The sequence below is a fragment of the Heteronotia binoei genome, chromosome 17, assembly GCF_032191835.1.
Source record: "Heteronotia binoei isolate CCM8104 ecotype False Entrance Well chromosome 17, APGP_CSIRO_Hbin_v1, whole genome shotgun sequence".
NCBI lineage: Eukaryota > Metazoa > Chordata > Lepidosauria > Squamata > Gekkonidae > Heteronotia > Heteronotia binoei.
In genome coordinates, this window is record NC_083239.1 from 27951581 (window position 1) to 28095759 (window position 144179).

Here is a 144179-nt window from a genome sequence, read left to right on the forward strand (position 1 = left end):
TGGCATTAGGAAGATGACATGCCAATTCAGAATACACTACCCTTATACTGAGTCAGATGATTGGTTCATCTAGCTCAGTATGGTCTACTCTGATTAGCCATTGTTTTCAGGCAGAGAAAGGTCATTTCTTAACCCCTGCTACCCCTGGAGATGTTATGGATTGAACCTGGAAACTTCTGCATGCAAAATGGGTGCTTCACCACGACACTCAGACGCTTGTCCAAATATGCCAGTATTTAGATTTGTCTTGACGGTCACAGAGAAAACTTGGCCTTCTTGTGATACTAAATTTCAAAAAACAAACAAACAAAAAAGATGTTTAGTTAAATAGTCAAACAGATAGAAAACCCTTAGGGCAAAGAGGAAAGCAATAAACCGATTCCTGGCCCTATTCAAATCTTCTTTTTCCAGATTTCCCAAAGTCCACTCTCTATTGTAATGTCCCTTGCAGTTATAACCACATTGCAAAGCCGTTTGCTCAATGGCAAACAAAGACATTAGTAACGGATCCAGGACAAGGCGTGGTTCTTCTGTACTTTTTTTTTTCACTGAAAAAGATCCTCCATAGAAACGGTATTTTTCCTTGCCCTTCCCTGAAAAATAATATTGCCCTAAGCTTGAGATTCTTTGCTAGACGGAGTTATCAGGAGCACACAAACACTGGCCAGCAGGTAGAGAGTTGTGCTGCTTTTGGGTTCCTGAGTGGAACAGCTTGATCTGCGAGCGTGCGAATGAGAAACTCCTCTTGCCTCAGACTTAGCGTAATGCATGGATGCTCTTCTGACTCTGCGGTAGAGTTCAAAACACAAGCAGCCAAGAAAGCAAGATGGAGTCCACATTCTGTCTCCCAGCAGTCTTCTGGTCGCACAAAGTCTCTGGCAGGAATATCCACCATTTGCCTTCAGATGAATACGTCAGATTCTGCATCCTGCTTGCCTTTTGCTGCTTCACAGATCCCAAATGCCGGTTCATGGCAGGTGATGTTGAATGTTATCCAGAGCTGGAAGGACAAATGAAAAGGTGTGTCATTTAGGAAAGTAGCAAAGCACTGCAATGCTTCAGTGCTATTAAAGTGTCCAAAAATGCCCCCTTAAGAGCACGTGCATAAACATTCACGCATGTACATCTCAACAGATAATGTAATCTTTTGCAGAATGATAGCAGGCTAAACCCTTTGATTCAGTGCCAAACCCACTGGCTTCAAGAGACTTAAGATAGAATTTTTATTTCTGTGATATAAATATAAATTCACAGAAATAAATAGAATGATACTGCATAGAACTACAACAAAAAAGTTTGTTTTACAGAAAGGGCAACCAATATACTCATTGGTATGAAGGGGGATCTTGTTAGAGGACCTTTCTTATGTGTGTTAAGTGCTGTCAAGTCACTTTCAATTTATGGAGCCCCATTATAAGTTGAAAGCAAATTAATGGCAACTTAACACACACAAACACATAAATCAATAACCTTTAAACGTTCTACTGTTAACAGCCTTGTTCAAGTCTTGCAACTTGAGAGCCATGGCTGCCTTTCTTGAGTCAATCCATCTTATTTGGGTCTTCCTCTTTTCCTACTCCCTTCAACTTTCTGATGAGGAAAAGACTAAAGTATCCAAGGCTTTTTCAGTTTAGGTAAGTCAACCAAGGTGAAATATGAAAGAGGGCCATAAAATTATGGCCTGCAGCTTGTTCACATGCATCCCTGATCCCCGCATGCACAAGTTGCTTACGTATACAAAGGCTGTAGCTGTAAGTGTGACATCTTCTGTGGAGCCTGATAGCCGTACGAGTCAAATCCTCCGATGAAATCAACTGTGGGGCAGAGAAAGGAGGGGAGAAGTGTTGAGTAAGAAGCAGCTCAAGGTTCATAAGAACATAAGAGAAGCCATGTTGGATCAGGCCAATGGCCCATCCAGTCCAACACTGTATCACACAGTGGCCAAAAATTTATATATATACACACACACAAACACACACTGTGGCTAATAGCCACTGATGGACCTCTGCTCCATATTTTTATCTAACCCCCTCTTGAAGCTGGTTCACACACCAAGAAGCTGTATGTCTGCTATCAGAAATTTCAGGATGCTTCAAACCCTTCCTAATCTCACTCTCTGGTCGACGGGATACTTTCCCAAGATTAGAGTTGGCTCAAAAAGAATTCTGTGTGACACAAAATTTATTAAATCTATCTATTATAATTGTCAATCAAATCTCACTTGCACAAAAGCTTATATTTAATACCCTTGATTCACATCTCTGTTAGCTATACACTATCCTACTATCATTTTATATTTTATAAATATTTTGAGTTTCTCTTCCCTCTTTCTCTTCCCCCCCATCTATTATCAGCTATGTAATTAACAAAATACTTTCCCTTTTATTTTTTAAAAAATTCTGAAATTGGTCTGTTATATATATACAATGTTAATTTTGCTGCTGCATATTCAGTTAATTTTCTCATCCACTCATTCAGTCCTGGGTTTTTCTCTGCCTGCCATTTTGTTGCAAATGTTACAGGTGCTGCTGACACCATACATTTGTATTTCTATGTATCCAATATAGTCTTGCTTATGTTTTGTTTGTAAGATTTATATGTTAATATGTTCATATAAGATATTTTGTACATGATTGTCCTGTTAGGTATATGTGAATACCCAGTGCTTTTTTTGAGCAAAAACGCACAGGAACGAAGTTCTGGCTGCCTTGGCATCAGGGGTGTGGCCTAATAGGCAAATGAGTTCCTGTTGGGCTTTTTTTTTACAAAAAAGTTCTCTGTGAAACAATGATGACATCAGGGGGTGTGGCCCAATATGCAAATGAGTTCCTGCTGGGCTTTTTCTACAAAAGCCCTGTGTATACCTAACATATGCTATTGGGTTTTTGTATTTTTGTGTTTAGACAGATGTTTGTTTATTCATTCATTCAATTTCTATCCCACCGTCCCCACAAGCAGGCTCAGGGCATGTCACAGAGTCATATAGAGATTGTGGCTAAAATAACAACAGAAATGTAACAATAAAATTAATATTTAAATCAACATGCAGCTAACCAGAGCAAGCTTGCCTTGATAACGGAGCTCGAATGGCAGTGTTTCAGAGTGGTGCAGCTGGATAACTTGCTAAATTAGAAGAATCAGTGCTGTCAGCAAAGGGCACCCAGGATGGACTGGGTCATCCAGTGCCTCAACCAAGCCTGGTGGAACAGCTGTTTTTTACAGGCCCAGTGGAACTGTATCAGGTCCTGCAGAGCCTTGATCTCAGGTGGGAAATCAGGGCCTTGCAGGACCTGATACAACTTTACAGGGCCAGGGGATATCTTTAGATATGTGTTTAGATATATCTGCTTATAAACTAATAAAATTTAATTTAAAAGAACAACTTTGTGTGCCAATGTGAAAGCACTTCAGTATGTCTCAGTTACAACTGCGCATGTCCTACCACTCCACTAAGCAAAGCTGTAAGCCTTCCTCTGGTCTTTCAATGTAAGCAGTTCTTTTCCCAGCAGAAGGGTCCTTAAGCAGGAGGAACATCTTCTAGCCAGTGGTAGGATACCACCCCAAATTTATAACTTATTGCCTCCTGCCCTTCTTCCATGGAGCTTCAGGAGATAAAGATGGTTTTCTCCTCTTCCATTATAACCCAATGAGGCAAATTAGGCCAAGGGACTGGCTCAAGATCACCTAGCAAGCTCAATGGCTGCTAGGGACTTGAAGAAGAAGAGACTGGATTTCTACCCTGTCCATCACTTGGAGTCTCAAAGTAGCTTACAATCTCCTTCCCTTCCTCCCCCCACAATGGACACCCTGTGAGGTAGGAGGGGCTGGGAGAGCTCTGACAGAAACTGCTCTTGAGAGAACAGCTCTGAGAGAACTGTGGCTGACCCAAGGTCAGCCAGCTGACTGCATGTGGAGAATTGGGGGAATCAAACCCAGCTTTCCCAGATTAGAGTCTGCACGTTTAACCACTACACCAAACTGGTTTTCAGTTGAGTTGACAATTGTCCTGTAATCAAGGGAGAACAAGTACATGTGAAGTCACAATCAACTTGATGAAGGGAATCCTCTAAGGATTTCAGGAACCCTTCCCTTCTGCTGCTGGAAAAAAGGTTACTTTTCAGTGGTGGAAACCAATGTTCCCTCTAAGCTGCAGAGTCTCGTGAGCAAAAATTCTACTTTGTGAGCTACTGGCATTAAAGTTGTAAGCTACTGCATCAACCAGTGTGCTCTGGGGTCATCTTTCCTGAGCTAAGACAAAAATCTGTGAGCTGAAGGTTAAAAATCTGTGAGCTAGCTCACGCTAACTCAAGCTTAGAGGGAACACTGGTGGAAACTTAAATTCAGGACTCAGCCTATGGAAGTTCATTAGATCCATGCTCCTTTGTCTACTTAGAAAGCAAACTTCACAAATGGCAAGTCCAACGGTACTAAGGCTGTAGACCAATGCACTTGGTGGAAAGTGTCATCAAGTCACAGCAGACTTATGGTGGCCCCACAGGGATTTTCAAGGCAAGAGACATTTAGATATGGTTTGCCATTGCCTGGCTCCACATAGTGACCCTGGGCTTCCTTGGTGAACTCCCATCCACAACCAACCTCTGCTTAGCTTCCAAAATCTGATGCAATCAGACTAGCCCAAACCATCCAGTTCAGGGCACTTACCAAGGAATAATATTTACAGGGCTTACTTCCAAGGAAACACTTAGAGATTGTTTTCTCTCTGGGAGGTAAACAAACAAGCCATATATAATCGGAGCAGAAGGTGTTCCAAACTACCTAGCAGAGAGCACACCATACTAATCTTTCTCTCTAGGAACAGGAATATGAATATAAAATATGAAGCCGTTTGCATGAAAGAGGGGAAGGGCTGTGTTCAGTGGATGAGCTTCTGCATGGTGCACAGGTCGCAGGTTCAATCCCCAGCATCACCAGTTCATAGGAACAGGCAGTAGGTGATGGGAAAGACCAGAGACCCTGGGAGAACCGCTGCCAGTCCGAGTAGATAGTACTGATCTTGATGGACCACGGGTCTATTTCAGTATAAGGCCACTTCATGAGCTTCTTGATTTTCATTTTTACTGGGTATTTTTTTTTGCCAGATAGCAACAGGTACCATTAGATCAATGTTATTAATTATATCAATATGCTGCACTTTTAAAGAAAAAAACCCAAAATCTGGCAGCAGAACATGACCTGAATGATGCATCCAGCAGCCTCCCTGCTTGGCACGAGGTAGAAGCCCACCCTCCCAGCTTATAGGGCCTTTCTGATCCCTTCTTCCCCTGCTATCGAGTCAAAGATGCTTTTAATACACTTTTAATATTAGTTCTGCAGCTGCCGTGCTTCAGTCTCATCCTTTTAATAGAGTATCTTATTAGGTTTTTGAAATGAATGAATGTTGTCAAAAATCGGAGTGCCCTGAATGCTACGCTGGAAAAGACAAAGAGAGCCAGGCACAGAGAATGGGAGGGAACTGGTTTCGGACTATACTCCGGGCTCTAGGACTCCGGATATGATAATTCTTGTAATTTGCTGCTCTGTAAATGGGTTCTTTTCATGTGGAAAGTTTATTAATTTTTTTTGTCAAATACAATATAAACCGCAGGCCGCCAGGAGGAAATGAGCCCCTGCTGGATCCCAATGCACATAAGCAACTTATTACAATAGGCTGTGCCCTATTTCACGCAAAAAGGTTTTTAATTTTCCAATATATCCATTTCGTAACCTTGTCAAAATGCAAGCTCTAGGGCAGCAGCTGGATTTTATTCAGAGAAATGACTGAATAATTTCCTCCCCGCACTGGTGTTCATCTTTCCTCTAAGGAAGTTCAGAAACAGGTGGACAGGATTCCCCATTAGGGCACCATCTAAACTATGGAAAGATCTAGGCCGATGCCAAGGTCTTTGAGCCACAGTGAATTCACAAAGAGCCCCCAAGCAACGTATACTTAACAGATGGAACTCACTGCCACAAGATGTTGTGATGGCCACTATTCTAGGTAGATAGAAGGAAAAGACAGACAGGATGGACATATGGACATATGAAGCTGCCTTATACTGAATCAGACCCTTGGTCCATCAAAGTCAGTATTGTCTACTCAGACTGGCAGTGGCTCTCCAGGGTCTCAAGCTGAGGTTTTTCACACCTATTTGCCTGGACCCTTTTTTGGAGATGCCAGGGATTGAACCTGGGACCTTTTGCTTACCAAGCAGATGCTCTACCACTGAGCCACCGTCCCTCCCCTACTGGTGAGTTAATGAGTTGGCAAGAAATGGAGAGAGAAAACGGCCCTTCACCAAAGCTTCCCTCACAGAGGAATTCATATGGGAGAAACTGGAGGCGTATGCCTCTTCATTCACCTCAGCTTTGCTGTTGCTGCTTGTGTTCGTGCCCATGCCAACCCTCACCCCCCCCCAAGCATCCCTGTTCATTTGGCACTGCCACTGCTACCAGCATGGCTCACAGCTGGAATACTTACAACTGTCTTCCTCTTCCATAAATACTTTGCTGACATAGCAGGCGTAGACAAATCCAAAGAGCTTTAAAACAGAAAGAGAGAGAGATTATTATTTGACTGTTTGGGAACAAGTGTGGTTTGGTGAGCATCCAAAACTGTTGTGATGAAACTGTACATAAGAGATAGCCTAGGAATCAAGAAGTTGAGTTTTGTCTGTATGCTGAATCATTTGTGTGACCTTGGAGCAAGTAACTTTCCATTGGTCCCCTCACTTCCATTGGCAATACTGGAATGATAATGCTGTCCTACCTTTCAAGATAGTTGGTTTTCTGCTATCACAGCTGACATATACATATGTGTGTGTGGCTTTTTCTACAAAAACAATTTGCACATTAGGCCACACCCCCGACATCCCTGGAGTGACATCACCCGTTCAGGTGGCTGCTTTCTGCATAGTGACACAGAACACTGCAGTGCCATCAGCTGCATTTCATGGACGTGTGTTCTCACATAGCCCAATGAGAGACCTTGTTTTGCCCCCACCCCAAACATGGCCACAGACAGCCACGTGTGGCAGAGAAGGAAGCAGGCCCAGCTTCTCCCAGGAGGGGGGACTTGTGGGAGACTCCACATCTCTCGCTCTCTTCACAAGCCTGTTGGAGGCTGGAGGTGTCAGAGAGGATGTACGCAGTCTAGTGCCTTCCCCCTGGCAGAGACTTTTTTTTTTGAGCTAGAGCCCTGGTCAAGCCAGCTGGAACTGCATTCCTATGCATTCCTGATTTTTTAAAAAAAGCCCTGTATATATTTACCCTGCCCTTATAGCTGCTTCAGTTTAAGCCCACTGAGTGCAGGCTGATTGCCTCTGAACATGGTGGTCCCCTTCAGTCAGCATAGCTAGGGTGGGGCTGTAAGGCAGCTGATGTGAGATCATTAAAAACATCTTACAAAAAAACAATCCCAGGGCACAAGCACTTATAAGCACCCTGATGTGTACACAGGGAACTACAGAGAAGAACTATGAAAACGGAAGATCTGCCAGGCACTTAAAACACTCAACAGAGTTACACAAATGGTTATTATTAGCAACTAAATGGAATATACTTAAATCCAGGCCTCTGAACATTCTCATCAGTCAAAAAAACCAACAACTTCAAACTGCCAGTGGTGGACTCTGGTCTTGAATGCTCCTCAGTATTTTTTTTTAAATTAAAAGAAAGTCTGTGAAACTAGAAAACAAGCACAACAGGAAGAAAGGTGGGTGTCAAGCATGGTAGAATTCTATTGGTAATTGATTGTTTTAGGGTCCCCCTAAATTGATCCGTGTGGGATAAAGAGGCTTTTGCTGTGACCTATGCTTTAAAAACAAGGAGGTCCTGGATGGAAGGCGCCAAGCTGAAAGGCGCCAAAAGAGGAGGTAGTGGACTCCCTGATCTCCCCCTCTCAAGTAGCCGCCATGGTAACCACACGGTCCAAATCAAGGAAGAATCTGCAGATGGAGAGGTGGGGGGAAATGGCTAGCCACCGAGACTAAAAAGGAAGGGGAAGACCGGCCAGGTGAAGTACAAAAGGGAGAGGATGGGTTCTGGTATAAAGATGGCACACTCTACGTCCCTAAGAGCCGCCGCTCAGAGGTCCTGCAATTTTGCCATTCCAACACGTTGGCCAGGCACTTTGGGTATGTGAAGACACTGCACCTAATTAACAGGCAGTTCTGGTGGCCCTCTATGAAAAAGAACGTTTCTGAGTTCGTGGCTCCTTGCCCTATTTGCTTAATGGCTAAGAGAAGAGGAGAAAGCCCCCTGGGTTGGTGAAGCCTCTAGAAACAGCCACACGTCCTTGGTCTGTAGTGCCAATGGATTTTATAGTCGAACTACCAGTCTCGTAGGGGAAGTCTGTAATTCTGGTAGTAGTGGACACCTTTTCCAAACATGCACACTTCATTCCTTGTGCGCAATTACCATCCGCTAAGAGGCTAGCTTATTTGTTTTTCCACCATATTGTGAAACTCCACTCATTCCCCAATAAGATCATTAGTGGCAGAGGCCCACAGTTCGTTGCCAACTTCTGGCGGGAGTTTTGCAAACTGCTGGGTATAGAACAGGGGTTGAGCTCAGTGTACCATCCACAGACGGATGGACAAACGGAACGGAGTCCTGATAACGCCATGAGAATGTAGACATTTATGATAGTTTATGTGTGAGAGCGCGTCCCTCGCCCCCACCTTTTGGAATCCTTTTGAAGTATGCCTTAAAAGTATTGTATCAATGTATCTTTATCATCACTCTCAAGAATCTATTTCACTGAAAGTATCGGTCTATCAATAAACGTAGTTTTGTATCATGCTTGACATTGGGGACCTTTACTTGCTGGGGCTGATTTTCTAATTGCAGGGGTTTTTCAATGGTCCAAAACGTGACCCCCCTCACACCCCCACCATCTGAGGTCAGCATTCTACTCATCCTGTTCCCACCTCATTCTCCTGAAGCATAAATCAGACTTGATATAAAAATATATCTAGAAAGCTGTGTGTTATATTGAGTCAGACCCTTGATCTGTCAAGCCCAATATTGCTCTGGCAGTGTTTTGTGATCTCGGGCAGAGCTCTTTCCCAGCCTTTGTTACGCAAAATCCTTTTAACAGGGGTGGGGGGGGGGAATTGGAGACCTCTTGCTTGAAAGTGAACTGCTCCCCTACCAATCAGCAGCCCTTCAGACTCTGAAATGTTGTCATCTCTCCAGTTTTTAAGAGATATTTCCCCCAACATCCCTGATGCTTTCTCTGCCATCCATTTCTTTAACTCAGTTAGGATTTCTGGTTTGTCTTAGGAACTGAGATTTTTTTTTCAAAGTCAACTCTCCTTTTCTAATCAGATGGTGTCCTTTGCTAAAATGTATCATGTTCAGTTATGGAAGTTTCCCAAATCCACTGGGCTGGGGAGAGGGAAGCGGAACTGCCTGGCAAGGAAAGATTATTCAGGCCTACTCCTGGCAAGGCTGTAACTTCTTGTGGTTTCTCATAATGAATAATTAAAAGTGGGTTTTACACTCACCTATTCAACAGAAACAGCTATGCCATTTCAGCCTTAACTAAGAGTACTGTGATACCTTTTTGGATGGTTATACACAGACTTCATTTCCATAGCTGTGTTCAGAAAAATATCTCTGCTTGTGTGGGACAGGTATGGAATTCCTTTGGCCTTGTGACATAGGCCCTTTCTCATGCTAATTCTTATGATCCTTGAGAGCTGAGAACTCCTAGAACAGTAGGGGCTCAACAACAAAACACAATAAGCCTTCTTATCTGGGCTTACCATGTTTGGGCTCTCATCTAGGGAGAATCAGGTTTGAGTCCCCACACCTCTACATCCAACTGCTGGAGTGACCTTGGGTCAGTCATAACTCTCTCAGAGCTGTTCTGCTCAAGAGCAGTTTCTCTCAGAGCTCTCTTAGCCACACCTATCTCACAGGGTGTCTGTTGTGGGGAGGGGAAGGAGATTGTAAGCCACTCTGAGACTCCTTCAGGTAGTGAAGGGTGGGGCATAAATCCATTCTTATTCTTATTCTTCTTCCCACTACATCGGTTGGTGAGACATTTCCCTTGCTTACCACCTTGCCATAGCTGGATACCTCCACTTCTAGGACTCCTGACTGAGAACCCATCTGTTCCATCTTCTGGCCTCACTGGAAAGCGCATCTGCCATACTGTTGAAACTTTGCATCTCAGGGAATGGGAATCATCTTTGGAGATCATCCTTGGAGGCCCCCAACACTAACACTGTGCCCAGAGGTCCCTGCCATTAGCAGTTTAGCAAATAGTGACTAGAAACAAGGCCTTTTCAGTGGTAGCACCTCAGCTGAGACAAAATCCTTCCCAGAAGAGGTCATCTGATGCTATTTCATATTCATTAATTTTGTATTCAGTAATTGTACATTATGCCCTGAGGTCCCTGCCATTAGCAGTTTAGCAGATAATAGCTGGAAACAAGGTCTTTTCAGTGGTAGCACCTCAGCTGAGGAAAATTCCTTCTCAGAAGAGGTCACCTGATGCTGTTTCATATTCAGTAATTGTATTTTTATTGCTGCCAATTGTTTTTGTTGTTTGTTTTTAGTGTGTATTTTAGATTAATGTATTCAATATATGCAATTAATAGTATACTAGATAATTAACTGAATAATTATTCTAACAAGGAAATAACGGTTGTTTTAAATGGTGTTTTTATATGGAAATGCTAAATTGTTTTATTTTGGATTGTAAATTGCCCTGTAGACTTTCAGGAATGAAGAGATGAGATTCAAAACTCAGAAAGAAACTATTAGGGCTTTAAGGGTTTCTTTTTAATGGATAGAGGAGCCCCATGGTGAAGGAGTGGTAAAACTGCAGCACTGAAGTCTGAGCTCTCTACTCACGACTTGAATTCGATTCCGGCGGAAGCTGGGTTCAGGTAGCTGGCTTGAGGTTTACTCAGCTTTCCATCCTTCCGAGGTCGGTAAAATGAGTACCCAGATTGCTGGGGTAAAGTGCTAGGGAAGGCAATGGCAAACCACCCCGTAAAAAGTCTGCAGTGAAAATGTCGTGATGCGACGTCACTCCAGAGTCAGAAACGACTGGTGCTTGCACAGGGGACTACCTTTACCTTTTAATGGATAGACTAAACACGGCTTGAATACTGGATTCCCTAATTACTATTACTACCTACAGATTAATCTTCCCAGTAACAAATGGCTATGATAACTTAGTTAACACTCACTGCACATGAAAGTTTGTGTGATACAGTGGCTAGACTATCAATGTGTGAGAGAACCTAGGTTCAAATCCAACAAACACACAAACTGGACCAGCCATTTCACCTCAGGAATTTCCCAGAGTTTTTAGAGGAGAAAGGCTGGGAAGGAGTAAGCTGGGTATGCTACCCTGAGCACTTTTGGAGGAAAGACAAGAATCAAAACACAGTGAACAAGGAGATACTAATCAGAAAAGCCAGAGAGTTGTCAATAGGTCTCTTCTGTAGATATTCAACATAAAGTATTCAGGGAGAGGCTGTTGCTCAGTGGTACAGCATCTGCTTTGCATGCAGAAAGTCCCAGGTTCAATCCCCAGCTAAAAGAATCAGGGGGTAGGTGATTTGCTGGACCTTGACCTGAGACCCTAGAGAGCTTTCGCCAGTTGGAACTGACCTTCATAAGCAAACATACTTTTATGTATGTTTGGTTAGGTGAGGCTGCAGTTCAGTAGCAGATCACGCAGGAGGTCCCAAGTTCAGTTCCTGACATCTCCAGTTAAAAAGGATCAGGCAACAGATAATGTGAAAAATTTCTCCATGAGTCCCTGGAGAGTTGCTGCCAATCAGAGTGGATGATTGACAGACCAAGGATCTGACTCAGTAGAGCTTCCTGTGTTCTTGTTAAGGGGAAGGGCCATGGCTCAGTGGTAGTTCATCTACCTTGCAAGCAGAATGTCCCAGGTTCAGTCTTCAACATCTCAAGTTAAAAGGATCAGGTAAGAGGTGATGTAAAAGACCTCCATCTGAGCCCCTGCCAGTCAGAATAGACAATATCGACCTTGACAGAACAATGGTCTGACTCAATATAAGACAACTTCATGTGGTTCAAAAAAGGTCTTACATTATTCAGAAGGTCCCTCCAGTTTCTGTTTCAAACAATTTTTATTAGTAACATATGGTAATATATTCAATTTCTTACATCCTTAATAACTACTTTTTCCTCTATCCCATATATTACTTTCTACCTACCCCTACCCCGTTACTTGACCCCCGCTGGTGTACTATAATTAAAACATTATTATTAAAGGTACCCTTAATTAATAAGAACCCAAATCCATATCCTCCTCCCTCTTTTACTTAGTCATTATCAAAAATTATCAAAAATTGTCCAATGCCCTTTTATTTTCCACTCTTTTTCTACGTATCTTCTAAACTTCCTCCACTCCATCTTGAATACTTCTAGATCATAGTCTCTTAAGGTTCTTGTTAACTTGTCCATTTCACTCCATGTCATAACTTTTACAATTCAATCCCATTTCTCTGGTATTTTTTCTTGCTTCCACAACTGCGCATACAGTGTCCGAGCAGCTGAGAGCAAGTACCAGATTAAAGTTCTATCTTCTTTTGGAAATTTTTCCATTTGTAATCCCAACAGAAAAGTCTCTGCAACTTTCTTAAATTCGTATCCCAAGATCATAGAAATCTCTTGTTGAATCATCTGCCAATACATTTTTGCTCTTTCACAAATCCACCACATATGGTAGAAAGAACCTTCATGTTTTTTACATTTCCAACATCTGTCCAGCATCTTGTTATTCATCTTTGCCAACTTTTTAGGAGTCATATACCATCTGTACATCATCTTAAAACAGTTTTCTTTGATACTCTGACATGTTGAGTTTCATAGAGTTCTTCCACAAATATTCCCAAATATCCATCTGTATTTCTTTATTTACATTAATTGCCCACTTAATCATTTGAGATTTCACTACTTCATCTTCCGTAGACCATTTTAAAAGTAACTTATAAATTTTCGAAATTAATTTTTCATTATCTCCAAGCAGAACTTTTTCCATTTCCATTTGTTCTCGTCTTATTCCTTCAGTTTTGATATCACTTTCCACCAAACTCTTTATTTGTTGCATTTGAAACCAATCATACTTATAATTCAGCTCCTCAGCAGTTTTCAACTCTATTTTACCAGTTTGTATTTTTAATAATTGATTGTATGACATTTTATTTTTTATTTTATTCGATTTATATCCCGCCCTACCTCACCGACATCCATTTTCCCTCTCCTAGCTCAGCTGTTATTCTTATTACTTCTGCAGGCACTACCCATAGTGGTTTTCTCTCATTGCCATATTTCTTATACTTCATCCAGATATTTAGCAAATTACTTCTTATGTAATAATGAGAGAAAAAACCATCCATCTTTTTCTTCCCACAGTACATATAAGCGTGCCAGCTGAATTTATTTCCATGACCTTCCAACGTTAAAAGTTTTATTCAATAACGTCACCCAATCTTTTATCCACACCAAACAAACTGCTTCATGATATAGTCTTAAATCTGGTAATTGGAATCCTCCTCTTTCTTTAGCGTCTGTTAAAACTTTCATTTTAATCCTTGGTTTCTTTCCAGCCCATACAAATTCTGAAATCTTTCTTTGCCATTTATTAAATTGTTTACTGTCTTTCACAATCGGGATAGTTTGGAATAAATACAGTATTCTCTGCAAAATGTTCATCTTAATTGCAGCTATTCTCCCAAGCAATGACAAATTAAGCTTGTTCCATTTTATCATATCTTCATCCATTTTGTGCCATAACTTTTCGTAATTATTTTTAAACAAATCAATGTTCCTCATTGTTATTTCCACACCCAAATATTTGACTTTAGAGGTAACCTCACATCCCGTTAGCTTCTGCAGTTCCTTTTGTTTATTTACCTGCATATTTTTACATAAAAGTTTTGATTTTTCCTTATTAACATAAAGTCCTGCCAGTTCTCCAAAATTGTGTATTTTAACTAACAACAAAGGTGTTACTTGTGTAGGATTTTCATTTATAAACATTATGTCATCTGCAAGTGCTCTATATTTATAAGTAAAACCTTTAATTCTCATTCCTTCTATTTCTTCATCATCTTGTATTTGCATCAATAAGATTTCAAGAGTCATTATAAATAACAGTGGCAAAAGCAGACAACCTTGTCTTGTGCCTTTGCTAATTTTCATTTCTTCTGTGAGATCTGCATTTATACATAACCTTGCACGTTGTTCAGTATATATTGCCTTTATCATACTTATAAAGTTTTCTCCCAACTTTATTTTTTTTCATTACTGCAAACATAAAGTCCCAGTTCAGATTATCAAACGCTTTCTCTGCATCCACAAAAAATAATGCAACTTCCTTCTCTGGATATCTTTCATAATATTCTACAATATTTACAACAGTTCTAATATTGTCTCTTATTTGCCTTTTGGGAAGAAAACCCACCTGATCTTCCTTTATAAAATTTATTAAATATTGTTTAAGTCGTTCTGCCAGGATTCTTGTGTATATCTTATAATCATTATTTAATAATGAAATTGGTCTATAATTCTTTACATTCGTGACATCTCTATTTTCTTTTGGAATCAACGAAATTACAGCTTCTTTCCATGTATTAGGTATTTTCCCATTTGATCTTATCACATTCATCAATTTTTGAAGTTTCAGTACTAATTCTTCTTTAAACATTTTTAAAAATTTTGCCATGTAACCATCTGGTCCAGGTGCCTTTCCAGATTTCATTACATTAATTGCTGCTTCAATTTCTATTTTTTCAATTGGATCATTCAAAATTTTTTCCATATATTCAGTTAAGGGTGCTATTTTGATCTTTTGCAAGTATGTTTCAATCCTTTCTTTCTTTACTTTAACACCCTTAAATAAATTAGCATAATACTTAAAAAATTCTCTCTTTATTCCTTCTTGGTCCACCATCTCTTTCCCATCAGCCACAATTTTGTTAATAATTTTACTTTCTCTCTTTTTCTTCAGTTGCCAAGCCAAGTACTTCCCAGGCTTCTTTGCTCCCTCAAAAGATTTCTGTTGTAATTTTTTTCAAATTCCATTCCATTTCCTTATTAACAAATGTCTCATTTGTGTTTGCAATATTGTAATCTCCCTTATAATTTTTTTTCCCTGGCCTTTTTCTTAATTCACCTTCCTTTTTCTTAATTTCATTTTGAATGCCCAAGATCTGCTTATCTTTTGCTCTCTTATCTTTATTATTCAATGTTATTAATATTCCTCTCATTACAGCCTTATAGGCATCCCACACCATCTGGAATTCACAGGCTCAGATATTAATGTTTAAAGTTTTTATTTTCCCCAAAAAGGCAGACGCAACTTTTGCTTCACTTTAAAAAATTTTCCTTCTTTTCTCTTTATCCATTTCAGATCTTCTTCACCACTGTCCAATAGTCCTTATTTTTAAAATTACCAACTCAGTTAACTCCAATTTTTAATGTCCCAGTCACTTTAAAAACGTTAAAACGTTGTCCTCCCAACAATGGCCGCCGATGTTTCTCTCTGATATTATAATCCTAGAGTAGGCTGTTTACTTCTTTTACTTCCTTCTTCTTCCTCTGGTACTTCTTGCTTTTCCTGCCACCAAGTCTTGTTTCCCTGGCAGAGAAATCTCGTGATGTCTGACGTACTTCCTGTTGACTGTGAGTGCTGCAGATCTATGACGATGGGACTACTTCCTCAACCGCAGATAGACAAAACAATAAATTCCTTTCTCCTTTAAGCACTGTCTTTAAAATTTACAAAGTTCAAATTTAGTCCCTTTTCTTCTCCTCTTTTCAGGCTTCCATTATATCCAACTCCCACCTTTTAATTTTGCTTTGTTTAGCTTTAGTTAGTCCCAGAGTGAAAAGATAGTGATCAATACCGTTTTTTGTAGTTTATCCAAATCGACACCAGTCTTTTGTAGATTAGATGTTTAAAGTTGTAAAAGAAGACTCAGATCCTGTCGAGCTTAAGTCAAACAAATGACTCTGGAAACTTCTGTAGATGATGAATAAGCAACTTCTCTCCAGAGATCCCTCAAAGCCTCAAAGGCGCCCCCTCCGGGACTACCTTTCAGCCAAGGTAAGTCTCCTCAAAGTATCTGTGCATATCTTGGACAATTCTCTAGCTGAGAAAAGTAGGCAGAAGGCATTAGTTTGCCTTTTACTACCCCGAACAGAAGTACCCGCCTGCCCCCGTTAAGGAAACCAGCTCAGCTCGCCATTTTCCGATCCCGGAAGTCGTCAGAAGGTCCCTCCAGTTTCTGAACCAGAAACAAAACCCATTCTGTAAACCTAGCATACATTGGTAAAGGCTTGTTAAAGGGACAGAAGGAGCATATCAGGTATCTCCATTGTTGTTATACAGCAGAAGGAGAACCATTGGGAGAGAGAGGCAGGTACCACCTACCGCAAGAAATATCTGCATCGCACTGCTCACCACCTCGATATACTGGTAATCCAGAAAGCACCCAGTGACTGTGATGACGTGGTGGTCCTCGATGACCAGATCAGAATTCATGATGGGCGTAACCAGGCAACCCGGCCCATTCTCCATCCACCATGAACGATGCAGTGATGTATTAAAGGTCATAATGAAGTCTCGGTCCTAAGGGAGAAGGAAAAAAACAAGAGGCAGTGAGGCAAGCTTAAGGACTGGGAATTAACAGCTTTCATGCACACTACTAATGACATCATGAAGATATGCTGAAAGGTTGGCTAGAACCAATGAAAATCACACCACAGCCTCTCTCCAGCTACCCAGTACATTCCAGGAGCAAACTGCCAAAATGAGGGAAAGAGCAAATGACTATCACAGTCAGGAATAGAATATCTGCTCTACACGCAGAAGGACTGAGGCCAGTCAGAGTAGACAATACTGACCTTGGTGTACCAATACTTTGACTCAGTCTAAAATAGCTTCATGTGCTTGAGAATATCATACCAAGAAAGGGCTCATAGAGTATGGGGTTTGAGGAGAATGTGGTGTTACTTCTGGGTGACCCTCTAGACCAGGGGTGTTGAACTCATTTGTTGAGGGCCAGATCTGACATAAGAGAGACCTTGCTGGGCTGGGCCATGTCTGGTTGGGCCAAGCCATGTCAGGCCAGGCCATGTGTGTACCTATTTAAGATTAGGTAGCAGAGATTTAAATTTTATAAAGAGCACAGACAAATATATATATATATTTAAAACTTAAAACATGCTTAAAACGTTAGCACTCATTGGTCTTAAAGGTGCTTTCTTTGTATTTCTCCCATGAGATCCAGGGAACTGGGCAAAGGAAGCTCTGGCTCTTACATTCCTTCCCCAAGGGAGGAGCCTCAGCCAATGGAGAAAATAGAGGTTTTGTTCTGTAGCTCCTGTGCAATTGAGCAAGCCTTGCAAAGCATGCTGTGATGCAGAAGGAAGCAAGAGAGAGGGAGAAGGAAACAGATGACAGCCAGTTGCTCGGGGTCCTGATAGGAGCCCTCTGGGGGCCTGATTTGGCCCCCAAACTGCATGTTTGACACCCCTGCTCTAGACTGTCCCCTAATCTCTACAGCCATGGAAACTCACTGAGTCACCCTGGGTGTCACACACTCGGCCTAGCCTACCATGCAGGATGGTATTTGTGGGGATAAAACAGAGGAAGGGGAGGAAGGAAAGATGTTGTAAGATGCTTTGGGTCCCTATTGAGAAGAATAGTGGGGAGTAAATTCCTAAATATATTTGTGAGTGTAAAGTCCCAGCTGACTTATGGGAATCCCAGCAAAAGGCTTCAAGGAAAGTGAGAAGCAGAGGTGAGTTGCCATTGCCTTCCTCTGTGGTCACTCATCCACGTGCCAGCTCTGTGTAGCTTCTGAGATCTATTGAGATTAGGCTAAACCAGGATGGCCAAACTGTGGCTTGGGAGCCACATATGGCTCTTTCACACATATTATGTGGCTCTTGAAGCTCCTACCACTCTGTTGCTGTCTTGGAGAAGGCATTTCTCTCTTTAAATCTCCAAGCCATCCAGTGGCGTGGAAAATGCCTTTAAAGTTAAAGTTGCTTTCTTTCCACCTCTCCCTACCCATCTATTTGCTTTCCTTCCTTCCAGTTCGGAAACTTCTGACGTTCGTGTCTTGCAGCTCTCAAACATCTGTCCTTTATTCTATGTGCCTCTTACATTAAGCAAGTTTAGCCCTGAGCTAAACTGTTCTGCTTTCCTTCCCATCTAACTAAATAAGTAGCCCTAAAAAACAGCGATGGCAGCTATATTGTCAATGGAACACACAACCTCCTCCTCAATACCATTTACTCTATCAAAATGTCCTTGGTGATTCCTTTAAACCCAGCTTACAAACAAATATCCTTACTGTGCTTGCCTTTGTCCCCTCTGGAATTTAAACCAGCCCACAGGGATCAATTCCAATTGGGAAAACAGTGTGATGAGATTAAGCACAAAGATGGTGTAAACCTAAACTACTAGCTGTGTAATCCCAACCAGATGTTCTGCACCTGACTCCTGAACTACAATCCCTCCCAGCCTGCATATATACCCTGCCTAGGCAATGTGTCTTTTTCTTCCCTCTGGCATGTCTTGTGGGGTCTCCGGCTCTCCTAATCTTCTTAGCCTACAGCCCACATCATCCTGCCACCAGATGCACACTGCACTAATCTGCAGAAACAGCCAGCTGGTTTTGGGACTTCCAGTTTGGTGCAGTGGCTAAGTTAGCGGACTCTCATCTGGGAAAACTGGGTTTGATTCTCCACTCCTCTACATGCACCTGATGATGTGACCTTGAGCCAGTCACAAGTTCTCCCAGAGCTCTTCTGCTGAAGAGCAGTTTTGAGAGAGCTCTCTCAGCTCCACCTACCTCACAGGGTGTCTGTTGCGGGGAGGAGAAGTGAAAGGAGATGGTAAACTGCTCTCAGACTTCTTCAGATAGTAAAGAGCGAGGTATAAATCCAATCTCCTCTTCTTCCTTCCAGGACTGACCAGGTCTAATCAATATGTCTGGCCAAAGTGAAAAGCAATTTGATGAAGGGATTTAAGCCCCACTTGAAACGGCTGCTCTCGCTTCTGATGCAGTGACTGAAGTCTCTACATCCAGGGGAATTCTGCAACAGCTGATGTTGGAACAGACGCATTGGACGCGTGCATTATAGGGAGCTATCAGACAGACCATGCCATAGCAGTGACCCGCCTTTTCTGGCTCTTAATTCTGAATCTTTGGCTTTTAAAACTGAATGGACTTATCAAGATCTACTGGAAATGGAGTGTGGCTGACAATTTGTCATACATGTTAACTTCTTTTTCATGTGTCTTATATTTCTGTTAATTACACCATTTATTTTTCCATGTATTTACACACTTGTTAACAGCATACTGAATATTCTTTACAAGTATATGCTTGTCACGTTGTTTCATATTGCAGGTTCAGGTGGTGTTACAATATATCCCAGTTTTTTATATTCCTTCCTGTACTTGCATATTTGTGCTGATCTGGGCATCCCAGGAAAGCCTGATCTCATCAGATGTCAGAAGCTAAGCAGGGTCGGCCCTAATTAGTACTTGGATGGGAGACTACAAAGGAAGTCCTGGGGTGGTTACACAGAGGCAAGCAATAGCAAACCACTCCTTTTTGTCCTTTGCCTTAAAAACCTTACAGGGTTGCCAGAATTGCTTCATGTTGCATCATGGCTGTGATTAGACAGCACTTTCCTCCACACTTGTACACCTTAGATTAAGACAGGTAGCTGTGTTAGTCTGTCTGTAGCAGCAGAAAAGAGTAAGTGTCCAGGAAAACCTTAAGACTAACAACATTTGTAGCAGGGTATGAGTTTTCATGAGTCACTGCTCACTTCTTCAGATACCTTGTGTGCCTTGTTTTTGTATTTCTTCTGGGTGTTTCTTCTTGTTTTGTCTGTTGAAGAGTGTGGATTTGAACCAGGGCCACTCCTGGATCTAGATTTAACACTCCACCCACAGAACTACAATGAATACATAACGATACATAATCAGTCTAAAGGAGTGTCAAACTCATGAGGGCCAGATCTGATATAAATGGGTGTCAGAAAAGGTGTGTCACAAAATATAATGCCAGGTAGCAGAGATATGAACTTTATAAAGGACACAGACAAACACAAATATATATTTTTTAAAAAACAAAATAAATCATGCTTAAAAGTTTAGCACTCTTGCAATATTTTGTTTATTTTACAGTCTGATAATTGATATCTCTTGCTCTGAATTATTGCATCAAAATCTGGAGACAATGTCTGTGCTACAGCCATCTTGAGTGTGGTGTTCAGGTGTGTGTGTGTAAGTTGCAAACCTACTTTTGATTTATTTACATTCATTACAGAAATCTCATCGTAAGTGCTTTGAGCCTAAGACCCAGGGGAAAACATGAAATGGCTGAGCATTGTGGTCTTTTGTACATAAGCTGCTTCATGTGCTGGTCAGCCAATGGAGAAAATAGAGGTTTTGCTCTGTAACTCCTGTGCACTTGAGCAAGCCTAGCAAAGCAAGCTGTGATGCAGAAGGAAGCAAGAGAGAAAGCGAAGGAAGCAGATGACAGTGAGTTAAATGTGGGCCTGATAGGAGCCCTCCAGAGACCTGATCTGGCCCTCAGGCTGCACGTTTGACACCAGTGGTCTAGATGTAGGTGCATATGGAGAAAGCTTTAAGCCTGATACACTGGTCCTCAAGACTGGGAGTGTTTGTAGCCCAGCAGTAGAGCACCTGCTTGGTCAGGCCTGGTGTTAGGGGTTCTGCTGCCCCAGACAGAACTTCATCCCGCCCCCCCCCCCCGACTCTAATAGCACGTTGCACGGTGATGTTACCTAAAAGTGACATCATCGCAATGGCATGCTCTGCTGGCCCAGCCAGCTCTTTCTGAAGGGGGAGGAGGGCTGGCCTAGGGGCAGGCTGAGCGAGAACACTTGGCCTATCCCTCGCACAGCTCTCTGCCTCTTCAGAGGGAGCTGGCTGGGCAGCAGCCACGACATCTTTCTTCCTTCATTCCAAATCGGAACGAAGGAAGAAGCACATGGCCGCTGTCCAGCCAGCTCTCTCTGAAGTGAGCTTCCTCGGTGCAAGTGGGGACAGGGAGGGGGCACCTGCCCCCAAGGCGAGGTGGTACCCCAGGTAACCGCCTTCCCTCGCCAACTACCATGCGCCGGCCCTGTGCTTGGTATACAGAAGGTCCCCTGTTCACATGAATCTGCCTTATACTAAGACAGGCCCCTGACTTATCAAGATCAACATTCACAGCTCTTTGAAGACTCAGCTCCTCCACAGCTATCTGATCCTCCTGACTGTGTTATGACCAATAGTAGCAGTTTCAGATGTTCAGAAGTGCTAGCTGGAGAAGAGACTTCCAAGGAATCTCTGGGCAGGAACCTCCTGAGCTAGATGACCATCAGAAACCAACCACATTCTACTTGTTTCCCCAAGCAAGCTTGCGAATCTGTCATTTGATGTTGCATATGCTATTCTTGCTGCAAAATACGCAGCCTGATCCGGCACCCTCTTACACATCAGCGACGGCAGAAATGCCCCTAAACACATTGCCTGAAGGTAGGTGCAACTGAAAGCAGCAGACTCTGTGTGCCTAAAGGCAGCAGTTCTCTGCATCTTTATCTGTGAGCAAACACCACTGCAACTAATCCCAAGAAAACACGCAAAGGATCCAGCTGAGCAATGGAGGGATTAAGTAGATGCCATTATTCAGTTTTCAATATTAATGCAAATTAATTCCAGTTCTTCTGCATCCAGTTGTGATCTGAAGCAACATTACAAATTCCATTTGACTTTTGCTCCCCCCTCCCACTTGTTCGTTCCAGGATGATTACAAAAATGATGGCAATTTCCAATTCAGTGCATCTTGCCATGATTTCATCCGCCTCTGTTTGGCCTCTGATTTGTTACTCTGATACATTATTTACAATTTATATCCATATATATAATTTTTGGTATCCTGGTGTGACTTTCTAGAATATGGCACTGAATATATGACAACAACCCTATAAGGTAGGGCAGTCCTTTTATCTCTATACTGCACCTACAGGCTGAGACAGTGCAATTTGCCTACTTGCCCCCCCCCCAACCAATTCATATCTTAGTTTGAGCCAGAGGAAAAACTGAGGCATCCCTGATTGCTGATGTATAAGTATCTTCAGAAGAACTGCTTGATTTAGGGCCAAACTAGACTTTACGTGGCACTCTCCTGAATTTTTTTAATGAAAACAAACTGGAGCATCTACAAATTTGAATGGGGAGATGGTGGGGGAGGGGCTGACTCCTTTCTCCTCTAACCCAACCTTTTTGAGCCTGTGGACCCCTTTGGAATTCTGACACAGTGTGCTGGGCATAGCCACAAAATGGCTGCTGCAGGTTGAGGAGTTAGCTTAGGGCTGCCAACCCCCCAGTCTGGGCGGGGAATCTCCTGCCCGGGAGGTTATCAACCTGCCAACCCACATCAGGCTGGCGGGGGGAACCTTCCCCTGCAATGACTTCACCCGGAAGTGATGTCATCAAAATGGTGGCACCCGTAAGGGACCGTTCTAGGCGTTTCCAGGAAAACTCTATGGTTTTCCCCAGACACTTTAGCCATTTGGGAGGTTAAAACTCTATGGTACTTTTGCACTATAAAGTTTTAACCTCCCAAATGGCTAGAGCGTCAGGGGAAACCATAGAGTTTTCCCGGAAACGCCTAGAGTGGCCCTGCATGGGCGACGCCATTTTGATGCTGTCACTTCTGGGGGATGAAGAGGACTTGGCAACCCTAAGTTAGCCACAAAATGGCTGCTGCCCCTTCAGTCATCAGAAGTTCCTGTGCTGTGGTGGCAACTGCTGCCCAACCAATATCCCTTAAAAAAAAAAAGGCACAACCAATCAAAACTCCAATGGCAAATCAAACCTTTGCTAGGCAAAAGCCCAGCCTCAAATAGGGTTGCCAAGTCCAATTCAAGAAATATCTGGGGACTTTGGGGGTGGAGCCAGGAGACATTGGGGGCGGAACCAGGAACAAGGGTGTGACAAGCATAATTGAACTCCAACGGAGTTCTGGCCATCACATTTAAAGGGACAGCACACCTTTTTAAATGTCTTCCTTCCATAGGAAATAATAAAAGAGAGGGACACTTTCTTTTGGGGTTCATAGAATTGGACCCCCTGGTCCAATCGTTTTGAAACTTGGGGGGTACTTTGGGGAGAGGCACTAGATACTATACTGAAAATTTGGTGCCCTCTATCTCAAAAAACAGCTCCCCCAGAGCCCCCGAAACCTCCAGATCAATTCCCCATTATACCCTATGAGAATCGATCTCCACATAGGGAATAATGAAGTGCTCAGCAGATGTCCGTCCCCCGCCCCGCCGTTTCTGGTGACTCTGAAGCGAGGGATTGGCCTCTCTACTCACGAGTTGCAGCCAACTTCTTCCAAGTAACACAGACAACCCATCCCAAGAGGAAGCCTTTCCAATTGGAGACTGGAGCCTCCGGAGGGGGAAAGTCACTTGATGGCTTTGGGGGCGGGGCTTCCCCTGCTGGCCAGCTGACTGGGGGCAGGAAGGAGCCTGGGAAAGTGGAAGAACGCCTGCTGGGACCTGGAGATTGGCAAGCCTAGCCTCACATCACTCACTTTTCTAAAACGCTTGGCACCAAGTTGGTGGGCACCATAGCACCTATAAGTACCACATGGGGACCAATACTTCTAAACTAGGGGTGGGGAACCTCCGTATACAGGCCTCAAGGTCACTTGGTGTGGCCCTCGGGGATTGTTGGCTTAACCGAGCCATGTGGCAGCCTCTCTGGGGCCTGGCTGGCCAGCAAGGATCGTGGGGCCCAGCCATGCTGTGCAGCAGCCTCCCCAGGGCCAGGCAGGGATCTCAGGGCCCAGATGTACTGCGGCAGCCTCCCTGAGGCCTGGCTGGCCAGCCAGAATTACTGCAAGCCTGGAAAAGTTACTGTAACAGTTCAGTTTGCACTTGATTATCCCAGATGGTCTGGCCTAATACGCTAATATTAGGGGATGTGGTCTAATATGCTACTGAGTTCCTGCTGGGCTTTTTCTACAAAAAAGCCCTGGACCTATGCATTTGCCTAGGGTGGCGGACTGGTGTGTGTGTGTGTGTGTGTACCAGATTAGGCTCTCCCCACATGACTTCACATAAAAAACAATTATTTGCATTAATTTTGCTCGCCTGAATCATTCTCCCTTGGCGAAGCACTGGTTTTTAAGTTGATAATTTTGTATGGCCCACAAATGATGTTATAAATATCCATATGGCCCTTGAAAGAAAAAAGGTTCCCCACCCCTGGCTTAGAGGGAACACTGCTGGGGACCCCTGCTCTAGTCTCTAACAGTGCCATCCTAAGCATCCTACTGAGCCACAACCAAGATACAGCCTTGTTTTCTTCCTGCCCACTCACCAATATCTCCGTAGTTTACAGAACCAAATGGGAAGTCAGCAATATAATCCATGTGTTTTCTTAGTTACACAGACATAGCAATTTCAGATGGAAACTCCCCCCTTCCTCTCAAAAAGACCATTTCCCATTAAAGAGGGGTGTCACTTTCGATTGGAAGGCACACGTTTTTCAAAAAGATAACAAAACCATCACCCCTTCAATTTGCAGAGCAGCACGCCATTTCAGATCTCTCCCGGCATCCTTTTCCATCAGCCCCGATACGCCGATTCTGCATGGCATCATCGGTGCACAGGAAGGAAGAAAGACATCTTCAAACAGCCGTGGCATCTTTATGACACAGAGTCCCCTCCTGAACTCTAATCTCTATTTGATGGGCGCCGTCACAGCGCAAAGATGATGGATGGAAAGCCTTGGGATTGTCAGGTGGATCAGTGGTTCGAGAAGGGCATGCACTCGGCGTGATTACTGAGGTAATTACCTGTGAAAGGTGTCCTACTTCCAGGTAAAAACAGATGATGAATGCATTCCATCCAACCCACAGCACGAGCCATACTGCATACTGGAGGGGGGGTGGGGAGAGAGAAAGAAGGCAGGGTGACAGTTAAGAATGGTGTACAGAGGAGACTGCTAGCAGTAGATGAGACAGAATGCCTCAAGGCATTGCCTTGGCCTCAATCATTCTGTGTCTAAAAGGCAACAGAAGGAGATGGTAGATTCCCCAGGGTTACAGTTCTGCCTCACAGTATATCTGACTCTACGCTGACTGCTTCAGAGGTCCCCAACCTTGTTGAGCCTTGTGGTCACTCTGGGAATGTTGAGAAAGGGTAGTGAGCACCACCACAAAATGGCCACTATGGGAGATGGGACCAATCGCAAAATGTCTCCCCTGAGAGCAAGTACTAAACACTAGGAAGTTCCAAGCCAAGTATCCTCCAGTGAAGGGGGCAAATGGGTGTTCCCTTCAGCCACGGCTTTTTCTGTAGCACGAACTCCTTTGAATATTTGGCCACACCGCTCTTATGTGGCCAATCCTTCAAGAGCTTACAGGGTTCTTTTTACAGGGCCTACTGTAAGCTCTTGGAGGATTGGCTACATCAGGGGTTGTGTGGCTTAATACAAAAAGGAGTTCCTGCTACAAAAAAAACCCCTGCCTGCAGCCCCAAAGATGTTACCATCTTCTGAAGGACCTCCTACTCTGATGAAGTGGATGAAAGCCTGGAGTGGCACTTTGCTTTGTGGGAAGCAGCCAGTGGGCTCCAGAAAACAGACTGGCCATAGGCATTTCCATGGAGATCAGCGGTCTGCTCTGACACACAGTAAGCAACTGAGCCATACCCAAACACACTTCCCTCACCCCAACTATATGGCTGGAGACAACGGTGGCAACAGGATCAGGCCATGCTGGAGCTATCTGCAGTGTCTGGACAGGTGTCCAGTTCAGTGGCCTCATCTAATTTCCAACACAGTTGACATACTGAAGAATGTTGAGCAAGTATTTGTGATGTGTCAACTAGAAGTCCCTTAAGGAAGAACTTAACAGCTGATTATAAAAAAAGGTAGAGGTTATGATCTGCCTCACCCCATCGCACACTAATGTTTGTGGAGCAGCAATCAAACATTTAGAAAAAATAACCACTTTACCCCAAACATCAAAAATACAAGATCAATGAAATCAGAAGATATAGGAAAAGGATTTCCTTTCAGCTAAAGTGCCTGGAATGGGATACAGCAAGCCCAACTCATATAAAAAGCTTCCACTGACATCAAAGTCTTAAGAAAGCATACAGGAAGCATACAAAAGCTCTCTACGTGACCTGTTTGCTCAATTAATTGATGTACACACCGTGGGCAAAAGTGCATTGGGCCCACACACTGCCCATGCACTATCACTGCTCTGTGAAAACATGTAGGACATATATACATGTGATCAGGAATGCTACCTTTCTAGTCCTCTAATGCAGGTAGGAGCCTATGCACACATGTTTTCTGTGGGTGCAGATGGTGTGCCTTTAAGCCAGCAATCTCATGGAAGTGGAGAACAGGGCCAGCACATGTGCCAATTCCCACTCTATGTGTGACCACTAAATGCAAGAATAGATAGGGTTGGATCCATACTTAATTAACAGTTTCCATCAATTCCCTCTTCTCACTGCAAGCTCCCTTCTAGTTATTCTTCTGGGTCCTCTATCCCCAGGAGCAGCATTTTGTGGGAATCTGGGGGCTGGAGCGGGAGGAGGAAAGTGTCATTCTGCCCCTCTGAAAAATTTAATCTGGATCCAGCCCATCGCACAGAGAGGACAAGTGCAGTTGCACAATGGAATGGTTTGCTGTATCCTCATGTCACCAAAAAACCAACAAACCTTTGTGTTTGTGATTGGAATAAGCTGGGAAGTCCTCTGGGCTTGTGTTGCTCCCTCTTCGGGTGTGTTCACACTACACTAATAATGTGTTTTGCAACTGAATTTTTGCTATTCTTACACAGTAAAAATCCGGTTTCAAAACACATGATTTAGTGCAGTGTGAATGCACTCCTCTACTCCACTCACATGTGGGTTCTGTGACTCACTATGAATTTAGGCAGATCATGAGAGGAAGGGCAGGAAGGGATGAGCCAGTGCTTGGCTCCTGTGGCCTTTACTTATATGCCCAGGATAATGCAGATTGCCAGTTTGGGGTCAGGAAGGAAATTTTCTTCCAGGTCAGATTGTCTCAGGGATCTTGGAGGTTTTTTGGCTTCCTCCAGGCATAGAGCAGGGGTCACAGGGGGAGTGTAAGAGAAGGCAGATGTGAATTTCCTGCACTGTGCAAAATCACCCTTGGGATCCCTTCCAGCTTTATGTTTCTAAGTTTCAACGTGAATAAAATAAATACAAATAAAATGAGTACATTTAAAAATGGTTAGATGCAAAATTAATGCCTTCTTGGTTTACAAGAAACTTGTACTTCGTTGTGAAGTCCCATTAGGCAAAACAACTAACTTGCTATACATCCATGATTCTAAATCACAGTGCATTCCTGATTTAGAGCCCTGGCTAACAACCAAGAGAGCAAACCTATTTCAAGTGGAGCTTTCATACAACAAATGGTACTTTCTTACAAAAAGTCTCAGTTTTTTTAATTACATTTTTTTTTTACAATTTTTACAAAACTCCTCAATTCTGACTCCAGACACCGAGGAGGAGGAGCATGGAGCATGCAAGCTTGAGAACTTCCAGGGTTGTTCCCAACATGAACAAGCCCGTTTGCTATATCAGAGTGCATCTCTGATATGCTGCCAAATTTAACATTCAGAAATTGACTAAAAATATCAGTGATTCATTAACAGCATTACTGTCTGGATCAGCTAGCACAGGGGTCTCCAATGCAGTGCCCCTGAGCACCATGGCACCTGCCACCACCTTTCCTGGTGCCTGCCATATTGTTTTAGAAAGTGGGCAGGACTAGACAGGATTTTTGCTCAGCAGGGCTTCTGATTGGTCACTAGGAATCTCACTGGCTGCAGAGATTTTTTTAAAAAATGTTCCTTTGGCAGCAGGTGTCTCCACAGCATCAGGATCTTCACTGCATGACTGAAGGCAAGCTGAGTGTATGAAGGAAATGTATTAAAGCAGTACGTTCATTTTAAAAGGCATCTCATTAAGCACAGCATGTTGAAGAGTTAATCGTAGAGTTATGCCTCACCTTGCGCTCCGACATTTTGCAGTGACCACCTCCTCCTGCGCTAGCCGTTTTGTGTCATGCCCACCACCCTGTGTCAGCATTCTGAAGATGCCAACAGGTTCAAAAAGGCTGGCGACCCTTGAGATAGCATGCATTGGCCAGCACAAATGCGCAGGCAATAAACGCTCTGTTCTCCCTTATTCTTTTTATGCAAGTGTGCATTCATGCTGGGACAATCTGAGCCGTGCTCTCTTCTCACCACTGCTTGTGAGCTGGAGGCGTCTATTAGCCCAGTTTTTTAAAACTGCCCATTTACCCACTCCACAAAGAAACGGAGCAGCTATAAGAGCAAGCTACCCAGCTTAGTTGGTACCTACCAGTATGAGGTATTTGGATCGGTACTGGACAGTGCCAAAGATTCCTAAGATGACCGCCATTATGTGTAAAAAATTAGCCAGGATGGGCACCCACTGATAACCCAGAAAGTCAAATATCTGCCTCTCCAGGGCCGCTATCTGCAAGAGAACAAAAGTGGGACAGAGAAGAGAATTACTCATTCCGCAGTACCCCAAGGAACACTTTTTTTAACAGAAAGAAAAGAAGACGACCAAAGTATATCACATAATTAATGAGAAACCCCATGGACTATTAGTTACAATAGACAGAGACGTTGGCATGATTCATTAGCTGGTGTCGAACAAATAGATCATGGTGAAAGAGGATTCATTAACTACTATCAGAATCTGGGGAAGGGGGAATTGGGAAGGCAGAGGAGGTCCAAGACCCCTGCAGAATTAGGGTGGGCAATTCTACACACCTGTTCTACAAAGAGCTCCACCTGCCAAATTTCTGCTGTCGTGTCATTGTCAAAGGCACAGAGACTTTTTTGGGGGGGGGATTTGAGCCTGTCAAACCTCCTCAAATTTTGTTAAAACAGAACTCTAGCAACCAACTCCATTAATCTGGGTCCTATCAGCTCCAAAAGACCACATTGAACCAAAAACGAACAAAGCAAAACTCAACAGCTAGACTGTAGTTAATTGTATGGCTGATGACAGCACTGTGTGATCATTATACCATAAAATAAACCAAAATGCAAGGATAAAAACGGAAAACAAAGAATTTTTTTTAAGAAAAAAGGATCTGTATCAAAACTGAAAGTTGGTCGTGCATGGCCCTGGTTGGCAGGTGCCTGTATCATCATAAACCCCCTTTCTGGGACCAGTTTTCAAATCTTTAAAAATCATCTCTCTGTGTGTTTTTAAAGGCACTGAACCAATATTAAGTCAATTAGAAAAGACACTTAAACAAACCAACAACGCAGGCAACTTGTTCGAAAGCAGAAGACATGTAAGTCAAATGTGATTTGCTGACAAAAACATATTTGCCCATAAGTATCACAAAGGGTAGAGAAAGAAGGTATGGGGGGGGGGAACCTTGTGTTGTTCTCTTTTTAAGATACATCCGTTATGTGCCTACGTGTTAGAAAGTGTTATCAAGTCATAGCCATCCTACGGTGACCCTGTAGGGTTTTCAAGACAAGAGACATTCAGAGGTGGTTGGCCAGTGCCTACTTCTGTCACAATCCTGGTCTTCCTTGGTGGTCTCCCATCCAAACACTCATCAGAATCAACCCTGCTTAGCTTCTCAGATCTGATGCAATCAGGCTATTCTGAACTATCCAGGTCTGGGCAAGCACCTACTTTTTTGTTTTGTTTTTGCAGCTAATTTCTCAGCTAATTTATGGTGTTCACTCATGGGGGTTTCAAGGCAAGAGATATTCAGAAGTGGTCTGCCATTGCCTACCTCCATATAATAACCCTCCTATTTCTTGGTGATCTCCCCACCAGATACTGACCAGGGCCGACTCTGCTTACCTTCCGATATCAGACAATATCCGCCTGGGCTACCTAAAGGTAATCCCCTGTACAAGCACCAGTTATTTCTAACTCTGGGGTGACACTGCTTTCAGGTTTTCATGGCAGAATTTTTATGGGGTGGTTTGCCATTGCTTTCGACAGTCATTTACACTTTACCCCCAGCAAGCTGGGTACCCATTTTACTGACCTCAGAAGGATGGAAGGCTGAGTCAACCTTGAGCCGCCTACCTGAACCCAGCTTCTGCTGGGATCTAACTCAGGTCATGAGCAGAGCTTGGACTGCAGTACTGCAGCTTTGCACCACAGGGCTAGGCACCTAGGCATTGACAAATGCCATGAGCAGATTTTTTCAAATGCCAAGGAGACTTCCCTTTATCCAGTAGAGGGCAGCAATGTGTGTCAATACACAAGTGCACTCACAAGGGCATCCCACTAAAAGAGGAACACAGAAAAGCACCTATCTCAGATCTAGCTGTCCTGTTGTCCAGCGAGACAAGCCTTGAAACGAACAAATTATGGCTTTGGCCCTGTTGTCTTTTTTTTCTTATTATGTAATAAGTTCTGCCTGATAACATGCGCAATTTTTAAAATTGCCATACAGTCAATGGGCAAGAGATTGCAATGCTTCTTTACCCCGAAAGGGACTTTTCTTGCTTTAAAAGCTTTCCAGCACTGGAGGAGTCCGTGGTCCTACACTGTCCTCTTCCTAGAAGTCCCTTCCCCAGATATCAGGACAAGAGAAAAGAGCGGGTGAAAATATATGTGAAGCAGATGCTGCAAGGCCATTCAAGAGACATCTAAAGAGAAAACCATTTTGGTGTAGTGGTTAAGTGTGTGGATTCTTGTCAGAGAGAACAGGGTTTGATTCCCCACTCCTCCACTTGCAGCTGCTGCCAGCCTGCTGGAATGGCCTTGGGTCAGCCATAGGCCGGCCCATAACCAGAAACTTTTGGGTGGAGGGCCCATGAGGTAAGAATTTGGGGGGGGGGGGAGCTGCGGGGCCAGATCACCCCGTTTGCACAGAAAGCTTCTCTTGAGGAGCCCTTCGCGCAAACGCCACGATTTTCCCTTCCCTCCCCCCCCATCACGCTGCCCTCTTGCCCACCACAGCAGCCTATTCCTCTTTCGCTGGCTCACTGCAGCCACTACTGCTGCCCGCCCCTCCTTCCCCATATCCCTTCCTGTCGTCTCCCCCCCCCCCACACACAATCACGGCAGGGCCCTGTGATTACGTGCAGGGATGGAGGAGGCAAAGGGATGGGGGAGAAGGGGCAGGCAGCAGTAGCGGCCGCAGTGAGCCAGTGAAAGAGGCACAGGCCACTGCGGCGTGCTGGGGGGTGTGTGTGCAAAGGGAAGGGGTGGGCAGCAGCAGGCCAGCGAAGGAGGCACAGGCCACTGTGGTGGGCAAAGGGGCAGTGTAATGGGAAGGGAAGGGGTGAGCAGCGGCAGAAGCACTGGATGGAGGGGCCCTACAGGGGAAGGGGGGTTTAATGGAGGGGCCATGCCGCCCCGCCCCCCTGTGGCTACAGGCCTGGCCATAGCTCTTGTAGGAGTTGTCCTTGAAAGGGTAGCTGCTGCAAGAGGTCTCTCAGCCCCACCCACCTCACAGGGTGTCTGCTTTTGCGGGGGGGGGAGGGTAAAGAAGACTGTAAGAAGACTGAGATTCATAGTATAAGACAGGATATAAATCCAATATCATCATCATCTTCAGTGTAGTGTGGTTTTTACATTGTCGGAGTATGCTCTGGGAGACCAAGGTTTGAATCCCCACTCTGCCGTGGCAATTTGCAGGCTGACCTTGGGTCAGCTTATAACCCACTTCACTAGGATGCTGTTGTAAGAATAAAATGGAGTGGTTGGGGGATTTTGTTATAACTCAGTTTGGGTCCCTGCCACCCCTAAGTAGGTGTTTCCACATGGGGAATTTATGAATGGATGCATCCATGCAGTTTGTGTCATGTAGTAGTAGTGGCTGAATCAGGAAGTCTCCAGTTTGAATTTCACTTCTAAGAAAGAAAAAATATATATTCATGGATTCCAGTGTGAACTAACAGAAGTTGTGGAAGAACCTATCTGGCCAACATCACATGTAAAAAAGAGGTGTCTTGACAAAACTCCTGATTGCAAAACTCCCTTAAAACCATTGGGGGGGGGGGCGGGGGTCTCTTCACAAAATGGTTTCAATCCGTCACACAGAAGTTAATCGTTTTGTTTAGAAAACTAGTAAGAACTAGTGGGCTTTGGGGATCAGTTCAATCTCATTTTTTTGCTGGCTAGCTCACTCTGTTTTCTTTGACTGGTTTCTGTTGAATTGTTTTTCTGGTTTCAGGCTACTGTGATTCTATCACTACAAGTTGCCTCAAAAACCCTGGTAAATCCCTTAAATAAGGAAGCAAGTATTGGAGAAGGGCTGATCCCTTCAAGTACTCAACTGTAAAGCATTTTGGCAAGTTTAACATTCCTACTGGAGCATCCTTTTCAAAATAAGAATCCCTCACAAACTCAGTTGGCATCAGAGGTTACCTTTGTCAGGCAGCTCCTGGGAGAAACTCTGGTTTGGGAAATTTCTGGAGATTTAGGGGTAGAGCCTGGGGAGGGAAAGGACTACGGAGGGGCATGAACCAGGAAAATTTGGTTTGGTTCATGAGGTTTGTGTCCCAGTATAATGGCCCCTTGGTGTGCTAGAGACATCAAATTTGCAGGGTAACTTTCACTGATACCCCTCTATCTGTCCGCCAAGTTTGGTAAGGATTGGATATATGGGATCAAAGTTTTGGGCCCCCAAAGAAGGTGCCCCCGGGAAAGTGCTTTCTGGGGAAATGATGGTTTGTCATTGACAGCCAGTCATTTTAACATGTTCAGGTTCAGGAGTGCATTGAATGGATTCTGCACAAGCTAGAGACATCAAAGTCACAGGGGACCATCCCCGGATGCTTTTCTACATGCCCACCAAGTTCTGCTCCTCCCCACTTCTTTGAAGTTTTGTAAATATTTAGATTGAGCAGACACAGCCTGGAAATGTATCTGTTTACAAACCACCATGAACATCTGGAAAGTTTGTGAAAACTTCATGCCGGTTGACCTACCATGAACTTCACTTCATGAACCAGCCAAAATTTGTCACAAACTTCAGTTTGTGAGCTGGTTTATTCCCACCCCCAGAAGGGACCTCAACAGGCTATAATGCCACACTGCCCATGCTCCAAACCAACTATTTTCTCCAGGAAAACACAGATCTCTGTGGTCTGGAGATCTGTTGTAATTTCAGGAGGTCTCCAGACCCAACCTATAGGTTGACAGCCCTAGCTGGGGCACTGGGACTCCAGAAGGGCCTGCCATTGGTCCTTGGGGGGCTAAAGAAATACACATAAGGTTGGGGGAGCTTGAAGGGGCACATATCCTGCTGTTTCCCTCAGAGTGTCCCTCCCAGGCAGAAAAGGAAGAGATCACCTATGGGCAGGGCACCACTTGGCCTAGGGGCGCCACAAGGTGCCCCCTCTCCCCATGCCCCGCTGCCTTCTGGACTTTGCTGAGGCCTCCCAAGGCTCATGAGGCCTTGGCAAAGTCAGGGAAGGGCATGACAGTGACATCATTGTGATGCCATCAGGGGCGCGCGCAAATATACCACTGGGAGGGAGGAGCAGGGTTCGGCCCGAGGCACAGGAACCCCTAGCCCCAAGCCTGCCTGTGGGGTGCCCTCTTCTATTTCCCCCTTGGGACCCCATCAAAAAACCCAGCTATTTTCCCTTTCTTCACACCCCCATCCTGTACACCCAAACAAATGCTGCAGGAAAGCTAATTAAAGAACGAATTAAATCTTTTAAGGTTGCAGAGAACAAGGTATAACCTCTCCAGAACGGCAAAAAAAATAAGTTGTGCAATCCAGAATCTTGTCTAAGCACACCACAGGAGACTTCGCTGCCTCCAAGATCCTGCATGTGTGCGCAACCAGAACCCCACAGGAGGTTATTTTGCCCACCCACTCTAAACCCAGAGTTGGCTCTGATCTTCCTCAGTTACTGATTAAGAATACAAGATCTATTGCAGTTTTTCCCCCCTTAGCCTGCAGGCAACGCTAACAGGAACAGCAGTAGCTTAATCCCTAGTGAAGTTGCAAGCAACTACAGAAATGATTTAGCATCTGAAGCTATTTATGGAAGGAAACCACTCCTGCAATAAAGAACTGTTACTGTGAATGCAACAGACTCAATCACTGACAGATTCTGAGCATGTAAATTCTTAATGTTATTAATGTTATTAAGACAGGGTTGTGGCTCAGTGGTAGAGCATCTGCTTTGCACGCAGAAGGTCCCAGGTTCAACCCTCAACATCTCCAGTTAAAAGGATCAGGTAGGAGGTGATGGGAAAGAACTCAGTCTGAGATCCTCAATCTGGAAAGCTGCTGCCAGTCTGCATAGACAGTATTATCTGCTCGATAGGTTTGGCTCAAGAACCTTGTTCACATATTACAGAGAATCACAGCAAATCATATGTTACAGCTTGTGTTCATGTAAATCTATTTGCAATAAAAGTCAAGACACATCTGCTTTACAAATGAAACCAGAGACTAGTACCTGGATGTGTGGGGTTTAAATCACAGATTCCACTGTACAGGGATTGGATGTAACACACTCAACACACATTGAAAGAAAAATCAAGAGTACACTGTACACAGATTGTATGCATATTCACTATACCAGGGGTGGCCAAACTGTGGCTCAGGAGCCACATGTGACTCTTTCATGCATACTGTGTGGCTCTCGAAGCCCCCACCACACCATCACCTGGCTTGGAGAAGGCATTTAAACTTAAAGTTGTTTTCTTTCCATCTCCCCCTCACCCATCTCCACTTGGGTCTCCACTTGTCCCCAGATGGAACCAGGCTGCTGGCGCTTAAAATCAAAAAGGTGGCAGAGCAGTTTTTAAACTAAATCTTGGGGGCAAGCCGACAGGAGATGAAATGTCTCTGGTTCGGGAGGACTCATCTCAAAGAGATGAAGGGTTAGCTGTTACTTTTCTACTGGGTAATGGATCAGAGTTGTCCACTGAGATGGTGACAAACAGTATGGACTGTCTGCCAAAGTCTCAAGGTGGCAGGAGGAAGGTTGCGGGCCTAGCTTGCCTGGGAAATTATAGATGTTTGTATGCAAATGCAAGAAGTGTTTGAAGTAAAATTGGTGAGTTGGAATGTTTAGTGTTGGGAGAAAACATAGACATTGTGGGAATTTCAGAAACTTGTTGGAATGAGGAGAATCAGTGGGACACTGTATTCCTGGATATAAGTTATATCGGAAGTTTAGGGAGGGAAGGGTTGGAGGTGGGGTGGCTCTGTATGTCAGAGAGAGTATACAGTCCAGCAAGACTGAGGTAAGAGAATTAGATTCCCTTCTAGAAATGCTTTGGGTTGAAATAGAGGGCCCAAAAGGAAATTTAACTATGGGAGTTTGTTATCGCCAACCAAATCAAAAGACAGAGGACGATTATAATATGATGGAAGGATTAAAGATAGCGGCTAAACATAAAAATTGTGTCGTATTAGGTGATTTTAACTGCCTGCAGATTGATTGGGTCAATATGTGTTCTGGTCAAGAGAAAGAGATTGAGTTTCTTGATGCTCTCAATGACTGTGCTACGGAGCAGATGGTCTACCAGGGGTGGGGCGATCCTGGATTTGGTCCTAAGTAATGCCCAAGACTTGGTGAAAGATGTAAAAGTGATCGCACCACTTGGGAGCAGTGACCATAACGTTATTGATTTCACCATTTGTATAAATAGAGAGTTGCCCCCAAAAGACCGGCACAACCACGCTTAACTTTAAAAGGGGTAAATTCTCTGAGATGAGGAGGCATGTAAAGAGGAAACTGAAAGGAAAGGTAAATACAGTCCAAATCCTTGGGGAAGCTTGGAGGCTATTTAAAACTACAATCCTAGAAGCTCAGATAAAATATATACCACAAGTTAGGAAAGGCACAAGCAGGTATAAGAAAAGGCCTGCATGGTTAACAAACAAAGTAATGGAAGCTGTAAAAGGTAAGAAAGACTCCTTTAAACGGTGGAAAGCTAGTCCAAGTGAGATTAATAAAAGGGAACAAAGGCTGTGGCAAATCAAATGCAAGACTGTGATCAGGCAGGCAAAAAGGGACTGTGAGGAGCATATTGCAAAAAACATAAAGACCAACAATAAAAATTTATTCAAATATATTAGAAACAGGGAACCAGCCAGGGAGGCAGTGGGGCCCTTGAATGACCATGGGGTAAAAGGATTACTGAAGGACGATAGGGAAATGGCTAAGCTGAATGCATTTTTTGCCTCCGTCTTCACTGTGGAAGATGAGAAGTGTTTGCCTGCTCCAGAACCACTAATTTTGGAAGGGGTGTTGAAAGACCTGAGTCAGATTGAGGTGGCAAGAGAGGAGGTCCTACAACTGATAGACGAATTAAAAACTAATAAGTCACCAGGTCCGGATGGCATACATCCAAGAGTTCTGAAAGAACTCAAAGTTGAACTTGTGGATCTCCTGACAAAAATATGTAATCTTTCATTGAAATCTGCCTCCATTCCTGAGGACTGGAAGGTAGCAAATCTCACCCGCATCTTTAAAAAGGGTTCCAGAGGAGATCCAGGAAATTACAGGCCAGTCAGTCTGACTTCAATACTGGGAAAGTTGATAGAAACCATTATTAAGGACAGAATGAGTAGGCACATTGATGAACACGGGTTATTGAGGAAGACTCAGCATGGGTTCTGTAAGGGAAGATCTTGCCTCACTAACCTGTTGCATTTCTTTGAGGGGGTGAACAAACATGTGGACAAAGGATACCCAAAAGATGTTATTTACCTTGACTTCCAGAAAGCTTTTGATAAAGTTCCTCATCAAAGGCTCCTTAGAAAGCTCGAGAGTCATGGAGTAAAAGGAGAGGTCCTCTTGTGGATCAAAAACTGGCTAATTAATAGGAAGCAGAGAGTGAGTATAAATGGGCAGTCTTCACAATGGAGGACAGTAAGCAGTGGGATGCCGCAGGGCTCGGTACTGGGTCCCATGCTCTTTAACTTGTTCATAAATGATTTGGAGTTGGGAGTGAGCAGTGAAGTGGCCAAGTTTGCAGATGACACTAAATTGTTCAGGGTGATAAGAACCAAAGAGGATTGTGAGGAACTCCAAAGGGATCTGTTGAGGCTGGGTGAGTGGGCGTCAACGTGGCAGATGATGTTCAGTGTGGCCAAGTGCAAAGTAATGCACATTGGGGCCAAGAATCCCAGCTACAAATACAAGTTGATGGGGTGTGAACTGGCAGAGACTGACCAAGAGAGAGATCTTGGGGTTGTGGTAGATAACTCACTGAAAATGTCAAGACAGTGTGCGATTGCAATAAAAAAGGCCAACGCCATGTTGGGAATTATTAGGAAGGGAATTGAAAACAAATCAGCCAGTATCATAATGCCCCTGTATAAATCGATGGTGCGGTCTCATTTGGAATATTGTGTGCAATTCTGGTCACCGCACCTCAAAAAGGATATTATAGCATTGGAAAAAGTCCAGAAAAGGGCAACTAGAATGATTAAAGGGTTGGAACACTTTTCCTATGAAGAAAGGTTAAAACGCTTGGGGCTTTTTAGCTTGGAGAAACGTCGACTGCGGGGTGAAATGATAGAGGTTTACAAGATAATGCATGGGATGGAGAAGGTAGAGAAAGAAGTACTTTTCTCCCTTTCTCGCAATACAAGATCTCGTGGGCATTCAATGAAATTGCTGAGCAGACAGGTTAAAACAGATAAAAGGAAGTACTTCTTCACGCAAAGGGTGATTAACATGTGGAATTCACTGTCACAGGAGGTGGCGGCGGCTACAGGCATAGACAGCTTCAAGAGGGGTTAGATAAAAATATGGAGCAGAGGTCCATCAGTGGCTATTAGCCACAGTGTGTATATATGTGTGTGTGTGTGTGTGTGTATATAAAAAAAAAATTTTGGTCACTTTGTGACACAGAGTGTTGGATTGGATGGGCCATTGGCCTGATCCAACATGGCTTCTCTTATGTTCATCTATTTGCCTTTCTCTCTCCCTCCCTTGAAGCTCTCAAACATCTGATATTCTTGTCTTGTAGCTCTCAAACATCTGGTGTTTATTCTATATGGTTCTTACATTAAGCAAGTTTGGCCACCCCTGCACTATACCTTATGAACAAGAGTCAGCTCAAGCAGCTTCATATGTTCAGTTTTTGAAGTGTTTTTAATATGGAGAGGCGATGGAGCATCTGTTTTGCATGCTTCATTATGATAGGACAGAAAACACAAAGGGGGAAATCAAGCCATTACCAACAGATTATTAATTTACTGCATTCTACTATGGCAACTGAGACCCAATCAATAAAATAAACTTGTGTTTGTTTGTAGTGCTTTTCATGGCCTTCACAATCTGCCAAAACAAGGATAGCAGATGTGAAGTAGAAAAAAAAAAGAGACAGAAGCAAAATGGAAACATGGGTAGGAAGGAAGATAGCATAAACAGAGTCAAAATGTGAATATGAAAGAGTCAAAATGTGAATATGAATTTTGGCAATGTTAATAGACAAAACATAATTTCAAAATATTATGAAGATTATAGTAGACTATAAATACTATATTAAAATGTAAAGGGGAAAAGAGTATATGCAAAAAAAAAAAACCCAGAGAAAAAACATCACCAATACTCAAGAATGAAACAGTTTGCATTTGGGTGGAATAACCATAAATTCTATTATAGACATAACGATTGGGCGACCATGTGGAAACAAAAGAAAGAGCATCAGAGGTGTATGAAAGTACAGCAGAGATACTTTCTGGAAGGAAGTGAAAGATGTTAACCACTGGCATAAAAATAACACTGAAAAAAGCACTTCAAAGGGATTGATGAATCCCAAAAAAAGAAACAGCATAGAAAAGTGGACCAAGATCTGTACCCTGGGGGCACCAATAGAGAGAGCAGAGGATGAAGAAACTAAAACTAGCAATATTGAAAAGTACAGCCATTGAGACAGGAACAAGACCAAGAAATAACAGACCCCTAAAACCTGAAAACGGCAACAAACTGCATAAGAAGATGGAACACTGGATAACATCAAAAGCCCTCTTGAACAAAAGAAGGTCTTATTTTTTCCTGGGATAGCTTTCATAACTGCAACTAAAACGTACTGGGGGGGGGGGGGGGGGAGTTTGCTTCAAAATCATAAGAGTTTCCCGAAAAAACAGAGTATCACCACACAATGTCCCCAGCGCAATGATGTCACCTGGAAGCAACGTCATCACATCAGGGACATCACACAATGACATCACTGTTTAGGGATGGGGTTTCCCCACCAACCAAGTGGCCAGCAGCAAGCCAAAGCCCCCAAAAGCAGGGGAACCCGCACTGGGTCCTGGGGGTTGGCAACCCTACAAAGCAGCACTGTGGAATAAGGCAAGATTAAGCCAAAATGACTGCATTTATCCATTAATTAAAACCATAGTTAGGACTAAGTATATTTAACTAACCAGCTTCAGAACATGGTTTCAGATCCTGGATGGATGACACTAACAATATAATTATTGTTAGAACACAAGAATCAGATCCATGGTCCATTTAGTCCAACAGCCTGTTTTACACAGCAGCCTGTTGGCTGCACTGAAAGACAAAAAACAGGCCACAGAGACAAAGATGCTGGCCTCCCTCCCCACTGGTGTTACCTCACAGCAATGTTATTCAGAGGTATACTACCCCTGAATATGGAGGTTCCAATGACTACCATGGCTAGCAGTCACTGATGGATCTATTCTCTATGAATCTGTCTCATACCCTTCTAAAGCCATCACTACATCCACTGGCAGCGAATTTCATGATTTCATTACTGGTTGAGTAAAGAAAGATTTCCTTTTGGCTTTCCTGCACATATTGCCCATCAACTTCACTGGGTGCACCCCAAGTCCTAGTATTACAGGGGAGAGGGAAAATTCTCTCTCTATCCACTGTCTCTAACCCATGGATAGTATTATGAATCACAATGCTGTCCCTCTTGCCCCAGGTAGGAGAGAGACTATGTCTGCCATCCTGAGCTACCTGGAGGAAGGGGGAATACATAGGAAATACTAACAATATGGTGTCATTACCTGAATGGCCCAGGCTAGCCCACTCTCATCAGTTCCTGAAAGCTAAGTGGGGTCAGTTTTATATAATACTTGGATGCAGGGGTCATTTCATAGAAAAAGAAGAGCTGGAGCTCATTAGCACATCTCATTTGCATAACATTTGCATATGCCACATACCCCTGGCATCACTGGAAGGTGTACTAAATTATATCAACTCAGCATCTACCTTAAAATGCTTCTTGAATTATAATTGTCATCCTAAAACTTTACTCCCATCATACCTTTAAAGTGACTTTCTCCTATGTGGCCACAGTGGCAGAATGAAGATTGCCATCTGTCTGCTTTATATGTTTCATTTTTTGTGAGGAAAAATATTAGAAAGTTTGTCAAATCTTTCAGAGTTCAGCAAAATTCCCACAGGGGGTTGAACAATAGAGCCCAGAATCAATAGCTTTTTTTGGGGGGGGGGGGGGGAGGCAGTTTAAGAAAGAAAGAGCACAATAAAATTTAGAGGTTCCGGAGCTCCACTCCTGTGAGCTCCTGCCCAAAATGAGGCCTGCATGGATGAGGGACCAGGGCTGCTATGCAGAGGAGGGCAATGGCAAACCACCTCAGAACATCTCTTGCCTTTGAAACCCTATGGGGTCTCCTGCAACTTGACTGCGCTTTCCACCAATAACAATGATATGGTGGATATATATTCCCAAATTTCAAGGCAGAAACCCTACAAGAGCTTTGGGGTGAGATATCTACTCCTGGCTTCCAAAGATGAGGGGAACCTGAGAGAAAAATAATACACAGGAGCTTATTCTGAAGCTCAGAATGATTTGGGGGGCATATGGAACGGAGGTCTGTGTTCCACAGGGCCATTAAGAACCTAATTAGCCTAATCTAGAAGGTGAAGCAGCCTGTGCCGGTGATTTATAGCCTCCTGTCAGGCCGCTCTCGTGAGGAAGATTGGCTTAGATCAGAGGAAGGACGGAAGAGAAATGTGTGCATGGGATTTCTTGTCATCAAGGTGGTTTATTTCAGGGGGCTGTGATGAATAGATGACACAGACCAACAGATCCTGCCCCTTTCCATTTACAAGCCATAATAAAGGTTTCAGGAGCACTAGTAAAAGCCACACTATCAAGAGGCAAGCCACGTCCCGGCCCTTTCAAAAATCCAGGCTGTCACTTAGGGGGTGGCATCTTTTCAGGGTTTTTTTATTATGCACCAGCTGTCGCTTACCTTGAGGTTGTTTTATTTCTCCCATCCTTTCCCCTGAGAGCCTACCGCTTTCTTGACATGAGGACCCCTGCCAATTTATTTATTTAAAAGATTTACAACCCCACCAAGCTTGCAGGCTTCCACAACAGCCTGCCGATAAAACACATCAAAAATCACAATTTGGTGAAAATATAAAATATTAAAAAGTGTGAGTGAAAATAATGTGTAATGAGTGGGGTCCAATTGTTCTTGACCACGCCTGGGCAGAGCATTAGAGTGGGCTGCAATCTCCTCAGGGAAGGAGAATTCCCTCACAGTTTGTGCCTGGGCATGTTGATCATCAGGTCAAAGGCACAAGCTGCAAGATCAGTCTTTATCTAGCAGGGGTGTCAAACTCATTTGTTATGAGGGCCTGATCTGACATTAACTGAGACCTTGTTGGGCCAGGCCATGTCGGGCTGGGCCATGTGTGTACCTGTTTAAAATTAGGTAGCAGAGATATAAACTTTATAAAGGACACAGACAAACACAATTAAAGATTTTTTTAAAAAAAACACCCTTAAAACATGCTTAAAACATTAGCACTTGGTCTTAAAGGTGCTTTCTTTGTATCTCTGCTGTGCAATTCAGGTAACTGGGTAAAGGAAGCTCTGGCTCTTTCCTTCCTTCCCCAGGGGACTGGGGGGGGGGAGTCTCAGCCAACAGAAAGAAGAGGCTTGGCTCAGTAGCTCTGCTGTGTGATGGAGAAAGCCTGGAAAAGCAAGTTCTCCCTCCCCCCCTCCTCCCCAAAGGAGAAGCCTCAGCCAATTGAAAAAATAGAGGTTTTGCTCTGTAGCTCCTATGTGCTTGAGCAAGCCTGGCAAAGCAAGCTGTGATGCAGAAGGAAGCAAGAGAGAGGGAGAAGGAAGCAGACTACAGTGAATTGCACAGGGTCCTGATAGGAGCCCCCCAGGGGGCTGAAAGGAGCCCTTTAGGAGCCTGATTCGTCCCCCAGGGCCACATGATTGATACCCCTGCTCTAGAGAGTCCCTTGACTGAACAAATTCCACCCACAAAACCCTCACAATTCCCCACCCTTTAAGGAAAAAGAAGAAGCACAAGAAGAGACTGTATTTATACCCCACTCTTCACTACCTGAAGGAGTCTCAGAGCAGTTTACAATCTACTTCCCTTCCCCTCTTCACAACAGACACCTCTGAGGTAGGCAGGGCTGAGAGAGCTCTCCCAGAATTGCTCTCGAGCAGAACAGCTCTGAGAAAACTTGTGGCTGACTCAAGGTCACACCAGCAGTTGCATGTGAGGAGTGGGGAATCAAACTCAGTTCTCCCAGATAAGCGTCCACGAACTTACCAATACACCAAACTGGCTCTCAGAAGGATAACACTCCTATGATCCAAGTCATCTTATGATTGTGTACCATTCTGCCTCACCTGCAGCCCTCCCTAAGTCACCCCACAAAAGCATACCTCAGGCATTTTAATCTATTGCTATTAAAACACTGCTAACTATTCCATCCTGGAAGGAAAACTTTCTTCATTATGACAACCCCATAGGGTAGTGGTGGCAAACCTCTGGCACGGGTGCCAGAGGCAGCACTCGGAGCCCTCTCTGTGGGCACGCGCTCCCCCTCGCCACCCTCCCCCTCCCCCGCACAAGGCTCTGGAGCCGTATCTCATTGAAGCTCCTCCTCTCCCCAAACTCAGGCTCCTTTCCCCAAATCTCCAGGTATTTCCCAACCCAAACCTGGCAACCCTAACTGGACCTCCTTCAGAGAGACAACAGGGCACTCCAACCTTTTTGAGGTTGTGGACACCTTTGGAATTCTGATGTAGGGAAGGGGTGCAACCACAATGCAGCCCCCAAGCACAACACACCAAGGAAAATTCCTTGCAGGTGTTCCTGCAGTTTTAGGGAGGGGGTTAGATGGGACCCACTAGGGCAGGGGCGGCCAAACTTGCTTAACATAAGAGCCACATAGAATAAATGCCAGATGTGTGAGAGCCACCAGACACGAACTTCAGATGTCTGAGGGAAGGAAGGAAAACAGGTGGGGAGGGAGAGAGAGATGGAAAGAAAGCAACTTGAACTTTAAATGCATTCTCCAAGCCACTGGCTGGCTTGGCTTGAAGAAGTGGTTTAAATAGACAAATGCCTTCTCTGATGGGGGATTTAAAGAGCCACACAATGTGTGTGAAAGAGCCACATGTGACTCTCAAGCCACAGTTTGGCCACTCCTGCACTAGAGAGATGGGTATAAGGCAGCTTCATGTTTTCATGTGGCCAAGATCTGGTTGCGTTTCATATTTCAAAACTGTTGTGGAATGGTCCAAGCCAAAGGGAAGAAGAGAGCATGGGTGTGTGGGGATTGCGGGGGGGGGGGGGAGATCAGGACCTTGAATCAAGCACGGGTTTTTTTTTGAAGGGATGTGGGTTTATTACAGGAAAAGTTGGATCTCACTAATCTGGCAGAAACAGCAGCTGGGAACACCTCTGGTTTAGGAGTAGAAAGGGAGGAACTGCAGGCTTCCTTGCTTTCAAATACGATGCTTCTGATAGCAGTACCTGAGCACTCTTTCAAGCTACAGGGACCATAAGGCAAATTGTTGATAAGCTATTTTTGAACTGTTGCACTGCTGTTCTGATTTTCCAGAGCATCCCTGACAAGTGTTTGTCCAGCTGCTGCTTAAAGACTGCCAGTGAGGGGGTCAATTGCACTGTTGAACAACTCTTACTGTTAAAAAGTTTTTCCTATTCCAGTCCTCTCCTCTGCTGCCAGCCTCTAAGTGGCAGCCCTTCTAATACTTCAAAAGAGCAATCATGTCTCACCCCTCAACCTCCTCTTCTCCAGACTAAATATCCCCAAGTCTCTTAGCCTTTCCTCATTGGGCTTGCTCTCCATGGTTACTCGGAAGTAACCTACAGTGAGCACTGTGGCACCTACTCTCTACATATGCACAGGACTGCAGTTTTAGTTTAAAGAAAGAAGAAGATATTGGATTTATATCCCGCCCTTCACTCTGAATCTCAGGGTCTCAGAGCAGCTCACAATCTCCTTTACCTTCCTCCTCCACAACAGGCACCCTGTGAGGTAGGTGTGGCTGAGAGACGCTCTCCCAGAAGCTACCCTTTCAAGGACAGCTCTGTGATAGCTATAGCTGACCCAAGGCCATTCCAGCAGCTGAAAGTGAAGGAGTGGGGAATCAAACCCAGTCCTCCCAGATAAGAGTCCACACACCTAACCTCTACACCAACTGGCCTTCCTTTCTCACATCAGACTTTCTAGTTAATACAATTCAGACTATCCCTGAAGTTTCCAAGGGTAGCCATGCTGGTACATAGTAGAACAACTAGATTCGAGCCCAGGAGCACCTTGGAGACCAACAAGATTTGGGGAAGGGGCACAAGCTTTCCGGCATTAGAGCTCCCTTGATTAGATAAAAGGAGCTTTGACTCTCAAAAATCTTGTTCTCTAAGGTGCTGTTGGACTCAGATTTAGCCATATAAATCAGTGGACTCCTTTCATCAACTTAATTAACTAACATCATGTATCCTCTGCCTTCCTCCCCCAAAAGGATACTGAAGTGGTTTGACACACTCTCCCCTTTTCTTTTATCCTCACAACGAACCTATGAGGCTGGTTAACTCAGAGTCTATTACTAATCCAAGGTTTCCCAGCAAGCTGCCAGGGTAGAGTGGGCATATGAATCAGGACCTCCCAGATCTGATTTGGACACCCTAACCACCAGCTCCTACTGAACACTACATTTGAATGTATTCTTTTTTCCTAATGGCAAACTAGAATGATGTTTATAATATATGTTACATGTCCAAAAGTAAATTAGGTGGACAGGAACACCACTGGGAAAGGCATGTTCTCAGTTTAACTCAGACCTGCAAGCAACAGAGCAATGAACAGCCTCCATTTATTGCCTTATGACGCTCTCACCATCATTCTCCCATTCTGACATGCTACTATTTTGTTGGTTTCCTAAGCAAATGCTACCCAGACCAACTGTTCTTTCAGTTTGTTAATTTCACTATGAGTTGTTTTTTCTAAACTAAAACCTCAGTATTCAGGTTAAATTGCCTTGGCACTTTGCGATAAATAAGTGGGTTTTGGTTTGCAGTTTGGCCACTCAGTCTCTAAAAGGTTCGCCATCACTGCCATAGGGTATTCTAGGCAAAAGAGGTTCAAAGGTGGTTTGCCATTGCCTGCCTCTGTGTAGTGACCCTGGTCTTCCTTGGTGGTCTCCCATCCAAATCCTAGCCAGGGCCAACCCTGCTTAGCTCCTGAGATCTTACAAGATCAGGCTAACTTGGGCTTTCCAGATCAGGGGAGGGTCCTATTGCCCCATGCCAAGTCCACCACTGCCACCAATAAAAGTTCACCCTACATTTGCCTGGATATTTAGCATTTCCACTTTAACACAGGGGGAAAATGTGCAAGTTGGCTGTATGGTGCTGGGTTTTTTTCTTTCCTCCCCAAAAGGAAAGTACACTGGCTAGAAATACTGGCCAGTGACCATTCTCTTGTGAGGAGTCTAACCTGCCTTCCAGTCCAAGAACCAGCAGGCTGCCTGCAATACCTGTCCTGATAGAAAATAAACAGGGAGTTGCTCCTCACACAAACAGCATCCCTTATTGATCCTATTTTTCAGCCAGCAGTGATATTTCACAACAATTCAGCTGAAACAACAACTGCAATTCATCAAAAAGACATAAAAATGAGGCATTACGGATACAAGGACATCTGTATGAGTTCTGGCTCTTGGATGCTGAGAATTCATCCAGATTCCAGTCCCTTCCTTTTAGGCCAGTGTGATGTGGTGACTGAACCATGACTGGGAGCCATGGGCTTGAACCCCCATTCAGCCATGAAGCTCACTGATCTTGGACCTTTCTCAAGCCTAGCCTAGCCTACTCTACAGGGTTGCTGTGAGAATAACATGGGGAAGTGAGAACCACATATTTCGGAGCTTTTTGGAAGAAAAGTGAGGTTTTAAAAATGTGCTATATATAAAGACAAGAGCTGCAGGTGAGTTCAGGTCCTCATTGACCATAAAGGTCCACCACAGCTGTTCCTTCCACTGATTTGAACAAAACCAAGTAGAAGATGACCATACCGCATTTCCTTGCCGCTCTCCTTCCTCCCTCCGTCTCTTGCCATTATCCAAGGCTTTTTTTTTGTATCAGGAACTCCTTTGGATGATAGGCTACAAGCCAGGTGCTTATAGAGCTCTTCTTAACAGGGCCTACTGTAAGCTCTTGGAGGATTGGCTCCATCAGGAGTGTGTGGCCTAATATGCAGAGGAGTTCCTGCTACAAAAAAAGCCAATTATGTCTCATCTTGATCCACATCTGCCACTCTACAAATAATAAAGCACAATGCGTAATTTAGATAGATTGGGTTGGCTACAATTTGTGATGAACACTGACTATGGCCTCCCGTTGTGGAATGGACATGCTGATTTTAAACCATAACAAAACTGTTGATTTTACAGGCACTGCGTCTGTGTGCTGCAACATGCTTTGAGACCCTTGGCAGGAAAACAGAGCCATAAATAAGGATCAGCATAAACCACCTCATGAGCAAAAATCCAGCATGCACTTGGGCTGGTTTGGAAACCCTGAACCGATGTTCGAGGAGGACACCTTCCCTGAACATTTACCGAACTTTGGCTAGTTCAGCTGTTCAGGCCACTTAAACCTAACAGCTGGACAGTGCGGGTCCACAGCTGATCTGTTAGGTGTCACTGGCTGCCAGCCATCAGCTGAGAAGCTGACAGGAGCACCCACCTCACACTGTTAGGTTGAAATGGCTGCATGGTGCTGCTTCCCCTCACTTCAAAACAGGGGGGAGCAAAACATATGGGGGAAGCAGTTGCCAGACATTTAACCCTTCTAGGGCAATTCCGCCCCCCCCTTTCTTCTGGCCACAGTAAGCTAACTGGTACTGGATTTTTTTTAAGTTTGTGGCCATCCCTAGGACATAAATAAAGCAAGCCTACAGTGTTTAATCAGTAAGAGGAGTCAAACATTTTCATTTCTTCCTTCCTTTAAAAAGGCAGCTGCAATTAAGCAGGAAATGGATTTTTTGTTGCTAATTGCTTTTAATAGCCTTGCTTACAAAACCCATGAGATGCAGGTGTCCTCTCAGAAGAGGGAGTCTTCCTTCGCTTGCTCACAAGAAGGAATGCCTCTTCTTGGATGGTTCTTGCTGTGCATCCCTTATCCAAAAGCCAGCTTTTCCTTCCTCCAGATTTTTGTTTCCATTCAGAGGCAAATGTATGCACATTTAATCCACTGAATTAACTGGCTGAAATTTATCAACGAAAATCTCCTCGAATTGGGTGGCAATGCTAATTCGGGAAGCTGCCCTCTCGCTGAGGTATCTCTCTGAACTGAGACAGGATGGGGAATCAAGCCTCTAGTACTCAATCCTGCTACTGAAAGAAATCCCTGAGCTTTGCCGTGGCTTATTAAACCTGGGAAGGGGTGTTAATAACTCTTTGGAAGAGGAGAGAGATCACTATAGGTGTCAGTGGAAAAACTAAGGTTTGGTGATGATTTGTGCTGAGAAATCGTCTGCTATAAAACTCCGAAGATTTCTGGGTCTTTTCAAATCTGACTTTGGATCAAGTTTTAGGGTAAAAAGGTAAAGGTAGTCCCATGACGTTTTCATGGCAGACTTTTTATGGGGAGGTTTGCCATTGCCTTCCCCAGTCATCTACACTTTACCCCCAGCAAGCTGGGTACTCATTTTACCGACCTCAGAAGGATGGAATGCTGAGTCTACTCTGAGCCAGCCACCTGAACCCAGCTTCTGCTGGGATTGAACTCAGGTTGTGAGCAGAGAGTTTGGACTGCAGTACTGCAGCTTACCACTCTGCACCAAGGGCTCTTAAGATTTAGGGTGGAAACTGACTTTGTCATCCGAAAACTTTTTGTGGGGCCTCTGACTGTGGGGTTCCCTGTCAGTTTTCTTGGACAACACAGCCTCTTCCATACTGTCAACTGCATTCTATTTTGCAATGCCTGACCAGCAGAAGATGGCGGGTGATACTGTATTTCAGCAGCTTCAGCAATTGCTGGAAGGCAGGTTTCAGCAAGGGGTCCCAGGAAACTCTACAGCTTCACCCCACTAGTCGCTGACCTGAGGGGTGCCAACAGGTTCCATTTTGTCTGCCACACTGTTGAACACCAACACGAGGCTGTTGGGAGAGGATGTCTGGAGATTCAGAGCACAGACTCGTCAATCTGCCAGGGATGCTTATCATAATCTCTCCTTTCCATCTGACATCAGTGGAGGCAATGGAATCTGATAAATCAGGGGTGGCCAAACTTGCTTAACCTAAGAGCCACATAGAATAAACATCAGATGTTTGAGACCTGCAAGACATGAATGTCAGTTGTTGGAGGGAGGGAGGGAGGGAGGGAGGGAAGAAGGGAAGGAAGGAAAATAGATGGGGGAGGAAAGGAGAGGTGGAAAGAAAGCAACTTTCAGTTCAAATGCATTCTTTAAGCTGTTGGCTGGCTTGGCTTGGAGATGTGATTTAAAGAGAGAAATGCCTTTTCCAAGCTGGCCAACAGGGCAGTGGGGGCTTCAAGAGCCACACAATATGGGTTAAAGTGCCACATGTGGGTCCCCAGCCGCAGTTTAGCCATCCCTGTCCTGTGATAAATGATGTCTTGAGTCTGGAGGTAGGCAACCAAACTGAACTTTATCTGGACAATATGGAAGCACTGTGGGACAGGGTTAAAGCTGAGCTGGGATTAGATACACACCCACTTCCAACCACGGTTACAAATTTGCAGTTCAGGAGGTCAGGAGGCAGCCAGAAATCCCCCTTTGGTAGCTAATGTTGGTTTGCTAGCTGCGTGGAGCTCACTTGGCCATAGTTACACATGTAATAAAAACAGCCATATACCATATGTTACAGGAAGCAAAGTAATGGGAACCCTCCATTTCACAGATTCATTTGGCTCATGCAAAGGTTCTCAGCAGCCGCTCCCCTCCTGCACCATATGAATACTGCCCCATTTTGGAAGTCCTTCAAGTTGAATGGCTGTTTTATTCCTAGAGTTTTGTATGCATGTTTATCTTTTTCCTCACAAAGGTGCCCATAGGTTCTGAAGTCGGGGTGGCCAAACTTGTTTAACATAAGAACCACACAGAATAAATGTCAGATGTTTGAGAGATGCAAGACATAAATGGGAGGGAGGAAGGGAAGGAAAATAGATGGGGGAGATAGAAAGAAAGCAACTTTAACTTTAAAGGCATTCTCCAAGCCTCTGGCTGGCTTGGCTCGCAGAAGTGATTTAAAGAGAGAAATGCCTTCTCCAAGCCAGCTGATGGGGCGGTGAGGACTTAAGAGAGCCACACTATATGTGTGAAAGAGCCACAGTTTGGCCACCCCTGCTCTAAAGCGTTAGGGACACCTGACCTAGTAGGTAGGGCTTCTTGGTGAAATCAGGTAGAATATAGTTTCTTATATGGTGGAGAATGCAATGCTCATGTATGTCTGCTCCTATCGGACTCTGCCCTGACCCTACTTAGACCCAACCATATGCTTGAATTTCAGAAACAAAAATTTGCCAACTACTTGGCCAATCAAGAGAAAAAAATTACAGCCAATACTGCCTTTGAGATAAGCACAGTAGACACCATTTTGACAATTATGCTTCCACAAAGAGTAGGGCTTCCAGTCAGAGAAGGGTCAAGGGGCACACATGAACAAAGTCAGGTGGATAGCCTTGTTGGGCTGAAGCAGCAGAAAAAAGTTCAAATTGACTGGCACCTTTGAGTCCAACAAAGTTTTATTCAAGTCTTATTGAATAAAACTTCATTGCAACCCAAAGGTGCCATTCAATATGAACTTTTTTCTGCTGCTTCAGACCAACATGGCTACTCGACTGACTATCAGTCAAAGAAAGGCTGCATGACAGTCAGGAAAACAACCTCTGGTCATAATACTGGCAGTGTGGTAGAAAGAACTTTACACATTCCAGAACCTAAAACTCCAAAGCCCAATGGGGAAATGAAGAAGAACAAGGAATGAGAACCAAGGAAAGCGGTAATACAGGCAAGAACCACATGAAGGTCACACATCCAATGATGCACTCTCAATTAGCAATACTTAGGGAAGGGTGATAGTAGTCATGGGTGCATCACTCCATTCTGTCTTTCAAAGGAAAACAGAAAACAGTCTCTCACAGACAGGAATTTTCCACAGGCATTGCCCTTGATGCAGCTTCATTAGCTGCATTATGAATGTTCGGACACTTCCATCCAAGACTCTAGGTCCCACAGAGAAGCCCATCTATAATTCTGCATCCATGCCTTTGTTACTGTGCTCAGCTCCAGAGCAACCCTGAGATTAATTGCACCCCGAAGGACTATTATCCTTGAGCTGTGCTATTTCATTTGCCATATGCCTTGAGCTCAGTGGGGATTTCATTTAATTAAGCTCCACCGGAATTGACATTTCTAAAGTAACGAACCTTCTGGAACCACCACGAAGAAAACCAGGAGCTCTGTCAAGCACCTGGTCTCAGATCAGCCACCAGGGACTAGCAGAGACTCTCTCTGGTCCAAAGTTTGTCTCATTGGGGGGGCAATTCGTAATTGACTCCAGCTAACCTGAGTGGAAGACATCTTTGGATGATCTAAACAGCACTCCATGCCGATGCACTGCATTTAAGTAGATAGGAACAGATCGTAGGGATGCATAAAAAAATTTGTATGCTCAATGGTAGAATTTACTGGGTTCGACTGTGAGCTGCTCATTAGTTCTGTTTGGTTAGGCACCAGATAACTCAAAAGCCTGTCAAATTGGTTTACATGGGTTATTTTCAGATCTGTACGTGTAAAAATGCTGCCAAATGTTGGTTCACATGCTATTAATGTTAAGAGCTACTTAGACAAACACAGAAGGGCAAGTTTGTTTGAAAGTGTTTGTTGATGATCACTTTATATGATTTATAAAGTGTCTATTTAAAAAATTGAGAGATAAGCCAGGCAGAAGCACTATAAGCATGGAGTAGAACTCAATCTGGCTGTGAATCTATACATAAAAAAATGATGCAGTGTATTGTGCTAGTTGAGAAGGAACAGGTGTCAAGCAGGGAAGCAAGGAAAGGGTTGTGGCTCAATGGTGGAATATCTAGTTAGCAGTGTTCCCTCTAAGCTGAGGTAGCATGAGCTAGCTCACAGATTTTTAGCCTCCAGCTCACACATTTTTGTCTTAGCTCAGGAAGGATTACCCCAGAGCACACTAATTTATGCACTAGCTCACAATTTTAATGCCAGTAGCTCACAAAGTTGAATTTTTGCTCACCAGACTCTGCAGCTTAGAGCAAACATTGCTGGTTAGCATGCAGAAGGTCCCAGGTTTAACCCCAGGTTCAATCCCTAGCATCTCCAGTTTAAAGGATCAGGTAGCAGGTGATGTGGAAGATCTCCGCCTGAAATTTCAAAGAGCCAATTGCCTGCCTAAGTAGACAATAGTGACTTTGATGGATCAAGGGTCTGGTTCAGTACCAGGTACCTTTGTTAGTCAATGCATTCAAGTAGCCGCAAACAAGTCAATGAACAGGCTTAAGAATTCATTGAAAAATTGACTCCCTGTCTGCAACTGGCATAGAGGAAGTGAACCAAACTGGCACAATTTTTGAGCATTTCCTAGGAGACTGCATTCATGCAAGCCATTATACATGGGCTGCCTCTGAAGGGCATCCAAGCTGGGAACACGATGGCCAGGTTCAATCCCAGGGCACTCCATGATGACCAGGTTTCAGCACCATTGAAAAATCTCCACTAGGTACAATTTGAACTTCTGGTCTTGAGGTTCTGGCAAAGGTACTGTTTTGGGGGGTAATGGGTTCCTAATGCCACATGTTTAATAGATTTCTGTCCTATCTTGCCAATCAGCTTCCAGGTGGGGTTGCCAATCTCCAAGTGGGGCCTGGAGATCTCCTGGAATCACAACTGATCTCCAGCTGACAGAGATCAGCTCTCCTGGAGAAAATAGCTGCTTTGGAGGATGGACCCAAGGGTAGTACACTCTGCTGAGGTCTTCCCCCTCCCCAACCCCACTGCCATGCATCCCCCCCTGTTCACTCAGTAAACAGTCCATTCATTTCAAATGGTTCCATTTATTCAAGGCTTCAGGCGGGTACACAGCTTGGACAAAGTCTGAGTTAAGACTGAAGAAGAAGAAGAAGATATTGGATTTATATCCTGCCCTCCACTCCGAAGAGTCTCAGAGCGGCTCACAATCTCCTTTACCTTCCTCCCCCACAAGAGACACCCTGTGAGGTGGGTGAGGCTGGAGAGGGCTCTCACAGCAGCTGCCCTTTCAAGGACAACCTCTGCCAGAGCTATGGCTTACCCAAGGCCATAACAGCAGGTGCGAGTGGAGGAGTGGGGAATCAAACCCGGTTCTCCCAGATAAGAGTCCGCACACTTAACCACTACACCAAACTGGCTCTCCTGATATGAATTGGCATGAAGACTGATATGAATTGGCATGATAGAGTTATTATACTTTGCAATAAGCCATTGGATACAATCATAAGACCCCTCCCATATATTTCCCATGGTAACGGTTCTTTGAGAACAGTCGTGACACACAACTTCCATCTCTAAGGCTATGGATATGTTGTTAGCCGCCCTGAGCCTGTCTAGGCGGGGAGGGCGGGATATAAATAAAATTTTATTATTATTATTATTAGTCATAAGATACATAGTTGAGCGTAACATAGTCTAAACACCAGGTGCAAGGATGAGAAAACAAAGGTCTGATAAGAAGAATGAAGCAGTCATAGAATAGCAATCATCAAAAACAGCACTACAGTTTCCCATATTGGCAAGGCACCTGACACCCCACACTCCCCAGGCTCCACGCCCCAACCTCAAGCCATTTCCCAACCCAGAGCAGGCAGGCCTCCTTCCAGGACAGCTCAGAAGCAGTTAAAACTAATGCACAGTTTACCAATAAAACATAACACCAAAATTATGGCACACTGCCCATAAAACAACAGTCCAACTAGATTTTAAATATTAATTAAATTAGCTCATTGAAGAAGTCAGGTGCACAAGAAAAAGGATAGGGGAGAAGAACTTTCATGTACACAAGAAAAACAAAAGTGTCAGCAAACAAAAAGTTTGAAGGTTTTTATGATCAAATATACTTTTTGGAATATTTTTGGTGGTTTTAATAAGGATGTATTATGGTTCATGGCCTGTGGCTTGTAAATAATGATCTTTGACTGTAAATAAACATTCAGCTTAGCTAAGAAATGTTTTAAAGCTGGTGTCTGAAGATCCACAAACTGGTAGCCAGACTCATGGCTGTGGGAAAGACATGTAGAAAAGATTTATTGTATGTGACCATTGGCCGTCACAATATAAGATTAAACACGATATCATAAAAAGTAATCAGACAGAAATAAAAACAGTCTAATAAACAGACCAATGGCTGTGGGAAGGAAGTTTCTCCAGCATGAGATCACCCAGCAAGCAGATAACCATGCACATCTATCAGTGGTCTGGCAATCAGCAATTTAGGGCACAGACTTTTTGGTGGCACCAAGTGTCCGGAAACCAACCAATCCCCATGCAAAGCACATTTAAGGCTTGCCCTTTTGATTCTTAGGAAGACTATTAAAATATTTCTATTCTGCAGATCTTTTGGCTAGGTGGTTAAGTGCTGGGAAAGCTTAAGTGCGTTATGCTCCCTTTGCTGAGGCGCCTTCTCATATTTTCTCCTTTTTGTTGAATTATGCATCTTTATTGCAGTTACATTTTAATGCTTTTGAAGGTCCTATATATTTTAAGATCTCTTCAAAGGCACTTCCAACAATTTATATGTTAATAAACAAATATTATGATTTCTAGTATTTCTACCATCCATCAAATATAAACCAGGAGAGCATAGCTCTACACACCAGAAGGTACATACGAAGCTGCCTTATACTGGAATCAGACAATCAGTCCATCAAGCTCAGTATTGTCTACTCAGACTGGCAGCTGCTTTCCAGGGTCTCAGGCAATGGTCTTTCAGATCAGCTACTGCCTGGTTCTTTTTACTGGAGATACTGAAAATTGAACCTGGGACCTTTTCCGTGCAAAGCGGAAAATGTCTTGGAGGTTTCCTTACACAACTGTGGAAGGCTGGGCTCTGTGTCTGCATTACAAACCACTAGCAAAAGGTACAGAAGAATATAACAAAGTATGGTCAGGGCAAGTAATAGCACCCCTCGAGTGAGAAAGGCAGCTCCTACCAAGCTGTGCCCAATCTCTGTTTTATCTAGTCTGTTTCAGGAGGACCCAATGAAGTTGACAGGCAATAGACAGAGGACAGACAAAAAGAAAACACTTCCTTTCTCAGTAACTAATCAAACTGTGGAATTCAGTGGAGGTAGTGACGATTGTGAGCACAGATGGCTTCAAAAGGGAGCTAGACAGATCCTCATAGGAGAGGTCCATCAAGGATCAGTAAAAGATATGTCCATACCCAAACAAAGTCAACTTGTGATTACCAGTGCTAGGAGGCAACTGCTAGGAAAAGAGGAAGACCCAACATGAAACAGATTGACTCAGTAAAAGAAGCCGTAGCCCTTAGCATGTGGGATCTGGGCAGGCCTGTTGACAGTAGGATGTTTTGGAGGGCACAGATTCATAGGGTTGCCTTGAGTTCTCATGAGTCAGGGGCCACGTGATGGTACTTAATACCCACACACAGGAGACAACATCTAGAAAGGCCTCGGCCTCCGTGCTCAATGTGTTGGCTCTCCAGGGTAACCGAATGCCCACTGTGTGGAAGAGGACGCCTGGTCTGATGCAACAGAGGCTGTTCTTAGGTTCTGTGAAACACAGCAGTGCGTTCTCCTGATTGTCCCATAGTCACAAGCTCAACTGGAGCCATGTCAGCAGCTGTTAATCACTGTCATCCTTCAGCTGAACTCTAGTCAACTGAATTGCCCCCCATTCACCGCCTGACCCTCCAGTCTGGCTAGCTCAGTTCTGCCTGCAGTATCTTATATAGATGATAGCAAGAGACACCGGATCATCCAGAGAGAAGAGAAGGGGCAATTTATGAGAACCCGTTTATGAAAGCTGGAACTTTCCTGTTTAGTTGGACTAGATGATCCTTGAGGCCCTTCCAGCTCTATAGTGACGTCTCTACCTCCTAGCACTCTGAAGAACAGGCCTGGAGGATCTAGAACAGCAGTGGCTGAACTGTGGCTCTTTCACACATTGTGTGGCTCTTGAAGCACCCACCACGCCGTTGGTGGACTTGGGAAAGGCATTTCTCTCTTTAAATCACTTCTCCAAGCCAACCAGCAGGCAGCTTGGAGAATGCATTTATAGTTGCTTTCTTTCCCCCTCCCTCCCTTCCAGCTCTCAAACGTCTGATCTTCATGTCATGAGGCTCTCAAACATCTGATGTTTGTTTTATGTGGCTCTTACATTGAGTAAGTCTGGCCACCCCTGATCTGGATGAATGCTTTCAGACTCATCACTTCCATTCTATTGCCCTGGCTAACTAGAAAGTCAGTGTGGTGTAGTGGTTAAGAGTGTCACAATGGTATCTAGGAGACCCATGTTCAAATTGTGCCATGAAAGCTCACCGTGTGATCTTAGGTGAGTCACACTCCTTCAGCCTAGCCTACCTCACAGGATTGTTTTGAGGATAAAATGGAGGGGAGGAGAACGATGAAAACTATTTCCGGACCTCATTGGGGAGACAAGCATAGTACAAAGGAAGTAAATAAATACTTGTCCTACTGTCAGTCCTCTGACTATGGCAATAGTTATGTGGCACTCCTGAAAAACTGGGGGCTGCCTCTGCACATAAACAAAGGGGAGCATAAGCAACATGCATGCGCTTTGCCATTCCCTATGTGCTAGTGCAAACCATAAACAAGTTTATCAAAGCAGGAGGACATTAGGATTGTCTGGCATGATTTATTCTTAATAAATGCGCATTGAGCTGACTACAATAATCATTCTGTTCCTCCAGGGTGACTGCAGGCTAATTGTTTTATTATTTGATCTATTATTTTTTGCAGTCAGAGGTCATACAGTCGAACGTTTTTATTACCATACTTCTAAAACAGTCTCCCGCCTAGCAAATGAAAAAATTAGCACATGTAAATAGTTTCATTGAAGCCAAACGGGCAACATTTGACAAGAAAAACATCAGCATTTTCATTCATTCATTCCATTTTTGCACCATAGACCTGTGCGTGTAATTTTAAATAAAAAGGTAGCGCGCAAACAAGGTTGTTTTTTTAAAAAAAAAAAAAAACACAGGAAATTCTTCTGATGGAGCGCCTCCTACTCACATGCCGGGATTGCCACAGCAAGGCACGCTAGGAAGACAAGCTGATTGCTTAATTTGATTTAAATTAAGATGTCTATATTTCCTGATTATCGCTTTCTTTAGCAACTGCATTTAAACTGCTGACAATTAGGCTTCACTTAAATCGCAGGCAAATCTTTCTGGTCTGAATATTAATAAGCTCAGAGACTCATGCGCCGGATGCCATGCCATCTTATGAAAATCACTGCAGCTAGGCTGAAAGTTGAAGCAAACCCTCTTTGTTTTGCAATCCACGGACCAAACTGAGACTGCAAGGGTGTGCAAAGAGTAGGGAGACCATGAAGAAAGGGCACTCAGAAATGACATCATCCCTCTCTAGGAATCACCTGAAATCTCTGTGGTTAAGACCACAACGTTTGCAGTAATCCCTAGACAGGACTGACGACACTCCTAGTTTTTCCCTCCAAAGGAATGTCACACTGTTGCCCAACAGCTATTGTTTTGGATTATTTTTGTCCCACCAGAGGCACAGCAGCCAGCCCTAGCAGGGAGGCATTTTCAGTGACTCCCCTACAGCTGTAGAATCCCCCTTCCCAGGAGGTATACAATTACTTAGTTACAGGGTCATTTTGTAGGAAAATAAGTGGTAGAGCCTATTAGCATAACTCATTAGCATATGCCACCAACCCCAGCCAAAATCAACCCGATGCAAGAAAGGAGAGCCCGAGAGGAGCAAAGCCTGCTTGGGCTGGCTAGAGATCTAGCCAGATCAAGCAGGTCTCGCTCACCTGCGGCTCTCCTTAGTTGCCCCCCAACAGTCAAAAGGCCAACAAGCCACCCACCACACAAAATCACATAAGAAGTGGAGAAAGGGTGGTGTGGGCTTCTCCAGGGGTTAATGAGGGCTGCTGGGGGCATGGCAAAGCTCTTGGTGGCTGGCTGCCCACTCTCCTAATCCAGGGATTATTATGCAGCTGCACCTACTATTCAATGGACAAGGTAGGTGGGGAGGAGGGGGGGCATCAGAAAGGTTCAGGAGCTGTGCTCCTGTGAGCTCCTGTTGAATCTGAGGCCTGCTTAATTACAAATGGGTTAGATCCAGTGCAGCAGTGCCGCCTGCACAAGAGCTCTTACGCAAGCAAAAAATTAAGAACTTGTGCTAGGGGTGAATCTCACCTGTGCAACTCATTTCTGGACAATATAGTAATATAAGGTATAGACCGCTAGGGTGCTGTACAAAATCTTGTGCAAGAGGAACCGAGGTAGGTCCCTTTATGTTTCTGCGTGTGCTTTGCTGGATCCAAGCCAACAGCCTGTACCTTCCATCTCAGAGCACAGTTTGTGGAATGTAGCTTTCCTGCCTCCCTCTCTGCTGAAGCCCACTGAGCCCCTCCCATCCAAATTCTGATGCCAGAAGTCAGGATTCCCTCCTGGACAGCACACAAGGCAAAGTAAGGGTCTGTAGTAGGACGGGAGTATTAGTGAAATCTCTCCAGTGTAGGCTTGCCAATCCTCAGGTCCCAGCGGGAGTTCTTCCGCTTTCCCAGGCTCCTTCCTGCCCCCAGTCAGCTGGCTGGCGGGGGGGGGGGGGGGAAGCCCCGCCCCCAGAGGACCATGTGCCTTTGCACCTTCAGAGGCTTCAGTCTCCAATTGAAAGGCTTCATCTTGGGATGGTGTGTCTGTGTTGCTGTGAAGAAGTTGGCAGCAACTCGTGAGTAGAGAGGTCAATCCCCTGCTTCAGACTCACCAGAAAGGGGGGGGGGGACGTCTGCTGAGCATAATTCCCTATGTGGAGATCAATTCTCATAGGCTATAATGGGGAATTGATCTGGAGGTTTTGGGGGCTCTGGGGGAGCTGTTCTTTGAGGTAGAGGCACCAAATTTTCAGTATAGTATCTAGTGCCTCTCCCCAAAGTATCCCCCAAGTTTCAAAACGATTGGACCAGGGGGTCCAATTCTATGAACCCCAAAAGAAGGTGCCCCTATCCTTCATTATTTCCTATAGAAGGAAGACATTTAAAAAGGTGTGCTATCCCTTTAAATGTGATGGCCAGAACTCTCTTGGAGTTCAATTATGCTTGACACACCCTTGTTCCTGGCTCCACCCTCAATGTCTCCTGGCTCCACCCCCAAAGTCTCCTGGCTCCACCCCCAAAGTCCTCAGGTATTTCTCGAATTGGACTTGGCAACCCTGCTCCAGTGTGCACACCTATAATGCACTACAGAGCAGCAAGTCTATTTCACATCCTGCCCTTCTATGGAAGTATGCAGGTGGTTTAGAACAAATCTTTTTTAAAAAACTGATTTTGGAGTTTTGAATGCAGCTCTGTCACAAGTTATAGTCAACAAAGGGCCCAAATTTTCACCATCAGAGGGACTCAGTGCTGCACTTCAGCAGGCATAAAGACAAAGCATGAATGTCATAGCTCACCCCCCCACACACACACACATAACAGCAGTCCCAGATCTCCCCATAAATCCTAGTCCTTGAGGTCCCCCCTTCCCCCAGGAGGACTATGGAGAAGGGAGGGATGCGAAGGAAGTCTTTGCTCCTGCAGAAATGCTGCACTAGATCCAACCCACAAAGGGCTAATCAGCATTCTACAAAACTTGTGCAAGACCAGGAGAAGTAAAAGGAACAATAATAATTAAATAAGAATTATTACACTGCTTAGAAAAAGAACAAAATAGAATATCAATCACTAAAAAAGCAATCACTAAAACTAGTATAGCTGCATAAAAATATAATGTTATAAGAACCCCAATTAAAACATAAAGATAAAGGTAGTCCCCTGTGCAAGCACCAATCGTTTCCAATTCGGGGATGACGTCGCATGTGACTTTTTCACAGCAGACTTTTTTACAGGGTGGTTTGCCATTGCCTTCCCCAGTCATCTACACTTTCCCCCCAGCAAGCTGGGTACTCATTTTACTGACCTCCGAAGGATGGAAGGCTGAGTCAACTTTGAGCTGGCTACCTAAACCCAGCTTCCGCTGGGATCAAACTCAGGTCGTGAGCAGAGAATTTGGACTGCAGTACTGCAGCTTACCACTCTGCGCCACAGGGCTGCTTAATTAAAACATAAAGAAGGTAAAGGTAGTCCCCTGTGTAAGCACCAGTCATTTTTTTGACTCTGGGGTGGCGTTGCTTTCACAATGTTTTCACAGCAGACTTTCTATAGCGTGGTTTGCCATTGCCGTCCCCAGTCATCTACACTTTCCCCCCAGCAAGTTGGGTACTCATTTTACCGACAGAAGGATGGAAGGCTGAGTCAACCTGGAGCCGGCTACCTAAACCAGCTTCCGCTGGGATCGAACTCAGGTCGTGAGCAGAGGGCTCCGACTGCAGTACTGAAGCTTTACCACTCTGCACCACGGGGCTCTTAATTAAAACATACTCAAGTGCAAAGACCCAAACCAGAAAAACCACACAGTGATCCACAAAATTAGGAGGAGGCGAGAACACAATATGAAGCAACACTTAAGTCAGTTGGGAAGCTGGATTAAAGCAATAAAGCATTTGATATAGCCCCCTTTAATGGCCCTCTAGATTACTGGCTTTCAACCCTTCTATACCTGGGATCCATTGAACATGTGAATGTAAGTCACTTGCCACCCAAGTCATGTGACAGGAAGAGGGTGTTAACCTGAACCTCTATAATGTAGAGTCAAGAGAAGGTACCGGTGTAATATGAAGTCTCAGGCTGCAAACTCTGGGTTGGGAAATTCCAGGAGATTTTGGGGATGCAGCCTAGGGAGGGTGGAGTCTGGAGAGGGGAGAGACCTTAGCAGGGTATATATAATAATAATAATAATAATAATAATAACAACAACAACAACTTTTATTTCTATCCCGCCCTCCCCGCCTAGGCGGCTCAGGGCGGCTAACAACAACTTACACATTAACATAAATAATAAAACTTTAAATTTAACAATTAAAATTAAACATATAAAAACCAGTCAGTTAAGTTAAAATACATAATAATATATAATGCTGTAAAATCCACCCTCCACACCAAGCATTTTCTCCAGAAGTGAGCTCTGTTGCTTGGAGATCAATTACAATCTCAGGAGATCTCCAAGCCCCACTTGGATGGTGACAACCCTAATTAGTCAAGTCAGGGAACTTGGATCAAACTTTTCAGAAAATTAAATTTTATGATGTAATCTGTCCCTGTGGCACAGAGTGGTAAACTGCAGTATTGCAGTCCAAGCTCTGCTCACGACTTGAGGTCGATCCTGGCGGAAACCAGGTTCAGGTAGCCGGTTTAAGGTTGCCATCCTTCCAAGGTTTTGTAAAATGAGGATCCAGCTTGCTGGAGGTAAAGTGTAGACGACTGGGGAATGCAATGGCAAACCACCCCATAAAAAGTCTGCCAAGAAAACTTCATGATGTAATGTCACCCCATAGGTCAGTAACGACTCGGTGCTTGCACAGGGGACTACCTTAACCTTTTTAATCTGCCTTGACTGGACAGCCATGGCTAGCCTGATCCCATCAGCTCTCAGAAGCTAAGCAGGGTCAGCCCTGGTCAGTAATTGGATGGGAGACCACCAAGGAAGTCCAGGGTTGCTACACAAAGGCAGGAAATGGCAAACCACCCCTGAACATCTGTTGCCTTGAAAACCCAACAGGGTCACCATAAATTAAGGTTGCCAACTCTTGCTTTGGAAATACATGGAGATTTGATGGTGGAGCTTGAGACAGTGGGGTTTAGGGAGAGCAGGGGCCTCGGTAGGATATAATGCCATACGGCCCACCTTCCAAAACAGGAGAAATTGAATACATGTCTTAAATGAATAATAATAAATAAGCAACCCGTATAGTCCAGAAATCAGCTATCATTCTGGGAAATCTCCAGCTCCCACCTGGAGGTTGACAATCCTATCATAAATTTGCTGTAATTTGACAGCACAAAACAAACAATAAAAAAACAAAGTAACCAGGAAGCTGTGAAGCCCCTCTGCCTAAAAGTCTATGCTTGCAACTCCACAAGAAATCAAGAAGGCAGGGGGACTGGTGCTTGGACACCATTAACAGATATTCCCAGGCATTTAACATACCTCTGAGGAATGCAGAACCTTTTGAGAAGATCATTAAACAGCCTTCCTGAACTAATTATCAAAGCCAGGATCACCTCCTATTGGCAAATTAGCCTAGCTTCCTCACCCACCCCCAATCTTGATGAGGTAATTATTTCCTAACACCGTATGACCAGAAAACTTCATACATTTTTGTTAAACAGACCAGCTTTTTCAAACAGGCAAGCTAGGTTCAGTTTTTACCATCACCACCACCCCAAAAATCCCATGTCCTCCATTACCAATTTGACAACTCCAGAACGGGAAATTCCTGGAGATTTGGGGTGCAGGTTTTGGAGAAGGCAGGGACCTCAGCAGGGTATAATACCACAGAATTCATTCTCCAAAGCAGCCATTTCCTCCAAGGGAACTGAATTTCTGTAGTCTGGAAATCAACTGTAATTCCGGGAGCTCTCTAGATACCACCTGGTGATTGGTAACCTGACCCAGGCTCCCTCAGACCCTACAGAACAGAAAATGAATGTTCTACAGCTGAATATCACACTTATCTACTCCGAGTCTTCACAGGATGAGGAAGGGTTACCAGCAAAACACAAAGCCCTGGTTATGGCAGGCAAACAAAAGCCTTTATGTCATGGAAGAAGTGGAGCACGGCCTACCTCATTCCATGTATAATTCATTGAGGACTCTGGGGGTTTTGTTTTTCTCCCCCCCCCCATTTATAATTAGCGTCTCCTTCCATTTTGTCTGCCAAATACTCACTGCTAGAGTACCCCCTGACCTCTTGTGCCTCCACGGTCTTTTGTTCAAGCCTTTGCATTAAAAATAATTAGCAACTGCGGCGGTTATTCAGTTTGTATACGTACAAGAAAACTCTTACCAATCAGCTTCTCCACAATCACCGCCACCACAATAACTAGCTTTTGCTGTTTTTTTAGGGGGGGATATACTATGTCAGTAATATAGCTCAAGGAATCTGAGTAAGCAGAGTAATAGTATTTGTCTCCCACCTTTGTCGTGAAGGGATGGTTGCTATGTGTCTTTCAATTAGAGACCCTTTTTTCCACGGCTCATTGGGCTACCATTGAGCCCCACTTTAATGAAAAAGTTGTGTTTATCTCCATTCCCAACTACCTCCATATCTGTTTTGGAGGCTCAGAAAAAGGAAACAGTTGCCCTCGGTTAAGTATGTACATTATTCAGCCTTATCTGAACGTAGGCATACACTGATGATAGTTTCAGTAGGGGTCACCGCTACCTAGACTAGGTTATTAGGATTAGCGATGTGGAAAAACCCTGCAGGAGGAATTCCAATTTTTGGCTTCAATTTCACAGCCCCAAGCAGAGGGATTTCCACAGAAAAATCCATCTGTCTGTTTGAATTTCCTACGGTTTTGTTTGTGTTGCCAATCCTTCAAAATTGTCAGTTGCTCACTTCAGTTATAGGCTCAGGGTGCCTGAGGGTTTTCCTTGTTTTCTCCACAATCACAAAGCGCCAGCTGTCTTAAGGCTATGAAAGTTACCCTGCCATTACTAAACATGCATGCTGAGGAGTTCCATAGAGTTTGATGGTGTTTACTCCAACGTACGAGAGTCAGCAACTATTTTATAATTAAACAACCAAACCGCATCAAAATTCAGAGTGAGGAATCAACAGGAGTCAGTATCAGAAAGCCCATTCACGCAACTGAAACGATTCAACATTGCTGACAACTGGTACATGGATTCATAAGCCCTAAAGGTTCTGCAGCCCAAACACTGGTTGTTGCGAGTCCTTTATTAAGAAGCAGCGCACATGAGGTTTCTCAATAAAGAATAAATGTGCACAAAAGTACCCTGTGCAATTTTTTTTAGTGCACTAGCATAAACAGGCACCCGGTTCCCACCTGGATTCCTGGCAACTGTTCATCTCTCCCATTTCCATTTCTGCAAAGCACCTCCCAGAAGCAGTGTTGCCAGGACGTATGCAGAGGGTGGGGGGACAATGGAAGGCCTAGGCTGGCATTGCTGGTGATGTAACAATGCCACTTCCAGCACACACCAGAAGCGATGTCATCATGGTCCTGGCAATGCAAGAACACTCTGGTATTGAGGTAAAAACTCTATGATAGAAGTCATTTTTACCATAGAGTTTTTGTTCAAATACTAGAGCGCCCTTGTGTTGCCAGCAATATGATGACATCACTTCTAGTGCATGCTAGAACTTGACATTCCCAGTAATGCTGGCCTAGGCCTCCATATTCTGCCAGTAAGTCTCCCCCAGCACCCTCATTAGCCACCTGATCATGTGGTAGGGGCATGGCTACCCTACTCAGAAACCCTTCAGGCTGGAAAAACCTTGCCTGCTACTCCCTACAAAGTCTGATTATCTTGCCATGCCACCTACCCCTCCAATATACCTTAAAGATTTCCCTTTCTGTTTTTAAGAACCATGTTAGGTTCCATACTGAGCCATACATGTCTTAAGAGCCATGGGTTGTAGACCTTTGTGCTAGTAAATGTGCTTTCAATCACAACTGGTGTTGCAAAGAACATATTTTTTGGAGGGGGAACCAAGCTTCCCTTGTTTGCAAGTGACCATTCTTTCCTGAGCACTTTGCAGTCTCACAATTCCAAAAAAGTAGTGTATCAATTGATTCCACATCTAACATAGTTAGTGGCATTCAGCATGGCACTCGACCACACATCCACTTTCTTTCCCACACACTCCCAGTTAGCTGACATGTTCAGATTATGTATCTTGGGTCATCTTAGCCAAGCGATGTGTCATTTTGAAACAGGCCATGTTTCACTTGCATGAACTGCTTTTACCACATTCACAGTCACTGGCATTCACAAGCCAAGGGCGTTTACCAAGTTGCTAAATGCTTGGAACTCAAATCAAACTACTGTATCGTTCTTGTAAAATATCTATGAACCAGTTTAGAACAATAAGGGACATGTCTGACTTTGTAGTTTGGCAGGCCAAATGAACAAGGGCAGAATACAAGGGATACAAGTAAGGTTGCCAACCTCCAAGTGATTGAATGAACAAACGTTCACCTGGAGAAAAAGGCTACTTTGGAAGGTGGACTATCACATTATGTCCCACTGAAATCTCTCCCCTTTCCAAACCCCACCCTCCACCTCCTAAATCTCCAGCTGTTTCCCAACATGGAGCTGGCAAAACTAGTTACAAGCCACACAGTTCTCCTGCATCATCACCATGAGCAGGATCTAGACAACCAAGAAAAACACCTATTATAAAATTATTTTTTTGTTTCCTGTCAGGTGGGCTGGATAAGGGAGGGATCAGAGCAGCTGCCAAAAAACACTCAAGTTTGTACTGAGCATGTTTTTGCATATGTTCTCACACGGATTCATACTTGCAAAACTACTAAAACTACTGCTGCCAGGGAAATTTCAATAGCAGTCTGCAATGTGGCACAGGATCTGTTGTTGGAAGTACAAAAACTGTGGCTATGTATGTCCATATCCCCTGGTTTTCATCAAATAACTTGCTGGGTCCATAAATCTCATGTGTAAGTATCGCAAATGACTATCCAATATCTTGTGAGACAGGATTTTACAGAACTTGATAGTAAATAGAATGTGATTTCTCTTCAGAGTAAATTCAACCACAGATATTCCTGTTTCGCTTTATAAATCTTCTATTAAGGATCAAGACAGGGGACTTTGATTTCTGAGTAAACAAGGGGAAACTATGAAAGCAAAAATGATAATAATAAATGGAGTTATCCATACTTTGGAAAGAGAACATAAACAGACTCTGTAAAAGGAAATACACAGACGTAGCCAGTGAAAAACTGCAGGCTTAAACTACATAGAGCAGAAAAAGATCATAACATCTTTTAACCTGGAAAGTAAGTTAGATAGATTAAGGCCTAACTAGACATGATGGTGTCCTTATAGCTGCTGCCATTTTAAAGTCACTTTAAAATGCTGCAAAGGCCTGATCCTGACTGGGCTCACAGTAGAGAGGGCTGAGGAACTCCTGTCCTCTCTCCCATGCCTTGCCATGTTCCAAAATGGCCACTCTCCCCCTACACATACCTGGGGGGAACAGACAGAAGTTATTATGAAGTGATGTTTCTTGCTTTGAAAGGTATTTTTGGTAAATCTAAGGCAGAACTATTTTAAAGGAAAATAATCACATAATTTTGAAGTATTTTACTGATTGCAGCTAAAAATAAAAATGGCCCTTTTTTCCCTTTAAAGGCAGACACTGTGTGAGATGCTGGAGGCATGGGAGAAGTGTCGCTTATGGCTTGGTTTGCCAATTTTGCCATTTGTTTCACCGCACATTTCTCTCAGAGAAAACGTACTCGCATCCTTATAAAAATCACCAATTCTAATTAGATTGTATCTTTTCCCGTAACCCAAAGCCTCCTAAAACCACCATCTCAATTAAAATGAACGTTTATGTCTCATTTTAATTGAGATAATGGTTTTGAAGGCTTTGGGTTATGGGAAAGAGACAATCTAATTAGAACGGGTGTTTTTTTTAATATAAAGATGCGATTATGCTTTCTCAAGAGAAATATGTGACAAAATGAATCAGGACACTTAATTCTTCCAAAGTTCTGCAGATCAGACAGTTTTATTGTAGCTGGGTTGAGATTTAGATATTACAAGGACTACATTTTAAATAGGAAAGACTTATGCTCAACCAAAAGGACTTGTAAGAATTCTGTATTTCCTTCAACTGGAAGGGTAACATCAAAATTGACCTTTAATCAATCTCAGAAGAAGGCAGAAGATACTGGTAATAGGATATCAGAGAAATGACAGATGTGCACTTATAACAGAAGCCCCTTGATATATAATCACCTGAAACTTGGATTATTTTTTACAGATGACTCCTGAAAAACTAAGTTCTATGAGTACAACTAACACTGAAAATATCCATTATTAACTACAGGTTATTTCCACCACTGGTGGATATCTTGCGGGAAGAAAGGTAGACAAAACTATAATGTACATCAGGGTCCCAACATGGTACCTGTTGGTGCCATGGAGACTGTGGACATTATTTCTGGCACTGACCCACCAAATGTTTTCAGGAAGTCAGTGGGGCATAGGGTTGCCAGCCCTCAGATAGGAGCAAGGGATCCTCCAATTTCGGGGGCTCCTGCTCAATGCCAGCCAGCTGGCCAGCAGGGGGAAGCCCACCCTCAACAGCCATAACCCAGCTCAATGCCTCCAAAGTGATGACATCACGTGATAACCATAGTCCCACCCCCAAATAAAACCCAGAGTATCACCATGCGACACTCTTGGTGTGATGACATCATTTCTGCATGATGTCATCACGGGGTTGCATGCAGCAATGTTGCTCCCCCACTCCCTGAAAGATCCCTCCCATTCACCCCCACTGGCGAGAGCCAAGAACCTGGCAGCTCTAGTGGGGCAGGGGCAGGATTCTGCCCAGCAAGGCTTCTGACTGGCTGTGCAATTTTTTTTTAAATGCTGCTTTGGCAGCAGCTGCCACCACAGCACACGGATTTTCATTGTGTTACTGAAGTTAAGCTATGGAAAACATTTTGTGATTGGCTGCTCTGCCTGCAGCAGCCATTTTGTTGCAACATATGATGTCAGAATTCCAAATGCGGCCATAGACTCAAAAAGGTTGGGGAACCCTGATGCAGATTTTGGAATGTGTTTTATATGAATTAAGTGACTGTCATTTTACAATATATCTAAAGCAGCTGTGTTCAGCCTTTCCAAACTTGGAAGTAACTGAGCCGCAAGCATTAGAGTCTCAAGACAAAAAGGAGCAGCGCCAGAGTTATGACCTGACTAGTGTCTTTACAAGGCCACTGATAGGACAAGATGGGGACCTGAAACACATAACAAGAAACAAGCCAACAGTCATAGCTGAGGAGGAATCTTCGACCTCATCTCATTGGTCTGCTGTTCTGCACGCAAGTGCAGCCATGTCAAATGCCATCACTTTAGGTTGTACTCAGAAGTGATGTCAAAACGTTCCAGGAACTCCCCCAATCTCTATGGTACAAACCATAGAGATTTATCAAATGCCTACAGCATCATGATTTCATTTATTGGTACAACCAGAAGTGACATTTTGTGATGTTGCTGCCTACCCACAAATTTTTGCTCCCGTGAAAGTAAAGAATTGGGGGGGGGGGAGTGGAGCTGGAGATGGAAGAGGGTAAGCCTAGTCTCAGTGACACACTGATCAGAGATGTCTGTTCTAACACATGCGCAGGGGAGGGGGGTGAGCAGCAAATCTCATATTGTTACTAGGACAGAAACAGCTACTAGAAGGGATAACAGGAGATTATCTCTAAAACAGAATCAGTAAAGCAGAGCATTCTGCAGAAGAAAATGCCAAACAGGTAGCAAAAGCTGAAGCAGAAGATAAGGGTTAGCTCCAAATTGCAAAAGAGATGTCATCCTTGCTAGGCTACCTGTCCAGACTGAGCCATCCCAACTCTTTCCCAAACAACCTGAGGCCCTCACAGAAAGATAAATGTTTCAGGCTGACAGAGGTTTGACAGAGACACAAGCGTTTCCACGGTGCTCATCCTTGCGTGACCCACAGTGAACCGTTTTTCCTCTGCGCTTGAGATTCACAAGTCAACATGGTAAATCTTTGCGATGACAGCTCTCGCCCCTGTTCGGTACAAGAAACAAAGGGACCATGAAGGAAGATTCAATTGTTCCAACAGCCTCTGACTAAGCCACTAGCATTGACAAAGGAACAGGCATCCACGAGCAGTCCTAAAAAGAGCCACTGCATGTGGGTGTCGAAAAACGTAGAGCCATCACACTTCTGACAATCAAGCTGGCATTGCTGTAGGGCCAAACTGGACAGATTTCGCTTTCTCGATATCTCAGCACGAGCCCCTGGCTGACGCAGATTCCCAGTTCTGATTTTATGGCAAACCAAGTAAGTCCTGGCTGACAAGTGGTAGAAATGGCTGCATCATTTCAGAGCATATGTAGATGTAGGGAGGCAGAACTTTTTAACAGCTCCCAATATAAAACCTCCCAACAAGCTAGGGGGGGGAGGGGAGGAGAATCGGTACAGCACAATGAAACATGCTAGCCTAATGCTCTGCACCAGGGGTCATTTAGTAGAAAAATAGGTGGTGGAGCTCATTAGCATAACTCATTAGCCACCCCCACTAACCAAAAGCAACCCAGCACAAAAAAGGAGCCCTGGGCAAACGAGAACTGCTTGGGTTGGCTAGAGATCCAGCTAGCCCAAGCAGGCCTTGCTCACCTGGGGCTCTCCTTGGCCACCCCCCCAAAAAGTCAAAAGGTCAGCAAGCCACCCGCTGCCCAAAATCACATAAGAAGTGAAGAAAGGGTGGTGTGGGCTTCTCCAGGGGTTAATGAGGGCTGCTGGGGGTGTGGCAAAACTCCCGGTGACTGGCTGGCTGCCCACTCTCCTAATCCAGGGATTGTTATGCAGCTGCACCTACTATTCAATGGACAAGGTAGGTGGGGAGGAGGGGAGGCATCAGAAAGGTTCAGGAACTCTGCTCCTGTGAGCTCCTGCTTAATTCAAGGTCTGCTCTGCACACTGTGTTAGTCTTATTAGAGGAAATATCAGATCATGGATCTTTTAAAAATGAAATTGCCCCCCTGACACTCTACCACTTCAGCTCTCTGTCACCTCATTACCCTCTCACTCTCTTTCTTGAGACCTAATCTACATGTGTAGCAGTTTTTAAAAGTTTAAAATTCTATTTTTAACTTTATTTACATTATTCGTAGCCCACCTTTCTCACATGGCGTTAAGGCAGATTACACAGAGTGAGTCAATACAATCGACAGATGGGACATTCAATAAACAATGCAATAGGATTTGTGTTGTAGAACCAGTCAGAAATCTAACAACAGAAATGAAGTGGTAGAAAGGAATGTGCCATTTCAAATGGCAGGTGACAGGATCCCAACTCTGCTCCTTTACATCTGCACAAACAACAACAAAACCCCAAGACACGAAAGAGAAAGCTTCTATTCCCTCTCTTTGCTTACTGTACCAGTTCTGCAGGGAACTTTTCACAAAGGGGGGTGTTTCAAAATGTGAGTCTCTACAGCCTTCCATCTGGAGACTGTACAATCCACCCAACCACTTTACGAATTCTACCACTGTATTGGCCCCTTCTATAAACTTAAGCCTTAATGATACTACGCAAAATACACATGAAGCTACCCTTATACTGCATCAATTCATTGGTCCATCAAGGTCAGTATTGTCTCCAGGGTCTCAAGCAGAGGTCGTTCATATTGTAATACCTGATCTTTTAACTGGAAATGCCAAGGATTGAACATGAGACCCTATACATGCCAAGCAGATAATCTACCACTAAGCCACAGCCCCTCCCCTAGAGGAAGGCAGTATCCTGCTCAAATGTTTAAGAAGGAAAATGCTCACTGTCTTCCATTGTTCTAATCAATAAGAGATCACAGCAGTGCTAGACACGCATGTACTCTATCTTACCAATACGCTTTGTTCAAGCTTTCTTTTCAGATAGAAGCAAAACAGTGTCCCCACCCCCAAGCAGTTTATCTGATCCTTCTCCAGCTCTTTGCAGTAGTTGCCAAGCCCCAAGACTGCCAACTGTGGGTTAGGAAATTTCCAAAGATTTAGGGATAGGTGGAAAGCTGCGTGTAATGCCATGAATTCTACCCTCCAAAGCAGTCATTTTCTTCATGATCTCTGTAATCTGAAGACCAGTTGTAATTCCTGGAGATCTCAGGCTCAATCTGGAGATTGGCAACTATACCCATAGCAGACACAAACCAACTGGTATAAACTCTGTAAACTGGTAATGTGCTGCACTTATCTAATTTACAAACCATTTGCAAATGCAGCTGCCTGTATTTGGATACAGTGGAAGACAGCAACACCCCTGCTTTTAAAAGGCACTCTTCACACACAACGTTGCATTCTGCTTGAAGTTTCTGGTTTTCTCTCTGCTTTGCAGAGGTCAGACATTAGCAAAATGTTCTGAAGTCAAATCAGGCTGAATCCACACCACCTATATAGTTGAGACCAATGATATCCTCCAGTCCTGTTTCTCAAGCTTTGAATGCAGACTGGTATATGCATGCTAGGCTTGCCAATCCCCAGATCCCAGCGGGGGTTCTTCCGCTTTCCCAGGCTCTTTCCCGCCCCCAGTCATCTGGCCAGGGGGGGGGGGAACCCCGCCCCCAGAGGACCATGTGCCTTTGCACCTCCAGAGGCTTCAGTCTCCAATTGAAAGGTTCTTTCTTGGAATGGTGTGTCTGTGTGTAAGTTGGCAGCAACTCGTGAGTAGAGTGGCCAATCTCTCACATCAGAGTCACCAGAAATGGGGGGGGGGGACGGGAGAAGGAATCGTCTGCTGAGCACTTCATTATTCCCTATGTGGAGATCGATTCTCATAGGGTATAATGGGGAATTGATCTGGTTTCGGGGGCTCTGGGGGAGCTGTTTTTTGAGGTAGAGGCACCAAATTTTCAGTATAGTATCTAGTGCCTCTTCCCAAAAGTACCCCCCAAGTTTCAAAATGATTGGACCAGGGGGTCCAATTCTATGAGCCCCAAAAGAAGGTGCCCCTATCCTTCATTATTTCCTATGGAAGGAAGACATTTAAAAAGGTGTGCTGTCCCTTTAAATGTGATGCCCAGAACTCCGTTGGAGTTCAATTATGCTTGTCACACCCTTATTCCTGGCTCCTTCCCCAATGTCTCCTGGCTCCACCCCCAAAGTCCCCAGATATTTCTTGAATTGGACTTGGCAACCCTAATGAATGCGCTGAAGAATGACATGAGAGAACATTGAGAAATGAGATGGCATGATGTTAAGAGAACAGAATTCACCACTTTGGATTGAGTTCCAATTCTGAATATTCCTTTCTGTTAAAAACATCAGGCAAGAACAAAACTAGCAGAGCAGGGAGAAATGTCTTGCCCTCTCATTTTTGTTACTGTGTCAGATCTGAATTTGCAGCAAGCTTTTCACCTACGGAAACATGCCAAAATGTGATATTTCACTTGCACTCTGAAATGGTGCAGTCCATTTTCTACCACCTCAACATTCCACCACTTAATCCCTAATTTATTCTCCTGCCTATGTACACGAGGTTGCAGACAGATGCATTGGATGTGTGGTGGAGCATATTCTGATCGGGCATAAGATCAAATGTTCAATCCCTGACATCTCCAATTAGGTGAGGAAGAATCTCAGGTTGTGGGTCTAGGAAAGCCCTCCTTCGAAGACAAGATTCTGGAAAGAAAACTTGCTGCATCTATTGAGCACTTAATTCTAAATTTCAAGTATGAATGCCAGTTTGACACCATATTAGAGAGGGGGCAGGCAGACACAGAATACAAAGGGACACAAGATAGCAAAGATAGAATTTGGGTCACTTTGAAGCACACCACTTTTTAACTCTGTCCAAAGGAACATGAACAAAAGACCTGTCCCAAGTTCACCTAGGACACAACAAAACACAGTTCCAGAGCAGGAAAACGTCAGTGTGTCCCCTTTTTTCTCTGACTTCAGCCTGCTTTCCTCCTCTCCCTTTTGAGACAAAACTGCCTTTTACAGACCTTCATCTCCACAGTCTTCCCCAGGTACTTTAAATTTTATACCAAGAAGCACACACACAGAGAGACATGAAAAACAGCTGCACTTACCATCCTGACATTTAGAGGACACAGTTCCCTGTGCACTTGTGCTCTGTCACCGGCAAGAAAAACACAAAACACTTGGTCAGGAAAAAAACATCCCCTGGACACGAAGGGTCAATGCAGATGAGACCCCGGGAAAAAAAATCCATGAATCCAGAGTGTTTTTGATATCAACTGTGAAAAGAAGGGCCCCATCTGGATTATAACTGAAGGCTATGACCTTATTTTTTCCCCCTTTTTTCCCATCTTCCCAACCCCAAAGGCTACTCCAGGGCTGATATTTGCCATAACCACCCGTGCATTTCCCCTCCATGGGACAAACAGGAGTTCCAGAAAGGGAGGACAGAAAAATGGTGCAGGGAGTGTGAAGACAGTTAATATCCAACACACTCTAGCTGTTATATGGCCAGGAAGGGGAAGGCAGTGACTGTGGCTGCTCTTTTGGCAATTTAATAAATGAATTGGACCACCATTCATGAATCTTGTAGTTTCATCCAATTCGGTAGGAAATTTGGGCCTTGGGGTTGCCAACCTCCAGGTGGTGTCAGCTGAGATCGGGACCACGGAGGCAAAAAGAGCTGGAGAAAAACTACAAACTCACGCCGTGTAGAAAATAATTCTCAATCTAATCCACAAAATACAATTTCTAAGTAACAATAAACAATACAGTGATACAGATAGAAAAACATCCTATGCGCAACACACACAGCTACTGTCCAAAAAACCAAGTAACATTTAAACTGTAGTCCAATGAAAAATAAAAGAACCAGTCCAATTTCAATTAGGATATGAAGTTATCTTTCAGGGGACCATCTTTTGTATTCATAGGTTTGGTAGAGCTGAAGTGCCATAATTCATTTCCTGGCTTCCCAAATTTCTATTATGTTTACATTCATTTTCCATTGCCAGTTACAATCCTTCAGCATTTGGTTGTGTTCCAAATGTTGAAGGATTGTAACTGGTAATGGCGTTCCAGAAAATGAATGTAAACTTACCTGACAGGGTAGTTGTGATAAAACAGGGAAGGGCCAGATATGCATGTTAACCTAAAGCACCTTGAGGGAAAAATGGGATAAAATTGCACTGTAGAAGTGTTATCAAGCCCTTGCCTTTAACCTGAGACAGTCAAAGTTTATCACTTCCATTTATGTACATACGTGCAGGGCTTTTTTTGTAGCAGGAGCTCCGCTGCATATCTGAACACTCGCCCCTGATATAGCCAATACTCCAAGAGCTTACAGTACTGTACTAAAAGCTCTGTAAGCTCTTGGAGGATTGGCTACATTGGGGTGGGTGGCCTAATATTGCAAAGGGGTGGGTGGCCTAATATTGTTACCAAAAAAGCCCTGTGTGTGTATCTGTGTGTATACACATTTGTGCATGTTTAGAAATGCTTTTAGGATCAAGGCTGCAACCCTATGCCTGCTTAGCTGGCATTTATTTATTTAGATGTTTATATTCTATTGTTCTTCTCAATGTGGACTCAAAACTGGCTCAAGACATTCTCCCCCTCCTCCATTTTGTTCTTGAAACTACCACCTTGTTGGGTCACTTAGTTAGGCTGAGAGAGAGAAACTGGCCAAAGGTCACCTAATGGGCTTCCAGGGTGGAGTAGAGATTTGAACCTGGATTTCTATAATCTAACCATTACGCAACACTGACTTTGAACACAGTGGGGCTTGCTTCCGAGGAAACAAGCACAAGATTATTCTGTAAAACTGAGACAGAAGACAAGCAGCTGTGGAAGTCAACACACTGGAATGGATAATAAGGGGTTGAAATAAAAACAGAATCTATTTGTCCAATAATAGAACAAGGCAACACTAAACGATTAACACAGATGAAAATCCCCAATTTGCTTTAGTGACTGGAGGAATTAATAGTTGATTGATCTATGCACATTTCAACATCGGTTATTTGGTTTTAAAATTTTCTAACGTAGCATCTGATGGCTTGGGGTTTTCTGTATGCAAATATTCAGAGGGGAAAAACAAGTTCTAAAAAAATGCAAGGATACAAATGTGAGAAACCAGTCTGGCCCAAGATGCATAGCCTGGAATGAAGAGGCAATGGAAAAGATTATTTCTAAAGTTGCCAACTTCCAGGCTGGAGATCTCCTAGAATTACAACTAATCTCCATAGATTGGATTTTGATTCCAGTGGCACCTTTAAGACCAACAAAACTATTTATGGTATGAGGTTCCATGTGCACACACCCTGCCCACCTGGATCTATCGCCATAGATTGTTTATTACTTATTTAAAACATCTCTTCTCTTCTACTTCTCCTGGAGAAAATGGATCCTTTGGAAGGTGGACTATAAGGCATTTTATCCTACCACACCAGGCCTCATTTTGGGTAGGAGCTCATAGAAGCAGAGCTCTGGAACCTCTAAATGTTATTGTGCTCTTCCTTTCTTAAAAAGGTAAAGGTAATCCCCTGTGCAAGCACCAATCGTTTCTGACTCTGCTTTCACAACGTTTTCATGGCAGACTTTTTATGTGGTGGTTTGCCATTGCCTTCCCCAGTCATCTACACTTCCCCCCCAGTCACCTCGAGCCAGCTACCTAACCCCACCCCCCACAAATACTTGCTTCTGGGCTTCATTGTTCAAACCCCTTGTGAGAATTTTACTGAACTCTAAGATTTGACAAACTTACTAATATTCCCACCCACCCCGCAAAAAAAAAAATAACCAAAGCATATAAAGCAGACAGATGGAAATCTTCATCATGCTACTGTGGCCACATAGGAGAAAGTAATTTTAAAGGTATTATGGGAGTCAGGTTTTATTACGACAATTAAAAAGCACTTTAAGGTAGATGCTGAGCTGATATAATTTAGTACACCTTCCGGTGATGTCAGGGGCATGTAGCATATGCAAGCGAGTTATGCAAATGAGTTGTGCTAATGAGCTCCGGCGCCTCTTTTTCTACAAAATAACTCCTGCACGGTCCCTTCCCCTGCCAAAACCCCACCCCTAAATCTCTAGGGATTTCCAAACCCAGAGTAAGAAACCCCACCTCTCTCTGAACTGCTACTCTGGGAAGGAGGAAAAAATAGTTGCTGAAGCACCGTACACAATCCATTTTCAGACAAAAATAAAATTATGACGATGCAGCTCTGTGAACGGGAGGGAAACTAAATGCCCTGGTAGTAGCAAAGCAGGTGGGACTTCTCTGGCCTCGCTAACGGCAAAAGTGACCACGGTGCTCAATGTTCTGACACCTGAAAGCACTTCTGATGCATCTGTGGAAACAAAGAGCAATCCACGGCAGCCCGTCACAACTGTGAGGCAGAATCCTTGGTTTTTGGTGCATCTCTCCACTCGCGCTTGCCAGCGTATGATTGGAGCTTCTGTGACCCTGTCATGCCCCCCGTCCGCAACCTGCCCTGGGCCCAAGTTCACTTCCATTATCCCCGCCCCTCCATTTGCTGCCGACCTCGCGCCTTTTCCTTTCACTGTAGCATCTCCCCACCCTGGCAAAGAAAATCTCTGGGCCTGCCATCCTGTTTGTCAGCTCCAAAACATGATTTCCATGGCAACAATGCAAATGTGGAAGCATTCCATAATCATTAGGGAACAGGGCTGGAGCAGCATAAACAGCGACTGCAGTAGATTACATGCCTATTATGAGCAGTCGTGGCTCTTTGAGCGCTGGTAATTATATCTAATTGTGCAGTTAATTGTGTAATTGAAAACTCACGTATAGAATTTGGCAAGCCTTTCCTACACACACACACACACACACACAATGTACACAATCTATAGGGGGCAGGAACCAGCCTCCTAACCTACTGGCCTAGAGCCCCACTGCTAAGTCCTGACAGGCTCCGCAGATTTCAAAACACTGCAGGCAGGAGATTTTGCTTCTGCTTGGCAATTCAGCAAATGTTAAGGATGCCAGCAAAATCTTACTGGCTGACAAAGCTAGTGCATCTTTCTCTGAAGATTTAGGAAAGACTGGGATGTTCAGAGCTTTTTTTGTTGCAGGAGCTCCTTTGCATATTAGGCCACACACCCCTCATGTAGCCAATCCTCCCGGAGCCTACAGGAGGTCCTGTACTAAGAGCCCTGTAAGCCAGGGGTGTCAAACATGCAGTTTGGGGGCCAAATCAGGCCCCCAAGCAACTGGCTGTCATCTGCTTCCTTCTCCTACTCTCTTGTTTCCTTCTGCATAACAGCTTGCTTTGCAAGGCTTGCTGAATTGCACAGGAGCTACAGAGCAAAACCTTTATTTTCTCCATTGGCTGAGGCTCCAAACAAAGCTGCTTCTGTATAAGACCCTGCTAAACCTGAAGCCAGCCCTGGTCCATCTACTTAAGTAGTGGAGCAGCTCTTCAAGGGGCTGAGGGGGAAAAAGTCTTTCCTAACATCGGCTGTGTGGAATTCTTTTAAACCCAAGTGCTGAGGCCTGAACCTGGAACCACCCGCATGCCAACCACACACTTCACCCCAGAGCCAGTCCGTCTCCAGCACCTCTGCCCACAGAAAGCTTCTTTAAGCCAGCAGGTTTATCAAGCTTGGTACTGTCCTCTCTGACTGGTACCAGCTCTCTGTGGTCTCACACAGGACAAGATCTTTCCCAACACCTGCAGCCGAGATCTGTAACCAGTGGGCTGAAACTGAGACCTTCTGCTTCTAAAACAGGTGCTTTACAAACATCTCTTCCGTGACATGCCTAAGGTATTTTAAAAGACAAGGAATACTTTTCTGCAAATATAAATATTTTTTTTTAAAAAAACAAGCAAGGCTATCATGCAAGTCCAAGCAAGCCTTGCCTGAATCCCAGGGGCACATCTACCTCCCTTGAGTTTGACTCAAGATCCCTGGGGATGCCCTCTTTGCTGGATACGCCGCAAGTTGAGAGCACGGCTCCAAGAAAGGTGCAGCTGCTCTGACAATCACAGATGGTTCCTTGGCAATACTCTTGAGGCCCTGGGGTGAAGACATTCCCCCGTGGTAAAAAAAACCTGAGCAAAAGCCTTAAGGAGAAGAATTCACACCAGAGTTCTGTCTTCTACAAAACTAGTAACAACAATCGTATCTTTCACAGGGCTGAGCACACAAGTCAATCACTGTCAACTGAATGCCTGTCCTATGAACATGCAGGGCGACCCTATACTGTTTGGCACCCTAGGCAAGGCTAACTTCTAGTGCCCCCCCCCCCGCACTGATAATGTCACCAAGTCACATGGTGGTGCCCAATCTGGCACCCCCAGAAGGCCAGTGCCCTAGGCAAATCACCTAGTTTGCCTAGTGGCAGGGCCAGCCAGGTAAGCATGGTCAAATATGGTCACAAAAACTCTTGGAGTTTGTTCATAACCTCCGACGATAGACTTCAGCTCCATCCACAGTTCAGGGCCTGAGAAATGGTGACTGACCAATCAACCGGCTTGGTGCTCACATGCCTGCCGAGACGAAGAGCAACTTCACCCAAGCAAGAGAAAACTCTCCATTAGCCACGCCATTAATCCTCTTTCTCTGCCGGGATTCTCTGACTGCAGCCCTTGAGAGAAGAGGATGCTGCCCTTCTTCAAGATCATCCACGCTGGGGCCGTTCACTTCTAGCTAGTCACTGGGATTAAAGCCAAGGACCACTGAAGCATGTCGTCAGGCAGGAGAGATATTTTATCCAAGGAAAAGAAACCTTTTTTTAAAAAAGAAGACCTTGTTAATGTGGCTCTTAGAAAAACTCAAAAGCACAACCCAAACTGGCGAGACAAAAAAGCTCATATCTATATGAACAAAGTCAAACCGTCTTAGAAGTTCTTCAAAAGAATGCAAGCAGGTGGCTCCTTCATATACATTTAATTAGGGTATTTCTTAGCCCGCTTTACTCTCCAGTGGGGACCCAAAGCAAAAAACATCAATATCGTTCGAAGTGACCATGATAAAACATAACCCTCCGCACACTGAGCCTGCTTGTGCAGGAGGATGGGATGGAAATATGATAAAATAATAAACAGGAAAAAACCACATAAGATACACTAAATATCCTAGGCTGAGCTGGGTTGGACTGAGATGATCCATCAAGGTCACATGTTGATGCAAGGGTTGCCGGTTCAGAGTTGGGAAATACCTGGAGATTTTGGGGATGGAGCATGAGGAGGGAGGGTTTTGGGGAGAGGAGGGACTTCAATAGGGTATAATGCTGTAGATCTCCTTTCCAAACCAGTCATTTTCTTCAGGTGAACTGAACTCTGTTGCTTAAAAATTAGCAGACATCCTAGGAGAACTCCAGCCACCATTTGGAGGCTGGTGATCGTCATAGCGGAGACCCAAAAGCCCTTTGGTTCATTCTAAAAGGTCTGTGCTTAGGCCACACACAGGCTTGCAGGGTACATCAGTTCAACCTCAAGGAACCAGAAGCTGTCATCTTCCATTCCTACTGACAACACACACTCTCCACTCCCCCCCCTCCCACTATCCAGCTTCTGTCCCTCCCCAATACGGGGGTTGGAATGAAGACAGTTAAGAAGAGCCATGCTGGATCAGACCAGTGGTCCATCTAGCCCAGCCTCCACACAGTGGGCAACCTGTTGTTGCAGAAGGCCAACGACAGGGCATAGAGGTCAAGGCCTTTCTCTAAGGTTGGCTCCTGGCACTGGGATTCAGACGCTTCCTGCCTCTGAATGTTGAGCTTTCCTTTAGTCCCCAGGGCTAGTAGCCACTGACAGACCTCTCCTCCATGAAATTGTTTAATCCCCTCCTAAAGCCTTCGGTGCCAGAGATATAAAACTCATTTGTTACGAGGGCTAGTTCTGACCATAAATGTTACTTTGTCAGGCCAGGCCATGCATGCCATATAATGTAACACATGATACTGGAGATATAAACTTTATAGAAGACATCAGCTAGTAAGCTCTGAGTTAATGGATCCTCACTGCAGAGCCCCATGGGCTAGGAAGGGGTGCAAAGGGAAACCCATATGGGTGGACTGAAGAACCAGCGAGGCAGCACTGGGCAGACGCTTCCACCCTGCTTCTTTGTTCCTCCATGCTGAAGCCAGAGTGATTCCACCTACTCTCCCTGAACAGTCTCCTGTTTTTCCTCCCTCACATTTGTTGCTCACAGGATGCATAAGAGCCCTTGATGGGATGGTTCCAGCCCCCGGACCTTATGGTTAACAATCCCGCTCTATGCCTTTGGCCAAGACTACATCCTCTGGCAGCATATTCCACCTTTTAATCACCTGTTATGTAAAGAAATATTTTCCTTTTATCTGTCCTGAGTCTACTGCCCATCAGCTTCACTGGAAGCCCTAGTATTTTGGGACAGAGAGAAAAAGTACTCTTTCTATGCAGGGTCCTTGGACAAGGCTATGCTCCATGTTGGCTAGTCAACAGGAGGGGGCACCAAAAGAGACTGTTATTCAGGGTGGGGGTGGGGGTTTGTAGCAGGAACCTCTTTTGCATATTAGGCCACACACCCTTGATGTTGCCAATCCTTCTGGAGCTTACAGTAGGCCCTGTAATAAGAGCCCTGTAAGCTCTTGCGGGATTGGCTCCATCAGGTGGGGGTGTAGCCTTATATGCAAAGCAGCTCCTGCTACAAAAAGAAAAAGCTCTGCCGTTATTCCTTGTTATTCTTTCTGCACTAGGAATTGTGCGCATGCCTATTTAGCTAGTGGAATTTTGCAAGTGGAGGCTGCGCAAGAAAAAAGATATGTTGCTGCAGCTGGGCATGTGTGCATGAGCCAGAATCGACCAGTCAGGGAAGGATGGCATGTTCTAGAACCAGCTGCTTCCAGTTCTTTCCCATCATCTGAAGGCTTGTCCCCCTCCCCCAATATCATGTCATCCTGATTTCTCTGCAGAAAGAAGAGGCCAGGGACTTAGTTTGCAGGTGCACAGAGAATTGGCAACTGCTTGCAGTCCATTTCCCTGGAGGGCTGCTAATTTGGTCTGAAGCACTCCGTAGTGGCATTTGGAACTGTGCAGACTATCCAAAGTATATCAGTAGGACCTGGAGGACACAGAACAGGGACCTGAGGTGGGCTTTATTTCAGGGGAAAAAGTCTTCATCTGAGTGTCAAGAACTTGAAATTGCACTTGTACATGAATGAATCGAGGGGTTCAGTTTCTAAGGGTCCCTGAAATAGGTGCCATTGACATCCAACTTGTCTTCCTTTTTCCTATGAAGAAAAACCCATGCTTTATGAAGCCAATAGCCAAACACACAAAAGCAACCACTGGTCAAGTTTCCAAATGCAATCAGAACCAAGAAGCCCAACATAACCAACGTCAAACCAGAGAATCCAACTGAAGCAAGGAACAGTGTTTCAAACCCAACAGAGGCAATGCCAAACCAGAGAATCCCAGCATAACCAGGGGCCAATTGCAAGCCCCACAGAACCAATGGTGAATCAGAGAATCCAAGCCAAAGCAACTGGAGCATGGAACACTGTTGCAAGACCAACAGAACCAGTTTCATTCCACAGAATCCAGCCTCTCAGAGGAAGAGCACTACAACTTCTGCAAGGACTGGCTATGGGGTTTGCCCAGAGGCATTCAGGAAGAGGAAAACCTTGTTTGGCCTGGGGGAGGCTGGGGCAAGCAACAACTCCCCAACCCAAAGCATTGTGGCTAGGTCAAAGGAATTCAAACACTCCTTCCCCAAGCATCTGTAATGTCTGGCTGGGAGGAACAGGAACAAGTACAGGTAATGGGTTATTTATTTGTTTGCTTCATTTATTCCTCGAAGAAGCAACAGGCACCTTGTGAGGCAGGTGGGGCTGAGAGAGCTGTGACTGATCCAAGATCATCCAGCCGGCTTCATGTAGAGGAGGTGGGAGGAATCAAACCCAGCTCTCCACATTAGAGTCTGCTGCTCTTAACCATTACACCACACTGGCTCTCAAAGGCAATGGATGGATATCATAGTATCAGAATTTATTTATTTTTTTTTAATTTACACTCTGCCCTATCCCGCAAGCGGACTTAGGGAGGTTTACAACAGTAAAAACAAACATCAGAACTAACACATCATAAAACAGTTTAAATAAATCAGAGCAGCATATTCAGAAGAGACAGACATTATTTCAGGCATAAGTGGCAAACATATAACAGCACATATGGCCAATGGCTGCCATGTGTGTAAAATGGTGTGTGTGTGGGGGGGGGGGAGTGATGACGTTCAAAGGGATGCCCGCCAGATCAGTTATGGTAGGAGAAGGGAGACACATTACAATCTTGTACTTATCCACAAATAATGGGCCTCCTTTGACTCCCCATGCCATGAGAAGTGCTAATTCTAGACCTAGATTTTGATTTTTTTATTTTATTGCACTTAATCACACAACAACTGTGGGAATGCAGTCTCAGTGAGAACAGTACAAGAGTTAAAGCACCCTGACAATATTAACCACACAGTCATGCAAAGCTAAGCCCCATTGAAACCAAGCCTACACAGGACTGTGCTTCAAGTGTCGCTGAACGGAAGACTCTAAATCTTGCTGACTTGTGCCATTTATGCTGCAGGAGCAATAGTGTCTGGGTTTAACGCATTCATATTCCCACCTTTTCAAACAGCCTCTAAAACAGCTCACAATGAAATCTTAAAACAACAACTTTATATCAAATTCAGCAATAACTAAGCTGGGAAGTGGATTTTTTTTTTTAAAAAAGACAGACACACAAACAGAACAAACTAGAGGAACTAATAAAACAGCAATAAATAGAAGGCAATTGCAAATAAAAAAAACGCAACATCGAAACCAAACTACCCTATTCAGCACTTATAACTCAGATTTAACATTCCGATAAAAGATATAAAATATCAGAGTGTTTTCTGCTTATCATCAATCTAACCTTAAAAGCCTGCCAAATAAGAAAGAACATGACAGATCAACTTCCAACCCAAGCTAAACAGAACGCACAGACCACAGATGGTAGGGCCCACCAAGGGCTCCATAGACATCCAGGTGTTGTCAGTAGCTTGCAACTATGGAAAGAAATGGGGAGAGGTAGGGCTGCTGGCTCAAGATGACAAATATCCGAGAATATATACGAAGGGTAGAGTTTGAGGAGAGGACGGACTTCAGTGGAGTACAATACCAGAGTCCACCTTCCAAAGAAGCTTTTTTTCTCTAGGTAAACTAATCTGCCACCTGGAGATCAGTTGTAATAGCAGGAAATCTCCAACCACCACCTGGAGGTTGACAACAACAGTAAGAAATAAGTGTTTACCTGTTGCTAACTGCAACTTAAATTAAGGTTACACATTTAGTTGGAGCTTTTTTTGTACCAGGAACTCCTTTGCATATAAGGTCACACTCTCCTGATGTAACCAATCCTCCTGGAGCTTACTGTAGGCCCTGTACTAAGAGCCTTGTAAAGCTCTTGGAGGATTAGCTAATATGGGTGTGGCCTAATATGCAAAAGAGTTCCTGCTACAACCCCCCCCTGCATTTAGATCCTTTATATCATGCTTCCATAGCGGAGTGGGGAATTGGTTCCTACATCTGGCAGTCTAACCACTGGACCACACAGGTTCTCCAAAATGGTAGCTGAAATCTCACAAGGGAAGACAGTGCTGCAAGAATTCGGGAAGCCCTACAGGGCAGATTCAGCTGGCATCCGTTATTTGTTAAAGGAACAGGCTCTGGGGAGAGGGAAAGGACAGCAGAGGGGAAGCTCAGTCAAGGGTTTGGTCAATACTAGTTGACCAGTCAATGCCAACACACTCTGAGCTGTCAACACCTCTCTAAAACAGCCTTCCTGAACATTCTGCGATGCTTTAAACTGGAAATGCCATCAACTGAATGGGCAATCTTCTGAATACAAGGCCTGCATTCCGCTACTGAGTCATGAATCTTCTCTGCAGAGCGGAATGAAGTTTATTTTCCCATAACAGACCAATGTTTTGGCTCACTGGGAAGGAACAAGGACTGGCAAATGGAACAAGCTGGTTCTAGATGATGATGATAGATCAAGATGGGTAGCCAGGTTAGTCAGTTTGCAGCAGTAGAAAAGAGCAAGAGAGTCTAATAGCAACTTACAAACTAACAAAATTTGTGGCCGAGTATGAGCTTTCATGAGACACGCACAAATTTTGTTAGTCTTCAAAATGTAACTGGACTCTTGCTTTACTGCTAGATGATGGATACAGATTGTCATTTTAAAAATCCCTCCCTGGAAAGAGCTCAGGGAAACCCCTACAATCCCCCCATAAGACCACCAGCAACTCCATCAGGTCAGAAATAAATGAGGCATCACCAAGTGTCTCTGCAGGCCACTTTCAACAAGACAAACCCTTTCTAGAGCGACAGATGGCATTGTCGATTGTGATAAAGAGCAGGTTGTAACAAAACTCTATTGGGCTAATTTTTTATTATTCCCTGTCTTGCTTTTACCTCGTTGTTTAACACAGATCAGATAAATCTCCTCCTTTCCGAATATGCAGAAAAGGGAAAAGGAAGTGTGGTTTGGTTTTGTAATATGGAAATGTTAACATGAGCTGCTCTGATTCATGGGAACAGGATATGAGACACCCACATTCTCCTAAGTGAGACAAAGGTGCCTTCCAAGCCATGACTGTAAATCTCCTTAATTTGTGGCTAAAAGGCCTTCTGGGTGAGGCATCGTAAGAAACTTGTGAATACAGACTGACAGCAGACAGCACTAGCACGATATAGTGATGCAGGCAGTGAGGTGTGATCAGGGAGATCAAAGGTTCAGATCTTGCCTGCACACACACAAAAAAGAAGGATTAGGCACCATTCTCTTTCTTCTGAATATAATCTATTAGTTAAAACTGACTTTTTAATTATTGTTGTTATAACAGTGGCAGCTGATGTAATTGCTGCCTTCTCTTGCTCTTTTTTTGCCCTACATAAACTGCAAAGACTTCTTTAGCCTCTTCTTTAGCCTTTTGGGCCTTTTGTGACTAATGTCGTTAAACAAAAATAAACATGCTTTTTAAAGAAGAGCCAGGCACCAAAACACTTAAGAGTTGGAGGGGGGAAGTTTCTGGCAAACAAACCTGAGGATGTCCATGAGCTTTAAGTCCATTTTCAAAAGTAAGAACACTCAGGAGTAGTTAAAGACCCATGAAAATAAGATATCAAATTGTTATAGGCACTGAATATAATCCCAAGTTTTAATGAACTGGAAGCCGGACAGGATTTCTTACCGAAGAATATACGGAGAATGTATAAACTAAAAGAAACCAATTCAGGAGTTCATTCTTTTTTATCTTAAAGTAACCCCTGTTATCAGATAATGATTTTGAACAACTGCATAGCCTGCCTATTACTCAAGACATTTGGGGAGTATTTAGATTCCAAATGATGCCTAGTCAGAACCCATAAGGGTGTTATCATCACATAACCTCTGCGGAGCAGACGCAGTAGAAGAATTACCTCATAATTTATTTCACTGTAACATTTATGCCGAACCACAGATGAGGTTTATTTGGAAGCAGTTTATGATCAATGCAGAACACTTAGCTCAAATCATGCACCTCCTAGCCAGTCATAGAAAGTATGTCACAGACAGGCCAGATTTGCTGGCGAAGCTCAAAAGTTGAGGGGAAAGATACGCTGGGACCAATTTGGGGCACCATAGAGACACTGAGGAAGGCTGGCAGTTTTCCACTACCTTTGCAAGCTTCTGTATTGGTGTTGTGAATATTCTGGTGAGTGCATTGATTGGAGTGGTGATTCTTGTCTAAAGGCTAACCTGATCCTGTCAGATCTTGGGAGCTAAGCAGGGTCAGCCCTGGTTAATACTTGGATGGGAGACCACCAAGGAAGTCCAGGGTTGCTACGCAAAGGCAAGCAACAGCAAACCACCTCTGAAGTCTCTTGCCTTGAAAACCCGATGAGGTCACCATATGTTAGCTGCAATTTTTTTCATTGTTTAAAACGATTTTATTTAGTAACATATGGTAACAATATCTATTTCTTGCATCGTTAATAACTTTTTTATCTATCCCATATATTACTTTCTAACCACCCCTCCCCCCGTTACTTGACCCCCGCCGGTGTTATTTACTTAAAATACTAACATTTAAAGGTACCCTTAACTAATAAAAACAAAGATTAATATTCTTCTTCCTTCTAAGACTTAATCATTATCAAAAATTGTCCAATGTCCTTTTATCTTCCACTCTTTTTCTACATATCTTCTAAACTTTTTCCACCCCATCTTAAAAACTTCTAAGTCATAGTCTCTTAAAATTCTTGTTAATTTGTCCATTTCACTCCATGTCATAACTTTTACAATCCAATCCCATTTTTCTGGTATTTTTTCTTGCTTCCACAACTGCGCATACAGCATCCTAGCAGCTGAAAGCAAGTACCAGATTATAGTTCTATCTTCTTTTGGAAATTTTTCCATTTGTAATCCCAACAGAAAAGTCTCTGCAACTTTCTTAAATTCGTATCCCAAGATCCTAGAAATTTCTTGTTGAATCATCTGCCAATACTTTTTTGCTCTTTCACAAGTCCACCACATATGGTAGAAAGAACCTGGAGAGCCAGTTTGGTGTAGTGGTGAAGTGTGCGGACTCTTATCTGGGAGAACCAGGTTTGATTCCCCACTCTTCCACTTGCACCTGCTGGAATGGCCTTGGGTCAGCCATAGCTCTGGCAGAGGTTGTCCTTGAAAGGGCAGCTGCTGTGAGAGCCCTCTCCAGCCCCACCCACCTCACAGGGTGTCTGTTGTGAGGGGAGAAGACATAGGAGATTGTAAGCCGCTCTGAGTCTCTGATTCAGGGAGAAGGGCGGGATATAAATCTGCACTTCTTCTTCTTCTTCATGTTTTTTACATTTCCAGCATCTATCTGGCATCTTATTGTTCATCTTTGCCAACTTTTTAGGAGTCATATACCATCTGTACATAATTTTTAAAACAGTTCTCTTTAAAACTATGACACGTTGAAAGCTTTATAGAATTATTCCACAAATATTCCCAAGTTTCCATCTGTATTTCTTTATTTACATTAATTGCCCACTTAATCATTTGAGATTTCACTACTTCATCTTCCGTAGACCATTTTAAAAGTAATTTATATAATTTTGAAATTAATTTTTCATTGTCTCGAAGCAGAACTTTTTCCATTTCTGTTTGCTCTCTTCTTATTCCTTCAGTTTTAATATCATTTTCCACCAAACTCTTTATTTGTTGCATTTGGGACCAATCATATTTATTATTCAACTCTTCAGCAGTTTTCAATTCTATTTTGCCACTTTGTATTTTTAATAGTTGATTGTATGACAACCACTTTTCTTCACCCGTCTCAGCTATTATTTTTATTACTTCTGCTGGCACTATCCATAACAGTTTTCTCTCATCCCCATACTTATATTTCATCCAGGTATTTAGCAAATTATGTCTTATATAATGGTGAGAGAAAAAACCATCCATCTTTTTCCCCCCATAGTACATATAAGCGTGCCAGCCAAATTTATTTCCATGACCTTCTAACGCTAAAAGTTTTTTTGTTTAACAGCGTCACCCATTCTTTTATCCACACTAGACAAACTGCTTCATGATATAATTTTAAATCTGGTAATTGGAATCCTCCTCTCTCTTTTGCATCTATTAAGATTTTCATTTTGATCCTTGGTTTCTTCCCAGCCTACACAAACTCTGAAATTTTCCTTTGCCATTTACTAAATTGTTTACTGTCTTTCACAATCGGAATAGCTTGAAACAAATACGTTATTCTTGGCAAAATATTCATCTTAATTGCAGCTATTCTGCCAAACAATGACAAATTAAGTTTATTCCATTTTATCATATCTTCATCGATTTTATGCAATAGCTTCTCATAATTGTTTTTAAACAAGTCAATATTCTTCTGCAGTTCCTTTTGTTTGCTTACTTGCATATTTTTACATAGAAGTTTTGCTTTTTCTTATTAATACACAGTCCCACCAATTCCCCATATTCTTGCATTTTAGCTAATAACAAAGGTGTAACTTGTATGGGATTTTCATTTATAAATATTATATCATCTGCAAATGCTCTATATTTGTAAGTAAATCCTTTTACATAATCCTTCTATTTCTTTATCTTCTTGGATTTGCATCAGTAAGATTTCAAGAGTCATTATAAACAACAGTGGGGAAAGCGGACAGCCTTGTCTTGTACCTTTGCTAATTATCATGTCTTCTGTAAGATCTGCATTTATACATAACCTTGCACGTTGTTCAGTATATATTGCTTTTATCATCCTTATAAAGTTTTCCCCCAACTCCATTTTCTCCATTACTGCAAACATAAAGTCCCAATGTAAATTATCAAATGCTTTCTCTGCATCCGCAAAGAATAATGCTACTTCCTTTTCTGGATGTCTTTCATAATATTCTACAATATTTACAACAGTTCTAATATTGTCTCTTATTTGCCTTTTGGGGAAAAACCCCGCTTGATCTTCCTATATAAAATTTATCAAATATTCTTTAAGCCATTTAAGCCATTCTGCCAAGATTCTTGTATATATTTTATAGTCATTATTTTATAGTCATTATTTAATAGTGAGATTGGTCTATAATTTTTTACATTCGTGACATCTCTATCTTCCTTTGGAATCCACGAAATGACAGCTTCCTTCCATGTATTTGGTATATGTTAGCTGCAATTTGACAGCTTTTTCCACTGCCAATGTTTGAGACTACCTTTTTTGGTAACAGGGTGTAGGCTCAGTAGTAGAGTAAGCAACCTGTATCAGAACAGAGGTTCAATTCCAAGGATACCAAGTTAAAGGTAATAGGTAAAACCTTCCATACCAGAAAGACCGGGCAGCCAACATCAAGCATAATGGATCAGTGGACTGTTTCATATGCTCATCTTTAACCGCACCCTCTCAAAGCAATCCAAAATTTTCTTCAGTGACATCACTCTCAAGGAAAATCCAGACTGTATCTATTTACTAAGGCCAACTCACATGACACAAAACAGCATGCACAAGAGTCGTGCTAGATCAGATAGGGTTGCTAACCTCCAGGTGGTAGCTAGAGACCTCTCAGAATTACAACTGTTGATAGAGATTGGTTTCCCCACAGAAAATGGCTGCTTTGGAAGTTGGATCTCTATGGCATTACACCCAGCTGAAGTCTCTCATCTCCCCAAACCCCACACTTCCCAGGCTCCACCCCCCAAAATACACAGGAATTTCCCAACCGAGAGCTGGAAACCCTAGGATCAGACCATGCGGTATATCTAGTCCAGAAGATGTATATGCCACCTTTATGTCACAAAGGCCCTCCCTCCTCATGACCAGTAGCAGGGGTAGCCAAACTTACTTAAAATAAGAGTTGCATAGAATAAACGTCAGATGTTTAAGAGCCACAAGACATAAATGTTAGATGTTTGAGAGCCACAAGGAAGAGAGGGAGGGAGGAAGACAGATGGGGAAGGGAGAGGTGGAAAGAAAGCAACTTTATATTAATTCTCCAAGCTGTTGGCTGGCTTGGATACCTGATTTAAGAGAGAAACACCTTCTCCAAGCTGGCCAACGGGGTGGTGGGGGCTTCAAGAACCACACAATATGTATGTATGAGCCACATGTGGCTCCCAAGTCATAGTTTGTCCACTGATGGACTATGGCTCTGCTTAATCCTCTTTAAAGTCATTTATGTTCATGGCCATCACATTGTCTGGTAGTGAATTCTACAATTCAATTATTTAGTAAAGAAGGATTTATTTTTGTCCATCCAGAATCTACTACAGAACAACTGCATTGATTCCCCATGGTATTATTTGGGGTGGTGGGGGGAGAGAGAAGCTGCTTCCATCCACTTTCTCCATCTCTTGCATAACCTTACAAACCTCTTTTTTCCTGAACTGAAAAGCTTTCCAGTTCTCCAGAACTCATCTCTTTAAATCCTTCTAAGCACCTCTCTCACTTTCAAGAACTCAAAAGCCTGCACATGGTTTTGCACTGTTACAGCTGGTCTTAATAAAAAGCAGTACACTGAATTTTGGATTTTTTATATTTTGACTTTAGTCCAAGGAAGACTTGGAACTCCAAGTCACTCCAACACTATTTTGGTCACCTGAGAAAGTCTGCAGGAACTGACCAAAAAATCCACTGCCAAGCTGCAAACCTTGCCACCACATAAGAACATAAGAGAAGCCATGTTGGATCAGGCCAATGGCTCATCCAGTTCAACACTCTGTGTCACACAGTGGCCAAAAAAGCTCCCCAGGTGCCATTAGGTCCAGCAGTTGAGCCCGGACAAAAGAAGCCCTTCCACTATTGCCCCCCCACCCACAAAGCACCAAGAATATAGAGCATCACTGCCCCAGTCAGAGAATTCCAACAATACACTGTGGCTAATAGCCACTGATGGACCTCTGCTCCATATACTTATCCAATCCCCTCTTGAAGCTGTCTAAGCTTGTAGCCACCACCACCTCCTGTGGCAGTGAATTCCACGTGTTAATCACCCTTTGGGTGAAGAAGTACTTCTTTTAGCTATTCTAACCTGACTGCTCAGCAATTTAATTGAGTGCCCACATGTTACAGTGGCAGATGCAACAGAGTATGCCAGTGCACTTATGGGCTTGGTCTGCTAGGACGCTTTCCTTTCCTGGGCTGCATCTCCCAATTTCAAAGCAAAGCAGAAAATGCTGCAGCTCTTCTCCACACAGAATCAGATCTCTCCCCAGCAGAAGAATCCTCTTTCAAAAGCTGTCATCGCCTCAGGGATACACCCAGTTGTGTCTTGTTATTTTAATCAAAGATGCACCAAAAAGAACAGCAGCAATTTGGAATCTGCAGTGCTTGAACGTAAGAGCCCTGCTGGATCAAACCAGAGGTCCATCTAGTCCAGCATCCTGTCTCACGAAGTGGTCGATCAGTTCCTCTGGAGGTCCAAACAAGAGGGCACAGAAGGCAAGGCCTTCCTGGACGCTGCCTCCTGGCATTAGGGTTGCCAATCTTCAAGTAAGAGCAGGGGATTCCCTGGTTTGGAGGCCCTTCCCCCCCTGCTTCAGGGTCATCAGAAAGCAGGGGGGAGGGAGGAAAATGTCTGCTGGGCACTCCAAAAGGTATAATGGAGAACTGATCCACGGGTCTCTGGGGGACTGTTTTTTTTAGAGACACCAAATTTGCAGCATTGTATTCGATGCTTCTCCTCAAAACACCTTCCAAGTTTCAAAGGGATTGGACCAGGGAGTCAAATTCTATGAGCCCCAAAAGAAGGTGCCCCTATCCTCCATTATTTCCAGTGGCGGGAAGTTATTTAAAAGGTGTTTCGGTCCCTTTAAATGTGATGGCCAGAACTCCCTTTGGAGTTCAATTATGCTTGTCACAACCTTGGTTCTGGCTCCACCCCCCAATATATCCTGGCTCCACCCCAAAGTCCCCAGATATTTCTGGATTTGGACTACCTGGCGTTGAGATTCAGAGGTTCAGCGCCTCTGAACAAGGAGGTTTCCCGCAGTCACCACCATGGCTCACAACTACTGATCGACCTAACCTCCATCAATCTAATCCCCTTGTAAAGCTGCTTATTCCTGTAGCCACCACTACATCCTCTGGCAGCAAATCCTATATTTTAATTGCTCTTGGGCCACTGGAAGTCCATCATGGGCTTCCAAGTGAAAAGCACCAATAGCCTTTTTGCAGGAGAAACGGTAAGGTACATAGCCCTGTTAAAATCCAATCCTTCCTGCACTCACTCTGAATGCACTTGGTGAAGGGAGAGGGGATCCCTTGACAGATTAGATTGCTAGCAGTTATTAAAACTGTTTTGGCCTAACGGAGAAACATCAAAGCGACATGGTGTGTGCAGGAAACTTTGCAACACTCCCTCTTTTCCCTTGATCTGACAATCTCACCGCAGCTGCACCAGAGAGTACAAAGCTGGTGTTTTAATTCAGAAAACCTTTCAAGTGACTGTGAAGTGCATGCATAAAACAAGGAGGTGGAAGGGGGAGCCTGTTGCTCACCAGGCAGAGTGTGCACTTTGCAGGAAGAAGGTCCCAGGTTCAATCCCCACAATCTCCACGAAATAGGAACCCAGACAGCAAAGCAGAGACTCTGCCTGTGACGGCAAAAGCTGCCAGTTAGATCACACAGCAGCAGGCCAGACAGATCAATAGCGGCAATCATTCCAATATAATACTGGCTACGTGAATAAGCCTGGGGGAGCCGTGCACCTCACATCCTCCCTCCCCACCCCATGCAGTGGCCTAAATGAAAACCATATTTGGCACACTTTCTCAGTCACATCTGAGGGCCTATGGCTCAGTGGAAGAGCCACTGCTTTGGGCACAGAAGATTTCAGGTTCAATCCCTGGCATCTCCCAGGCAGTAAGATGATATAAAAGATCTCTACATGAAACCCTGGAGAGCTGCTGTCAGTCTGAGTACACAACACTGAGGCCAATTCTGCACTAGATCTTTAATCCTGGCTCAGCCCTGTTCCCAAATTGATTTTCCACACTAGAATCATAGAATCATAAACTCATAGGGTTGGTTTGTATTATTATTCCATAAGTCAAATGCAGAAAGTCTGATTGTCTGATTCAGCAAAAGGCAATTTCATGTGTGAGCTTCTGCTGAAGGGACTGGACACACTTTTTCTGTCTGGTTAGCCGTCTTACTCAGCCATAATGCTTGTTAGCCACAACCCCACCTGCTGCAATGGCCTTGGGTCAGCCATAGCTTTCATAGGAGTTGTCCTTGAAAGGGCAGCTGCTGTAAAAAGCTCTCTCAGCCCCACCTACCTCACAGGGGGTCTGTTGTTGCGGGGGAGGTAGAGGAGACTGTGACCGCTCTGAGATTCAGAATATAGGGTGGGATATAAATCCAATATCTTCTTCTTAGGGGTGCCAACTTCAGATTGGGAAATTCCTGGAGATTTTTTTTTGGGGGGGGGGGTGCAGCCTGGCAAGGATGAGGATTAGGAAGGGGACAGACTTCAGTGGGGTGTAATGCCACAGGGTCCACCTTCCAAAGTAGCCACTTTCTCCTGGCAAATGGATCTCTGTCAGCTGGAGATCAGAGTAATTCCACGAGATCTCTAGGCTACTCCTGGAGGTTAGTATGTGGGTAACACGACCCGCCCCATTCAAGTTTGGGTGGCGGAACACCATTCCAGAATCAAAATGAAAAATTTAAGAGGCTCCGCTTACACTTCATTATCTGGAGGCCAATCACCATATTGATGACATGAAATTTGTTGTGCTATATAGGCATGTGGGGCCACAATGATTTTGCAAAAAAATGTTTGTTAAGGGAAGAAACATTTTGGATCTTTCGTTTACAATCGCTAGTGCCAAAGGGTTTGAATAACAATATTGATTGTTCTTGTTTTTTGTGAAATTTGCTTAGTTTATAGTAGCTCATGTTGGCAGGCTTATAACCTTATGTAAAGTATTATAGAACAGGTGTGGTTAATTTGGGTACTGTACCTTTAAATACTGGGCTTGATGTCAATTGCATTGTGATAATACGCCTTGGGAAGGTTTGCGAGTGCTTGTATGTGCTTCTGAATAATTCTTTACTGGTGAGCGTTTGCAACTAGCTTTCAATCAAGGAATTGGTGGGTAGACTATAAGTGGAATGAGTATGAATTTTAAGATGTTATTTTTTGTACAGTGAAAGTTTGGAAGAACTTCTATTTCCCCTCTTTGACAACGGATTTTGAAACGGCGCAGCAAGTGTCAGCTGGCTTCGGACTCCGTCGGAGGTGGATCTGTGGAGTCTTCAAAAAATGAACTTTTGATCACTTTAGTATGCAAGCACTTTTTGCACTCAGCACTTTATTGTGGGAACTATGTTCTCTTTAAGTACTGTATTGCTCAGTTACTGTGAATGGCCTATATGGCTTTGTGTGAATTACTGATCTTGTTGTGAGAATGTTTGAAAAAAATTGTGAAAAAAATCACTATATTTATAAGACTCTTTGATAAATTGTGCTTATTGTAGTTAATGGTTTTCGTTATCATATCACGGTAATTTGTTCCGTTTGTTACTCCTGGAGGTTGGCAACCCTACTGGTGGGTGACTTCAGCATGCACCATTTCTCAGTCACCTCTTAGGACCTGTGGCTCAGGGGAAGAGCCACAGCTTAGTGTGCAGAAGACCCCAGTTTCAATCCCCAGCATCTCCCAGGCGTGAAACCCCAGAGAGCTCCTGCCATTCTCTAAGCAGACAATACTGAACTTGATGGACCAGTGGTCTGAGACAGCAGAAGGCAGCTTCATGTGTGAAAAACAATCTCTGGTTTGCACTTCCTCCTACAAAATCTGCAAGTAGGGGTTGGATCCAAAAAAGTACCATGCTACCAGCACAACAGCAGTAATATGGGATGGGGGGGATGACCGCAGGAAAGATGATATTTGCCAGTTCTACACCTCTGCAGACATTCTTCTTGGAGGGGGACAATGATTCCTCCAGGACCAAAAGGCTAAGTGCAGGTGCAGCAGGAAGGGGGGAACTGGCGATGTTTCACTCCGCACCAGCTTCACTCTGCCGCCACAAACTGGTTTCGACCCCAGAGTTCAACCACATGGCTTGCCAAAGAGCTCTTTAATTGGCAACACCTGAGCCCAAGATCTCCCAGGCTCTTACCCACACCAGCATTCGCTGTTGCATAGGAACGACACCGTAGAGTGGATTCTCAGGAGAACTTTCAATAATAGGGGGCAGTACCAGCAAGTACCTGCTTAGCTTCAAAAAGACGGTTACATCATGCAGTATGCAACCATATTCTAGGCAGGGCCAGGTGACTGCCTCGGGCACAGTCTTCTGGGTGTGCTGAACTGTGGAGGGGGGGGGGGGTTTGCCAGAAGTTAGCCTTGCCTAGAGTGATTCTGGGATCAAACCACAAATCCGCACAAGTAAAAGTTCTGCACGATATAAGCTAAGCAAGAGATGCTGCCGGTGACATTATCACGCTGGAAACAGTGCCTCTCTGACATTTATTTATTTACACCCTGGTTTTAATTTATTTATTTGCTTTATACCTTGCCCTTATCCCCCAGCAGTGTAACAGTTAGCGTTCTGGGAGACCCAAGTTCAAGTCCTCACCCTGCCATGGAAGCTTGCTGGGTGACCTTGGGCCGGTCACACACTCTCAGCATCACCTACCTCACAGGGTTGTTGTGAGGATAAAACAGAGAACACAACATAAGCTGCTTTGGGTTCCGACTGGGAAGAAAGGTGGAGTATAAAATGAAAGAAATTTCAGAAAGGGGGGGAAAAAAACACCTTACAGCATCATCCTCTCTTCCTACATTTTAATCTCACAACCACCACCATGGAAGATAGGCTGAACTGACAGACACGGACCAGCACAAGGTCATCCAATGAGCTGCCATGGCAGATTGGGGATTCAAATCCAGATCTCACAGATCCTAATCCAACGCTCTAACCACTACAACAAGTATTCTTAAGTGGAACGGAGTGTTCTTTGATACCCATGTGATAACTGCTGCATTTGACACCGTCCTCTTTTGGAAGGGAAACAAAAGAGAGAAAAAACCAACTCGGAAGAAATCTACAACTGCCCAACTTTTTGTCAATGATTTTCTAGAGAGGGAACCCTGACCTGGATAGCCCAGGCAAGCCCAATCTCATCAGATCTCAGAAGCTAAGCGCAGAGTCAACTCTGACAAGTCTCTGGATAGGAAACCTCCTTGGAATACTAGAGCCAGGAGGTGGGGCCAGGCTTTATTCAGCCACCTCTATGAATATTCTCCAGCCCCCCAGTAGGGGTCAGTCATCAGAGCTCACCATGCTTCCAGGTGCGTGCACACACACAAATACAAAACAAAAAAAGAATTTGACAAGAGAAGGGACACAGAAACCAGAAAAACAGCAAACACATGCTCTAAATAAAGTTTGCAACCAGGGCTGCTGAAAGCCACCTTGAAGCTGTCTGCAAAGACTCCCTCAACCCCCTCCCCCAATGCCACTTAGGTCAATCCCAAGCGCCACTCAAAAACAAATCACATGCCTTGCAGGTTACATGGGAAAGTATTGGCTTTTCCCAAATTCATCTCACATTTCTTCACTAACTCGTACCTCACATTTATCTCCCCCCACCCATTCTCAAAGGAGCTCAGGGACAGCTTAACAACCCCACCATCACTCTCCCAATAACCCTGAAAGGCAGGGTAAGCAGAGAGAAAGAGACCACTCAAGGCACCCTGAACTCTTTCTATCCCCTCGGCAAAGAAGCCACAGAATGTTTAGCTGTATCCCAAAAGCACTTTGCCCCAGTTCCTCACAGTAACCAAGCCACTTGGAACTTGGTTCTCCTCTCCACCCATTCACACATCTCAGGCCTTAAGATGCCAATATTTCCCAAAAACAATGCAACCTACAGTCAAAGGATGCCACTTCACTGCTAAGAATCAAATGAACGGATAACATCTCCATGCTAAGTCGAGGCTGTAAGCAGCAGATACAACTTTGAGTGCAGGGAAGACGCCTCATAGCTCAATTTATCAACCCACATATTTCAACAGGACTTACTTCCAAACAAGTGTGTTTCAAGTTGCAGCGCTTCAGAGTTAGAATTACTTCCCGGGCACTCCCTATGAAAGGGCTGGTTCCCATGGAGGTAGAATGTAATCCATAGAAGTTTCATCTTTTTTTTTTTTTAAATGACATTTGCAGTCCATCAAAATGACATTTGCAATCCCTATTCCATATTTGTAGTGGTGACTGACTGACAAGAGATTTTCTACCTCTCTCCATCCTCCCACACAATGGCATCAGTCTGCACATACTGAAAGATTTTCCTCCATCCCCTCATTCTGATTCCAGCTCATAAACTTTCCCCGGGCTTGAGAGTGCAGCTTCATCCTTCAAGATTCCGATTTCTCCCCAAATCTGAACAACCCTTTAAGGCTTTTACATTTATAAACGTGTATAATGTCAGGTGTAGAGATGTGGAATGGTACAGCAAAGCCTGATCTCGTGAGATCTCGGAACCAAAGTTGAGAGTACTTGGATGGGAGACCACCAAGAAAGACTCTGCAGAGGAAGGTGATGACAAACCACCTCTACTTAATCACTTGCCTTGAAAACCCTATGGGGCAGGGGTGGCCAAACTTGCTTAACATAAGAGCCACGTAGAATAAATGTCAGGTGTCTGAGAGTTGCAAGACATGAACATCAGATGTTTGAAAGCTGCAAAGAAGGCAGGCAGGCAAATAAGTCAAGGGAGGGAGGAGAGAGATGAAAAGAAAGCAACTTTAACTATAAATTCATTCTCCAAACTGCTGGCTGGCTTGGAGAAGTGATTTAAAGAGAGAAATGCCTTCTCCAAGCTAGACAGCGAGGGCTTCAAGAGTCACACAATATGTGTGAAAGAGCCACATGTGGCTCCTCAGCCACAGTTTGTCCACCCCTGCTATGGGGTCACCACAATGGGTGGCAGCTAGAAGGCATTTTAAACACACACAGTTTATCTCCAGACATGGAACAGTACTTGGATGTGAGAACACCAAGAAAGACTTGCAGAGGAAGATAAGAGCAAACCCCCTCTTCTTAACCGCTTGCCTTCAAAACCATGTGGGGTTATCGCAAGTCAGTTGTAACTTTACAGCACTTTACATACACACAAAACAGCTGCTTAAAACCGAGTTGCAAACTGGTCAAAAGAAATATTAAATCCTGCATCTTGCACAAATGCTGGAGGTCGTCTCCAATCCACCTAACCCAAGAGCAAGGAAGGATGCATCAGGAAGGAATGACTCGAGCACAGAAAACAAATATAGAACTTCTGCATGTGTTTCCATTAAAAAAGTACACCTAAATTACTGTTCTGGAGCTCTAGGGCAACATGTTTGAATGAGACCTGTAATTTACTCGCATATCCTGCAGAGCAGCTTCATAAAACCTCAAGCATCTCTCTTTTCCTGGGTGCCTCAGATCCTGTACAAACCGCTGCAAGAAGGAACAGCAACATTCTAGTTTTTCTTTCGCCCTGCCTTACACTACAATTCTAGGCTTTCTTTCGCCCCGCCTTACACTACAATCAAAACTTGTTAATCTTTAAAGTGCCATAAGGCTTATTTTAGCTTGGTAGAGGCCTTTCTGCCCCGGCAGCCAATGTAACTTTACATTCATTCCCTATATCAAAGCTTTTCAACGGAAGTTATTTCTCGCTTTGAACAGTCAAGGCATTCAAAAAGCAACCCAGGATTATACTTGCAACCATTCAGTTTATAGTCAAATTCGGATTTCCTTGCTTTGGGCAAGACGTGATTGTGTTTGCAATTAAAACCCTGGATTTCTGCTTGATTTCCAACCAACCTTCCTACTAAAACATCCCCTTGGGCTTAGGGAGCGCTCTTAAACGGGCCTAACCCAACATTAAGCCCAGTGTTGGGGCAACGAACACTTACTCCCGGGAAAGCATCTTTTCGGCTCATTACCACAACGATCATGGCACTTCCCGGAGGCATCTTCTCTCCCTTCCTGCACGGAGACATTCCTTCCTTCTATCCCACTCTCGAATCCACCCTCAGTTGTCATTCATTGCGCGCTCTCTGAAACATCCCCCCCCAAAAAAATCTTCCTTCCCGGGGCCACAACCCGGTCTGGGCTGTCCACCTCCCCAAAAGGCGAGAGAGTTCCATCCCAAATCCAGCAGCAGACGATCGGTTCCTCGCTGACCGCCTCCTCCCACTGCAAAGCCCAGCAACGGGGTCCTCTCGCTTTTTGTTTTACCTCCGCTTCCTCTCCCCCGCAGCTATTTAAAGTTTGAACTCTCGACTAGCCCCCCCCCTCCCTCCTCGCCTCCAGAGCGCCCGGGCTCCGGCGACCCCAGCCCAGCCCACTCCCCCCTCCTCCCCTCCCAGGCCACGGCGCGCTCTCCAAGCAGGGCGAAGCGGGGAGGAGGGCTCCCGTCCGCCCCCGGCCCGCCTCGGCGAGCAAGGTCACATCCGAGTGGGGAGGGAGCGCGCCAGCACCAAGGCGAGGGAAAGGGGAGGGAGGCGAGCCGTCGTCTCCTTACCAGTTGCAGGCAGCAGAAGGCGACCAGCGTGCAGCGCCCGCTGCATTTCCCCATGGCTGGCGCGCCCGGCGCTCTGCCCCGGCTCGGCCGCTCTGCTCCAGCTTCCGCGCCTCGGCTCGGCTCTCCCGGTTGCCAGGGACGACCTCACTCCCCGGGCCCTCGCCGCCGGCAGCAGCCAGCCATTCTCGGCCCCCCGGCAAGACGCGGCGCTCCGTCGGTCCGCCTCTTTTGTCTGCGGCCAGTCCTCGCCTTCAGCGGCGCGCCCGCCGCCAGCCGGAGGCAGCGCAGGGCGGCAGCCGTCGCTTCGCCTCCTTCGCCAAAGCCCCGGACGGCGCTCGCCTGCTGCCGGACCCGCCGCGCTCCATGGCTCTCTGGCTCCCCTCCCAGGGTCCCCCCCACGCCCCCGGCCGCCGCCAGCGCTCAGCGGCTCCGCTCCATTGTTCCCCCCACCCCGGACACACCCACGAGCCGTGCCCCCGAGCGGAGGTGGGGAAGGAGCGCTCCGCCAGCCGCCGAGAGAACGGCTCGCACAAAAGGCGGAGGAGAGGCGCAAGAGCCGCGCCAGCCCAGCCAATCCCACCCGGGCGCAGAAGGCAAGCGAGCCCGCCCGCCCCCTCCCTTCTCCCCACCTCGCCCCTTCCCACAACCACGTGGCCCCGGCAGCTCTCGGGGCGTGGACACGGCCAGAGCTCTCACCCCCCCTCCCCTCGCCCAATTAAAAGAATTGGACGGCGCGAAGCCCCGCCCCCACGCTTGGCATCCTGGTAGTTGGGAAGCAAACCTGGAGGAGGGGGCGAAAGGTGTGAAAGGGGGCTCGCTGCATCCCCCCCCCCCCCTTAGCAGAAAGTTTGGGTGGGCTTCTATAAATGCAAGGCGGGGAGCGTCTCACTTGTGGCATTTTATGAATGGACCTGGGTGGGGGGACCCCAGAAAGCAGGGTAAAGGGTAAGTACGGGGTGGGGAACAGAATTCTGACGGGTATACAGGGACCATTCATTATGAATGAGGAATCCACTAGGAGTTTAAAGACTTAACAAATTTTATTCCAGAGTAAGCTTTCCTGCATCCGAGTTTACAATTTATTTAGATTCAGAGGGGCAGCTGTGTTGAGCTGAAGCAACAGAACAAAGTTTGAGTCCAGTGGCACCTTTAATGCAGTCCTATGAATGCATACCTGGGAATAAGTACCCATAGACCAGGGGTGGCCAAAGTGCAGCTCAGGAGCCACATGTGGCTCTTCTACACATATTGCATAGCTCTTGAAGCTTTCACTGGCTGGCTTGGTGCTGTGTCTTGCAATTCGGTCCCTGAACGTAGGACACAGCGCGCGCGGAGGTGACCAGTGGGAAACTGGCTGAGTAATAGGAAGCAGAGAGTGAGTATAAATGGGCAGTCTTCGCAGTGGAGGACGGTAAGCAGTGGGGTGCTGCAGGGCTCGGTACTGGGTCCCGTGCTCTTTAACTTGTTCATAAATGATTTAGAGTTGGGAGTGAGTGAGCAGTGAAGTGACCAAGTTTGCAGATGACACTAAATTGTTCAGGGTGGTGGAAACCAGAGAGGATTGTGAGGAACTCCAAAGGGATCTGTTGAGGCTGGGTGAGTGGGCGTCAACGTGGCAGATGAGGTTCAATGTGGCCAAGTGCAAAGTAATGCACATTGGGGCCAAGAATCCCAGCTACAAATACAAGTTGATGGGGTGTGAACTGGCAGAGACTGACCAAGAGAGAGATCTTGGAGTCATGGTAGATAACTCACTGAAAATGTCAAGACAGTGTGCGATTGCAATAAAAAAGGCCAACGCCATGCTGGGAATTATTAGGAAGGGAATTGAAAACAAATCAGCCAGGATCATAATGCCCCTGTATAAATCGATGGTGCGGTCTCATTTGGAGTACTGTGTGCAGTTCTGGTCGCCGCACCTCAAAAAGGATATTATAGCATTGGAGAAAGTCCAGAAAAGGGCAACTAGAATGATTAAAGGGCTGGAACACTTTCCCTATAAAGAAAGGTTGAAACGCTTGGGACTCTTTAGCTTGGAGAAACGTCGACTGCGGGGTGACATGATGGAGGTTTACAAGATAATGCATGGGATGGAGAAAGTAGAGAAAGAAGTACTTTTCTCCCTTTCTCACAATACAAGAACTCGTGGGCATTCAATGAAATTGCTGAGCAGACAGGTTAAAATGGATAAAAGGAAGTGCTTCTTCACCCAAAGGGTGATTAACATGTGGAATTCACTGCCACAGGAGGTGGTGGCGGCCACAAGCATAGCCACCTTCAAGAGGGGTTTAGATAAAAATATGGAGCAGAGGTCCATCAGTGGCTATTAGCCACAGTGTGTGTGTATATATAATTTTTTTGGCCACTGTGTGACACAGAGTGTTGGACTGGATGGGCCATTGGCCTGATCCAACATGGCTTCTCTTATGTACTCATGCACCAGACATAAGGACTAAAAGGCAACCCGCCTATGAAGATCTGTGGTGGGAAGTTTTACTGGCCAGGTAAGGGGGTTGTTCCGGGAGATGTATATAATCGGAGACCCGGCCCTGCCATGTTGTCTTTGTGATGTACTAACCAATAAAGCATGTTGCCTTCAAAATGTCTCTGCTCAGTGCATTACACTTGGAGAAGCATTTTTCTCTTTAAATCACTTCTCCAAGCCACACCAGCTGGGAGCTTGCAGAACACATTTAAAATTAAAGTTGCTTTCTTTCCACCTCCCCCAATCTATTTTCCTCCCTCCCTCACTTGCAGCTCTCAAACATCTGATGTTTATATCTTGTGGCTCTCAAACATCTGACGTTTATTCTGTGTGGCTCTTGTGTTAAGCAAGTTTGGCCACCTCTGCCATAGACCATAATAGGATTTACTTCTGAGTAGCCTTGCAGAGTTTGCACATGGAAGTTTATACCCGTAATTAAATGTTGTTGGTCTTATTTATACCCAACTTTTCTCCCCAGTGAGGACCACCCCCCCCCCCCCACCCTGGTTGACTTGCAGCATTCTCCCCTTCTCTATTGTATCCTTACAACAATCCTTACTCTCACTCTATCTGATGACTCTCAAAAGTGTAGGCTGGAATAAATTTTGTTAGTCTTTAACTGGACTCCTCATTATTTTTGCTGTTGCAGAGTAACAGAGCTGCCCCTCTGGAGTGGGGATTCGAAGCTGCATCTCCCAGATCCTCATCTGCGGCTCCATGCTAATGCGAAGAGATTCCAAAATTGATTTCCCCCAAAAAACAACACATAGTGTGCTGATTCAGATAATTTAATACTTCCTGCATCGTAATATATACAGAACATTTTAAAATTTATATATACCCCAACACTTCCCCAAAACTTCTCTTTAAAAACATCCCTCAAACAGACAAACAATTCAGTCCTTAGCACAGCTGGTGGTAGTGGAAAATGTTGTCAAGTCACAGCTGATTAATGGTGATTTATGTCACTGACCGCATAGGGTTTTAAGTGCAAGAGATGTTCAGAGGTGGCTTGCCATTGCCCTGTGTCTAAGTCACAACTCTGGTATTCCTTGGAGGTCTCCCATCCAAATACCAGCTCCAACCCTGCTCAGCTTCCAAGATCAGTCTAGCTTGGACCATCCAGGTCAGGCCTGAGCGGAGCTACACCTAAATCCACTGAAAGGCTGCAATCCCATGAATGCCTACCTGGAAATAAGTACCTATGGGTTCCAATAGGATGTACTTCTGAGTAGACTTGCAGAGGATTGCACTAAAAAACTTGGAAACTTATGGTATATACCAGGGGTGGCCAAACTTGCCTTACATAAGAGCCACACAGAATAAATGCCAGATGCTTGAGAGCCACAAGACATGAACGCAAGGGGAAGGAAAGAAAAATAGATTGCAGGAGGAAGAGGTAGAAAGAAAGCAACTTTAACTTTAAATGTGTTCTCCAAGCTGCTGCCTGGCTTGGCTTGGAGAAATGATTTAAAGAGACAAATGCTTTCTCCAAGCCAGCTGATGGGAGCAGTAGGGGCTTTGAGAGCCACACAGTATGTGTGAAAAAGCCGCATGTGGTTCCCGGGCCACAGTTTGGCCACCCCTGGTATATACTCACCTGTGCCAATAGATGAGAAATCACGCTATTAAAGTGGAAGGCAATGGCAAACCCCCTCTGCTTCTACCTTACCTTGAAAGTCCCTTGCTGGAGTGACCATAAGTCGGTTGTGACTTGACTACTCTTATGTATTAGGTAAGATTTCTCATCAGATCTCAGAAGCTAAGCAGGGTCAGCCCTGGTTAGTATGGGATGGAAGACCACTAAGGAATTTCAGGGTTGCTGTGCAGAGGCAGACAATGGCAAAACACTTCTGGTAGTCTCTTGCCTTGAATATCCTACAGGGTCATTATAAGTCAACTTGACAACACTTTATATGCAGAGGATTCTGTAGACATGCCAGACAGGTGACAGTCCTCCATTTTCTGTATTTCTTGGCAGCCAACAAGAATAAGAGATTTCTCTTTCTCTCCAGAGGACTCTGTACTTCGTTTGCACTACCTTTACCTTTTTTTTAAACTAATTTATTAAAAGTGAAGAGTCACACTCAATAGGACTAAGGTAAATGTGTTTTAAAAAAAGAAGAAATCAGTAAAGCGACACCTAGTGGAACTACGGGGAGTCTGAAAGTCAATGGGAAGGCAGAGGAGCCAGGAACGAAGCCCAGAAGGGGTTAATGAGGGGGCAGGGTGCTGAAGAAACCTGAGGGCGTCTTTGAGCAGCAGGCCCAAGAGGGAGAAGTTGCTTCAGAAAGGAGATCCCAACAGGAAGTTGTAGGCAGGTGCATCAGTCCAAAGCAAACCAAAAACAAAACCCACATAATACCTTTTGACAGGACCAAACAAAAATGGACATAAAGTGTGCAAGCTTTAAAGTTCACCAAAGCTCTTCATCAGTAGAGGAGGGGGGGCTGGTAGCATCTAGCCTGATGAAGAATTCTGGTGAGCGCAAAAGCTTGCGCACATTTTGTGTTCATTTTGTTTGGTCCTAATAAAAGACATTACATGGGGGGTTTTGTTGTTGTTGTTAGATTCTAGGTGGTCACTGCTTGCTTTTCTTATTCTTTATTTGTTTATAATATTTCTATGCTGTCTCTTCAGAGTCCTGCTTGAGGCGGCTTACAAGTGCAAACCACCATATTAAAAGCCAGTAGGCACAAGCAGCATAAAAACAATCCATGAAATGGAAGCAGACCATTAAAAAGCTGATAAGCCAAGGCCCCTAATTTATAGCCTGGATTAAAAAAAAAGTATTTTCTGCTGGTGCCTAAAAGAAAGTAAAGCAGGTGCCAGGTGAGCTTCAAAGGAGAAGGCGTTCCCAAGGTAAGGTACCATGTCAGGAAATGCCTGTCTCTTGTTGCCACTCTTCTCACCTCTGATGACAGGGACACAGAGAACAGGCCTTGACAGGCAGATCTTAACTGGTGGGCTAGAGAGTACAGCCTTCAGCTCCCAAGTTTCTGCTTTTCCTAAAGGGCAAACAAAAAAGAAGCAACTGGGGAAGGTGTGTCTCTTGGTCTTTCTTTGGTCACCCAACTGGTAACTGTTTAAGAGCTTCTCTGTACATTTTTGTCCCACTCTTCCACCAGGACTTCAGAGAGGCTCATATGGTTTGCCTTTCCTCTCTTTCATCCTCACAACCACCCTGTAAATTGTTTACATTTAGACATAGGCCTGAAGTTACACAGTGAAAATCATAGCAGAGGAGGGATTTGAACCCAGATTTTTCTGTAACCACCATGCTGCATTGACCAAACCAAGGCATGGTGTGGAGAGATTTGCCATTGAATCTTCCAAGTGTTTTTACAAAATTGTTAAATAATGATTTGTGTGCATGTTTTGGAGTTGGGCAGATAACACTTTTCTCCTTAATCCTAGTTCCTTGTATATTGTATTAAAAATTCTCTGCTCATTCTTATAATTATTAGACACATTATCAATGCTGGTTCATCATCTTAAAGAATTGCTGAGTTTCCTCCAACTTCCACAACTCTCCTTATCAACTCTAGCAAATTCTTACATTTTAAATCCCTGCTTTTTTTCTTAGATCCCAGTCTGTTTAAGAGCATACGAAAGCTTACATTCTGAATAAAGCTTAGTTGGTCTTAAAGGCGCACTTGTCTACTGCATTGTTCTATTGCTTTTTTCTTGTAATATTTGTGCATGCACAGACATTACACGGTATGAGAATGAGTAACCCCCCCCCCCAGTTGGGGGGGCAATTTTTAACAATTTTTTTCTGCAATACCAGGTGATTACCCTAGGTTTTACAGAACATGAACCCTATCTCTGATTTTTTTTTTTTTAATCTCCAAGAGGAGCTCACTGTTGGTACTAGATACAGCATGTGACATGTATGTACCTATCTTCTCCCCAAACTGCTGGCTCACCATTTTTGCTAAAGAAAAAGTGACTGTATGTACTATAAGGATAGATATTTACATCTCCTACTTTTGCACCATTTAGATCTTCAAGAGTACTTAACATTTGGATACCATACCAACCTCTGAAGCACTCGGCTGAGAATCTCTCCGCCACACACTTCTTCTACAGAGCCATATAACCATATCCATGCAACCATGCAAACCTCAATAAAGAACGTGCAGAGTTTTAAATAAACAGAGTGCAAGGGGTAAGGGAAGGACCTTGAAATGAAAAAGTAGCTCAGTTCCAGGAGTGTGAGCTAGCCAGCATTAGCTTTTCCTGAGAAAAAAATGAATTCTTGGAAGACAATTGTGAGGTGTCTCACTGTGAATTGTCGGTACCTGGAGTGAGGACAGAGATTCAGTGTTCTAAAGGCTTTGGTAATGAAGAAGGGTTGGGAAAAAGGAGGAGCTTTTGATATTTTTTTTTTAAACAGAAGCATTATATAGGGAGAGAACAGGCAAAAATTAGCAGATTGGTTCCTATGCATTTGCCTCATACTGAATCAGAGCCCCCTTAACCATCCAGCTCAGAGCATTCACCCAGGTCTGTAGCAACTGACCAGGGACTCAAAGCAGGGCAAGGTCTTTCCCACCACCTGTACCTTTTCAGCTTGAGACAACCTGGCATTCTTTCCATGCAAAGGAAGCATCCTTACCACAGTATCATGCTTCTACTGCAGTTCATAAGACAGACAGTGAGATAGTATAGACCTCTGGCACAATTACACATGAGAAAAACTTCCAGGCTGGAGTAGAATCCTTCATCCCTGTTTTTCAGTTTTCCTTAAATTCTCTGATCTACCTCATGAGTTTGTCTTAGAAGAGGAAGACGTTGTTTCCATGGGAGCCTTCTTAGACCCATTCCCCCTCAGAATCTGCCAGCCAGTCACCAGGCTTTCCATCTTGAATGGAAAAGCTTGTCCTTTTGTTTGTTTGAACTGGTGGTGGAAAGTGGCAGCAAGTCACAGCTGGCTTATAGCAAGCCTATAGGATCTGGAAAGCAAGAGGGGTTCAGAGGTAACTGTGGACTTCCTTGGTGGTCTCCCATCCAAGCACTAACCAGGGCTGACCCTACTTAGCTTTCAGGATCTGCTGACTTAAACCACATGCGGATCTCCCAAGACCATACCTTAAGGAATGGCGCTTTTTGGAGAGGGAGGGTCTGAAGCTTTCCTGGGGCAGGAAGCTCACTTTAGTAAATGCATGAAGCTATCACAAGTTGCCATGACTGCTGCCCCTGGAATGGGGTCTTCCTGGCATTTTTTAAAAGCTACATTGCAGCCATACACAGGCCCAATTTGGACTGGAGGCATGGAGGATCAGAGGGGATTTACTCTTCCCACCAGTGGTTTCACATGCTGAAACCCATCAATGAGTCTTGGAAGGAGATAAGACCAGCATCTCATCTTGCAGGAGCAAAGGGAGGGCAATAAGGATAAGCAAAACGAGAAATGTGAGGGAGGGGGAAGTGTGGAAGGATATTAATCTCACTCTGTTCTCTATGTGGATCTGATCTCTACTCAGTTGCAGTGTAGCATTCAAACACACTGGGGAAACAAGTGTCTTGAGGGGAAACAGAGCCAGTCTGGTGTAGTGGTTAAGAGTGGTGGACTCTAATCTGGAGAAACAGGTTTGATTCCTTGCTCCTTCACATGCAGTTCCTGCAGGGCCAGCCCTCCCACTAGGCAAACTAGGTGGCTACCTAGGGCACCGGGAGGGTGGGGGTGAAAAATTGGGCTGCCTGGTGCCCCAGGCAAGCACCTAGTTTGCCTTTCTCCTCAGCCCCCTGCCGCTACCGCCGCCTGCCCCTCCATTCCCTTCCCTCCCTTCGCCTCTCCCCCTGTGGCTCCATGCCTCCCCCCTCCCTGCTGCATCTCTGCGACCCCCCCACGCCTCCTCCTTCTCCCTCTCCTCAGAACCTTTCCCACCCCCCCGTGCCAATTTCAATGCCGGAACCGGCTCTAGCACCGCGTTCCAGCTCTCTAAAGCCCACCCCACCTCCCTGGCAGAACACTGGAATCGCGGGTAAAACCACACCACAGGGCTGCACTCACTGTCTCTCAAGAATAGTGCCCTGAAAGGGTGACCCCCGCTTCCACTGACTCCTCCTCTCCAGAGAGCTGGAATGCAGTGCTAGAGCTGGTTCCAGCATAGAAATTGGTGGGTGGGTGGGAAAGGGTCCAAAGGGAGGGAGGATAAGGCGCAGGGGGGCGCATAGCTGCAGTGGGGAGGTGCGGGGGGGGTGCCAGGGGGCATTGGGCCGCCCCTGAGTTCCTTTGTGCAATTCTCTCTCAAAGCAGTTCTCTCACAGCTTTCTCAGCCCCACCTAACTTACAGGGTGTCTGTTGTGGGGAGAGGAAGGGAAAGGAGATTGTAAGCTGCTCTGAGACTCCGAATGAAGGGTGGGGTATAAATCCAATCTCCTTCTTATATCTATGTGGCAGTTTGAACCAGCCACATTTGTCTGTCTGTTCATTCATTCTCTCTCAAACACACACAACCTAACTTGCCTCACAGTTGTAGGGAGAATCGACGAGATAGGGAGAGCCATGTATGCTGTTTGGAACTCTGTGAAAGAAAGGTGGAATAAACAAAATGTCCTTGACAGACAGATCTCCAGGTCTCTCATCTGTTATGATCCTTTGCTTCCACCTACACCATTTGTTGACAAAGCAAATATTACAAAACTTCTCAAGCCTTCAGTGTGCTCTCCCATCTAAAGAAAACCCAAATCCACAAGGGCAGTGTAGGGAATTTCTTATCACACAGAAGAGAACAAAATATGTAACATATATACCCTAAATACAAAGAAGAGGAGAAAGGATTTAATTTTGTTGGGGGTTTTTTAAACTAGATGTTGTGCCAAACTTTCACTGCTGACAAAGAAAGAGAAGAGGAGTGCATTGCTGCATGAACCTGTAGGTGGATGTGAGGAAATGACTCCTAAGAATAGCTCCCATACAATCTTCTCCACGTATAAAGAGGCAGGCTTTGTTTTCTTGTCTTTTGCCTATTATCTCAGGGGAGAAGACATGGCTCAGTGGCAGAGCCCCCACTTTGCATGCAGAAGGTCTCAGGTTCAAACTCCAGCATCTCCAGGAAAAAGGATCTGATAGCGGTGAATGTAAACAGTGTTCCCTGTAAGCTGAATTATTGTGAGCTAGTTCACAGTTTTTTACCCTCCGGCTCACTCATTTTTGTCTTCACTCAGGAAGGATGGCCTTAGAGCAAACTAATTTATGCAGTAGCTCACAACTTTAATTACAGTAGCTCACAAAATAGAATTTTTGTTCACAGTATTCCACAGCATAGAGGGAGCATTGAATGTAAGAACTCTGCTCGAGACCTTGGAGAACTGCTGCCAGTCAGAGTAGACAATACTGATCTTGAGGGACCAAGGGTCTGATTCCGTATAAGGCAGCTTCAAGTAACTGAAGGGAAATTTGGAAGGAGTGGTCACTCTGAGGAAGTCCATTAACAGGGCAAGCCCCACAACTTGCTTCTATATGGTATTTGGATTGGGGTCTCAGTGATGTGAGGCAACTCAGTGGGAATCTTTGCGGAGGGAGTCACTGTGGCTCTCAGGAGATCTGTCCTCAAATGTGGAACAGATGAAGCCGCCACAATTACCAGGGCCACAATATCTCTCTGCCTTAAGTAACATAATAGCTGTGACAAAAGTTTGAAGAAATAGGCCAAGGAAACAACCAGGCAACCTTAAAAAGGTTGGTGGTTCTTCATGAGGAAAAGCCCAAGCAAGACAGCAGGACATAAAATTCAAACATTTTCCTGTCACACTGTCAATCCAGTCTCTCTCTCCTCCTCTCTCTCTAACTCACTCTTCCATCCTGTTCCCTCCTGTGTCTTTGTCTTCTGTTAGCCTGAGGGCAGGGGACTGTCCCTCTTGATTGACAGGAACTGTTCTGGGACACAAATTGTCTGACCAACAGGCAAGAATTTTTCGTCATGTCCACAGTTTATTTCTCGGCCGCCTTTTTCACCTCAAAAGATACCTCAAAGACGGCTCAGAAAACACACACTTACCACAAATCATGCAAACAGAGAGAGAGATAAACTTCTACATAAAATCAATTTTAAAGGTTGCAGAATAAAATAAGCAGTCCCGTGGATCAATCGTTCAGAGGCGTTCTGGAATAAAGATGTTTTCAGCTTCCTTCAGAAAGGCTTGCAAAGACAGCATGAGCTTTCCTGAGGGGAGGGAGGGGAAAGGGCTCTTTCCACCTCATACAGACAAAGAAGAAAGAAAGAAAGAAAGAAAGAAAGAAAGAAAGAAAGAAAGAAAGAAAGAAAGAAAGAAAGAAAGAAAGAAAGAAAGAAAGAAAGAAAGAAAGAAAGACTTTTTTTTAATGCTCCGCTATGTTAAAGATTCCATGAAAGCAAAATAAAATAAAATAGCACATGAAGGCTTCTTGTCTTGCGGGTTTCCTATTTTAATTGTTTGGGGTTTTTAAAAAATATTTGTGTGTGTGTGTACCTGGAAATCATGGCAAGTTCTGGTGACTAACGCCTACTGGGGGTCCAGAGGATATTCAGAGAGGTGGCTGAATGAAGCCCACCCCCACCTCCCAACTGCTGGTATTCCAAGGAGGTCTCCCATCCAAGTACTTGCCAGAGTCGACCCTGTTTAGCTTCTGAAATCTGACAAGATTGCGCTTCTGTGAGCTATCCAGGTCAGGGCTAGTCTAGCTGGTTTCTTATTGTGTTAGTTTTCCATTTGTGGGTTTATTTTCAAAGGAGAGGACTTAAAAATACAGTTCCTCATCTCATGACACAGTACTGCTTATTCTATACCCTCACAGTCCTACAGATCCATCCATCTGAATTGCATTTATTTATTAGATTTGTATGCCACTTCCCCCCCACAAAAAATGGCTCCCAAAGCAGCTCATGGCAATCGGAAGGACATTACTGATGACAATTGAAGATAAATGAACATATGAAGCTGCCTTATGCTGAAACAGATAATTCATCCATCAAGGTCAGTATTGTCTACTCTGACTGGCGGCAGCTCTTCAGCAGCTCAGGTGGAAGTCAGGGAGGGGCTGTGGCGCAGAGGGAGTGCCTCTGCTTGGCATGCAGAAGGTTCCAGGTTCAATCCCCAGCATCTCCAGTTAAAAGGCCCAGGCAGTAGGTAATGTGAAAGACCTCCACTTGAGACCCTGGAGAGCTACTGCCAGTCTGAGTAGACAATACTAATCTTGATGGTCTGATTTAGTATAAGGCAGCTTCAGGTGTGTTTGTGCGTGTGTTTGCATTGCAGACACCAGGGATCGAACCTGGGACCTTCAGCATGCCAGGCCGATGCTATATCATGGAGTCACAATCCCTATTGTTTCGCAGAGAGGTTGCTTCTTATAATCGTTCACTGACTGAAGGTGGAAGTTGGAAGGAAGGACCTCTCCACTGATGCCAGATCAAGACAATAGAGTGGTAGACTGGTGATTTCCTGACTCCCTTCAGAAGACCTCAGCAATGGCCGGGTGATGGGCATTCAATGTGTAGACCAGGCCCAAGAGCACCAGGCAAGTCTTGGGAGACTATGAAGAAGTTGAGGTTTATCGGTATGGGACTTGTAGTTCCCCATGACTGTTAATCCCAACTGATCTGTGAGATGGATCATTTTGGATTTAAACTTTGGGAAGTGACTGGAAGACAGTAGAGTTTGCAGCTGTTTGAGTTACCATGGCTGCAAAGAGACATTTATTTGGCTCTTTTCTGCAAACCAGCCATGGAGTAAACATATGCAAATTATCCTGCCACTTAAATGTGAGTTGTAGACGAAGAGCAATTTAAAAAGAAAGAAAAGGAGCTGGGAAATTCCATACCCCCCCTTCAGTACCTGGCAATCTTATAGGAGCTTGCACGATCTTCTCCCCCACCCTCTGTGTTCTATCTCAGCTGTGCTGCCACAGCTGTTAAGGATAATGCACGGCCACGCTCCATCAAGCTGGATAAGCTGTGAATCGGCTGGAAGGGAGTCCCAAGGGAGAGGGAGGGCGGCTTCTGCCTTGCAAGACACACCCCAAGCCTGGAGAGGTGGGAGACAGAAAGCGACTCAAGAGGAGAATGTGGAGATGGAAGCCAGTGTGATGACAGGCCATGTCAAAAGCCGTTTTCTCAACACATTTGTGGCTGATTTGATCCATCCAAAATCCTGTCATGAGTTCATTGGGTAAATCAAAGACAAAGAGATCACAGGCAAGAGAAACAGGGACTATGCAGCTCTGAATCGTAGGTCACTAGCACACAAGAGTGCCGTTGTGCTACTGAGTTTACTGCATGTGCTGCCTTTTCCCTCTTGCAGGCAAAGGCTGGAACCTTTCCCAAACCAAACGGGAAACCAAATGGTTTGTGATGCTCTAGCTCCGTGGTGCAGAGTGGTAAAACTGCAGTTACTGCAGTCTGAACTCTCTGCTCATGACCTGAGTTCGATCCCAGCGGAAGCTGGTTTCAGGTAGCCAGCTCAGGTTGACTCAGTCTTCCATCCTTCCGAGGTTGGTAAAATGAGTACCCAGCTTGCTGGGGGGAAAGTGTAGATGACTGGGGAAGGTAATGGCAAACCACCCTGTAAAAAGTCTGCCGTGAAAAAGTTGTGAAAGCAATGTCACCCCAGAGTTGGAAACGACTGGTGCTTGCACAGGGGACTGCCTTTACCTTTTTAGGTCGGGGGTGGCCAAACTGTGGCTCTTTCACACTCATACTGTGTGGCTCTTGAAGCCCGACTGCCCTGTTGGCCGACTTGGAAAACGCATTTCTCCACCTGGCAGCTTGGAGAATGCATTTAAAGTTAAAGTTTCTTTCTTTCCCCCTTCCTCTCCCCCATATATTTTCCTTCCTTCCTGTCTTGGGGCTCTCAAATACTTGATGTTTATTCTATGTGGCTCTTACATTAAACAAGACTGGCCATCCCTCCTCTAGATATTTCAGTCTCTATGAGCCACACTCTGCAATCAAACCTCACCCTGAACCTTCAAGCCATCTCTCATTGGTGAAAGCCAGGCCAGCAAGTATGGAACACTCACTTCCTCCTAAGGAACCACATGTTCCACATTTTTGTTGGTGTTTGAACCACAACCAAGCAGAAAGTTTTCCAATGCAGCACCAAGGTAAGCAGTCAGATCTGCACTTGCCACGACATGATTAGGCCAGGGTGACCATGGGCCAGTCATTGGCTTTCAGTTAACCTACCTCCTAGCATAGTTGAGAGGAGAGGGATGTATTCTGCTCTGAGCTCCCTGGAGGAAGGTAGTGATACAAATTGCACTCAATAAAATTCGAAGTTAGTCATTCATGAAGCACTGTCAATAAAGTGCAGGAAGGTATCGGGTATAATTAGTAATCAGGATTGTCACACCGGAAACAAGTCATGCTGGAAGGATATCTTAGTAGACAGCCAATGCAGAGAACATAGAGTTGGGCTTTGGATCTAGATCCATATGATATCCTCATAAAAATAACATTGAGCCACGTCAGCGAAAACAATGACCATTGCGCTATTCACTTGATATGACAGGACCTGAATATGAAACATTTGTTCTGGCAGATCTGCATGCAACAGCAGAGCAACGTCGCTGTAATGCTGATGAAACATCACGTAAGGCTTTGCACATAGCTATTAAGTGTTGTGTTATGTACTGGCTCAGCAGCCCAAGGATCCTCAGAACAGCCCTTCTATAAAACTAGTTGCTGGCTGGGGAATTTGCAGTTATTACTAGGATGCCAAGCTGAACATAAAATCCTTCGAAAGCTCCTGCTGAAATAAATTTTTAGTCTTGAAGATGCTATCAGACTCCCAAGTAATTCTGCCACCACAGACTAACATGGCTACCCCTCTGGAACTAATAAAAAGCTCTCATTCTCTATTTCTCTTTCCGAGTAGTCATGTCCACCTTCCGGATTTGTGTGTGTGCATATGTGTACTAAAAAACCCTGCCTGTGTTAATCATTCATAAGGAAGATGAACTAATATGACAAACAATTGGCAGCTACTGGGAACCTCATCCAAATTTAGGGCTGCCAGGTCCTACTTGGCTGCCAGTGCCGTAGAGTTTTATACCAAAATGCTAGAGTGTCCCCACATAACATGCCCAGCACAATTACATCACTTCCAGGTGATGTCATCACATCAGACATGTCAGATACTGATGGAGCTCTTTGGGGGCAGGGCTCCCCTTGCCAGCCAATCCTATGTTAGTGGTTTGGAGGCCCTGAAATCAGGGGAAACCACCCCCCGCCCCCGCCTTCTTGATCCTCATTGAGAAGGCAGGTAGACTCATGGTGGCATATGGCAGGGGTGGCTAACGGTAGCTCTCCAGATGTTTTTTTTTTGCTTATATCTCCCATCAGCCCCAGCTAATATGGCCAGTGGCTGGGGCTGATGGGAGTTGTAGGCAAAAAACATCTGGAGATCTACCATTGGCCACCCCTGGCATATGGTAAAGGCACTAGCCAACAATAATGGCCTTTCCACCAAACCACAGACTTTCTGGGTCTCTGGCATAGGATCATCACCAGCTTTTCATATTCAGCAGGGCTGCCACATTTCCAGATGGACAAACAAATGGGAAAAATTCAAGACAATCCACAACACACTTGCTGACCTACTTGGTACACACAGATGTAACATCTGAAAAGAACAATTGTATGTTGTTCTGATCACACATCTGAGAAAAGATGAAGCAGGAACTATAGAACAGGGCCCCCCAACTTTTTTGAGCCTGCAGGTACCTTTGGAATCACACAAGGTAGTGGGTGTGGCCACAAAATGGCCACCACAGGAGGTGGAGCCAACCATAAAATGGCTGCTTTGCTTTCCTGCAATCACACAGTGAAGATCTTTGTGTTGCAGTGTCAGTTGCTGCCAAAGCATGGCCCATCAACTCTCCAATGTCCAATCAGAAGCCCTGCTGGGCAAAAGTCCTGCACAACCATGAGCACTTTCTAATAGCACTTGATGGGCAATAGGAAAGGTATTGGCAGGCATTATGGCACCCATGGGCACCACATTGGGGCCTCCTGTTATAACCTTTGGATTCTGTTAAAATATATATAAATACATTTCTTGCTTCTGGCCTTGCCTGCGAGGGTTGCCAAGTCCAATTCAAGAAATATCTGGGGACTTTGGGGGTGCAGCCAGGAGACTTTGGGGGTGGAGCCAGGAGACATTAGGGGTGGAGCCAAGATCAAGGCAGTGACAAGCATGATAGAACTCCAAAGGGAGTTCTGACCCTCACATTTAAAGGGACTGAACACCTTTTAAATGCCTTCCTTACATAGGAAATAATGAAGGATAGGAGCACCTTCTTTTGGGGCTCATAGAATTGGACCCCCTGGTCCAATCGTTTTGAAACTTGGGGGGTATTTTGGGGAGAGGCACTAGATGCTGTACTGAAAATCTGGTGCCTCAACCTCAAAAAACAGCCCCCCCCCGAGCCCCAGATATCCACAGATCAATTCTCCATGATTTTCTATGGGAATAAATCTTCATAGGGAATAATAGAGTTCCCAGTAGACATTTCCCTCCCCTCCCCCCACTTTCTGATGACCCTGAAGTGAGGGAGGGTCTCCAAACCGGGGGATCCCCTGCCCCCACCTGGGGATTGGTAACCCTATTGCCTGCACATGGCTTCTTTTGTGTATTGTCCCTCCAACCCAGTTCATGGTTCCCTTTTATATATTTCCTGCACAAACTCAGATTGATTAGCATATCTGAGCACAATTGCACAAGACTTTTGAGGCTATATACAAACCCCAGGTCTTTCCCATGACACAAACAGTGTTCCTTTTAAGCTGAGTTAGTGTGAGGTAGCTAACAGTTTTTTAACCTTTGGCTCACAGATTTTTGTCTTAGCTCAGGAAAAATGACCCCGGAGCAAATTACCTCACAGCTTTAATACCGGTAGCTCACAAAGTAGAATTTTTGCTCACAAGACTCCACAGTTTAGAGAGAATATTGGACACAAGGTGTGTAATTTTGACCAGGGATGTAGCATTGGGAAAGGAAGGGAATAGCTGAAAGGGAATAGCTTTCCTGGGCTTCCTTTAACAGTTACAAGGGGAAAAGACTGGTATCTCTTGTGCCTGTCTTTTCCCCTAGGCTTAAAGCAGCCTAGGGAGTAATTCCTGATCAGGGGAATATTGTATGAGGAAGACATAAGCCTCTTTTCTTCAGCATCATGGCCAAGATACAAATCATCACCACCTCAAGCTGATTTCAGTAGCTTACTTATGCTTGTTGGAGATTCAATGACAGATCCCTCCGTATCACACTTTGTTTTCACCCTGAAAGCAACTGGGTGAGGGTTTTTTATTTGAACTCAGATTGATTAGCGTATCTGAGCACAATTGCACAAGACTTTTGAGGCTATGTATAAACCCCAGGTCTTTCCCACGACACAAGCAGTGTTCCCTCTAAGCTGAGTTAGTGAGGGTTTCTTACTTGAACCAATGACATGTATCCACCTATGTAGTTCCTTCAGCAGAATGACATTTCAGTTTGTGGAAGTGAAGGTAGTGATTTCTGCCCATTTGTCTCTTCTGCACTTTGCTTTCGATGCTGTTCCTGAGAATGCACTGACAGTAAAATTTGGGGTGTGTCTAGGGTTGCTAGCTCAGGATTGGGAAATACTTGGAGATTTTGGGGGTGGAGCCTAGGAAGGGCAGGACTATGAGAGGGGAGGGACCTCAGTGGGGGATAAGTCCTTTGAGTCCGCCTTCTAAAGCAGCCATTTTATCCAGGGAAACTGACCTCTGTAACGCAGAGACTAGTTATTTCTGGGAAATCTCCAGCCACCACCTGGGGACTGACAACTCTAGGAGGGTTGCAGGAGGATGCAGAAGCAGGAAAATCACACACTTTAAGGCCCATGGCTAGATGGATACACACCATTGTTTTTTTTTCTTGTGTTATCTTATTTATTTAGATTATTAGTCCTTACTCTTCTCCCTAAAGTGGCTTACAACAGCTCTCTCCCTTCCTCCATATTATCCTCGCAAGAAGAAATCTGTGAGCTGGCCCAGAGTCACTGAGTGATCTTCCATGGGAAAGTGAGGATTTGATCCTGGGCTTCCCAGCTTCTAGTTAAGGTTGCCAGCCTCCAGGTGGGGCTTTTACAACTGATCTCCAGCTGGCAGAGATCTTGGAAAAATGGCTGCTTGGAAGAGTGGACTCTATGACATTGTGCCATGCTGAGGCCCTTCCCTTCCCCAAACCTCGCCTCCTCCTGGCTCCACCCCCAAAGCCTCCAGGTATTTTCCAGCATAGACCTGGTAACCCACTCCTAAGCTAACACCGTAACCACTTTACCACCCTGGCTGTCTCCAGTATGTCATACTGGAAAGTTAACTGGGAATTCGGTAGATTCTCTTAGTGAATGATGTTCCTTGAGTAATAGCAAGTCTAATAGCAGCAAAGGCAGCAGGCTGAAGTCTTTGTTCATTCAGACCAAGCCCTACAGAATAAATAGAGTATGATTTCCTATGCTGTGGGTTGCAATTTTTTTTTTTTGGCATGAGCTGCACATGAGTCATGTTGCATCTTTCATAAGCTGCCAACCTGATTTCATGGGGGCTTAGAGGCATGCCCTCCCCAGAGTGTCCCCAAGCATCTTGATGCTAGGATGGGTTAATCTTTGCTTTGTGTATGTCCATTTGCAGACTCTGGGCAGTGACATCTGCATAGGCTTCCATCTGTCAAACATCTTTGGCACGGACATGTCTGCTGGGCACAGCTCGTCGTTTCTTCCCCTAGCAGTTGGATGGAACGTGTTTTTGGTCCGATGTGGCCTTCATTTTGGGGTGAGAGAATAAAAGCCAAACAAGTTGTTCGACCTCTCCTGGGGATGAATGACAGGGACTAAGGTTGATACTGTCCAGGTTTTTCATCCAACTGCTCGGTGTAGATTCAGTTGCTGTTTTTACAAAAATCATGGGAACGTTTGTGGGCCTGAGCCTGGTTTCCATGCAGCAGATGAGTGTTGTCATTGGGCTGGTTTGAAGCTAGCCAGATTTAGATGGTGTGTGTGCTGGGGGTGGGATGGGGGACGTTGCCATCTGTCATGGCTTTTTTTTTAATTGCACTCAGTGCTAAACAACAGGAAATCTGAAGCACACATTGGCATCGATCACGGATCACTGAGATAGTCAGACACGCAATCTCTGACTGCATCCATGGAGAGAATGAAGGAGTGTTAATAAGTTTCCTGGAAGGGAGAACTCCCACATCAGAATTAAGATGGATACATATAGTTAATTTGTAATGAAAATTTACTTGGTTTGGGTAGAAAAAAATGCAACTTGTTCCTGACTTCCCTGAACGGTGAGATATTCCAGGGATAGCATTAACATGATTAGCTTCCTTTTCAAGAAAGAACAGACTGGGGACTAGTGATGTCTTTTTTTTTTTTTTTGCATTGTGTGTGTGTGTGCGTCCATGCCTGGAAGTCATGGTGACCTCTGGCGATTCCTACTGGGGCATGGAGGATGTTCAGAGAAGTGGCTTGATAGTCTACCTTTGCCTCCTGATTCTGGTATTCTTTGGAGGTTTACCATCCAAATTCTTAGGGTTGCCAGGTCCAATTCAAGAAATATCTGGGGACTTTGGGGGTGGAGCCAGGAAACTTTGGGGGTGGTGCCAGGAGACATTGGGGTGGAGCCAGAAGCAAGGTTGTGACAAGCATGACTGAACTCCGAAGGGAGTTCTGGCCATCACATTAAAAGGGACTGCACAATTTGTAAATGCCTTCCCTCCATTGGAAATAATTAAGGATAGGGGCACCTTCTTTGGGAGCTCATAGAATTGGACCCCCTGGTCCAATCTTTTTGAAACTTGGAGGGTGTTTTGAAGAGAGGCACTGGATGCTATGCTGAAAATTCGGTGCCTCTACCTCAAAAGACAGCCCCCCCCCCGGAGCAGGCCCGGTGCTAGGGTTTCTGCTACCCAAGGCAGAACCCTGCACTGGCGCCTCCCCCCCCACAGCATCTAACCACACGCATGAAGCATGTGCAGCACGATGACATCATTATGATGGCACGCAGTGTGCACCCTGCCCAGCAACCCTGTCCCGTTTTATAGGGAGCTGAGCAGTGGCCGTGGGGGGAGGGGTGTGATGATTATTTATTTTAGGGAATGGGAAAATCTGCTGGCTCCACCCCCAAAGTCTCCCGGCCCCACCCCCGAAGTCCTCAGGTATTTTCTGCTTTAGACTTGGCAACCCTAGTTTTATCAGAAAGGATGTCAGCATGCAGCAGGATCCCAGCATGCTCCCTAATCCCTCCTCCCCCATGTCCCCCCACTGGCATCAGGTGCCAGCTGGCAAAGAGCTGGTGGGCCATCATGACATCTGCTATGGAAAGCCTAAACAATCTTCAGGCTAGAAGCAGCCTATAAAACATATTTAAAAGATGAAGCACCTCACTTTTTTTTTAAAGAGATCAAAAATAAATGTTTTGGCCTGGCATTTAGTCTAAAATACAATTTACCACATTCCCGGTTTTGACAGTGTCTGCAGTGAGTACTCATCTTCATTTGCATGATCTAAAGTTAGTTTTAAAGGGAAGGAGAAGAAGAAGACTGTAGATGTATACCTCACCCTTCTTTCTGAATCAAAGTCTCAGAGTTGCTTAAAATCTCATTAATCTTCTTCCCTCACAACAGACACTCTGTGAGGTGGGTGGGGCTGAGAGAGCTCTCCTCAGAAGCTGCTCTTTCAAGGGCAGCTCTGGTGAGAGCTATGACTGACCCAAGGCTATTCCAGCAGCTGCAAGTGGAGGAGTGGGGAATCAAACTCGGTTCTCCAAAATAAGAGTCCACACACTTAACCACTACAACAAAGGGGGAGGGGAATTGCTCCTAGAGTTCTAGAGGACTTATAAGTCATTGCAAGCCTCCTATATGTAGTTCATAGAAAGTTGTAGAGATCATTACTTTGGAAGAATAGATTTGCCAACCTCCAGGTGGCTTGGAGAATTACAGCTGTTCTACAAACATCAGTTCTCCTGCAGAAAACAACTGCTCTGGAGAATGAACTGTATACTATTGTAGATAGATCCAAATGGGCAGCTGTGTTGGTCTGAAGCAGTAGAACAAAGCAGGAGTCAAGTGCACCTTTAAGACCAACCAATTTTTATTCAGAATGTAAGCTTTCGTGTGCTCTCTAAGCACACTTCATCAGACGAGGGGATCAGGTATTGTATACCTGTATACTATTGTACCCACTGAGACATCTCTCTTCCCCAACCCACAGCCTCCCTAGGTTCTACCCCAAAATCTCCAGGAATTTCCCAACCCAGAGTTGGCAGCCCTAAAGGAGAACTATAGACACAGATGGCTAGATTGCCTCTACTCTATCAGACAGTTTGGATATCCCGCCCTGAGCCACTTGTGGGAAGGGCGGGATATAAATTCTAAATAAATAAATAAAACTCTATAGCCAGCCAATCCTAACATTCTCTGTCTTTGTCTCTAAGGTTGTCCCTTTAATTGCCCCTTTAATATCAATTTGATCTTCAAGCAATCATCAGGTGATGTTATTTTAATCTCCTGCCATTGGAAAGCTTTAACCACCCATTTCCACTCTTTAACCCTCTGTTAGATAGGACTTTCCCCCTGGCAAACTTACTTGAAAAAAGAAAATAGTGAAAACCATGTGGGAAACAGAATGCAGGATTAGATGGGCCATTGGTAGAACTATCGCTCCTCTTCTTGCTCCCAGTGCCTCAGCTGGGCAGTGGGAGGAAATGTCAGGGCAAAATGGAGTGGAACGGGGCTTGCCCCTGGTATAATGAAATGTTGTTTCAGATGTGGCCCATAAAGTTTTAGATGAATGCTAGAGCATTACCCCCTGAGTGATGATGCCCCTTCTGGATCATGCCAGAAGTTATTTCATTGTGTTGGGGACACTGATCCTCACCCCTTTTTAAAAAAAAAAACAAAAACAGAAGTCCCCACTCCTCCATTTTCTACTAGACACCAATCTGCCCCCCCAGCCCCCCAAAGTCCCCACCTTCCCTTCCCATGTATTGCCAGCTGTGGCATGAGGGGTGGTGGTGCCTGGCAACTCCAACCACTGGTCTGATTCAAGCCAAGCTGTTAGGCAAGAGTCATTTGGTAGAAAAAGAGGTGATGGAGCTCACTAGCACAACTCATTTGCATAGCCACACACTCCTGACATCACCGGAAGGAGTACTAAATTATATCAGCTCAGCATCGACCTTAAAAAGCTTCTTGAATTATAATTGTCATCATAAAACCATAATAATGTCACAGAAATCCCATAATATTTTTTAAATTACTTTTTCCTATGTGGCCACAGTAGCATGATGAAGATTTCCATCTGTCTGCTTTTATATGTTTTGGTTATTCCCTCTTTTTTGTGGGGGGAAATACAAGAAAGAAAGAAAGAAAGAAAGAAAGAAAGAAAGAAAGAAAGAAAGAAAGAAAGAAAGAAAGAAAGAAAGAAAGAAAGAAAGAAAGAAAGAAAGAAAGAAAGAAAGAAAGAAAGAAAGAATTTAGAGGTTCTGGAGCTCTGCTGTGAGCTCCTGCCCAAAATGAGGCCTGCTCTTAGGATGTTTTAATGCTCAACGCTTCTGTCTGTCTGGTCTTGACGATGTTTAATCAGTGCGGAGGAACTGCTGGCTGAGAACCGGCACCATCCATCACGGAAACTCAGAGCAATCAATACTCCTTGCCCTTTGGAGCTTGTTTGTCCATTTTCCCTCTAGCCAAGAGGCCTTGTAACCTAATGATAATTGGACAGGGTGCTTATTAACTCTAAGTGTGGAGGATTTCAGTGCAAGCGCTGTCAGGGCAAAGAGCAGCTGAGCCAGCAACCTGACTTAAGGTTGCCAACAGGTTGGGGGGGGGGGAATTCCCTGTCTCAAAGATAGGCTGAATTGTGGACATAGACAACTGAAATTATTCATGGCTTGGAGGTAGACAACATCCATTTATTTCTATGTTAAATGATTACTTAATGTTATTTAACTTTTTCCTCCCCAGGCAAGAGACGGGGGGATAATGCGGCACCATTGTGTTGATAATATGTCATTTCTGGGCCAGTCCAGAAATGATATCACACCACTCTACAGTTCAGCAGAAACTTTTAGCAATCTGATGTCACTTCCTAGACATCACTTCCCAGAGCAGCGTGACATCACTTCCAGGTTCAGCCCTAAGGTTGTCAGATCTACTTACCTGAAAGGGAGCCTTCCAGGAGTGGAGAGGGTGGGGCAACATCACCGCACATAACATTGTCAGCATGATGATGTCATGCAGAAGTGACATCATCACGCTGGGCATGTTGCACAGTGACACTCTACCATTTTGGTTAAAAATCTAGATTTGGCCAAAATGCTAGAGCATCGCCATGCGATGTGCCTGGTGTGATGACATCACTTCTCCATGACATCACACGCTGATGTTGACACAGGAGGAGGCTGTTTGGGGGTGGGGCTTCCCCCACCAGGTAGCTGGTCATGACAGATTGGAGCCCCCTAAACCAGGGAAGCCCCACCCAGACCAAGGGTTTGGCACCCTATTCAGCCCAGAAATTACATCATGCAGTCACCACAACATCATTTTTTCTTCATTTCCCCTTCTTGGCTTACTGAGCAATGGCAGGGGAGGGCGGTTGGAGGGGGTGGTGTTTGCCAGCGGGAGGTTTCCCACTATAACAGTAGATAGCAACCCTAAATTCCAGGCTCTGGTGAGACGAAAACATTCCTTCCAGTGCTATCAGAGCAACTGTGTAAGTCTTTTGGTGGCAGGGGTGAGCTGACCATTAGGGCTACTGGGAAAAGTCCTAGTGGGCTGATGGGGGCCATGAGGGCAGCAGTGTGTATAGGTGTTATCTCCTTGAATGGGATGCCTCTCTTTGTCTTAACCTGGGAGCTGCCCTCTGACTTCTCCTCTCTCTCTGCCTTTGTCCTCTCCCTCTCTCCACACATGCATGGTCTTCCATGGAGGTACTTGTCTCTGCAGGTCTCTCCTGTAGATACAATGTCCTACAAACATGATGCCAGACAAGCTGGCTATTTGTGATAGGGAAAGTATTCTTTCGATTAGGTTTCTTTCTCTTCTTTTGACTGCAACCTGAATGTGAACTGGATCTACTTGAATAAATGTAAGATCACCTTTTTGCAATATACTTCTTGGGAGATTTATGTACCGCACTCAGTTTCATGCTTCTATGAACTGGGCAAAACTCTGCTATATCAATCAAACATCCCACTAAGAAGACCTCCTCCTCTCATATGGTCCAGCCTGCCAATTAAGTCTCTCTTCTCAAGCAATTTCTGTCAACCAAAACCAGTCATATTTTCTTCCATCCCTGCTGTGAGGCCCCCACCTCAGGGAGGATTGCAGCTTACCTGTCCCCTCAGTGATGGCTGTTTCCTGCCAATCACAAGACCCATCAGGTCCTTGCCCACTCCTGCTAGAATTTCATCCCTGGCTTGCATTCAGCATAAGGCACTTTTATGTGTGAACTTCTGTTGAAGGAACTGGACACTCTTTTCCTGTCCAGTTGCTAGCTTGACTCACCCATGATGCTTATTGGGTAGGTTTGCCAACTCTGGGTTGAGCAATTCCTAAAGATTTGGGGGTGGAGCCTGGGGACGGTGGGGTTTGATGAGGGGAAGAATCTCAGCAGTCTATAATGTGCTAGAGTTCACTCTTCAAAATGAGCCATTTTCTCCCAGAGAACTGATCTCCACCAGAGTATATGTAATTCCAAGAGATCTCCAGGCCACAACTGGAGGTTGGCAAGCCTGAGTGACCTTGGGCCACTCACACACATTCACGCACTCATCTAAGTTATAAAGGGGGCTCTGCCCTCTTCCAAAGTTTATGCTTTTTATCTATATTGTGTGGTATGCCCCAACCTTGATGGTCCAGGCTAGCGTGATCTCATCAGATCCTGGAAGTTAAGCAGAATTGGCCATGGTTAGCTGTTGAATGGGAGACCTCCAAGGAATATCAAGGTCACTACACAGAGGCAGGCAATGGCAAGCTACCTGTGAATATCTCTTGTCTTGAAAACCTCACTAGGAGTAGCCATATGATACTTTCCACAGTGGATAGGATGTCAGACTAAGATCCAAGAGACCCAGGTTCGAATCCCCACTCTGATATGCAAGCATGTAGCCAGTTTCCATAGAAGAGAAGAATAAGAAGTAGACCATGGATTTATACCCCGCCCTTCTCTCTGAATCAGAGGGCGTTTTTGCACTGACCTTAATCGGGAGCGACGTCCCTCTTCACTGCGCAGCTTCTGCGCGGATTTCGCACTAATTGCTCGGCAGAACCCGGAAGAGCCGCAAAGTCCCACGGCTTTTACGTCGCAAATGTAAACTGGCCAAAAACCAGTTTACATTTGTGACGCAAAAGCCGCGCCCCTCCGAGCGGCTTACAATCTCCTTTGCCTTCCTTCCTCCACAACAGCCACCCTGTGAGGTAGGTGGGGCTGAGAGAGTTCTCCCAGAAGCTGCCCTTTCAAGAAAAACTCCTTGGAGAGCTATGGCTGACCCAAGACCATTCCAGCAGCTGCAAGTGGAAGAGTGGGGAATCAAATCCAGTTCTCCCAGATAAGAGTCGGCACATTTAACCGCTTTACTATGCCATGTTGCAAACTATGCCATGAACTTCCTGAAGCAGATGGGTAATGGGAGGAAAGAGGGGCATTCAGATAGTGGGCCACTCCAAAGCCACTCTTGAAGCAGCGAGCCGATAACAGCAGGCAGGCTCTCGAAGAAGCCGCTCCGAGCAACACGCGCCGTTTATGTAGATCCCTGGACAGATTTAATTTATAGTGGGAAATCTCTTAAGCAAATGCCTCCTTTCAAAGAATCAAGCTGTTTAAGAAAACAATTTTCTCTGCACCGGGATTATGCATTGAACAGTTTGCGGCTGTAATGCCCCTGGAGGATTTCTGAACTGCTGTTTGGGATGACAACCAAGACATATCTCTCCTCCCAGGCTGCCTACTCCTACGTTTGCTCCTTCACTCCAAGCCAAAGCCAGAGGAGGCTGCTTTTTGAAAAAACGGACAAGTCAGAGAGGATGCCGATTATTCTGAAGAGCCAGTGGTCCCAGGAGGGGGCTGATAAAATAGAAACACTGACAAGAAAGCCCCGTCAAGAATTCAAAAGATAAGCAAAGAGTCTAATCCTGCCTTTTATCTACTCCCACGCGACCTCCTCCCACGGCTCCAGCACCAGAATAACTCGCACCGTGTGCTGCTGCGCATAGACCCTATGGTGTTCTGGGGAGTCATAAAATGTCTGCCCACTCTGGGCCCTGATAATTGCCCCTGCTTTCTGAAAGACCCTCATCCATTTGCTGTGTGGGTAATGGAAGATGTTATCTGCAGTCAAGAGCCATTAAAATCAATTGTCGTTTTAACATGGCATTTGTGCCTGCCATTCTCACGGCTTGAAGATGTTTTCTGGAGATTCAAGGGGGGGGGCGGGAATTAACAGGAAAGGGAGAGCTTGGGAACTTCAAATAAGATTGGACTACTGTGCCAAAAGGAAAAGAAATTGGGCACCCAATTCAAGGCTTTTTTTAAAAAAAGGATGATTTGGAATGGCTCAGTTGCTATAACTCACGTGCATAGGCTATGCAGCAAAACTCATCTATTGCCCTTTTGCGCATGCATGTGTTTGGACTCACAGTCACATCCATGACATTAACAGCGCAATCCTAAAAAAACCCATTTTCCTGGGAGTAAGCCCCGCTGAACAGACTTGAGTAGATCTATTAGAAATGCTGAGGATTGCTCAGTTAAAAACTTACAGAGTGGGATAAAATCTAGGCCAGTTCCGAGTGGAGGGAGGGCAGAAAAGGAGTGCCCAGGGACACTTTCTCCATCTCTGCCTACCTTTGGGTCATTTGTTCATGCCTCCCTTTCCACTCACCCACTTGCATGCCCTCCAACTAGAGTTGCCAGCTCTGAGCTGGGAAATATGAGGAACTGGGGGAGAGGGGTGAATCTGGGGAGGGCGGGGTTTGGGGAGGACAGGGCCCTCTGTGGGGTACAATGCCATAGAGTCCATCCTCCAAAGAATCCATTTTTCTCCAGGAGAACTGATCTCTGTAGTCTGTGGAGATGAGCTGCAATTTGGGGGGATCCCCAGGTCCTAACCGAAGGCTGCCATTTTTAATTCTTCCTCTTTTCCATTTACCTTGCTTCCTCTGAGTCAGAGACAAAGAACACCTGGGGCTTTGTGGAGGAAGCTCCAATGGGAGCTCATGTCCATCCAAGCCAGCCCTGGATGCCAACTAGGGTTGTCAGCCTCCAGGTGGCAGCTGGAGATCTGGGATTGCTACTGATTTCCAGGCAACAGAGCTCAGTTCCTCTGGAGAAAATGTTCACTTTGTAAGAAGGACTCTATGGCATTATACCCCATTGAAGCCCCTTCCCTCCTTAAACTCCACCCCATTAGGTCCCATCCCCACCCCCCAACCTCCAGATAAATACCCAAACCAGAGCTGGCTGGCAACCCTAATGTCAACACCACAAGAAAGAAAGATGCAAGAGGGAAAGTGGGAGAAAAGGAACTGGGCTAGGAGGAAGGAGGTCCTAAAATGTACAACCAGACAGAAAATGCAAAGCTTGGGAGTGGTGAAAGTGCAATTCCAAAATAACATTTGGGGCAGTTCAAAAATCAGAATATTCTACTAAACTCCAGGTGGTGACTGAAGATCTCCCGCTATTAAAACTGACCTCCAGGCGACAAGATCAGTTTATCAAGAGAAAATGGATGCTTTGGAAGGTGGGCTCTATGGCATTATGCCCCATTAAAGTCCCTCCCCTCCCCAACTCCCAGTCTTCTCAGGCTCCACCCCAAAATCTCCAGGTATTTCCCAATGTGGACTTGGCAGCCCTGACCCCACTGAGGATCCTGTCCTTACCCAACTTTATCTTTAAATCTCCAGGAGTTTCCCAGCCTGGTTCTGGCAACCCAACCCGCCCCCCATCCTCTGCCAGTGGTCAAGGGAACCTGGAAACCCTAGGAAGAGCAGCTGCCAACATCTGGGCCTACACAAGTTGAACTTGGGGTCTGATCCAACAGACCTCTTACATTCTCAAATCTTTTTTGGGGAGGGGGGATTTCAAATATTTTTAGTTTTCTGATGGTCTTGATTGTCGTGCAAAGCAAAGCGATGGAAGGTAGAACAAAATAATTATTGCTGAATTCAAGCAAGGCTGAAGTAATATTGATTTCCAAGTGTTGTGACCATGAATGAGCAATTTTACGAGTAAGGCTGCTGGCCTCCCATTGGTTGGACCTGGAGTTGTCTGGGAATTATAGGTGATCTCTGGACTATAGGGAATTGTTCCCTGGAAGGAAATGGTGGCTTTGGAAGGTAGAGTCTACGGCATCATTTCCCCCCTGGGCAAGATTCCATGGCAACCATACCAGCTGAGAGCTTCATAACTGAGTTGGGATTTAAGCTCAGGTCCCCCCACTCCAACACTACACCATATAAATTAAATGAACTGTACAACTTGAAGAGAACAAAGTCTGAGTTCAAGTGGCACCTTTGAGACCAACAAAGTTTTATTCAAGGTATGAGTGCAGGCACATTTCCTCAGCTAAACTCTTCTTTGCCCATTGAAGTAATTGAGATGCACAATTCTCCTTAGGATGGCACCGAAGTTTTTTTATGCTGCCACAGCAGGGAACAGAACAAAAAAAAAGAGGGGGGGGGGGAAATGCCAGGTGATAGGTCAGCGGTACCCAACCTTTTTGACACCAGGGACCAGTTTTGTGGAAGACAATTTTTCCATGGGGGTGGTGGGGGTGGTTTTGGGATGATACAGTTGTATACTTTTTCTATTAGTTTGGTGTAATGGTTAAGTGTGCAGACTCTTATCTGGGAGAACCGGGTTTAATTTCCCACTCCTCCGCTTGCAGCTGCTGGAATGGTCTTGGGTTAACCATAGCTCTTGCAGGAGTTGTCCTTGAAAGGGCAGCCCCACCCACCTCACAGGGTGTCTGTTGTGGGGGGAAAAGGTAAAGGAGATTGTGAGCCGCTCTGAGATTTGAAGTGGAGGGCAGGATATAAAGCCAATGTCATCATTGCCTTATTATTATTACTACATTGTAATATATAATGAAATAATTATACAACTCAAGGCCCAATTGCTAACAGGCTATGGACCGGTACCAGTACACTGTAGGTGACTGATTTAATTGCTGTGGACTGTTCCAGCACTAGGTGAATGTTCTGATTCCCCCTGACGGAGTCTGCATGGCAAAACACCTAGGGACTTTGTATAATAAATCAGTCATCTATCACCTGGCATTTCCCCCCTTTTTGTTCTATTGGCACTTTGCTGTGTGCAGCTCAGTTTTTCTTTATCCTTGGAGTGGGAAACATAAAACATTTAAAATTATTAGTTAAAACCCAGAATTTTAAAACACCCAGCTACTACATTAAAATAGATCATGGAGCAGCTTAAAAGAAGAGTTTTTAGACCAAGCGCACATTATAAAATGGTATTACAAGACCCTGCTGTACCAGAAGAACTCCTGGCAAATCTCACCTTGACCCGCCAGCACCTGAAAGGCCAGTAGAAAAAAAAGGTAGCAACTGGAAACATATACTGGTATCATGCCTGCATGCTACATCCCTTCTTGCAAAAACCAGAAACAAAGTAATCAACACTCCAGGATTTTACTGTGCTGCTGGCGCTAGTCCCTTTCCCTGTTCCTGGACTGCAACTGGGCAACCCTCTGTCTAAAAGAGCAACGTTGGAACCAGGGAAGCCCAGGGCTGTAGCCAGGATTTTAAAAGTCGGGGGGGGGCTTTTTTAAAAGTCAGGGGGCACCCTTTCCCATTCACTGCGGGGCTTGGCGCTTCTTAGAAGCTTTCTGAGGTGGGGGCAAAAGCTAGAGGCTCTGAAAGTGGCCAAGTCGAAGAAGCCAACCCTAAAACTTTGTGGAGTTGAGAAGAGACCATGCCATGCATGCGAGCAGAGGGTTTTCCTTCCTCCTCCCTCTCCCCCACCCTAACACTTTGCAGCCAGCAGCTCCATCTGTCCCCCCATTCCAGGCTCATTCCACACAGCTTCCTCCACTTCCCGCTGCTCCGTCTCCCTCCTCTCCACATGCTGCTTTTGCTGCTGCAGTGCACTGTGCCCTGCTCAGCTCTCCCAGCTCTGGCTGCCGCTGATGGTGCTTCAGTAGCTTGGCCATGGCAAAGAGAGAGAGAGAGAGCAGACTGCCCCCTGAAAGTAAGGGGGCCCTGCCTGGAAGTCAGGAGGCAGTGCCCCGACAGGCCCCCCTGTGGCTACAGGCCTGGGGAAGCCTCAATGGAAGGGCATTCCATAAGTGAGGTGCCACTACTGAAAAAGCCCCCATTTCTGGTCATCACCTGCCTCACCTATGAAGCAATCTGATTTATGCCCAGAAATATATGGGCATCTAAAAAGGCAAAGGTATTCCCCTGTGCAAGCACCAGTCATTTCCGACTCAGGGGTGATGTTGCATCACAACATTTTCACGGTAGACTTTTTACGGGGTGGTTTGCCATTGCCTTCCCCAGTCATCTACACTTTCCCCCCAGCAAGCTGGGTACTCATTTAACCGACCTCAGAAGGATGGAAGGCTGAGTCAACCTGGAGCCGGCTACCTGAACCCAGCTTTCGCCAGGATTGAACTCAGGTCGTGAGCAGAGAGCTCATAGTGCAGTAGTGCAGCTTCACCATTCTTCATACAATACATGGCTATTGAAAGATTCCACTCAGTAAGCTTTTAGAAGCTACTGCATAACTTTGGTCCTAAGAATCCTATTTTATATCCTTAGGCTACACCAGGGATGGCCAAACTGTGGCTCAGGAGCCACATGTGGCTCTTTCACTCATATTGTGTGACTCTAGAAGCCCCCACTGTCCCATTGGCCAACTTGGAGACGGTATTTCTCTCTTTCACTTCTCCAAGCCAAGCCAGCCAGCAGCTTGGAAAATGCATTTAAAGCTGCTTTCTTTCCACCTCATCCTCCCTCTCCCATCAATTTGCCTGCCTGCCTCCCTCCCATCTTTCATGTCTTGTGGCTTTCAAACATCTGATGTTTATTCCATGTGGCTCTTAAGTAAAGCAAGTTTGGTCAACCCTGAGCTACCCCAAAGTTTCATAAGCTTGAAGCTTGACTACAGCCTCTGGGGGCAGCTCTTGGAGACTGTTCACAGACCTCCATTCGTGGCTATAATTCACAAATTCGAACTCAAAATACACTCCGCAGTCCCCATCGTTGCCAACAAAGTGGTTTCCAAGTGTTGTTGACAAGGGTTCAGCTACCTTGCGCTGCTTTGTGTACTGATAGACCATCTTTGACCAGGCCTTGCCTTTTTGTGCCAAAGATGCTCTGAGAGCTGTATCTCCGAAGCCTCTTTGAATTAATCCTGCCTCTCCAGCTCAGCAGTTAATTACTCCGGCAGTCCCTGTCCGGGTGATTTAATTAATAAGATGCGCACTGTTCACATTTATTGTTTGGTTGTTATGTTTTTATATCAGGTAATTACTTGTAAAGGCAGCTGCCTCGCAAGGGCACAGTCGTGTGGGAAGGATTCGCTCTCAAGGGCTTCTTCCTCCGGCAACGGCTAATAAAGCCAGAAGACGCTGTAGGCAGAGCATATATTTCACCGGGGTTTTAAGTCCCGCCTAAGAGTGCATAAAGGGGATCGGCAAGGACAGAGGGATGAATATTCCTGAAGATAAAATAGGCGGCATAAAACGAACACCAGCATTTCTTCCTCTCACACAAAGTATCCTTAGGTCACACAAACAGGCAGAAGGAAAAGAACAGTATAATATAGTGGGTTCAAAGCATGGAAGAGATGAGGTTGCAGTGATCATAGCTCTTTATTAAGTTACAGCATGAACTAGAAGACTGCTCAATGGGGCCAACTTTGTACGGTCCTGGGTTCCCATGCTAGAATGCCATTGGATCGTTTGAACTGGCAGGGGGCTTCTGATTGGATCATGGCAGCAGGGATTTGGATCCCACTGCCCATTGTTCTTGAGTCACCAAGCTCAATCCTCAAGGCTCCAATAAGCCCGGCAGGAACACTGGCAAAGGAACATAAACATGAGTCCACGTACACAACAAACAGGCTTCTCAAATCTTTGCAATACTTTTCTGAGAAGTGTAATGGCTTCATTTTCATGTGGGGTGGGTGGAAGCTGATGTACATGATCTTGTCCCCAAAGTGATTTCTATTTTTTACATTTATAGCCCAAAAGCAGCAATTTGAAGGAGAAGCTGGGGTGTCTTTTCCCTTGCCCCTGTTTTGTTACTTAAAATTGCTTTTTTTTTTGAGAATATGTTCACCAGTTTATAAATATATGAAAATCTGTAAAGATTTATAGGGTTGCCAATCTCCAGGTGGCACCTAGAGATCTCCTGCTGTTTCAATTGTTCTCTGGGCAACAGAGATCATTTCCTCTGGAGAAAATGACTGCTTTGGAGTACATTCTCTATAGCATTACACTCTGATGAGAGCCCAGTTTGGTGTAGTGGCTAAGAGCAGCAGACTCTAATCTGGAGAACTGGGTTTGATTCCCCACTCCTCCACATGCAGCTGCTGGTTGACCTTGGTTCAGTTACAATTCTCTGAGAGCTGTTATCTCAGATGTTCTCAAAAAGAGCTCTCTCAGACCCACCTACCTCACAGGGTGGCTGTTGTGGGAGAGGAAGGGAAGGAGATTGTAAACCTCTCTGAGACACCAGGTGAAGGGCGGGGTATAAATCCTCCTCTCCTGGCTTAGGGTTGCCAAGCCCCCCCTCCGTCCACCAGCATGGGATGGGGGAAGGGGTTAGGGTTGCCAGATCCAGGTTGGGAAACTCCTGGAAATTTGGTGATGGAGCCTGGGGAGGACAGGGACCTCAGTGGGATACAATGCCATACAGTCTACCTTCCAAAGCAGCCATGTTCTCCAGGGGAAGTGATCTCATAAGAACATAAGAGAAGTCATGTTGAATCAGGCCAGTGGCCCATCCAGTCCAACACTCTGTGTCACACAGTGGCCAAAAAAACTAAATGCCATCAGGAGGTCCATCAGTGGGGCCAGGACACTAGAAGCCCTCCCACTGTGCCCCCCCCCCAGCACCAAGAATACAGAGCATCACTGCCCCAGTCAGAGAGTTCCAACAATACGCTGTGGCTAATACCCACTGATGGACCTCTGCTCCATGTGTTTATCCAATCCCCTCATGAAGCTGTCTATGCTATCTCTGTAATCGGGAGATGTAATTCTGAGGGATCCCCACATCCCATCCGGAGGCTCGCATCACTATCCAGGATCCATTCCCAATATCTCCAGGTACTTCCCAACCCAGAACTAGCAACCCTAGCAGGGGGTTACTCTTGATAGTGACCTTAAGAAAGCACTTGCAATACACAAGCTGCTTTACCTTGTTCTAACCCTTAAAACTCTCTTATAAGGAAGCTAGCAAAGATGAGGCAGAGAAGGACTCACAAAAATATGAAGCTGCCATCTATCAAGTTAGACCATCTAGCTTAATATTGTCTAATCCGCCTGGCATCATTTCTGCAGCGAGAGGAAGGTCCCTCCCGAAACCTTTCACCTGACACTCTTTGGTTACAGGTGGCAAGGGTCAAACCCAAGACCTTCTGCATGCCAAAAATGTAGTCTAGCACCAATCCACAGTTCCTCCTCTCTCCTGTTGTCCTTAATGTTCTGAAGAACATAGGAAGTTGTTAAATTCTCTCAGAGGGCACAAGAGGAAGCTTGTTCTCCAGTCTCCTTCCACTCCACTCAGGTTAGGCTGAGAGTGACAGACTGGCCACAGACTATCCAGCAAGCTTCCATGGCAGAGGGGGGATTCAAACCTGGATCTCCCAGATCTTAGTCTGACACTCTAACCACTACACCACACTAAGGTTGCCAGATCTGACTCAAGAAATATCTGGGGACTTTGAAGGTAGAGCCAGGAGCAAGGGTGTGACAAACATGACTGAACTCCAAAGGGAGTTCTGGCCATCACATTTCAAGGGACCGTACACATTTTAAATGCCTTCCCTCCATTTGGAAATAATGAAGGATAGAGGCACCTTCTTTGGGGGCTCATGGAATTACACCACCTGGTCCAATCTTTTTGAAACTTGGAGTTGTTTTGAGGAGAGGCACCGGATGCTATGATAAAAATTTGGTGCCTCTACCTCAAAAATTACCCCCCCCCCAAGCCCCAGATACCCACAGATCAATTCTCCATTATACTCTGTGGGAATTGGTCTCCAAAGAGTATAATGGAGTGCCCAGCAGACATTTCTCTCTACCCTTCTGTTTTCTGATGACCCTGAAGTAGGGAGGGCCTCCAACCCGGGGGGTCACCTGCTTTCAACTGGGGATTGGCAACCCTACACCACACTGACTTACTACACATGGCGGGGAGAGTAGAGTGCTCCTATTAGTCAGATATGTTTGAAAAAGAGTAAAATTGGGGCAACTCTGCTCTAAGCTTTCCTTAAAGCAAACTTTTCTGCAATTGGGATGATGGAATTAGTACAAAAACAATTCTTAATCCTTCCCTGGTTGCCCTTGTGAATTCATGACAAATTGTTTCCATCAGAGCTATGATCTGTCCTCTCTCCATTAGGATAATGAAGGTATAAATATTGACAATGTCTTAGGGGATTTATCTGGAGGGGGAAAATAACTAGTAACGGAGGAGACTAAACGGTACATACCCAAATTCTTCCTGATGAAGAGGCAGTCAAAAGGATGAGCAAGTTATAGATCAACACTTTGTCGATATTTTCAATTACAACATCCTCTCCTCAGAAAACACAGCAACTGAAAAGAGGAACTTATGTCTGAAACCTTAATTAGTAGCAGATACATTAGGGGATCTGTAAATAAGCCTAGTCGATCTTATTCTAAAGGATGGCTCCCAATAAACAGAAGTTTTGGTTAAAAAGAGATAAGGAATTGCATGAAGCTATTTTAACATTTCCAGTGCTCTATAGAAATTTATTTTATTTTTATTTATTTATTTATTCCGGGATTTATATCCCGCCCTTCCCACGAGTGGCTCAGGGCGGATCACAACAAACAATAAAACAATAAAATCGGAATAAGATAGTTACATTTAAATCAAACATTTAAAAACCTAAAAACCTTAAAACTAGTATTAACTATACGGTAATCACAGATATCTAGAGAGCTACATTAGTCCAGTCAGGCGTACGCTAACCGGAAGAGGGTCGTCTTACAGGCCCTGCGGAAATTGGTTGCAAGTAATCTTCCTGGAATTTATACACACACACACACACACACAAGTTAAAAACATTTTTAAAATCATACAAAGTAAGAAAGCATTTAGGTAAAAACCATAGAATCATAGAGTTGGAAGGTGTCATATAGGTTGCCACCTGGTCCAACCCGCTGCTCAATCCAGGGTCAGTCTAGAGCATCCCTGACAAGTGTTGTCCAGCCACTGTCTGAAGGCTGCCAGTGATGGAGAGCTCTCCACCTCCCTAGGCAGGCGATTCCATGGCTGGACTAGTCTTACTGTAAAAAAAAAAAAAAAATCACATAGACCAAGTGCGTTTCAGCTAAATTTCAACTTCGATGATCACTAAAAATGGTATTTCATCATAAAAGTACATATACATATGTAGTAAAATGCCCAGGAGTATAAAAAAAATGTATAATTGGACAAAGTTATTTCAATAACTCTTTACAAGCCTTGTTTTGGGAAACCACAATATACAATTTCCATTGCATAATATATTTACAAGGTCACTAAAATGTCATCTATTGATAGTCAGTGGAGTATGCCGGCGAAAGATAATTGCCAGCTCCGTTTACAACAAAACAGTGGAATTCACTGTAGAGGAATATCTTACAGCTGCTGAATTTGCATGCAGACTTGGAATGCAATGCCCCTAGTTCCTATATACATTGTTGGTGGGAATCAATGTTCCCTCTAAGCTGCAGAGTCTTGTGAGCAAAAGTTCTACTTTGTGAGCTACTGGCATTAAAGTTGCGAGTTACTGCATAAATTATTGTGCTCTGGGGTCATCCTTCTGGAGCTAAGATAAAAATGTGTGAAGCTAAAAATCTGTGAGCTAGCTCACGCTAAGTGAACCCCATGGCACAGAGTGGTAAGCTGCAGTACCGCAGTCCAAAGCTCTGCTCACGACCTGAGTTCGATCCTGGCAGAAGCTGGGTTCAGGTAGCTGGCTCAAAGTTGACAAAGCCTTCCATCCTTCCGAGGTTGGTAAAATGAGTACCCAGCTTGCTTGGGGGAAAGTGTAGATGACTGGAGAAGGCAATGGCAAACCACCCCGTAAAAAGTCTACCGTGAAAACATTGTGATGCAATGTCACCCCAGAGTCGGAAATGACTGGTGCCGGCACAGGGGACTACCTTTACCTTTTTTACCTAGCTCACACTAACTCAGCTTAGAGGGAACACTGGTGGGAATACCCAGTGATTTAATAATTTTGGCACCAGATTTGTTCTTTGATTTTTATATATCGCAAGGATAGATTTACTATTTCTCCCATAATCATTTTTATTTACAGATTTACAAGTGTGGAAAGATAAAGCAGAAACCATATGTACCCTTATTGCAACCGCCCAGTTGACGGTGGTGGCATTTTGGAAAAAATTCTAAAGTCTGTAGCATAGCGCTCTTGTATAAAAAAGTTTGGGATCATTTTTTATGGCTAAGTTAGTGGATAGCATGACACAACTTAGTAGTGCTAACTATCATACTAAATTTTCCATTATCTGGTATCCTGTTTTGCAACACCTTTCAGAAAATGATATAATCCCTCCTAGAGCTATTTACAAGGACTTCTTATAATTTTAAATTTCTGGTTGTTAAAATCTTGTATTATGATTCTTGTGAAATGTTTTTACTGTACTCCATTTTTTTTTTAAGTTCATGCACACTTCTTAGATGTTGCCAGCCCAGAAGAGCCTACACCCAAATTAAATGTAGCCAGTCAAAGCAGTCAATCTGTAAAGGATATCAAGTGCTAGAGCATTATTTTGAATGCAGGTAACTGAGAATATGAGGAGAAGCTGCCATGTGAGGAAAGAAGCTTTCACCCCTGCCAACCTCCAAGTGGTGGCTGGACTCTGGAGATCTCCTGGGATTACAACAACTGATCTCCAGGCGACAGAGTTCAGTTCACCCAGAGAAAACAGCTGTTCTCTAAGGTGGACTCTATCACATCATTCTCCATTGAAGTCCTTCTTCTCCCCAAACCCCTCCCTTCTGAGGCTCCACCCCCCAACTCTCTAGGTATTTCCCAACGCAGAGCTGGCAAACCTACTTAGGCTGAGAATGTGTGACTGGCCCAAGGCCACCCCACAAGCTTCCAGGGGAATGTGGGGATTCAGACTTGGGTGTGTCAGATCCTAGTCTGATGGGCTCAACAATAGAACATGCTTCAATAACATTTTACTTTTAAAAAAACTTCACAGGATTGTTGTGAGGGTAAAACGGAGGACAGGAGAACAATGTAAGCTGTTTTGGACCTTCATTGAGGAGAAAGGTGGGGTATAAATGAATAAGTAGAAAGCCAATGTGGGGCAGCGCTTAGAGTATCAGCCTAGGATATGGGACACCCAGCTTCAAATCCCTACTCTGCCATGGAAACTTGCTGAGGGACCTTGGGTCAGTCACACACTCTTGGTCTCACTTACCTCACAGGGTTGTTGTGGGGATAAAATGGAGAAGAGAACAATGTGCAGAGCTGTTGATCCACACTAGGGGTCCTGGGTGTCACACATTGCTGGAAGCAGATAGTTATTAACAGCAATACAGGCACCCTGAGCATTTTCCTTACTGGCTGGCATTCCTTGCTGACATTCAAATCTCCCATAGAGAAATAACGCTTCAGCGTATTTGTGTGACACTGCCACTCTTAATCGAGATCGACCATATAAATTCAACTCTAATAAAATCAACTCTCCTTATAAATCCAGCTCTCCTCCTCCTCCTGGAGATTAATTCTTCCCTTCTATTGGTGATGGGTGAAGACTTTGATGTTTTGTTTGACATTTCCTCACTGACACTCCTCCCCTTTTGCATTTTGTTTAAATATTTTATTTATATGTAGTTTTTTAAAATGTTTTAGTGTTTTTAACTCTTTGTCACCTTGAACAGCATAAAAATGTTTTAAATACAAGATTTTCAGTCTCAGGTTGATTTTTCCTCATAGTGTGTACACATTTTCCCCTGTGGTGTTTGTACAGCAATACACTAGCATGATACATATAAATGACACTCCTAATCACTGTATATATAAAATGCATATAAAAATCACAGCTCATGGATACACAGTACAAGCAAATCTACAAAGCTGACAGTGAAAGGTAAATATCCAAAAATGCTTCACAAAAAGATAAGCAAATATGCAATGTTGAGGGGGGGGGAGGTATAGAAAAAGCCCAGCAGAAACTCATTTGTATATTAGGCCACACCCCCTGACACCACTATTGCTCCACGGGACTTTTAAAGGAACCTGTTTGCATATTAGGCCATTCCCATGGCATCAAGTCAACTGGAATTGCACTACTGTGCATTCCTGTTAAAAAAAAGCCCTGCAAATATGTATTTTGAAAAAAAATGTACACATGTGTAAAGTGCTATGAAGTCACAGTGACTTCATAGAGATTCTGTAGGTTTTTCAAGTCTTTGACTTATCAGGGCTAATCTTGGACTAATCAGGGCCAACTCCTCGTCAGCTTCTAAGATCTGATATCAAGCTAGCCTAAGCCATCCAGGTCAGATCATTGTTTAAAAAAGAACATTTATTCTTTCTAGATAGATCCAAGCGGGCAGCCATGTTGGTCTGAAGCAGTTGAACAAAGCAGGAGTCAAGTTCACCTTTAAGACCAACCAATTTTTATTTAGAACGTAAGCTTTCATGTGCTCTTAAGCATACTTCATCAGATGAGGAATCCAGCACAGTGAGCAAAGCCATACATAGCTGAACAGAGCCATACATAGCTGGTAGGCAGTGGCCCAGAATGCAACATGGTACAGATTTAAGAACCAATGACTGAAGTAAAATTATCTGGTAGGCAGTGGTTTAGAATGTAAAATGGTACAATGATAGGGTTGCCAAATCCAACCCCAGAAATATCTGGGGACTTTGGGGGTGGAGCCAGGAGACACTGGGGTGGAGCTAGGGGGAGGGGGGAAACGGCGCGGGGGAGCGTGGCGAGCCGCCCCGCAGCTACTGCCTCTTCTCCGCTCGCCGTGGCTGCTCCTCCGAGATGGGCTCAGGCTGAGCCCATCTCGGAGGAGCAGCCACAGCGAGCAGATAAGAGGCGGCAGCAGCGCGGCGGCCTCGCCCGCTCCGCCTCTGGGGTGGAAGCAGAGGGGGGGGTGGAGGCGGGCCGGGGGCGTGGCGAGCCGCAAGTCCGGGTCCTAGAAGGGCCCGGATTCGCGGCTCGCCATGCTCCTGGCCTGCCTCGCCCTCCCCTGCGCTGCTGCCACCTCTTGGCTGCTCCTCCGAGATGGGCTCAGCCTGGGCCCATCTCGGAGGAGCAGCTGCGGTGGGCGGGGAGGGGGCGGCAGCGGTGCGGCGCCCAGGATCGGGCGGCTCGCCATGCTCCCCGGCGCCATTTCCCCCTCCCCCCGCTTCCGTTTTTTTGGGGAGCGGGGGAAGAGGGTGGAAACCCTGGGGTCCCCCCCCAGGGCGGGAGGGTTGGGAAGCCTATACAATGACAGAATAGTAAAATTAACAAATTGAGCAAAGCTTTGATCTGAGTAGCGTGAGCATGCGAAAGCAACAAAACAGTAGTATGTCAAAATGTGAGATTGTCAGTGACAATAGGAGATGGGTTCAATATATGTAATGGGATAAGCAACCAACGTCCCTGTTTAAGTGTGTCAATACAGCTAAAAGAGAAATACATTGGCCAGTGATGTTCTTGTCCACCTAATTTATTTTTTAACATGTAAACATCATTCTAGTTTGCCATAGGAAAAAGGAATACAATAAAATATAGTGAAAATGGGTAAAGCATATGTAATGAGATATACAGCCAATATCCCTATTTTGAGTATGTCAATACAAATAATTATACTGATACACAATTCTAAAAGAGAAACACATTGGAATACTGTGGATGTATAGCTATACTCACTAAGAGTGGGTTTAGCATCTGTAATGAGATAAAAAACCAATATCCCTGTTCAGTCCTGGGGAGGTACCTCAAGGTAGCCGTTTTACTGCAAAGGAACTTCAAGAACAGAATGGAGAGAGAAATTGCTGAATTACAAATTATTATGAAACTTGGAACAAACACCTCCCTAAACAAACACCTATCTAAAACTATGGCGTTGTCTCTGACATCTGAGGCAGGAAACAGTGTGTAGTCCTCCACTTTCAACATACACAAGTTGCAGTTCCCACTGGGGATGACCAGCTCCATCGGCATCAAAATACACGTCCAATGTGTTCCACCCTGATAACCATTCTAAGAGAAATGAGCGTCTGCTTCTGCATCAGCAGGGATTTTGCAATCTTGCATCCAGGAATGGGATATTCCCCCCCCCCCCCCCATGCAAGATCAGATCAAATTGAGCTTGCCAACTCCAGACTGGGAAATACCTAGAGATTTGGGGGATGGAACCTGAGGAGGGCACGGTTTGGAGAGGGAAAGGACTTAGATGAGATATGATGCCAAAAGAATCTACTTTCTGAAGTGGCTATTTTTTCCAGGTGAACTGATCTCTGTTGCCTGGAGATCAGTTGAAATAGCAGGAGATCTGCAGACACCGCCTGGAGGTTGGCATCCCGAGGTCAAATGAGTTCCAAGGGACAGGCCTTCGGAATAAAGCTGGAGATCAGCAGGTGCCCTGGTCTATAAGGGTAAGAGTCATAGCATGACCCCACAAGCACCAATAAGAGCAAAGCAAAGGAAAGAACTGTGCTTGCTTTAGGAGTGCAAAGACAGTGATATATTAGAGTTCAAATGTCTTTGCACATGCCAAGTATGTGCCATTCATCTTGGGGCCTATTGCGGAGGTCTTGTGGACAGGACGGTCCCTGAGTGCTTTCTCACCCGATTCTAATCTATTATCTTGACTGCATGCAAGGGAGCAAGCAATAAACAGAACCTAGAGTCTACCGTCTTGCTGAATCTCAATGGCTCATCAGCCCCAAGGGCCTGACTCATAGGTGTATATCCGCTGCAGCTGCTCCTCGAACAGACAACTAGATTCCATAATAGGCAATAAAAGGATAATTTTCCCTCCTCCGCAAGTTGCAAAGTAGAGCCTGAACAAGTAATGGTAAGGCCTGGCCTGCCAGACTATGATGATGTTGTGGTTTGGTGAGCCAGTTTGGTGTAGCAGTTAAGAGCGGTGGACTCCATTCTGGAGAACCAGCTTTGATTCCCCCCTCCTTCACATGCAGCCGGCTGGGTGACCTTGGGTCAGTCACAGTTCTCTCAGAGCTCTCTCAGCCCTGCCTACCTCACAGGGTGTCTGTTGTGGGGTAAGGAAGGGAAGGAGATTGTAAAGAAAAGTCTTTAGCACTGGGATTCCAAGTGAAGGTCAGGGTATAAATCCAACCTCTTCCTCTTCCTCCTCCTCCTCCTCCTCCTCCTCCTCAGGGCTGGCCCTGCCACTAGGCAAACTAGGCAATTGCTTACGGCTTTGACCTTCTGGGGGTGCCGAACTGGATGCTCTTCATGTGACTTGGTGACATTATGAGTGTGTGGGGGGGGTGCCAGAAGTTAGCCTTGCTTTGAATGACAGTCTAGGATCAGCCCTGCTCCTCCCCCTCCCCGTCAGTTAAAATCTATCTCTTTCTGCACTCAGATACAGCTGCCCTCTACTTGTGGTAAATGGGAACATAAGAAAAGCCCTGCTGGATCAAACCAGTGGTCCACCAAGCCCAGCACTAGGGTTGCCAGGTGTGTGTTGGAAAAAACCTGCAGACTTTGGGGGTGGATTCGGGGGTTTGGGGAAGGGAGGGGCCTCAGCATGGCACAATGCCATAGAGTCCAGCCTTCAAAGCAGCCATTTTCTCCAGGGGAGCTGATCTTTTCCACCTGGAGATCAATTGTAAAAGTGGGAGATCTCCAGGCCACACCTGGAGACTGGCAACCATATGCTCTGTTTCACACAGGGGTCAACAAGTTGCCTGGGAGGGCCAATTAACAGGGCACAGAGGTCAAGACCATCCCCCGATGCTACCTCTTCACACTTAGATTGGATCTTTTGCCTCTGGCCACTGAGGTTCCCTTTAGTCACCAGGGTTAGTAGCCACTCTTCTCCATATACCTAGTTCATTCTTGTGGCCATCATTACTTTCCCTGGCAGTGAATTACACAATTTAATTAGCAAGCTTTACTCAGCAAGTCACTCCTTCCTGAACCCACCCACTACCCATCAACTTCAGTGGACGTCCCTGAGTTACCTAAACCCACTATCTCCATCATTTTATGAATCAAGTTCACACTTAGTAATGTTTTGTCTAAACAGAAGAGTCTTTAGCGTTTCATTAAAAAAACCATGAAATTGTATTGACAAAATATGTAATGATACATCAGATGAAATAGTATAACTTCCAAAACATCCAATGAGAGAACTATCTGACCATTGAAGAATGACAATAATCTTCCAGTGTACAGAGTCCAAACAGATGAAATCGGGTAACAGTTTCAGGAAATATTCTAAGTGAACATGGAAAACAAATAAAAATTGAGGGTAGGGAGAAAACATCATTAAAAGATTAAATAATATTTAGCACAGTAGAACATCTAGAGAGGAGTTACTACCAAATAACATCAGGTTACAAGCCATAAAGGAAATAACTGGGAACCAAATACCAGGATAGGTAGAAGAAGGAGTAGTGGTTTCAGATTGCAAAATCTGGTCCAATATATTCTCCATTGCAAGGAAGTCCCAAACGGTTTTATACCACAACTTGAGGGAGGGAAGGGAGGAATTCTTCCAGGAAGATGCTATGACTGATCTAGCAGCTGCACATAGCAATAATATCAGTTCCTGCTGTTCCCTTTGAACATGAGGAAAATCCCAGAAATGTAGTAACATTACATCTAACCTTAAGGGGATACGATGCCATGTTATAGTATAGATCTGATATGAACATATGAAGCTGCCTTATACTGAATCAGATCCTGGGTCCATCAAAGTCAGTATTGTCTACTCAGACTGGCAGTGGCTCTCAAGGGTCTCAAGCTGAGGTATTTCACGCCTACTTGCCTGGACTAGGCTTGCCAATCCCCAGATCCCAGCGGGGGTTCTTCCGCTTTCCCAGGCTGCTTCCCGCCCCCAGTCAGCTGGCCCCCAGAGGACCATGTGCGTTTCTACCTCCGGAGGCTTCAGTCTCTGATTGAAAGGCTTCCTCTTGGGATGGTGTGTCTGTGTTACTTTGAAGAAGTTGGCAGCAACTCATGAGTAGAGAGGCCAATCCCCCTTCAGAGTTGCCAGAAACGGGGTGGGGGACATCTGCTGAGCATTATTCTCTATGTGGAGATTGATTCTCATAGGGTATAATGGGGAATTGATCTGGAGGTTTTGGGGGCTCTGGGGGAGCTGTTTTTTGAGATAGAGGCACCAAATTTTCAGTATAGTATCTAGTGCCTCTCCCCAAAGTATCCTCCAAGTTTCAAAACGATTGGACCAGGGGGTCCCATTCTATGAGCCCCAAAAGAACGTGCCCCTATCCTTCATTATTTCCTATGGAAGGAAGACATTTAAAAAGGTGTGCGGTCCCTTTAAATGTGATGACCAGAACTCCCTTGGAGTTCAATTATGCTTGTCATACCCTTGTTCCTGGCTCTGCCCCAATGTCTCCTGGCTCCACCCCCAAAGTATCCTGGCTCCACCCCCAAAGTCCCCAGATATTTCTTGAATTGGACTTGGCAACCCTAGCCTGGACCCTTTTTTAGTGGAGATGCCACTAAATGATATCTAATTTTCACCAAAATAACTGGACCTGAGGGTGAGACCACAATGTTGGAAGAACCTTGAGAAACCAGTTTCTCCAACAAAGAGGAGAACAGGAGGAGTTCAAATGGAGTTCAAAAGGGGTATGTTACCAGGGTGCCATTACCTTGAAAGATGGCATTGTGATATTGGTCACCTCGGAACAGTTGATACAAGATTGCCAAATACATTGCCAGTGATCAATGCTGAAATGCTTTAAGCTCATCCTTGTGCCATGAATAAGGGGAGAACTGAAGAAACCAAAATTTTATATATAACTGAAATCAAACTGTAGGGATTGGATTTCTCAGGAAGAAGAAGCCATTCAAAGTTAGAGAATCCCTGATTCTGTTAGTTTTTAATGAGATTATTTTAAAAAATGCCAATTTTTTAAGTATTGGAACCAAGGAAGTGTTCTAGATATTTTTTGCTCCAGGTCTATTTTATCCATGAGTCAACCTTTTTTTTCGTGGTATTTACAAACCTTGTGAGATTAGAAAAGTGCTAGGCCCCAAAGCAACCAGGAGAAAGAGAAAGGCCAGGGAGAAACTAGGGCTGATTCCACACTAACCTTGCTCCATGCCAGGCTTGTTTCTCTCCAGAGCAAGCTAGCAATTTTGCACCAGCTGCTCCACGCCGCCATTTTGCGTGGGGAAAACCTGTGATTTGCCGCACTGCAGTGTAAGCCTTTTAAAAAGTGTATGCTGCAGTACGGCAAATCTTGGGTATTCCCTGCACAAAATGGTGGCGCGGAGCAGCTGGTGTGAAATCGCTAGCTTGCTCCGGAGAGAAACGGAAGCCTGGTGTGGAGCAAGGTTAGTGCGGAATCAGCCCAGGATTGACCAAAATAGGTAGATACAGGAGAAAATGATAGAGCAAGTTTGGTATGCCTGTGATCCCAGCTGCAAAGTGTGGAATATAAAAACCTGTTTGCAGAAGCAATGGAAGACCTGTTTGAAGCATCATTCAAAAGAATTTCAGAGAATCAAAAAGGAAAAATAGTCAAGTGTTCAATGCAATCCCAGTCTGTCTCAGAATCATGGTATAATAACTTAAAAAGATTTGCTAATTGGGTAGCCTCATGATAAAGGAGAAGGTCAGGGAAGCCCAGACCTCCAGATCCTCTCATGGGTGAAAAACATTTTTTTTTTTTAGTATTGAAACTTAGAATTCCTTGCCATTGTTTGATCATTGAAAGAGAGATAATTACTGGCAAAGTCCTAAACAAATAGATTTAGGGAGAATAAACAATTTAATTAAAAGGATTTTCTTGTAATAGGAAAAATGCAAAGTTGGCCATTTTTCAAGGGAACTTTTAGTGGACTGGATTAGCTCAGAGAAGTTACAAGTCAAAAGATCAGACAAATGGAGCAGAATTTTAACCCCAAGGTATCACCAGGTTGTACTGACAAATTTAAACAGATAAAGGTGATTAATATCTTGGATTAAAATAGGGTCAAGGTGAACAGGATAATTTAAGGTTTTTGAATAGTTAACTTTCAATCCAGAAATGGAGCCAAAATCATTAAAAACTGCAGACACTGATTGTAAGGGAAAAAAGGAATTAGTAAGGTAAAAAACAAGATTATGGGCAAACAGCCCAAGTTTAAACTCCTTAAACCAGAAAAAGATGAAGTCTGAAGAGTGGAAGCCAGAGGATCAATTGACAAGGCAAAAATAAGTGGAGAAAGCAACCCTGCCTGGTCCCTCTGGAAATGGAGAAATCTGCCAAGCATAGGGTTGCCGATCCTCAGATGGGTTAGAGACCTAGACAGACCGTGTTCCAAAACAATAGAAAGTCACTCAAAAACCTTTTTAAGACTTACAAAAAGTTACGCAAGCTTAATGCCTGAAATAGAAGCACTAAGCATATAGCAAAAGCTCACATCACTTACAAAAATACATTTCCATCAGTATTAAATAATTCAAAGAATGAGAGTCACTAAAGAGTTCACCAGAATGAGCTACTCAGTTGTAGCAATGTTGACATGCAGTCCTCTCCATAGAGGAAAAAAAGTTACTAAGTAGAAAATTCTCAAAACAAAGTTGCGGTGTAGTGAAGACTGGATAATGAAGAGAAGTACATTTGATAACACAGTCTGTCTAGGTCTCTAATCCCCAGGTGGGGGCAGGGGAACCCCCGGTTTGGAGACCCTCCCCCCGCTTCAGGGTCAGCAGAAAGCGGGGAAGGGGGAGGGAAATGTCTGCTGATAACTCAATTATTCCCTATGGAGACCGATTCCCATAGGGTATATTGGTGAATTCATCTACTGTTATCTGGGGCTCTAGGTGGGCTGTTTTTTGAGGTAGATGCACCAAATTCGCAGCATAGCATCCAGTGCCTCTCCTCAAAACACCCTCCAAGTTTCAAAAGGTTGGACAAGGGGGTCCAATTTATGAGCCCCAAAAGAATGTGCCCCTATCCAATGGAGGGAAGGCATTTAAAAGGTGTGCTGTCCCTTTAAATGTGATGGCCAGAACTCCCTTTGGAGTTCAATTATGCTTGT

The 144179-nt window shown here is 44.7% G+C and overlaps 1 protein-coding gene across 2 annotated transcripts; it reads right to left on the reverse strand.

Moving 5' to 3' along the window:
- Positions 1-214: 214 nt before the first annotated feature.
- NKAIN1 (sodium/potassium transporting ATPase interacting 1) lies at positions 215-98431 on the reverse strand. 2 transcript variants are annotated; one of them, XM_060258369.1, is made up of 7 exons: positions 98241-98431; positions 28462-28599; positions 24903-24983; positions 16430-16627; positions 6479-6539; positions 1733-1814; positions 215-1000 (listed from the first exon to the last, which is right to left on the reverse strand). In XM_060258369.1, exons 1-7 carry the CDS (start codon positions 98292-98294, stop codon positions 991-993), a joined length of 624 nt encoding a protein of 207 aa, XP_060114352.1. In that variant the 5' UTR covers positions 98295-98431; the 3' UTR covers positions 215-990. The 2 variants fall into 2 exon arrangements, with proteins under 2 accessions (XP_060114352.1, XP_060114353.1); XM_060258370.1 differs by lacking the exons at positions 24903-24983; positions 28462-28599 and having other exon boundaries at positions 98241-98413.
- Positions 98432-144179: the final 45748 nt, after the last annotated feature.

What these genes read in the sequence shown, in the direction of transcription:
- NKAIN1 (XM_060258369.1), bottom strand. Translation starts at nt 98,294, where the DNA reads ATGGGGAAATGCAGCGGGCGCTGCACGCTGGTCGCCTTCTGCTGCCTG. An exon ending in CCTTCTGCTGCCTGCAACTG is followed by an intron (nt 28,600 to 98,240) that starts GTAAGGAGACGA and finishes GTTCTCTTGCAG; the next exon opens with ATAGCGGCCCTGGAGAGGCA. An exon ending in AAGTAGGACACCTTTCACAG is followed by an intron (nt 16,628 to 24,902) that starts GTAATTACCTCA and finishes CTTCTCCCTTAG; the next exon opens with GACCGAGACTTCATTATGAC.